Source organism: Tachysurus vachellii, chromosome 5, assembly GCF_030014155.1.
Source record: "Tachysurus vachellii isolate PV-2020 chromosome 5, HZAU_Pvac_v1, whole genome shotgun sequence".
NCBI classification, from domain to species: Eukaryota; Metazoa; Chordata; class Actinopteri; order Siluriformes; family Bagridae; genus Tachysurus; species Tachysurus vachellii.
This window is the reverse complement of record NC_083464.1, coordinates 214,612-358,790: the sequence shown is the minus strand read 5'-3', so window position 1 is coordinate 358,790 and position 144,179 is coordinate 214,612. Positions and strand designations below refer to the sequence as shown.

Here is a 144,179-nt window from a genome sequence, read left to right as displayed (position 1 = left end):
AGGATAACATTCATAGAATTTTTATTTATTATTACTTTTGTCAGATTAAAGTTTTTTCTGTGACCATTGTGAGTTTTTCTTTCATTGACCAAAGGGTACCAACAATTTTATCCACGTGTGTATGAATCAGTATTGAACTCAGAAGTGACGCTGACCCATAAGTTGCTCAAGATCTCAGTATAAACAGTTTTAGAAAGGACATTATTTATAATCTCTCCAGTGTCACCCAAATGAGGATGAGGTTCCCTTCTGAATCTGGTTCCTCTCAAAGATTCTTCTTCATTTCATTTCTCCTGGGCACCACTGCCTCAAGCTTACTCATTAGGGATGAAATTTAATGCTAACCATAGCCATTTACATTTACATCATTTGGCAGATGCCCTTATCCAAAGTGACTTACAAAAGTGCTTACGTATCAATCATTGAATGCATGAACTCTGGTTCACTGGGCTACAGACGTAGAATACCATGAGCCTAAATCACTGTTCAAAGTTTTTTTTTCTTTTCTAAATACACACATACAACAAACAAGGAAGAAAGTGCTAGATGAAGTGTTTCATGCATAAGTAGGTCTTCACCCATCTTTGAAAATAACCAGTGATTCAGCTGTCTGGACCTCTAGGGGAAGTTCATCCCACCACCTTGGTGCCAAAACAGAAAGAGTCTTGTAAGTATACTTACCTCTTACCCAGAGAGATGGTGGAACCAGTCAAGCAGTGGAGGTAGCTCTGAGAGTGCGAGGTGCAGTGTGAGGAGTGATGAGGGCTTTTAGGTAAGAGGGAGCTGATCCATTTTTGGCTTTATACGCAAGCATTAGTGTTTTGAATCTGATGCATGCAGCTATGGGAAGCCAGTGAAGTGATCTCAGCAGCGTGGTGGTATGTGAGAACTTAGGCATGTTTAAATCAAGTAATGCAGCTGCATTTTGGATCATTTGCAGAAGACGAATTGCGTTCATAGGTAGACCTGCCAGCAGTGCAGTAATCCAGTCTTGTGATGACAAGAGACTGAACAAGTACCTGAGCAGCCTCTGTGTACATAAATGCTAAATCCTTCTAATGTTGTAGGGAAGGAACCGACATGCACGAGTCACATTAGCAACATGAGAGGAAAAGGACAGTTGATTGTCCATGGTTACCCCAAGTTTGCAAGCTGTGACTTAAGGGGAGATCAGATCGTTATGCAGGGATATTGCAAGATCATGACCTGGGGATGAATCGCCTGGGATGATCAGCAGTTCAGTTTTGCTAGGATTGATCTTTAACTGATGAGCCGACATCCACAATGATATATCTGCCAGACATGAGATCCGAATAGAAGCAGTTGTATCTAAGGGAGGGAATAAGTGGTGTATCATCAGCATAGCAGTGGTAAGAGTGGTAAACCCATGTAAGGGAATAACTTCGGAGCATGATCTAGCAGCATGTAGTTTCTCTGAGATGTCCAAAAGGGCTGTTTCTGTCGAATGTGCTGCTTTAAAGCCAGACTGGTTGGGATCATAAAGGTTGTTCTGTGAGAGATAGACAGACAGTTGATTATAGACAATGCGTTCAAGAAATTTTGAAAGAAATGAGAAAAGTGATACCAGTCTGTAGTTACTGATGTCTGATGGATCTATAACAGGTTTCTTCAGGATGGGAATAATCCGTGCTTTCTTGAAGGTAGTTAGTACATGACCAGATGTTATGGATCTATTGATGATAGTGGTGATAAAGGGCAGCAAGAAGCAAAGTCTTTTGCAGTCAGGGAGGATGAAGCAGGTTGAATCGGGGGGTTGAGTATAAAAGAGATGATGTTGTGGAGCTTACGAGGGTCCTGTGCCAAAGGATGATGCAGGCCATTTTATTTACCATGGGAATTCACCATTGTCGGAGTTTCCATCCCCCCCAGCGCTAATGCTAAAAAGGCACTAAGTGAGCTATATGGGACTATTAGCAATCTAAAGAATGTTCACCCCCCAACAGACTGTTTAATCATGCAACTCTCAAGTCAGTGCTCCCTAAATTCCACCAGCATGTGGTCTTTGGTACGAGAGGTAAAAACACACAGGATCTTGTGCCACCTCTGCTCTTCAGGACTGCTTTGAGTGCACTGACTGGAATATCTTCAGGGAGGCTGCAACCAACGGCGACTCTGTCAACTTGGAGGAGTACATGTCAGCAGTGACCAGTTACATCTGCATGTGCATTGATGACGTGACCGTCTCCAAGACCATCACCACATGCTCCAACCAGAAGCCATGGATGACTGCTAACATGCGTGCGCTGCTGAGGATTAGAGACCTAGCCTAATAACAGCAAGGGCCAAACTGTCCCGAGATATCAAAGAGGCAAAGAGCGCACACGCCCAGACAATCCACAGCCACTTCCAAGACAGCGGGGACACCCGGCGCATGTGACAGGGCATACAGGTGATCACGAACTACAAGATAGCTTCACCTGCTTGTAATAGAGACGCCTCCCTCCCAGCTGCGCTGAACAACTTCTACGCTCGGTTTGAGGTGCAGAACAGCGTAGCGGCAAGGAAGACCATCCCTCCCCCTGACGACCAGATACTCTGTCTCTCCACAGCCTACGTGAGGAGAACTCTATGCAGAGTTAACCCACGGAAGGCTGCTGGACCAGACAACATTCCTGGCAGGGTGCTCAGGGAATGTGCAGAACAGCTAGCAGATGTCTTCACTGACATCGTCAACATTTCCCTGAGCAGCGCCGTTGTTCCTACGTGTCTCAAGACTACCACAATTGTTCCTGTCCCAAAAGAAGTCTACAGTCAGTCCGGATCGGGAACAGCATCTCCAGCACCACCACACTGAACCTCAGGGCTGCCTGCTCAGTCCACTGCTGGTCACCTTGCTGACTCACGACTGTGCAGCGATGCACAGATAGAATCATATTATCAAGTTCACTGATGACACGACCGTGGTGGGTCTCATCAACAAGAACGACGAGTCGGCATACAGGGAGGAGATGCAACAACTAACTGCCTGGTGTAGAGCCAACAACCTTTCTCTGAATGTGGATAAAACTAAAGAGATGGTTGTGGACTTCAGGAGAGCACAGAGCGACCACTCTCCACTGAACATCGACGGCTCATCCGTAGAGATCGTCAAGAGCACCAAATGTCTTGGTGTTCATCTAGCGGAGAACCTCACCTGGTCACTCAACACCAGCGCCATCACCAAGAAAGACCAGCAGTGCCTCTACTTCCTACGAAGGCTGAGAAAGGCACATCTCCCTCCCCCCATCTTGACCATGTTCTACAGAGGGACCATTGAGAGCATTCTGAGCAGCTGCATCACTATCTGGTTTGGGAACTGTACGATCTCGGATCGCGAAACCCTGCAGTGGATAGTGAGGACAGCGGAGAAGATCATTGGGGTCTCTCTTCCCTCTATTATGGACACTTACACCACACGCTGCATCTGCAAAGCCAACAGCATTGTGGATGACCCCACACACCCCTCACACACACTCTTCACCCTCCTGCCATCTGGAAAAAGGTACCAAAGCATTCGGGCCCTCAGGACCAGACTGTGTAATAGTTTCTTCCCACAAGCCATCAGCTTCTCAATAACTGAACTGAACTGTACTGAGCACAACATACACACACATCATCTGTATGGACTGCACAGACCCACACAAAACACACACACTGACACATCAAACTGTTTACATGCTGGTTACAATCCATCAAACTGTTTACATGCTGTTTTGCACACTTTTCTGCTGTTTTGCACAAACTGTATAACATTTCAGCCGTTTTTGCACATATTGTACAATATTTCATCATTTGCTGTTTTTTGCACAATTCTATATATTATCCCAAGGACCTGCTGCTAAGAAACTGTGTTCATTCTAATGTTACTGCACGAAATATTGTTTGAACATTCAGTATTCACATACAGTATTTACATTGGTCAGTCGGCATTGTTTCTGTTTACTGTTTATTGTCTTTTTTGTATTTTTTTGTATTTTTTGTATTGTCTTGTAACTTTTTGTCTACACTGTCTTCTGTCCTGCACTGTCTTGTCTGTCTTATGTGTCTTGTCCTGCACTGTTTGCACCAGGTTGCACAGTTGCGCTTTATGTGGCTAGGACTACTTACAAGTCCTTATCCCTGTCTTTGTTTTATGTAGCACCATGATCCTGGAGAAATTTTGTCTCATTTCACTATGTACTGCAACAGCTATATATGGTTGAAATGACAATAAAAGCTTCTTCTACTTGACTTGACTTGACTGGGAGACCTCAGTCAGTCTGGATCGGGAACATCATCTCCAGCACCACCAGACTGAGTACAGGAGACCAGCAAGATCGATGAGTCTACAGAGAGGAGGTGCAACAGCTAACCGCCTGGTGTAGAGCCAACAACCTTTCTCTGAATGTTGATAAAACCAAAGAGATGGTTGTTGACTTCCGGAGAACACAGAGTGACCACAGAACGACTCTCCACTGAACATCAAAGGATCACCTGTAGAGATCATCAGGAGTACCAAATTTCTTGGTGTTCATCTAGCGGAGTGCTTCACCTGGTCACTTAACACAAGCTCCATCACCAAGAAGCCGTCTCTACTATTTATGAAGGCTGAGAAAGGCACATCTCCCTCCCCCCATCCTGACTACTTTTTACAGAGGGACCATTGAGAGCATTCTGAGCAGCTGCATCACTGTCTGGTTTGGGAACTGCACCATCTCAGATTGCAAGACTCTGCAGCGGATAATGAGGAGATCTGAGAAAATCATTGGAGTCTCTCTTCCCTCTAGTATGGACACTTACACCGCACGCTGCATCGGCACAGCCAACAGCATTGTGGATGACCCCACATACCCCTCACACACACTCTTCACCCTACTGCCATCTGGAAAAAGGTATCAAAGCATTCAGGCCCTCATGACCATACTGAAATAACAGTTTCTTCCCGCAAGCCATCAGACTCCTTAATAACTGAACTGTACTGAGCACAACACACACATGCACATCAACTGTATGGACTACACAGACCCTACACTAAATACACACACATCCAATACATATATCCATCAATCTGTTTACATGCTGTTTTTTGCACACTTTTTGCTATTTGCACATTATGTCTGACATTTTAGTTGATTGCTGTTTTGCACAACCCTATAAAATATGTCAACTGCTGCTATAACACTGTGTTCATTCCAGTATTTCTGCACAAGCATGTAATATTGTCTGAACATACAGTATTTACAGTGGTTGGCACTGTTTCTGTTTATTGTCTTTTGTGTATTGTCTTTTGTAACCTAGCCATGGGGGTCACAGTCCAGTGACTTCTGTGCTGGTCCCAAGCCCGAATAAATAGAGAGGGTTGTGTCAGGAAGGGCATTCAGTGTAAAACATTGCCAAAACTAATCATGCAAATCATCAGTACGAATTTCATACCGGATCGGTCGAGGACCGGGTTAGCAACGACCGCCGGTAGAAATTGGGCTACTGTTGGTCGAAAAAGTAGCAGCGGGAGGAGAGTGCACAGAAAAAGAGAGAAGAGAAAAAGGTAAGAGTGTATGACTGAGAATAGGAACTCTGAATGTTGGTACTATGACAGGGAAAGGTAGAGAGCTGGCTGATCAAGCTGTTTTATTATGATGTGGATAGTAAGAGAAATGGGGTAGGTGTGGTCCTGAAGGAGGGGTTTGTGAGGAATGTTCTGGAGGTGAAGAGAGTGTCAGACAGGGTGATGAGTCTGAAGTTAGAGATTTGATGGGTGATGTTGAATGTTGTTAGTGGTTATGCCCCACAGGTAGGTTGTGAGTTAGAGGAGAAAGAGATTCTGGCATGAATTAGATGAGGTTATGGAGAGTATTTCCACAGGTGAGAGAGTGGTGATAGGAGCGGATTTTAATGGACATGTTGGTCAGGGGAACACAGGTGATGAGGAGGTGATGGGAAAGTTTGGAGTTAAGGAAAGGAACCTTGAAGGACAGATGGTAGTGGACTTTGCTAAGAGGATGGACATGGCTGTGGTTAACACTTATTTTCAGAAGAGGGAGGAACATAGAGTGACTTACAAGAGTGGAGGTAGGAGAACACAGGTAGACTACATCCTTTGTAGAAGAGGCAATCTGAAAGAGCTTAGTGACTGCAAAGTGGTAGTGGAAAAGTGTGTAGCCAGACAACATAGGATGGTGGTGTGTAGGATGACTCTGATGGTCTGTAAGACGAAGAGGTCAATGATAGAGAAGAAAACCAAGTGGTGGAAGCTGAAAAAGGAGAAATGTTGTGAGGAATTTAGACAGAAGTTGAGGCAGGCTTCCAGTCGTCAGGTAGTGCTGCCAGATGACTGGGAAACTACAGCAGAAGTGATCAGGGAGACAGGGAGAAAGGTGCTGGGTGTGTCATCTGGAACGAGGAAAGAAGATAAGGAGACTTGGTGGTGGAATGAGGAAGTTCAGGATAGTATCCAAAGGAAGAGGTTAGCCAAGAAGAAGTGGGACATGGACAGGACTGAACAGAATAGACAGGAATACAAAGAGTTACAGTGCAGAGTGAAGAGGGAGATGTCTAAGGCCAAGCAGAAGGCATATGACGAGTTGTACACTAGGTTAGACACTAGTGAAGGAGAGAAGGACTTGTACAGGTTAGCTAGGCAGACGGATCGAGATGGGAAGGATGTGCAGCAAGTTAGAATTAATAAAGAAGGGTGCTCACAAGTGAGGAGAGTGTACAGAGGATATGGAAGGAATAATTTGAGGAGCTGATGAATGAGGAAAATGATAGGAAAAAAGAGTAGAAGGGGTGAACTCTGTGGAACAGAAAGTAGATAAAATTAATAAGGCTGAAGTCAGGAAGGCTTTGAAGAGGATGAAAAGTGGAAAGGCAGATGGTCTTGACGACATCCCGGTAGAGGTCTGGAAGTGTCTAGGAGAGGCAGCAGTGGAATTTTTAACTAGTTTGTTCAACAGTGTTTTAGGGAGTGAGAGGATGCCTGAGGAATGGAGAAGGAGTGTGTTAATGCCCATCTTTAAGAATAAGTGTGACTTGCAGAGTTGCAGCAACTACAGGGAGATAAAGTTGATGAGCCATACAATGAAGCTGTGGGAAAGAGTAGTGGAAGCTAGGTTAAGGAAGGTAGTGGAAATTTGTGAGCAGCAGTATGCTGATGCAATTTTTGTTCTGAGAATTTTGATGGAGAAGTATAGAGATGGTACAGGTCCATATACACAAATCCATAAAACAAATCCATATAATATACATATATGAGATATATATATATATATATACATATACATGTGAGAACAGGGTCTCAATGGAAAATCAACTTCTTGTATTTGAAACACATTTTTACCTTCTTAAGTTTTTTGATCCAGGGCTTCTGAGCACGTCCAAACTCTCGCTTCAGATTCCGTGACTCACGAAAACCACAAAACATCTTCCTCTTAAATGCGTCCTTCTGCCAGGAACGAATATGCTGCCCATCTTCTGAAATAAGGGAGTGAGAGATAGATGCGTGCAAAACAGACAGATGCTCGGTGGAGGAGAAAAAGCACTGCCATGCTTTCAAGAGGGAACCATACATTGGCACTGAAAGGAAAACAGAGACAGAGCAAGTGAGACAAAAATCGATAGTATATATACACACTACCGCTCAAAAGTTTGGGATCACATGCAATGGACAAAAGAGCACAGACATTGAATTTCAATTCCATTCAATTAAATTTATTTGTATTTAATAATTTAGATTGTTTCAAAGCAGCTTTATAGAAGCATTAGAAAAGAAGAGAAAAAATATTCAATAAATATAATAATAATACGAAAAAATAAGAACAAAAAAATATGTACATCAAAGATTAAAATTTATTTCAAAATATTAATTTAAAATGCTATATATCTATCCTTAATGAGCAAGCTGGAGGCGAGGGCGGCAAGGAAACCTGAGATGATATGAGGAAGAAACCTTGAGAGGAACCAGGCTCAGTAGGGAATGTCATCCTCATTTGGGTGACACTGCACAGAACAATAATGTAAATGTAAATAATGTCCTTTCTACAACAGTTTAATGCAACCAAGAGCTCCTGAGGAACTAATGGGTCAGCACAAACTCAGTATGGGGCAGTATATTATTGCTGATAAAGACCAGACCATTAAGACTGACACAACATTGGTTCAAAGCAGGCATGACAGTTTCCAGGCAGCCCCTTCAACAACACTTCTATGTTTAATCCCTGGCTAGACCAAAAGACTAAAAGCAGGGATAGAACTTCAGGATTGACGAAGTAGCACCGTAAGAAGAGACGATCAAACTAGGAACTCGAAACACTGGGAGCTCAGGAGTGGCATATATAGCTCGACAGAGAGAGAGAGAGAGAGAGAGAGAGAGAGAGAGAGAGAAGAAAATTGTTAGATATAATTGCAATCAGGTGATGGACAATGTAAATTATGTTCAAAGTGCAGACAGGGACTTCGGCTATAAAGAGCATAACTAAAACTATGACAGCTAGCTATGACAGCATAACTAAAAGGCTGGAACCAGAAGGTGTGACAGACATGAGGGCTTCCTGGGATGTAAAGCTTCCCACCACTTCACAGTCTGCAAACCTGAGCAACTTGTGAGGGTGATAAGCCGACAGCATCCAGACATCCCAGTTCACCAAACACTCTATGCCCTTGAATCCTCCAGATGTACTCCTTTACCTAAGAAATGCTACTCATAAAAATCTCGAATGAACAAATGTGTTTTCAGCCTGGACTTAAACACTGAGACTGTGTCTGGGGGGATGTTCCAGCACTTAATGTCTTGATGGGAATGCAGTGGGAGATCTGCCTAGTATACTTAGACAACATCACTGTGCTGGACAAGGACGTAAAGGAAACGCTCCAGCACCTGGCACAGGTGTTTGAAAGGCTGCGCCAGGCCAACCTGAAATTAAAACCCGTCATGTGTTTGTCTCTTCCACCGCCAGGTGGTCTACCTGGGCCACATCATCTCAGAACATGGCATAGCTACTGACCCTGAGAAAGTGCAGAAATTTCGAGAGTGGCCACAGCTCATGACAGTTAATGAAGTCCAACAGATTGTGGGTCTTGCATCCTACTACAGACGGTTTGTCAAAGACTTCGCCACAGTTGCAAAGCCCCTTTACAACTTACTAAGGAAACATGCCCGATTTCACTGGACCTCTTAGAGCCAACAGGCCTTTGACAACTTAAAGGAGCTGCTCACTACCTCCCTCATCTTTGGCTATAGACAGTGTTGATCTAATTCTGGATACATACACAAGCAACTTTGAAATTAGGTATGTGTTGTCTCAACTGCAGAAGGACAGGAACGCGTTCTAGCATGGAAGTCGGAGTCTTCTTGCCAACTGAACAGAATTACTGCACCATGCGGAGGGAAATTTTAGAGGTATTGGAGTTCACAACACATTTCCCTCAATACCTGTTGGGTAGATCAATCACTGTACAGACCGACCATAGTAGCCTACAGTGGCTAATAGGATGAGAGAACCAGAGGGACAGCTGGCCAGATGGCTCGAGAAACTTGGGGAGTATGACTTCAATGTTGTTCACCAACCTGGGTGCTTCATGAAAATGCTGTTTTCCTTTCCTGCAGGCCATGCCATGCCATGCAACTTGACTCTGCAACCTTAAGAATCCCACCTTTAGTAACCCTCAGCTCTGTCACCAGGTAGTCCAGTGTGACTTCAATGGTGAACCAGTAAATGTGGGGGTAATACAACCTGTCAACACCACCAGTACTTCTTCATTCTTTGGGTGGATTACTGAAGAACTGCATGCTGCCGAAGCAGCCTAACCTGACATTGTTTCCATCAAGAGGTGGATGAAGGATAGCGAGGGACATGTGTCACCCTACGGGCCAGCAACAAAAGCCTACTGGAGTCAGTGGCAAAGACTATACCTAAAGGATATTTGGTACAAGAGAGCAGCCAGGACACGCTACAAGGTCGGCGATGCAGTGTGATACCTTGTCAAGGGAACGAAACAAGCAAAAAACAAAATCAGGAAGTTTCTCCCCAACTACGATGGTTCTTACTTTATCCTGGGACATCTGGACTATTTAGTGTACCACATCTAGAAAACCCGAGCACCAAAGTAAAAGTTGTTCACCATGACAAGCTCAAACCTTACCATTCCAAACCCTACTCAAAAGTTTAGCAATCTCAAGAAGTTCTTGCCCCAAACCTGGAAGCTGAGGGAGCTGAATTTAACTTGAATTTGTCTCATTTCTTCATGGAGGAAAATGGAAATTCCAGTGGCCCAGACAGCATGCTTCTCATTGATGACACTGATGTGCTGATGACAGACCAGGACACAGCTGATGCTCAGTGAAGTTGTGGGATGTGGTAGCTCAGCGGTAGCTCAGTGGTTAAGGTGTTGGACTTCTGATCAAAGGGTCATAGGTTTGAATCCCAGGTCCACCAAGCTGCCACTGCTGGGCACTTGAGCAAGAGCCTTAACCCTCAATGCTTAGTTGTATAAATTGAAAAAAAAAAAAATTCACTCTGGATAAGAGTTTCTGCTAAATGCCGTAACTGTTGATGTAATGGAGTGAAGGTAGCATGGTGCAACAGGATTTAACAGGGACTGTTATTGGCCAAATGAGGGGTAGGACACAACAAGTCAGGAGACCATCAAGGAGGTTTGGGGACTGGACTAATTGATTATTAAAGACTAAGAAATAAAAATCTAAAAAGAACAGTTTGTTGGCAACTTGTTCATTCATTCATTTATTTTCTACCGCTTATCCAAACTTCTCGGGTCACGGGGAGCCTGTGCCTATCTCAGGCATCATCGGGCATCAAGACAGGATACACCCTGGACGGAGTGCCAACCCATCACAGGGCAACTTGTTGTTTTTTAAAAAACAAAAAAACAATAACATGCATTTCATCTGTGGAAATATTATTTTATGTGTTCCCTTTTTGTAACAGGTGGATTTTGTTGTTTACTACTTTGCTGTGAAGGAAACAAGTCAAGTGTATGTTTAATTAAGCCTGATTTGTTTTATTTGTATACAATGGCTGTTGTTAACCTTTACCCTCCTGCAGTCCAGTAGTAGGTAAGTCAGCTGGTCACTTAGCTAGACTTAACTATCTCACTATTTGTGTTGGGACTGAACTATTAATGCTTCAACAAAAGGTCCCCCTTCACAAGCTACTCTTTAACCCTCCCAGCACCGTGCTATCCTTCAACATTATGGACTGTTTACCCAGTCACGAGGAGTTGGAATATATTGGCCAGTGCCCCCATTAAGTGGAGTTGCTTGAATAGTCTGTATGCTTTGACAATGGGGCTGCCTATACGGACTGTTGACAAAAAAACTGTCAATCTATGGTAATATTTTTGTTAAGATGTGTGTTGAAGTATTTTGTATCCGTCATGTCTTGGTACTGGAGTGGTGTTAAGTTTAATCACCATCCAGAGTGGGGTAGTGTTGCAGGAGAGGGGAAATAGGAGTTGCCGCTTTAAGATCACTATATATGGGTGTTGCAGTCCACATTGGAGTGCATTGTAGGTTGTGTAATTGGCGACATGTGCTGAAGTGACGTGCGCTCTCACTGTGTGCTGTGTAGGTAAAATCAGGGTTAAAGTTTGTACTCTGCTTTGATTTTAAGTTCACTCCACCCGAGTGATTTCAGTCCACCCGAGAGCTGTTTTGCACTTTAAACCCTGAAATCACGAGTAAAGGAACAGCATGCATTGGTACTTTTGTCCATTTCGTCCTTTGCACAAACATGAATTGACGAGTTCTTACGCTGCCTCCGGGAATCGCGGAAGTGGAGACAGTAACACAGTGCAAGGAGTAACAAGTGTTTTGAGTTTAAAGGGAGTTGGTCCATTTTTGGCTTTGTAGACAAGATATTGTACATAACAATCATGTGGAAAATGTTGCACATGCCTTCTATTAGGAGGTGTTTTTAATTGTGCTAGTCATTCATCTTCCAGAGAAATCCTGACTCATGGTCTAGTTCTAGGAATTCAGACAATGGTGTATATCTGTAGAAAACACAGAAACAATGGAATCCAAATGTCCAGAACTGTAAACTTCCTTTGTGACATCACTCAGTGTAGCATCATGTATTCTGCAATACCATTAAGTAGTAGTTAGTCAAAACATCTGGGTAGGTGGATTCATGGTCTACTCAATCTACAAACAATTTTGATGAAATGAATGATGCCACATCAGAATCAGAATCAGAATCAGCTTTATTGCCAGGCATGTTTTCACATGCGAGGAATTTGTAATTTCTATGTACAAATTTGCATGTGTGAGGAAAATGTGCAATTGAAGTATACAATATATACAATTTGTATGTACAAATGTGCAATTGTGAAATGTGCAATACAATACAATATGTATGTATGTATGTACAGATGTGCAAGTATGAAATGTGCAATTGAGGTATACATAGTGCAAATGTGCAAGTGTGAAATGTGCAATTAGGTGTTGTGTGTTCCATGGTGTTAGTTGTTCATCAGATGGATTGCTTGACGGAAGAAACTGTTCCTATGTCTGGTCGTTCTGGTGCTCAGGGCTCTGTAGCATCGACCAGATGGCAACAGTTCAAAGAGGGAGTGTGCTGTATGTGAGGGGTCCAGAGTGATTGACTTTGCCCTTTTGCTCACTCTGGAGAAGTACAGGTCTTGAAGAGTGGGGAGAGTTGTGCCAATGATTCGCTCAGCAGTCCGGACTTCCCTCTGTAGTCTTCTGAGGTTGAATTTGGTGGCTGAGCTGAACCAAACAGTCACTGAAGTGCAGAGGATGGATTCAATGATTGCAATGTAGAACTGTTTTAGCAGATCCTGTGGCAGGTTGAACTTCTTCAGCTGACGAAGGAAGTACAACCTGTGCTGAGCCTTTTTCACAATGGAGTCTATGTGAATGTCCCACTTCAGGTCCTGGGAGATTGTGGTTCCCAGGAATCTGAATGATTCCACTGCTGTGACAAAGCTGTCCGTGATGGTAAGTGGGGAAGAGCAGGGTGGTTTCTCCTGAAGTCCACTATCATCTCCACTGTCTTGAGCATGTTCAGCTCCAGGTTGTTAACATTTGTAATGGTTGTAGATCCCAGGATGCACAAACACGCAGATGACACTCTACTTCTCCACAACATTAGAAGGATTCAGCCATTTTTGTCCACACAGGCTGCTCAGGTACTCTTGTCATTTCAAGACTGGATTACTGCAACGCACTGCTGGCAGGTCTACCTATGAACGCAATTCGTCCTTTGCAACTGTACATTTACAGCATTTAGCAGACGCCCTTATCCAGAGCGACTTACATTTTTATACAACTGAGCAATTGAGGGTTAAGGGCCTTGCTCAGGGGCCCAGCAGTGGCAGCTTGGTGGACGTAGGAATCAAACTCACAACCTTCCGATTGGTAGCCCAACACCTTGACCACTAGGCTACCACATGCAAATGATCCAAAATGCACCTGCACGGCTTGTTTTCAACCTACCTAAGTTCTTGCATACCACCCCGCTGCTGTGATCCCTCCACTGGCTTCCGGGAGCTGCACACATCAAAACACTGATGCAAAACACTGATGCTGGCCTACAAAGCCAAAAATGGACCAGCTCCCTCTTACCTCAAAGCCCTCATCACTCCTCACACTGCACCCCACACCCTCCGATCAACAAGCACTGCTCGACTGGTCCCACCATCTCTCAGGGTAAGAGGTAAGTATACTACAAGACTCTTCTCTGTTCAGGCACCAGGGTGGTGGAATGAACTTCCCCTAGAGGTCCAGACAGCTGAGTCACTGGTTATTTTCAAATGGGGGTTGAAGACCTACTTACTCATTAAACAATTCAACTAGCACTTCTTTCCCTATCTTTTGCATTTATAAAAAAAAAAAAAAAAAAAAACACAACCTTTGACACTTTTTCATTGTAACTTTAAACAATGTTTTAAACTCAAGGTATCTTAAGTATGTAACCTAGTGAGCCAGCATTAATGTATTCAATGTTAGAGATTTAAGCACTTATGTACATCGCTCTGGATAAGGGTGTCTGCCAAATGCTGGAAATGTAAATGTAAAAAAGTGTCCAACTTATTTTATAAGCTCATAAGCTTCTGGTTACACAATCACACTTCTTTGAGTCATTATACAGTTAAAGATGTCAGATTAAAGTATTAAATTACCTGTTACAGGCCTCTGATCAGGGTCTCCTTGTTGGTGTTTCTTGATCTTAGTACTGTACTTTTGAACACCACAGGTCATGTTATTCTACTTGAGGTTCCTTCCATTCAAGGGAGTTTTCCTTGCCACTGCTGCCTGAGTCACCTCAGACTTGCTCATTGGGGATAAATACAAACACATTTAAATATATCTAATATTAATCTTGAATTTTGTATTCTATTAATCTTTATATTATTTTTTATAATACCCTTTTGTTCTATGTTTATGTTCTGTAAAGCTGCCAGCTTGAGGGGATGTAGCGCAGTGACTTTGAATATAAGGTCATGACTTTGAATATAAGGTACACCAAGCTGCCACTGCTGGGCCGGAGAGCAAGGCCCTTAACTATCAATTAGTTAATTAGCTTAGTTGTATAAATTAAAAAAAAAAATGTAGGTCAGTCTGGATAAGGGTGTCTGCTAAATGCCTGAAATCTAATGTACGCATTTCAACCATATACATCTGACACAGTACACAGTGAAATAAAACAGCGTTTCCCCAGGACCATGGTGCTACACAGAACAACATAGAGCTAATGAAGTCATCCTGGCCACATAAAATGCAACATGTGCAACCTAGTACAAACAATCTGAGTAAAACTTCAGTGCAAACAGAAATACAAATGCACTACAGAACAGAGACATAAAATAGAACTGACCAGTGTGCATTCTGTATATTGTACAGTACATTGTGCAAAAAAGAGGTTGTAAACAAAGAATGTACTTGAAACCATATATACACTTAAGTTATTGCAGCAGTTGGATGCTTCCACTGTTATGCTAATGACACACAGCTATATGTTTCAGCTAAGTATGATGAGCTAGTCTTTCTGGAGTCCCTGTTTACACTTCAAACATAATGGACATTGTCTTTTTATCACATGATCACAAGCATAGCAAAAATTCCACATGGAGACCATATGCCAGCTTTGATCTGCTGTTGTGGCAGTTAATTTTGCACTCTGGTCTCTATTACTGAACATTTTATGGCTTTAGCAGGAAGGACTTACTGTTAACCTTTAGTGAACTTAGAAATTATGCTTATTTATAAGTTGCTGTCAAGCTCCTGGTTATACAACCCCACCAGACTAAACACAGTTATAGACAGGATGTATTTATAATCACACTCTCTAGTACATTACAGTACATATACATTTAAATTATTTAGCAGACACCCTTATCCAGAGTGACTTACATTTTCACCCAGTGAAATTACACTCTAGTGTCACCCAGATGAGATTGATCTGCATGGTCAGTCAGTGTCTCATGGGATTGTTGTGGATGAAGTTGCAGGAGACGTCATGCCTTTTTTTGAACCAGTGTTGTGTCAGTCAGCTGTATGTTCTGGTCTTTATCAGCAATCAGGTCTGTGCTGAGCTCGGAGTTTACGATGACCCATTAGTTCCTCAGGAGCTCTCAGCTGCACTATTATAAACTGTTGTAGAAAGGACATTATTTACATTTGTCACCCAAATGAGGATGAGGTTCCCTTCTGAGTCTGGTTCTTCTCAAGGTTTCTTCCTCATATCATCACAGGGAGTTTTTCCTTGCCGCCGTCACCACCGGCTTGCTCATTAGGGATAGGGATAGATATATAGTATCTTAAATTTTACATTAATCTATTGTATTCATAATCAATTGTATATATTCATTTATTTATTTTTATTCTTATTTTCTTCTCATTATTATTATATATGTATTTCCTTTTCTCTCTCTTCTGTTTCCATACTTCTGTAAAGCTGCTTTGAGACAATGGGAAATTGTTAAAAGCACTATATAAATATGTAATTCATTTTTTCCTGCTAATGTGCTAATACAGCTGCTTGTACTGCTTGTGTGATAATGCTTTCTGGCCAGTATCTTTGTTTCACTTCGGTTCATGATCTAAAGACAATTGCCCACTTCACATAGAAAAACAGGTGTTTATATTGGTTTTGTCCATTGTTTTCTTAAGTTCTTCTAGTGCAGCGGTGTCCAATCTTATCCGGAAATGGCCGCTATGGTGCAGGTTTTCATTCCAACCAAGCAGAAGCCACACCAGAGTCTACTAAAAGCCAAGAACAACTGATTAAACAGGTGGAATCAGGTATGGCTTTTGCTTGGTTGGAATGAAAGCCTGCACCCACCTGATGTAGTGGACTTATGAAGTGAGCTTAAATTTTTTATCTTATTAAATTAATATATATTCCCTCAGAGTATTCCTTCTTATATTTAGATGCCCTTCAAGTGTTGCCAACTAATTTTTTTGTATTGTATACAATGACAATGAAGTACCTTACGTTACCTTACCTTACTTTATTTTGCTTTACTTGTGGAATGTTGACAATACAAATTCTTCCTGTTCTTACTTATATTACAGCAGCTATCAACAGTCCTTGGAGTGTATAGGTAAACGACTGTAAAGGACTTGTACAGTAGAAATGATAACTCAACTAGAACAAGTGCATTGATATTAAACTGTAATTTGCAACTGCACTATTATAGCTGCCATTCCAGAAAATTAAAAAATAAAAAATCTTTTGAGAGTCTGTACTTACTGGAGTCAGTTATTTTTTTCCATTTCTTGCTCCACTCAGTAAGTTGTTGAGCGTAATGTTTCTCTATTTGAGCCCGGTCTTTAAAACAGTCCACAATGACATCACAAACCTGGAATGAATCTTTAGTCCTGTGCACTGTATGGATGTAGTTACCTGGCTAAAAAACCCACCCCCACAGACACACACACATTTTTTCATAAACAACAAATTCAGTGACTTTATGTTTATTTGTAATTCATAACATATCTACCATATATTCATTATATGCAATATGTACAGTATTATCAGTGTTGCCTACAAAGAAAATGAAAGAGAGAAAAACTTAACCACTATTTTCTCACCATCCAGAAGCTGAGTTTGTTGGTTTCATCCTGTATATCTGCCATGGTTACAGCTTCAAACACCTGACATGTATGAGAATTAAAGGACGATGGACAGAGTATGTGAGAGTAAAAGTTTGTGTGTGAGTGTCTGTGAGAGTGTATGTGTGTTAGATGGAATATAGCAGCAGGAATAGAATCCCTCCCTAACATTCCACTAACCAGCAGAAGCATCCCGAAATAAACTGCATGCAAAAGGTCAACACACACACACACACACACACACACACACACACACACACACAAAAAAAAAATCTGCCATACAGTACTATCATAGACATAACCATATACATCTCTCTTTCTCACACAATGCCAGCTCAATTTAGCTCTTTTAAAACTTGATCACACCCATACCATCGGCCTGTCATATATGGGATATGGACACACGTGCACACACACACACACACACCAACCAGAAAGCAAAAAGATTAACATGAATAATATAACGCATTATCATGTTAAACTTTGTAGGTGTGTGTGGGTGTGTGATCTGGAAATAGGGCAGGGAAAAGGCAGTGTATGCTCACATAGACATAAAAGACAACACAAAAAAGTAATTCTCTGTGTAACTCAGTGGATGTGGTCCCATTGAAAAGTATTCATACATCATTAAGTCAGCTGGGCTTGTTATCAAAAGATGCAACTTAAGCAACTTAAAATATGACCCTTTTGATGGCAGATGAGGAAAAGGATTGGTTTCCATGTGGAAATGGAAAAAGTTTCCTTGGCAGAAAGACAAACTCGTGACACATGTAGCACAGAGTAAAAATATATTCCTTTTTTTTGTTTGCTTTTATTTCATTTCACGGGGGCACGGTGGCTTAGTGGTTAGCACGTTCACCTCACACCTCCAGGGTTGGGGGTTCGATTCCCGCCTCCTCCTTGTGTGTGTGGAGTTTGCATGTTCTACTCGTGTCTCGGGGGTTTCCTCCGGGTACTCCGGTTTCCTCCCCCGATCCAAAGACATGCATGGTAGGTTGATTGGCATCTCTGGAAAATTGTCCGTAGTGTGTGAATGAGTGTGTGTGTGTGCCCTGCGATGGGTTGGCACTCCGTCCAGGGTGTATCCTGCCTTGATGCCCAATGACGCCTGAGATAGGCACAGGCTCCCCGTGACCCGAGGTAGTAGAAAATGAGTGAGTGAGTGAGTGAGTATTTCATTTCACTTAAAAAAAAATATGTAAAATAATTTAATTTCAAAAGATAATTAAATTTGAAAGGTCAGGATTGATGGAATATTCTGACAAGGAGGTGGGGGAGGGCATATATGGTCTGGACTTTATCAGCACTCATTTGTAGACTTTGGCAGGAAGGCACTAGTGTTAGGTCTGTGCTGAGCTCGAGTGCATTATTATATATCCTGTTGTCGAAATTACATTATTTACATTTACATTATTTACATTTACATTATTTACATTTACATGATTTCCTGTCCAGTGTCACCTAAATGAGGATGAGGTTCACTTCTGAGTCATATCATATTTGAGTCACTCATATCATCTCAGGGAGTTTTTCCTCACCACGGATCACCTCAGGTTTTATCATTAGAAATAAATGTTAGAAAGAAATAGTAACTTAATTTTAAACTTTAAATTTATTTATTTATTTAATTCTTATTTTTTTTCTGTTTCTAAAACTTCTGTAAAGCTGCTTTGAGATAATGTGAATTGTTAAAAGTGCTAAACAAAAAAATGTAATTGAATTGAATTGTGGGGACAAGTAAGAGGGGCGTATAGAGGAATGGTGGCAGAGAGTTGACGGTCTGTGATTTAGGTGAATGAAAGTTAAAACAATTCTAGTAAAGTGTTGATAGAACTGATCAAGAATTGTCTTCAAGTGCTTAAAGTAGAACATATATTATTTTAGCTTCACAGTTGATGGTTTATTCATTTAAAAATAAGAGTAAGTGACAGCGAAAGAGCTGGTATGCCCTGTACTGGCTGAACAAAACTAGCAGAATGGCATAACAGCAAGCAGATACCGGGCTACAGGAATTCATAAGAACTTCCTAAGATCATTGTCCTTTAAACTGGGTATCTGCCTGCTAGGGACACAAGATGAAGCACTGACACTTTCGTCTTGGAAGGAGCTTTCTTGATCAGTTAACAGAGCAGCTTTGGCTTATGCCCACCAGCCCTATTCAATTCAATTCAATTCAAGTTTATTTGTATAGCGCTTTTTACAATGGACATTGTCTCAAAGCAGCTTTACAGAACATAAACATAGAACAGAAGATAAACATAAGGAGTAGTTTAAAGAATTAATATAATAGAAATTCAAAATATATAGTTCACAGTATGTATGTATGTATGTATGTATGTATGTATGTATGTATATGTATTTATCCCCAATGAGCAAGTCTGAGGTGACTCAGGCAGCAGTGGCAAGGAAAAACTTCCTTAAATGGTAAAGGAAGAAACCTTGAGAGGAACCAGACTCAAAGGGGAACCCATCCTCATATGGGTGACACTAGAGGGTGTGATTACAAATATACAGTCAAGCAAATGCTGTATTAGTGTAAGGATCACATGGAGTTCACATCTCCTCTTAGTATCACAGAGTCCAACTGGAGCTGGTAGATCTGTAGATGTCTCAGGATTCTCACAGAGTCGGCCTCATCTCAGTGGAGGTCCAAAAACTCCATTGCATGGAAGACGATCGGAGCTGGTACAATGTCTGGGTGTCTCGGCATGGGTAGAAAAGGAGAAGAGCAGTGCAGAGGGATTAACATATCTGCTGTTCATAAAAATGTGCAAGTTTAGTGTAATAGTGCACAATATAATGGGATGTATTATGTGTACGTCTGACTAAAGAGATGAGTTTTTAATCTACATTTGAACTGGGAAAGTGTGTCTGAGCCCCGAACACTATCAGGAAGACTATTCCAGAGTTTGGGGGCTAAATAAGAAAACACTCTACCGCCTTTAGTAGACTTAGATATTCTGGGAACTACCAGAAGTTCTGAGTTTTGTGATCTCAGAGAGCGTGAAGGATTGTAATGTGTTAGAAGACTAGTTAGATACATGGGAGCTAAACCGTTAAGAGCCTTGTATGTTAGTAGCAGCAGTTTGTAATCAATTCTAAACTTTACAGGTAGCCAGTGTAGAGATGATAAAATTGATACAGACTATTGATACAGATATTGAATAAGATACAGACAGGATGTTTCTCAGCTTGGCAATATTTCTGAAGAAGGCTGTTTTTGTGGTTTGGGCGACATGATTTTCAAAGGACAAGTTGCTGTCTAATAAACACCAGGTCTTTCACTGTCGAGCTACTAGTAACAGTACATTCCTCTAATAGGAAGTTAAATTGTGAGAGTTTCTGTGTACTGGTTTTTGGACCTATAAGTAGTATTTCTGTCTTATCAGAGTTTAACAACAGAAAATTACAGATCATCTGGTCTTTTATCTCTCTAAGGCATTGAGTTAATTTGGACAATTTAGTTATTTCATCTGGTTTTGATGAGATGTATAACTGTGTTGTCAGCATAGCAGTGGAAACTAATCCCATGTCTTCTAATGATGTTCCCTAATGGAAGCATGTATATCGAGAAGAGCAGAGGTCCTAGAACTGATCCTTGAGGGACCCCATGATTAACTGGTAGTGAACTGGAGGATTCACCATCTAATTCTACAAAATGGTATCCATCAGACAGGTAGGATCTAAACCAACTTAATGCTTGTCCATGAATACCTGTGTAATTTTGTAGACGATCTAGGAGAATGTTGTGATCTATAGTGTCGAATGCTGCACTAAGGTCAAGTAGAACTATTAGTGACATACAGTCTTGGTCCGAAGCTAAGAAGAGGTAATTTGTGACTTTCACAAGTGCAGTTTCTGTGCTATGATGAGGCCTGAAACCTGACTGAAACTCTTCGAGGATATTGTTCTCCTGTAAGAAGGAGCTCAGTTGAACAGACACAACCTTTTCAAGTATTTTAGACATAAACGGAAGGTGTGAAGTAGGTCTGTAATTTGATAGGTCATTTGGATCTACAGTAAATTAGGTTTTTTGATGAGTGGCCTAATAACTGCCAACTTGAAAGACTTGGGGACGTAACCTAAAGATAACGAGGAGTTAATAATATAAAGAAGAGGCTCACCAGCTTTATTTAACACTTCTTTCAGTAATTTAGTTGAAATGGGGTCTAGTGAACAAGTTGTTGATTTAGCTGTAGTAATAAGCTTATCTAGCTCTTCCTGTCCTGTACTTGCAAAGCAATATAGTTGTGTGTCTAGAGCTTTAGGTGAGACTGGGTCACTAGTTGTTCTCATATGTTGAGTGTCACCTATTTTATTCCTGATACTTTCTCATAAAGTCCTCACTACTGAACTGTGATGGAATAGTGTGTTCACATTTCTGGTGTTTTGTTAATCTAGCCACTGTGTTAAATAAAAACCTGTGATTGTTCTGGTTATTTTCTATGAGTTTGCTCAGGTGCTCAGCCCTGGCAGCTTTTAGAGCCTGTCTAAAGTTGGACATACTTTCTTTATACGCAATTCTAAAAACCTCTAATTTAGTTTTTCTCCACTTTCGCTCGAGGTTACAGGTTGTTTCTCTCTTGAGGGTGTGAGTATGACTATTACACCACGGTGCAGGTGTTTTATCTCTAACCTTCTGTAATCTGATTGGGGCAACAGTGTCTAATGTGCGAGTGAATATAGTGTAATTTCATCTAGATCGTTTGTGTTTATATTTGTGAATCTGTCTTTAGTGGTCGGAATAATGGTTCTACCTAGCCAGGACATTTTTCTTTCTTTTTGAAAGAGAATTTGCGAGAGAAATAAGCCGGCATCAGGAACAGGCTGAGGGCACGTGTACACCGCGCTCCCTTACCTAGTATACTGTTAGACAACGTCCAGTCTCTGGAAAACAAGCTCGACAACCTCAGGTAAAGGGTCAAGTTCCAGAGGGACATTCGGGACTGCAACCATCTCTGCTTCACCAAGACATGGCTGAACCCAGTGGTACCGGACCACGCCATCCAGCCGGCTGAGTTTTTCTTAGTTTACCACATGGACAGAACACTGGAGTCAAGGTTAGTCAAGGTGAGGTGGAGTGTGTCTGATGGTGAACAACCACTGGTGTGACAGTGGGAGCATTGCTCTTCTTTCATGCTCCTGCACACCAAATCTGGAACTAGTGACCATCAAATGTCAGCCCTTCTATCTACCTCGGGAATTCAGCTTGGTCAAAATCAGTGCCGTTTATATTGCACCTCAAGCGGACACAGACACTGCAGTATGGGACACTAATGCTACACCATACACAGCATCAGGACGCTGCGCTCATTGTGTTGGGAGACTTTACAGTACCAACCTCAAGCATGCACTCTCGAACTTTCAGCAGCACCCCACCTGCCCCAACAGGGGCGAAAGGACAGTGGACCACTGCTACACACCATTCAAGAACCGGTGTTCCCTGAGATATTCAACCTGTCACTGGAACAGTCTGTTGCCCCCTCATGCTTCAAACAGTCCACCACTGTTCCTGTCCCGAAGAAACCCCAGCCCACCTGCCTCAAGGATTACCGCCCTGTAGCCCTGACCTCAGTAGTGATGAAGTGCTTCAAAAGACTGGCCAGAGACTTCATCACTGGATTCACTACAGTTAGCGTACCACCAGAACCGCTCTACTGAGGACGCCATTGCTCATCTTCTCCACTCTACTATGAGCTACCTGGACTGCAGAAATTGGAATTTTGCAAAAATGCTGTTTGTGGACTACAGTTCAGCGTTCAACACCATAATTCCCTCCACACTCACCTTTAAGGTGAGGGTGGATGAGGTGTGTTTGCCCACCCGTACGGCCCACAGTTTGGAGTCCCAGGACCTCCAAAATTATCAACCTGCATACTTGACCCCTTACCCACATGTTTCTTTAAACAGATACTACCAGTAGATATCTAACCCATTCTAAAGATAATAAATTCTTCCATTAGCACATAGCCAGTATGCAGGTTGATAATTTTGAAGAAGAAATCAAGTCAATTAAAGGAGACTAAATGTATCAGTCAGGATTTAGGCCTCATCATAGCACAGAGACAGCACTGGTTAAAGTTGTAAATGATCTCTTACTGGCCTCTGATCAGGGTTGTTTCTCTTTGCTGGTGTTGCTTGATCTTAGCGCAGCTTTTGATACCATTTATCATGTTATTCTACTTGATAAGCTAGAACATGTTGTTGGTGTTAAAGGGACAGCCCTCTCCTGGATCAGGTCTTATTTGACAGATCACTATCAGTTCGTAGATCTAAATGGTGACTACTCTTAACAAACTGAGGTAATGTTATCATGTGCTTGGTAAGAACTGACCTTGCCGAAGTGACTGGGAGGCCACCTAAACACAAATGCATACACACATACCAACACACACGCATACCAGGCCACATAAGCACACACTAAGTGTATAAATGGGAGAGCCATCATTATAATTTGCCTTTTCACTGTGTAGATTTGGCACTCTACACTGTACGGAAGATGCCTTTTGCTGCAGCAAAATAAAATTCTATTCTTACTTCTTTGCTTTTACTACCACCTCTGAGTCTGAGTGTGTTTTTTACATGTAGATCAAAACTGCCACCACAAGACCTTGGTATGATTATTGATACCGGTCTCTCATTTGAAGCTCACATAAATAATACCACAAGGGTAGCCTTCTTTCATCTCAGAAATATTGCTAAGAAAAGAAATATGATGTCATTACATGATGCAGAAACACTAGTTCATGCATTTGTTACCTCTAGGTTGGATTATACTAATGCTTTACTGTCTGGATGTTCCAGTAGGAGCATAAACAAGTTCCAGTTAGTCCAGAACACAGCAGCTAGAGTCCTAACTAGAACCAGAAGATATGAACATATCACCTCTATCTTATTCTCCTTGCATTGGCTCCCAGTCAAGTTTCATATTGATTATAAAGTACTATTACTGACCTATGAAGCACTAAGTGTCTCAGTACCTGAGTGATCTTTTGTTTTTTTATGATCCGTCATACCTACTTTGATCAAAATGTGCAGGCTATTTGGTAGTACTTTTGTACAAAAGGCTCCAGCAGGGGGCAGAGCTTTTTCTTACAGAGCCCATCAGTCTTCCTGTGTTTGGGACTCAGACACAGTCTCAGTGTTTAAGTCCAGGATAAAAACACATTTGTTTAGTCTAGATTTTTATGAATAGCTTGTCTTTTGCAGACTGTGTAGTGGTGGGAATCTCCCAGGAAGCCCTCATGTTTTTCACCTTCTAGCTCTAGCCTTTAGGTTATGCTGTCATAGTTAGTCTTGATGGAGTCCCTGTCTGCACTTTGCACATAATGTACATTGTCCTTCACCTGATCACAATCATACCTAATAATTCTCTCTCTCTCTCTCTCTCTCTCTCTCTCTCTCTCTCTCTCTCTCTCTCTCACTCACACACACACACATATACACACACACACACGCACACTCTCTCTGTTGAGCTATATATTCCACTCCCGAGCTCCCAGTGTTCAGAGTTCCTAGTCTGATCGTCTTTTATTGATCTGCATGGTCAGCCAGTGACTCATGGGATTGTTGTGGATAAAGCCACCCGGAGACTGTCATACCTTCTTTGAACCAATGTTGTGTCAGTCAGCTGTATGATCTGGTCTTTATCAGTGATCATTTGAAGATTTTGGCAGGAAGGAATTAGTGTTGGGTCTGTGGTGAACTCAGAGTTTGCCCATTAGTTCCTCAGGAGCTCTCGGTTGCACAATAATAAACTGTTGTAGAAATGACATTATTTACATTTACATTATTTATTGTCCAGTGTCACCCAAATGTGGATGAGGTTTTCTGAGTCTGGTTCCTCTCAAGGTTTCTTCCTCATATCATCTCAGGGAGTTTTTCCTTGTCGCCTTCGCCTCCAGCTCTATTTAGCTAACATAGGGCTATATGTTATGAATATATAGTATTTTAAATTTTAAATTAATGTTTATAAATTAATTTTAATCTTTTTCTCTTCTGTTTCTGTGAACTGTCAACCACACAGGGTACTATGTGCATTTTATTTGTGAATTTTAACAAGCTTTACAAATAAACGTGTATTTCATAGAGTGATGGACTATAAATTCATGTGTAAAAGACGTCACCTACTGTAGTTGACCTCCTCTCACAACTGATTTGCAATAGGGTATATACAACGTAGCTATAAGTCTAAGTAACAATTATATATGCAACCTCCCAACATTTTTAGGAAATGTCCTGTTACATAATTTACCAATTTATTTTACACATTTATTTGAACAGCTTTATCGCATCCTACCGTATATTTTTGTGAAAAAATAATTGTGTGCCTTTCATGTCCAAATAATTGAATCACAGTTACATCATGTCAAAAAGTTCCAAACAGGAAACATGTAAAGTCATGTTCATATAATTCACATTGTTATCCATGTGATTAAGAGAAGGTGCTTTGATTTTTTTTTCTTTATGTCCCAATCCTCTTTAACAGCAGTGACCAGGTCCCATTCTGTGGCCATTCTTAACTGATTGTTTGGAATTTGGGATGTTGATGCTGATACTGGACCAAAAGAACACAGATAAATGGAGTATAATTCTCATTTATTCAAATATCTTAATCATTATTCTCTGATAGTCACAATCATAAATTCATCCTTACACAGCAACAGAAATACCTGATAAGTCTATAAAGCTCTGCATAAATATTTGTCATATGTCATAAGTGCTTAATAATTCCATAGATTTTTACTGTTTCCTAAAAGATGTTTTATAATAACATTAAATGATCTTATAATCTTTGCAGTAACCTGTCACACACTTAAATGTGTGCATGTTGTACAGATATCTGATGAGAAGAACTGATACCCAAAGGAAACATTTATGGCATTCTGTGATCTGGAAGACCAGTTATCTTTACAGTGTGAAAAATCTTTATGTACTTAACCATTAAATGCTTATTCTTATTACCATTTATTATAATCATTATCATGTAGGTAAAAATAACTTTTGTAAAACTATCATCATCATATCATCAGAACACAAGTAATGATGAATATGACATGAATTTTACCTGTATACAGGTTTACAACAATAACAATCATTTCAATGTATTTCTACAAACTTTACATCACCATAGCAAGAAATACTGCCATCACTGTGACTAAATTATATTAAATCATTTTAAGAACCAGAAAGCAGACTTGCATTTTTATCCTCTATCAAGGCTGAGGGTGCTTTCAGATGTTGATTCTTTCAGGTGGATCAATTAAACACTGAAGCAGCTTAGCACAGATTTTAAGACATTTTTATATTAAATTGATTTTTGCTGTTTTTGTGTGTAAATATTTATGCTTATCTGCAGAAATAAGTGACACATTTGAGAGCCCTGTTTTCTCTACAATATAAAGCCTTCAGCTCTGAGTTCCTTCTTCTCGCAGTCGTTCATTCGGGCCCTCTGAGGAAACAGTGGAGACAGAAAATGGAGATGACAATCTGAAAGAAAGAGTGCAAAGAATTTGCATCACTGATATTATTATCAGTGATTTTATTACTCTAAATGCCATAGAAATGTTTTATCAGGTTATTTATATTCTATCAAGAAGCTGTATTTTGTGCTCTTGATATTTTCACAGAATACAGTCTGTTTTGCTTTAATATTTCTAGCTTGCAGTCTTTTTACATTAATTAGTTCAACACAGTACAGTAGGCTAATTTTTACATTTACAGCATTTTGGTAGACACCCTTATCCAAAGTGTTTTACATTTTTATCTCATTTTATACAACTGTGCAATTGGAGGTTAGCAATTGACTTGTAGATTTCAGTCTTTAGGCTATCCAGTGACGAGTGTCTACATGTTCCAGAAGCAGCATAATAATAACTTTATCTGAACTTATAGCAAAATATAATTTTATATTATTTATTATTTTTACTTACCTGTCAGTCATTCTCTTCAGCGCTCGCTCAATGTTCATACGATGTCCGACACGGCTAACTCCAAGATCCAGGAAGTCCTCCTTTGTAAGTGATGGCAGGTGTGAACCATCAATCTCATTGTCTAGGAAGCGCTCTCGATGCTCTGCCAGGTTTAGGTAGGTCAGCCAATCAGCAACATCATATTTGGTCCAGTATGGGAGGGGTTTGGATGCAAAAGGCCGATTGGGTGGAGGAAGGGTAAGAGGCAACAAGTAACTCACACTGGAAGGGGAAGAGCCACCTGATAGGAAGTGTGTAGGGGAGAGAGAGTGTGATGCTATCAAAGTGCTTGAAGTAGGTGCTGGAGAGGAAGGGGGCATTAGTGGGGGAGTTGGAGGGAAGAAATGTTCAGCCAGAGGATGGGCAGATGATGGCGGTGTGAGGGGGGCCTGCAGATCAAAGGGAGATCCATAAAGGGAAGCAGAAGGAAAGAGAGGAAGAGATGAAGGACGTGGAGGCCCAGGTTGTGGTCGTTCTGAACAGGAAATAAGAGGACTTGGTGCACGGCGTCGCTGGATATGAAACTCAGAATGCCTTGAATCTGAAGCAGAAAACAAATCCAGACCTTTAGTACGATATTTAGCACGATGCTTTGGCGAACTTGGGTATGGGGAGTAGGACACAGAGGAAGGAGAAAGAGGGGCATGTGAAAGGGATATAGGAGAAATGGGAGGGTGGCTGTATGATGGAGGGGACAATGGAGGGTGTGCAAGTGACAAAGGAGAAAGAGGGGCATGAGGCAGACAGGGAGGAGAAAGAGGACAGTGTGAGAAAGACAGAGGAGAGTGGGATGGGGTCCAGTTAGAATAAGGAGGTATCTGAGGGGTCAAGGTAGGGGTTAATGCAGGGGTCAAAGGTGAAGAAGGTACAGGATTTGTGGTGAGACTAGGCACTATGGAGTTAGGTACAATATTTGTGGTTAAGCTGCTAGAGGAAAGTCCTGAGGTCAATGGAGTTGGGGTTAAAGGATTAGGAGGCAATGTATGGGCTAAGAGATTAGGAGAAATAGTCTGAGTTAAGGGATTAGCAGTAATCGATGGTGCTAAGGGGTTAGGGATAATAGTTGAGCCTAAAGGCTTGGAGTTAATAGGAGTTAAGGGGACAGGAGCCAAAGAAGGGGACAGAGATCTCTGAAGTGGTTGAGAGGAGGAAAGTAGTTGTGCATGGCTTGCAGGAATTAATGAAGACAGGTCTTCTGAAAACCTATAGAAAAGAAAAATCAGATAAGCTCAGATAACCTTTAGATGGATACAAATCCAAGATGATCATTTATGATTTAGCTGACTACTTCAAAACTGTCTATAGTGGAAGGCCTCTGACCTTTGCATTTGATGTGACCCTTGACCTTGCCATCCCCCGAGCTGCTGCAGTTTGTTGCTAAGTTCACTGATAATACTGGCCTTTACATTCGAAAGAGGAGAGTTCAGACGTCTGTCCATAAAAGATGTTCCCTTCACTTCTCCTTTTGCCTCCATCTTTTCATCCTGCTGGTAGAATCCTGGGGCAGCACTTGTCTGTCGTCGTAGTGATGGTACTGTTCGTCCTACATCCATATTAGTATGTAATTTAGCAGTGTTATGTAAGTGTGGTTTCGTATGTGTTGGCGGTGGAGGTTTGCTTTTGTGTTTGTAAGTTTTTGCATGTGTGTCATTGTGCATTTCAAACTGTTGGTTTATGTTAGACAGACAAGAATCCAGGGACACTCTTCTGCCTTCCTTTATTCCACCACTTTCTGTGCTCACACGTCTTTCTTCTTGCCTCTTTTCTCCACTAACACTTTCTGTGTGATGGTCACTGCTGCTGTGACTGTCTGGTTCCTCAATTCCAGAATCCACGACTGCTTCAGGCCATTCAAACCCCTTTGATTTTGACTGGATTTGTTCACCTTCAAAAACCAGTTGACTTGATGAAGGAGTTGTCATGGTGACATTTACTACAGCAGCAGTCACTGTTGCAGCAGCAGTTGTCATGGTGGGATAGGTAAGAGTAGAACAACCATGATCTTGTGCTGGGTAAAAAAGTGGGAAGGGCCTGTGCAATGATGCAGGGTCTGAGGAAGTGAGTGGGGCAGAAGAAGTGGAAGTTAGAGGGAAGATCTGGGGAGATGGAAGTGAAGGAGAAAGAGCAGATTGGGTTAAATTAGCCACTTCACTATCATATGATGTCAAACTGGATGCAGCAGAGTCGACAGCTTGAGGGGAAGTGAGTGGGGGCTGGGGGTGAATTTGTGGCATTTGCATGGGTTTGGGTGGATTGGAAGGAGGTATTTTAGGACAGAGCTGGGGTGGTGGAATGAGAGGAGAAGGGGGAAAAAGAAATGGATGAACAATGGCAGAAGGATGAAAGGTTGATGGATGAATATCAGGTAGATTCTGAGAGGTTTCTGTTGACTCTGGTGGATCTAGAGGGGTGTTCAGGAGCTGCTGATCATGCTGCAGGAATCTTTGCACACCATGTTGTTCTTGATGAGGATGTTCCTGTTGATGATGGTTGTATACTGTTGCTCCTTGTACTGCCCTGTCCACCCCATTAGCAAATTGTAAGGGTGGTGGTAGTGGTTCTGCAAAGAGAAACTCATCAGCTATGTCCACCGAGGGGGCTGGAGGAGGCAAAACCATTACCCCACCTCCTATTTCATTGTTTGGACCTTCCTCCTTATTTTCATCCCTTTCTCTCTGTGTGTCTGCCTTCTTGTTGGTTTCTAATGCAGGATTACTATAGTGAGTAGCATTAGCACTCAATTCAGTATCCATGCGTAATAATGGGGGTCTATGCTGAGGGAGCTGTTGAGACATTTCTCCATACCCATCCTTCTCATGGTGAAAGATCTGATATTGATTTATTTTTTCGGTAGTGAGCTGCACCTTCTGAACATCTCTTCCCTCCCTTTCCACACTCAATATGCCACTACTAGACAATCGCAATATTCTGGGACTCTGTGGTCGACTCAGTGGAGAGTGACTTGTTGATGTAGGGCTGCTTCCACTAGGGTAGATGTTAGACTGTGCTTGGTTCATGTAGGAAGAGGACTGGTGTTGTGAATTGTGGGTAGAGGAATGAGGGATTGGGAAAGCAGCAGCAGTAGAAAACTGGCGTCCAAAATGCCTCTCCTCCTTACGGGATCGACGATCATCCTTAAGCGCTCGCTCCCGAGCGGCTAATGCCAGGCTAAGTGGACTTGATGGATCAAGAACTTTCCCAGTTAATGGGTGAATAAAGGTAGTGTTGTGCTGAGAGGCATATTGTGGAAGTCCAAAGGCAGGTGGCATACTAGCAGCATCACTTGTGAACAAGCCCTCATCAATTGATTTGGAGGGGCGGAGCCTGGGAGCAGGCTCATTCTGAGCCAACTGGGCAGAGCCAGGCTCAACTAGGACATCATCTTCAGATGAGTAGAAAAAGGAAGTGCTTTTGCGGCGGGAATCACGGAAACGTTCTCTTTCACGTTGAGCTGTTCCACCTACATCTGGAGGAAAGGGTGTAGGTGGAACTGGAGGCAGGGCTGTAGGTGGCTCTGGGATTGATACTTTGTTGTGATGTTCCTCCTCTTTAGCCTCAAGCTGTGGAGATGGCTCTGCTTCTACACTGCTGTTCTGGCTGCTATGTCCTGAGCTGCTTGTGGATGGTGCCTTGATAATTATAGTTGGAATTGGAATTGAGTTTTTCTCTGATCTCCCAACTCCTTCCTCCACCTTACGTTGCTTTAGCAATGGCCCCTTACCACCACGGCGACCAGTTGTCTTGGCAATTGCCACAGGCATGTCACATGTAGGTGCAGCACTGCTTGAACCACGCCTTAAACCACCCATTTTAGCTCCTCCCCTCCTAATATGGTCAGCATCCACCTTTAAAAAACATATATAATATATATGATAATATATAAGAAAGAATACAATATGACAATAAAGAATGCATTATTATTAAAATGGCCTGGTTACATTGTGTTAATTTATGTTGCTCACCCTACGACTGGATGGAGCTCTTATTTGCATCTGGATGTGATGAGTGGGGTTGTTGTGTATGAACTCTGGCCTCCTGTGAATTGGAACTGGAGGTTCTGGTGCAGAGGTTTCAGGAGGAGGTGGGATATCATCTGGCCCTGGCACTGATAAACTACGAGATAATTTCATAGTGGGGGGGTGAAGATGTCCCCTTTCCTCCTCAGTTACTCCTAAAATATGAAGAGAAATATGAAGGATATATAAAAGAAAATTAACCTAACAGAAATTGTAAGTTGGACAACCAAATTTTGCCTCACCAATGGATTTCTGCCGAAGCATCACCCCATGCTGGGAGGTGTGGGTTGATGAAAACTGGGCATAATTAGAACCATACCCAGACCCTGATGACATCACACCAATGCCTCCCAATTGGTTAAAACTTTGCTGTTTAAAATATACAGTTTAAAATATACAGAATACAGAATAGGTCAGATACATTATAAATATATATAATCAGACACTTTCTTTTTTTATGAAAAATTCCTTCAGTGCAAATATTTAAAATTGCATGCTCAAGCACTGGTTTGTGAATGGAGGGTGGAGCTTGGGAAAATGAGAGGTAATGATCTGAACCTGTACAGCATCACTATAACATATGTTTTGTGTTTCAGTCAGGTGGAGAAAGAATAAAGTAGGGAGAGATGAGTGTGTATAAGAGAGAGCAAGCTTAACGGCACAAAGCCACATGTATTTGAGTGCACAAATATTAAAAAAATTGTTGAAAAGCAAAATGAATAGAAAACATTAAAAGAAAGATTTCCTTGAGTTGTCCCAAGGCTGCTTTCCATCTTCTCATTCCTAACAAAACCGAGGCAAGTGCTAAACTAATGTCAAAATTGTGGATTTTAGGAAGATATGCCATGATGGAATTCTCACCACTATATATGATCCACTATTCCCGTGTCTGGAGCAGGAAAGGTGCTTCCTGGACCTTCTCCAAGCTCAGTGGCAAATAGCTGCAGATTGCAAACTGGCTGGAGTACCCTCACCTGAAGGGTGCAATATTGAAAGGGGTTGGCACCCCCGAACAACACTGTCAGTGATTCTACTCATTGAATTCAGGAAGCTCAGCTGCCCATTGACATTGACAGCTCTGAGACAAGTTTCAAAGGTGGTTGGTAGAAGATGACCATCGCCTCAAAGATGTAGTTGACTTTTTGATGCTGTTGCAATTTGTTTCATAGATCCCTAACTCACCACAAGTCACCCCAATCAAGCTTGGACATATTTTGCACCGGTAAACGTTCAAGAGTGTATATGCCACACATACATGAATTATGGCTAGCTGAATCCAACAACTCTTGATTCAATACCTTAATAAACATCCAAGAACCCCCCTTCTGGGTTCTCTGGGGCCCAGTTCCCCTGCTCTTTAGTGAAATTTCATTTTGTGGGTTTCCTTAAGAGCAGACACCTGAGAGATTTGTCTCATTAAACTTTATCAAATACATGTCTAATATAATTATTAAAAAGAGGTTATAGATAGGGGTGTGGTGGCCTAGTGGTTGGACTACCAATGGGAATTGGTATGCAAGGTGTTGGACTACCAATGGGAAGGTTGTGAGTTCAAATTCCTCATCCACCAAGCTGCCAAATCTGGGCCTCTTAACAATCAAGCCCAACTGTGTAAACAGTTTGACAAAAGAGGAAACAACTCAGTTCTTGGTTCTAGAGAGCCCCCTGGAAAAGTTATTCCAGGTGACTCACTGTAAAACAATCTATTTTCATCATCCAGACATCTGCATTAATGTTTGCAGGTGGTTTGTCGCAAGTCAGGAATGTCAGTCAGTAAACCATTCACACCAAAAGTGAATTTCTGTCTATTACCAATAATTTGAAAGAATTGGTATGGACCTAATCAAACCATTAGATGGTTTTGCATGATAGCATTTGGCTTTGGGTTTGTTTTAGCAGACTAGGTGCCTCTCCACATCTCAGTATGCAGTGGTATGGAGCCACTCTTACAGGATATTTCCTGAAATGGGATCACACAAGAGAACCTGACTGACAAACCCATGTCTATGTAATTCACCCTTTGTGAAACTGCACAAATTTATGGATATTGAACAAATTTGCACCAGTGTTGAACAGTTTCATAAGTTTGTTTACAACAATGCTCAGAAAAGGGATGTGTGGCTGCCACTCTCTGCTGAAAAATCCAGCATAAACCAGCATGAATTCCATGTTGGTCTAGGCTGGTTTTTACTGGTTCGTGCTGGTATAGTGCTGGTATAGCTGGGTGGCAGGCATAGTCATGGTGTTATCAAGCAAAACAGGGCTGGTGTAGCTGGTTAACCAGTATGATCTTGCTGGAATGAGCTTCATGGGAACAAGCTTTATTTTTGCTTGTGTATGTTTCTATGCAACACATTAATACAAGATTAAAACACAATATATTGGAATATATTTAATTATAAGTGTGTTATTTCTTTTGCTCCCTCTTTTGAATAAAGAACTGAAATAAAGCTCAAAAAGCTTTAAATAACAAAGAATAAAAACATTTAAAAATCATTTGTTAGGGATTAAAGTGTCTCCACAAATTAAATATAGTAACACCAACAAATGTTGACTTCCAGGGCTCCATGAGGGAAGCAGCATATAAATCATACAGAATGATGGTTTTTATATAGATATATATAGATATATATATATATATATATATATATATATATATATATATATATACACATATATACATATAATCCATTTGTCTCAATTAAGAGGTAGTTAAGTTATTGTTTTTTTTTTTAGTAAAGCGGTAATGTGAAGAGATATTACCCAGCATCAGCGTTGCTATGCAACCTTTAAAGCAACTATGTTCACGAAGGTAAATGTAGTTCCTGCACTTTCCTAAAATAAATCTCGCAATGTTTTCGACTACATTATATACCTTACAGTGTTTATCGAAATTAGTATAAGTGCACGTGTTCCAGATCATCATGTTTTTGCCACCGTAATTAGGATTTTGTTTTGGGGTAAATAAAAAGCTTTCACTTCTACACAACGAATCTGCTGATCACTGGGAATCAGAATGTTTGCATACGTGAGGTACCTGGATGACGGCTGCACGGCAGTTGTTTCAACTAGCGAAATTAAGGACTTTAACTACATGTTTGACCAAACTCAGGTTTATTCAGTACGATGGAAGCAAGACTTCTTCAGGGCACAAATACTAACGCTTAAAGGTATGTAACTTAAGCAGTAGCTGTTTTATCGTAACTCGTTCACTGCACAATATAAACAAATGAGTGATATATAGTTTTGTTTCTTATTTTGTTTCTATAAAGAAGAATAAAGAAGACATAGAGCAGGAGTTGTCTAAAGGCAAATGACTCCGGGTAGCACCTCTTAAAAAAACATGGTCATCGCCACCACATACTACTTGTTCCTCGCTAAAAGAGAGAGCGGAAGCTAAGACCAAAAATGTGTGTTGTAAAGGTTATATTGTGTAACGTTATTTGTGCACGTGTGTATATTACAGTGTGATGGCAAATGTCATTGTCCAATAAATATTTTAAACAAACTTTATGTTTATCCAGAATATCCAGAAAGTAAATTACAATTCTCTAGAAAATTGTCTTGGTCTTTATTTAACTATGAATATGCACTAAGAAATGTGCTATGTAACAGATGGGTTTTACTGTGGTCTTGCTGGGATTATACTAGCATCCAAAAGACAACATATGTTGACAAGCAAACCAGCATCCCAGGCTGGTCGGCCAGCACACCAGCATACCAGGCTGGTCGGCCAGCACACCAGCATCCCAGGCTGGTCGGCCAGCACACCAGCATCCCAGGCTGGTCGGCCAGCACACCAGCATATCAGCAACCAGCACCTAATGCTGGACCAGCACACCAGCTGGGCTGGAGTAAGGATGAAATACAACTTCAAAGCCACAAGTGTGTGTATGTATCTGTGTGTTGAGGGAAAAGATTGGTTGTGCACACATAAATAAAACAATAAAAGTGAATAGAAATTCCCTTCAGTTTTGCCAAGCCTGCTACAGGCTCCTCATTCCTGACCTAACCCCAGGAAGAGCTCCAGAGTTATTTCATATAGGTCTTATTTGCTCAGTTACACCACACAAATAAAACATTTTAGATCCATGATTTCATATTAATAGAATTAAGGAAATATATTATATGCAACAGCTGTGGACATGCATCCTACCAACTGCCAGTGGAAGCCCTGGTTGGATAGCTTGTCTATTGCCAACTCAGGTACTGGTTGTTAACTACATGTCTCATGATTTGTATCTTAAGCTGCTGTCTCTAAATAAATGTCCGCATATGACTGCCTCATTTACTCAGTTACAGAAAACATTGTCTTCACAAATTCCAGCAGTCATTCCTGAACTCCAATAATGCTCTTCTTCCCCAGGCTGATGATCCAAGATGGCGGCACGGCAGTAGCACGCAGAGGCCACTCCGGGTCCAAAATGGTGCTCTTCATGTACTTAGCTCAACTTTTCAAAGTACATGGACACCAGAGACAGTGGTGTTCATGTGTACATTTACATTTACAGCATTTGGCTTTATCCAAATCCCTTAGCCAGGGCAACTTACATTATATCATTTTTGTACAACTGAGCAATTGAGGGTTAAGGGCCTTGCTCAGGGGCCCAACAGTAGCAGCTTGGTGGACCTGGGATCGAACTCACAACCTTCCAAGTGGTAGCCCAACACCTTAACCACTAGGCTACCACATGCCCACATGTGTACAACTGCCAGACATTATTTCAGTACAATGATCATCCAAGAACCAATCTGCATGATGATATTCTGGAGAAACTATGCAACCAGCATCACCTGATGCCTGTGACCAGAAGAGGGGGTGCCAAAAGAGGTGAACAAGGAAATGGAAGCGTGGCAAGCGGGCGGGGGTCCGTGCTTGGCTAAAAACAAACCCTAGCCGGCTGGCTTTCTTGTATTTCCTACTTATAAACCTTTGCTCCCTGGACAATAAATTGGACTACATCCGACTTGAGCGGACTGCATGGAAAGAGTATAGCTGCATCTTTGTTTTTACAAATATGTGGCCCAGCGACAGTTCCAGATGGCGCCATTCAGCTAGACAGGCTCACCTTGTTTCGGGCCGACAGAAATGCAGCTCTGTGTTATATAGATGCAGGCCATTTTATGTACCACATGAATTCACCACAGTTTTCACTGTCATAGTGTACATTCCCCCAAGCGCTTATACTAAAGAGGCTCTATTGCCCCTTTTCCACCGAGGCAGTTTGGGTGCTGGTCAGAGTCAGAGCCTAATTTAGAACCAGTTCTTTCTTTTTCGACAGCCAAAGCACCGGCTCTGAACCAGGAAAAGTGGTTCTTAAGTAGCACCAAAACGTTGCTGGTGTAGACTTAAGAACCGCTTGTGTCAGGGGCTGTGGGCGGGGCTACTGTTAGTGCCTTTGATAATGTACCATAAGTATACTAATGTATAATACAGTTTTACTTTACCGCGATATGATATATTATCAGCACACATGATAGTAAGTAGCTACATGCTAAGGCTAACTTTTTTCTATGTTAATGATAAAATAATGTTATGTACTTTCTCGATTACAACCTCCGTTTATACAGATTACATGGAGCTGCACGTACACGTTGGATTCGCCGCGTTTGGATGCCAATGTTGGTTCACGAAGCCATAAGCATTAACAGTAAAGCAACATCCGCCATTGTTGATGTTGTGTTTGTGTTTGCCGCTGCTGCGCTAAAGATGCTGGGACACGTGACGCGTATACAGTGACGTCAGACCCGGCTCTGTGATGGCTCTCTAACCAATGGAAAGGCAAACTGGTTCTTAGAAGGTTCGCCAGTGGAACCAACTTTGAACCAGCACCAGTGCTAGCTCTGAACCAGCACCCAGTTCTTTTTGGTGGAAAAGGGGCATTAGTGAGTTCTATAGAGCTATTGGCGATCTGCAGAATGCTCACCTCAAATGACTGATTTGCCCGAGAGTTCAATCATGCAAATCTCAAATCGGTGCTCTTTGCCCCCCCCCACCCCCCACCCCCTCCCCCCTCAGCTACTCAGACCACATCTCTGTTATGCTAATTCCAGAATATAGACCACCCATCAGACCAAACATCACAAAGTTTTCTACAATGTACAAAATGCACACTGGTTGGCACTATCTTGTGTGTTTTTGTAATGTAGTGTTTTGTTTTGTCTGTCTGCAATGTCTTTCATTTTGCACTGTTTGCACTAGGTTGCACACTTTGCACTTTATGCGGCTAGGACAACTTGCTTTCAGTCCTTAGCCCTGTGTTGTTCTATGTAGATCTGTTTTGTTTTATGTAGCTGTATGTTGTTTTATGTAGCACCATGATCCTGGAGGAACATTGACAGCTGCCCAATGCCACACCTTCAAAGAAAAAAGTGTACTCCCTTTCTCATGAAATTCTAGCCATAGACACCTATATTGAGGGTGTCTTAGCAGGCCGTTTCATCTGGCCCTCCACCTCAGCTGCAGCCACAGGATTCTTGTTTGTTGAGAACAAAGGTGGCAGTCTCTGGCCTTTCATAGATCATCAAGATATAAATGCCATAACCGTTAAGCATCCATATCCACTGACACTAATCCCTTCAGCTTCAGAAATATCTGTCACGCACACATTTTCACCAAGCTGGATTTAATAAGTGCCTACAACCTCATTCTCATTAGAAAAATTAATGAGTGAAAAACTGTTTTAGTACCACTGAGGCAGTATGAGCATCATATGGACTGGCTAACATGCCAGCAATGGTCCAATCTATCATTAACAAAATCTTCTTATGATCTTCTGAAACATTGCTTACATAGATAATATCTTCATTTATTCCCAGAACATGAGACATCACAATCAGCATGCAAGGACAGGCCTCGCCAACCTACAGAACCACCAACCTCTACAACAAGAAAAGACAGAGAGGTGTGAATTCCATACTGCTGTCACCCTGTCATGTATGTGCCCAGGCAAAAATCACCAGAGAACTCCAAGCTGGACTATTCCAGCCCTTACCAGTTCCACAATGAACATGCTCCCATCTCTCTAACAACTCCATGAACGACCTACCCAACTCCAGGGGATACAACCCCCCAGTTGTCATCAATCAGTTTTCCAAAGCCTATTGACTTTTACAATTAAAAAGGTCTGCCTACTGCCATGGAAACAGATAGTACTCTGTTTTATTATGTTTTCAGTATCTAGGCACTCCAGAAGACATAGTGGCTGACAGAGGACAAAAGTTCACCTCCAGGGTTTAGCAGGCTTTCTGCAGGCAACTCCATGTTAAAGTGAGTTTAACCTCAGGCTCAGACTAACAGACAGGTGGAGAAGCTAATTCAGAAATAGGCGGATAATTGATGTCATGCTACAATTGAGCATACTCCATAATCCAATTCTATAACAGCTGCAGTGCACATTCACACTACTATCCTCCAGAGGAAGTAGTGATTTCTTTGACTTCTTGACTTTTGGATTACGATGTGTTGTTTGCTATGATAGACTGTTTTTCTGTTGCCAACTCTGCTACAGATTATTTACAATTTATTGTGTCTAACAATTTAGATTGTAAGCTTCAGTCTCTGTAAACTTCTGCATATGGATTGTCATCCTCATCTACTCTGTTAAATATATATTATAAAGAGAATTTAAAATATAATATAATATATTTTTAAAAAATTGCAAAAAGGCTTTGTAATAAACATTTCCTTTAATCTTCCCCATACTTTAACTGCTGTGGGAAATAAATGCTATGATTTTAATTGCTTGATTAATACTGATATTTTTACAGAATATTATCAGAGCATGAACATTTTAAACTTTAACATCACTTTTAAATTACACAGATATAGAAAGCCAGATAAAGATGGCAAAGGGAAAGAGATGGAAAGAGAAGGATAGTAATGTAGAGAGAAACAGATTTGGTAGTAACTATAGCAACAAGATTCATGTGTCAGCATCAAATGCCTCCTTATGGACATTACACTCAAGGGTATAAACACTCCATAATCAGCTAGTCTTTAACATGGGGAAATGTGGAATTTTGAAGCATTGATGTGAATAGCACTCTTTGAAATTGAATGACAATCCATCAAATTTGTGCCATTAATGTAACCACGAAACAGGAATTTGACTATCCCAGAAGTGGCATTACCTCATTAGCATAGAAGCCCTTGTTCCGTTCTTTCCTTCCACCGTGACCTCCATGTCCTTTGTGTCCCTGAGAGTCAGATGTGCTGATTGTCTGCTGAGCAGCAGCTAATATCTCATCCAGCTTATCTAACACATAGCAGTAACACATTTTAAATAGTATTATTCCCTAATATTAAAATAAATAACTTGTAAAAAAAAATGTAAAACAGACTTACTAAGGGCCATTTGGTAAACACTCCTCTTCTTATCGGGAGCCTGAGAACTCTCTGACTGATCTACAAACAGAATAAAAACACACTTTTACACACACGTGTAAGTTCAATACAGTGCTGAATACTGGGCCTTTTCGAGGAATTCTGCAGTACCAAACTTCTACACCACAATGTTTACTGACAGGTACAAGACAGTGTTCAACAACAATTGATTGCTTTGAATAAAGAACACTTTACAGAACTTACATATGCTCGCAACTAAAGGGATTACCAACCCAATCAATTCTGGATGGCCACAGAAAAGCAGGCAGTATGGGAGATATAACAATCTGATTTTGTATACCAACTCAACTGGACTCAATTGGGATCACTCATCACTTCTGTACCTTCTGTATGAGCAGTGAATGCTAACAGCACCAGGTTTTCTCTGGCATTCATAATGCCTCAGTGAACTTCCACAACCTCATAGATCATTTTGTGACTGCACTGACCCTACACTGCTACTATGGTCTGCTACTAAGTCTGAAGATTCTCTAGAATGCTGCCTGGGATCAGCCTGACGGGACCCTGCAGAAAGATACATGTAATGCTAATAAATGCTTAGCATGTTATGCTAATACATGTGAAGCAAATCTGGAGTAAGAGGTGAAGTCTGTTTTTATTAGATAGATACATCTCACTAGTTTTGAGTAGTCTGTTGGAATTTCATTGTAAAATTACACTAACCGAGTTTCTTCTTCCATGGTGAAGCTGGAAAAAGAAGGAAAAAAAAAATCATGATTATACCAGACCACCCACAGGGTTAGGGTTATAATATAATTGGGTGCATTGCTGTTAGGCAGAGGGCAAATCCACAAAATTTCTGTTTTATTCATTATCTTATCGCATGTTTTTGCTATTTGTATACATATATTCCACTGCATCATCATTATCTTCTGTAACTGGCTTCAATATATAAGTGGTTTTAACTGACCTTTCTTTTACCAGATAGTTATTTGTAAGAGCTATATGTAAACTCATTTTTGCAGGTCTGTGTGTTTGCACATAATATGTTCTGATTATATATGCTTATTTGGCTTATAATATTATTGTGTACTTTGTTTCTAATTCCAATTCTGATTTATTTAAGGCTGTTATTAATTCTTCCATTCAATTTGTGTTTAGTGCTTAACAATGTACATTTTCTTAAAGCAGATTTGCAGAAGTATAGAACCATAAAAATGTAGTCTATTTTATATAAAGTTTAAAATTAAGTTACTATTTATCTCTAACAGTTATACCTATATAATAATAATAATAATAATAATAATAATAATAATAATATTATTATTAACTTCCAGAACGGTGGTCCAGTGGTATGGCCTAGTTTTATGTGCTCCTTGTACACACTAATGCTGTAAATGTAGAGTAGGTGTGAAACACAATGATCATATCTATATGCGTTTTTGAAGCCTGGCATGGATTTTTTTTTTTCTTTTTCCATCTTTTTTCCTTTCTTGGAAATTAAATATGCCAACAGTATCAGCATAGTGTGTGAATTGAGGTTATTTACTCTATTTTCCAAATTGTACACACTAGTTTCCCAAATTAAAGCACCACATCACTGTAAAAGATTTAAAATGAAGAACACTGTAAATGCATCACTCAGTGCCTCACAATCATGTTAAAGTCCTGTGAGACTTCAGTCCTCATACACAACTATTCTCTTAACCAGATGCCCTGTAAACCCTTCTATCAAGCTTCCTATAAGTAAATAGTGCGCCTTGTAATCATATCTGTCTGTCTAATGATTATTTGACAAGCAAAACAGTATTCACAAGTAAAGTGAGTAAAACCATCCTTATAATTGGAATCACACACACACACACACACACACACACACACACACACCTACCTTTTTCCACTAAGGATCCACCCAGGGTGTCAGGAAGAAGACAAACAGTGACATAATCACACCATGATGTATAGTTATGTACAACAATAAAAATATAAAATGTGAAGCTGTGTGTGTGTGTGTGTGTGTGTGTGTGTGTATATATATATATATATATATACCCATATCCTCTAACTCAGAGGTCATAGATTTGGATCGTAGTGTGATGGCTGGTGGGGTTAATCTCTTTGTCTGCTGCTGTGGAACTGAAACAGGTTGTACATTTTTATAAACACAGTAAGTATTACATTACATAAATGGAACATTTAAAGTTTCGAAAGTGACCCCTGACCTTTTTTCTTCGGCACCTCCTCAATCTCGGGATTCCGTGTTACCATCACGACCTTCATCATTAAGCTGTTGCCACCCTGACGAATCATATTAACAACCTGTCTATGGCCAACCTTAACAACATTCAATCCATTTACCTGCAGTGTGAGACAGAGAACAAGCGGAAACAAGAAACCTTTTTGTTTTTATGAAATTGAGGTTCGTTTGATATTGTGAATGGTGGGGTTATAATGTGGGTTAAAGATATTGTGATAGAGTTTTCATCACTGCTACTTTGTTAATATTTATGTATGCAGAGTGAATATGGTTTTCATGTGTGTGTGTGTGTGTGTGTGTGTGTGTGTGTGTGTGTATGTAATTAACTGAACGCATCACTTGACTAAAAATAACTGTGAATTTGTATGAAAGTCCACACACACACACACACACACACAACCTCGATGAGGAAATCACCCATCCTTAGCCCTGCCCTCCAGGCCACACCCCCCTCGTCCACTGACTCCAGATACTGAAGAGCAGGAAATGCTGGAGTGGGAGTGAACTCCTCAATGGGAGTCTGAGCTAGAGGGAGAGGGAGAGAGAGAGAGAGAGATTCATAATATAAGACATATGAAATATACTTTATATTAAAAATGAGAGATGGAATATTGTGTGTGTGTGTGTGTGTGTCACCTTTAGCTCCTCGGAGCACAAAGCCAAAGCCCTCATTCTCTTTCTTCTGCAGAAGAACTGACTTCTCCTTTATAATGTAATCACTGAGATGGGTTAGGATTAGGCAGAGATAGTGAGAGAGACAGAAAGTGAGTGAATTCATTAGAGCTAGTGTCTGAACTGGGGAAAAAACAGAACAGAATTCAATCAGCATAAACATAAAGTCAGGCTGAGGTGAATCCTGAAGTCTGCATAGTTCCATATCTACTTATGAACTAGGAATTAGATATCAGGGACCTATAAGTCACCACCTGGATCTGATTCGTGGTTTAATCGTTCTGTACAAATCACCAGTGTTTGATAAGACAACAAGCTGAGAAAAGTCAAGTTTAAAGACTAATATGAACATATATGAATGAGATGATGGCAAATGTTGAAATAAATAATTCAGTATAACACCAGTAAATCATCAAATATCAATTGCTGTTTTGCACAATACATTACAATACCTCATATAACTGCTGCTAATATATTAAGTGTTCATTACAGTATTTTTGCACATTTTGTACTGTTTGTTCGCACTGTCTTTTGTCCTGACCATCTTCTTGTCTTGTGTCTCACACTGTGTACACCGGGTTGCACAGATGAACTTTATTTGTCTAGGACTAACTTACTTACTAAGTCCTTATCTCTGTGTTGTTCTATGTAGCTCCATGGTCCTGAAGGAACGTTGTCTCATTTCACTGTGTACTGTGTCAGAGATATATGGGTGGAATGACAATATAAGCTTCTTGACTTGATATTACTGCATCAATGGTGCTAGTTGTAATTTTTAAAATAATCATGCAGAACAGCACTCGATCCAGCAATGAAGCTTAATGAAGACACTATCAATATCATAAAATTATCATTTTTGTGCAGAATGTAGGCAATTTTATTACACTTTTAATTGAATGTTTTACTAAATTGATTGTGCACTCTCTTTCAGTACAAAAAATGACTGAGTGGGATTATAATGCACAACTGTACAAACATAGCACATAAAGCAGAGTGTGAATGAAAATGAACACAAAGACTTTCTAAAAGACTTCTCTAAGCTCTTGGCACTGCAATTGGCTACGGCATGTATTAAGTGTACAATCATCTTTTGAGTTCATGCTACTGGAGCTCATGTCATGTTTCAGATCTACACACTGTTTATGAGCAGATTCCACATGTGCCGCACAGTGGCGCACTTCCAAGAAGCACACACACATATTAATATGCATAATATGACTTGTTATATTATTAAATTGTGTGAACATTTCCTGCTAAACTAGTGGAAAATATTTTTATTTTTGCTGTTTGGAAAGCTGCATTTACTGTATGTCACCTTATTCTTCCATGAAATATAAAAATAAAAAAAATCTGAAGGTCAGTATTTCAGAAGATCTTTTCCCTGTTGCTAATGGCAGTTCATAATCTGTGCAGTTTAATAGAACAATTAATTAGATTGATGAATAAAAATGACAGAAAGAAATGTCTCATCTTAAAAAGAGGCTAGCTGAGAGTCAGTAGCGCACTGCAATCTCCCACACTATATCCCACACAGTGGTAGCAGTTTTACATATACAAAACATAAAAATGCCTTGAAGGACAGTCATATTAAATTATGACTTCCAGTCATAATGTGTTGATTAATTCTCTACAACAGCAGCTCTGACAGCACAGCGGCTGCACAACAGAGATTTATATTAATGTCCTCAATCTAAAACATTATTGTTTCTATAGCAACAGCTCATTGACAGGGACAGAAGATATGCCACATCAACAGTTTTAAAAAACATGCCATCATAAAAATTTAAACTAGCGGTTATCAAACAACGAATTTAAAAACCTGACCTTGACCCTGTCAGCTGTCCAACTATAGACCAATATCAAACCTCCCCTTTATCTCCAAGATAACAGGTTTGTTCTTCTCAGTGAAGCACCTGCTCTGGTTATAGGAGACTCCATCTTAAAGCATGTGAAATTAGCTAGGCCTTTAGGGGCTCCAGCAGCACTGATTAGGTGTATTCCAGGAGCCAGGATGCCGGACATAGCAGGTCATCTTATGGTCTTAGGCAAGCATAGGTACTCGAAGCTAGTTTTTCATGTAGTATCTAACGATATACGCCTTTGTCAGTCAGAGGTTACAAAGAGTAATATTGTAGAGGAGTGTAAATTAGCAAAGGTGATGTCCGATGCTGTAGTATGATCTGGCCCCATCCCAATGTGGCGTGGTGATGTAGCTTACAGAACTGATGGATGTCCAGGTGGTGCTCCAAAAACAATGTTGAGGGCAAGGCTGGCCTGTTAGGACGGGACGGTGTCCATCTCACACGGGAAGGTGCTGCTCTCATTTCTTGCAGCATAGCACATAGTTTAAGAACAGGCCTAGTTAATCAGTGACAATCCAAAGCCAGAGCCAGGGAGCAGACAAGCAGGATAATCTGACCATCAATAAACACTCAGAAAATTAGTTTTAGTGACCTTATTAGCATAAAATTAGATCATAGTGAATGCAGAGCCAGCTCCTTTGATCTGAAGCTAGGACTGTTAAATATAAGATCTCTAACATCTAAATCTCTTATTAATAATAAAATAATTACTGATCAGAAGTTTAGAGTTCTGTGTTTAACAGAAACATGGATCAAACCAAACGAGTATGTCACATTAAACAAAGCTTCTCCGCCCGGTTAAAGTTATATACATCAGCTGCACCTAACAGGCAGGGGAGGAGGCAGGGGAGGAGGTGTCGCAGTTATTCATGATGATAAGCTCGGCAAGAATCTAGACATATGTTTAACTCATTCGAAGTTCTTCATACTAACATATATGTAGCCACAAAAAATAAGTCCTCTAATTGTTATTTACAGACCTCCTGGACCATATTCTGAATAAATCTGTGAATTTGCAGATTTCATTTCAAAACTAGTTGTGTCTTTAGACAAAGTAGTAATTGTTGGAGACTTATTTTGATAAGTTAGAAGATCCTCTGAGAACAGCAGTTATTTCCATATTAGATTCAGTAGGGTTTAACCAGAATGTAATAGGACCCACTCATAATGGAGGTCTCACTCTTGATCTCGTTCTAAACCTCGGATTAAATATAGAAAATATAGTCACAGTGTTTCAATCATAAGTTATCTCTGACCACTATGTCATTTCATTTAAAATGCGCTTTGGACACGATATTTGCAATTTGCCACATCACCGTGTTAAATGTACATTTACATCTGCTAGTGCAGACCAAAAAATAATTATATGATAATTCTGAAAGACTGTTGGTACAAAAAATCTGCTAGATCAGTGTATTTCTCCAGCCTTATTGAAGATAACAAAAATAATCCTACATTTTGATTTAATACTGTAGCAAAATTAATTAGGAATAAAAACACTGTTGAAAAGCGCACACCATCTATTTGTAGCAGTAACGACTTCATGAATTATTTCAATGGAAAAATTGATAACATCAGGCAGAAAATTCAGACCATTAATTAAATACCAAACAAACTGTTTGATAATTCCATAGATAATATTTCTGTTTTTGTTCAGTATTTAGACCGCTTTAATCCCCTTCAAGAGACTGACTTATTTTCATTAATTTCTTCTTCAAAAATATCAACCTGCATACTTGATCCATTACCCACATGTTTCTTTAAACAGATATTACCAGTAAACCTCCAACCCATTCTAAATATAAATTCTTCCCTTAGCACTGGCTATGTGCTGAAAAAGATTTCACGGCACAAATCTTTTATCAAACCTTTGATTAAATAACCTGAACTCGACCCAAGCCAGCTGTCCATCTATAGACCAATATCAAACCTCCCCTTTATTTCCAAGATCCTAGAAAAGGTTGTAGCTCAGCAGTTATATTCAGACCTACATAGGAATAATAGGGTTAGAATAATTAGCTTCCATTGTTATGCTGATGACACGCAGCTATATGCTTTAGCTAAGTCAGATGTGAATCACCAGATTAATACGGTCTTTCTATTACATCATGTGCAGCAGTAAAATATCTTGGTGTAATTATTGATACTGGTCTCTCATTTGAAGCTCAAATAAAAAATATTATAGCACAGTATAACACAAGGGTAGCATATTTTCATCTCAAAAACATTGCTAACAAGATAAGAAATATGATGTCATTACATGATGCAGAAACACTAGTTCATGCATTTGTTACCTCTAGGTTGGATTATTGTAATGTTTTACTGTCTGGATGTTCCAGTAGGAGCATAAACAAGCTCCAGTTAGTCCAGAACACAGCAGCTAGAGTCCTAACTAGAACCAGAAGATATGAACACATCACCCCTATCTTATCCTCTTTGCACTGGCTCCCAGTCAAGTTTCACATTGATTATAAAATACTATTATTAACCTATAAAGCACTTAATGGTCACGCGCCAAGGTACCTGAGTGATCTCTTGGTTTTTTTATGATCCTTCATGCCTACTTCAATCAAGTAAAAAAAGTCTCCAGCAGGGGGCAGAACTTTTTCTTACAGAGCCCCACAGTTATGGAACAGACTTCCAATTAGTGTTCAGGACTCAGACACAGTCTCAGTGTTTAAGTCCAGGCTAAAAAGCTTCTAATAAATAGCTTTTCTTAGGTAAGTGGGGGTAGATCTGGAGGGTTCATGGTCATAGAGTGTTTGGTGAACTGGGTTGTCTGAATGTTGCCTTTCCACCCTTGCAAGTCACTCAGGTTTGCAGACTGGAGTGGTGGGACACTTTACACACCCAGGAAGCCCTCATGTCTGTGTCACCTTCTGGCTCTCACTTTTAATTATGCTGCTATAGCTAGTCTTGATGGAGTCCCTGTCTGCACTTCGCACATAATTTACATTGTCCATCACCATTCCAATTCCACTAGAAATTATTAGGTATAATTCCTCTCTCTCTCTCTCTCTCTCTCTCTCTCTCTCTCTCTCTCTCTCTCTCACTCCCGTGCTCCCAGTGTTCGAATTCCTAGTCTGATCACCTCTTCTTATGGAACTTCGTCGATCCTGATGTTCGTCCCCTGTTTGGAGTCTTGTCACCCTGTGGTCACCCTGCCATGGAGTTATCTGCATGTTCAGCCAGTGACTCATGGGATTGTTGTGGATGGACCCACCTGGAGACTGTCATGCCTTCTTTAACCAATGTTGTGTCAGTCAGCTGTATGGTCTGGACTTTATCAGCAGGAAGAAATTAGTGTTGAGTCTGAGGTGAACTCAGAGTTTACAATGAGCCATTAGTTCCTCAGGAGCTCTCGGCTGCACTATTATAAACTATTGTAGTAAGGACATTATTAACATTTACATTATTTACTGTCCAGTGTCACCCAAATGAGGATGAGGTTCACTTCTGAGTCTGGTTCCTCTCAAGGTTTCTTCCTCATATCATCTCAGGGAGTTTTTCCTCACCGCCGTCACCTCAGTCTTGCTCATTAGGGATAAATAAATAGTATTTTAAATTCATATTTTTAAAATATAAAATAAAAATTTAAAATATTTTTCTTTTTATTATATATACAGTCTGGCAAATAAGTATTTGATACACTGCCGATTTTTCAAGTTTTCCCACTTACGAAGAATGGAGAGATCTTTAATTTTCATCGTAGGTACACCTCAACTGTGAGAGACAGAATCTAAAAAAAATCCAGAAAATCACATTGTATGACGTTTTAATAATTAAAAAATAAAATTAAGTGATCATAAGTATTTGATCACCTACCAACCAGCAAGAATTCTGGCTCACACAGACCTGTTAGTTTGTCTTTAAGAAGCCCTACTCTCCTCCGCTCATTACCTGTATTAATTGCACCTGTTTGAACTCACCTGTATAAAAGACACCTGTCCACACACTAAATCAATCAGACACCTGTCCACACACTAAATCAACCTCTCCAATATGGGTTAGACCAAAGAGCTGTCTAAGGACACTAGGGACAAAATTGTAGACCTGCACAAGGCTGGGATGGGCTACAGGACAATAGGCAAACAGCTTGGTGGGAAGGCAACAACTGTTGGCAAAATTATTAGAAAATGGAAGAAATTCAAGAGGACTGTCAATCTCCCTCAGACTGGGGGTCCATGCAAGATCTCACCTCGTGGAGAATCAATGATCCTCAGAAAGGTGAGGGATCAGCCTGGAACTACAAGGGAGGACCTAGTCAATGTGAATTGTTAAGCATGGGGGTGGGATGGATGGGGCCATGTATCATGAGATGTTGGCAACAACCTCCTTCCTTCAGTAAGAGCATTGAAGAAGGTCTTTCCGCATGACAGTGAACCCGAACCCAAACACACAGCCAGGGCAACTAAGGAGTCGCTCCATAAGAAGCTATTCAAGGTCCTGGAGAGACCTGCTCAAGACCTGAACCCAACAGAAAATCAATGGAGGGAGCTGAAACTCTGTGTTGCCCAGCAGGAGCCCCAAAACCTGAAAGATCTGGAGAAGACCTGTATGGAGGAGCAGGCCAAAGTCCCTGCTGCAGTGTGTGCAAGCCTGGTCAAGAACTACAGGAAAAAATTGACCTCTGTAATTGTAAACAAAGGTCTCTATAAAAAATTAAGTTCTATTTTTCTATTGTATCAAATACTTATTTCATGGAATAAAATAGAAATTAATTATTTAAAAATCATACAATGTGATTTTCTGATTTTTTTTAGATTCTGTCTCTCACAGATGAGGTGTACCTACGATGAAAATTACAGATATTCTTTGTAAGTGGGGAAAACTTAAAAAAATCGGCTGTGTATCAAGTACTTATTTGCCCCACTGTATGTATTTTTTCTCTTCCGTTTATACTTCTGTAAAGCTGCTTTGATATAATGTGAATTGTTGAAAATGCTATACAAATAAATTGAATTTGAATTTATTTGGTATGGTAACAGTAACACCTTACGTATGATTTACTAATTGAACATTTACATTACAGCCTGGGACAGGTTTTTAAACCATAATTCAGTGTTGCTTTTGTTAATTACAATTTGCCCAGCAACTTCTAATTTGTTATCATCATTAATGAGAGAATACAAATTCAATTTATTTGTAAAGCATGTTTAACAATTCCCATTGTTACAAAGCAGCTTTACAGATTTATAAACACAGAAGAGAGAAAAAAAAAGAAATAAATATATAATAAGAAGTAAAAATTATATAAGAATACATACAATTAAAGTTTAAAAAAGAGAAAAAAGAGAGTGTTCTATTACAAATATGTTGGACTCCAGTGGTGTGTTCTGCAGTACTGAGCAATATTCCGACCAAGAAAACATTTAAACATACTGATATATCCTACTTTTTTTCATATGTTCAAGATAGAATGACCATAATCTTCCATACACATCCATGATCCTGCCAACTGCATTGAGACAATGTGAATTGTTAAAAGATCTACACAAATAAATTCGAACTCAACTGTGATCATTCAGACTCTAATTAGACTAATGATTGGACATGCTTTAATGCTTAAATCTCTGTTGTGCAGCAGACAATTTCACTTGGATACTCTAGCCTTAAAGCTAAAACTCTATTTAAAATCAACAATGATCCTGATGCTTAAACTGTAGATCCTTCAGAGCACTCTGTAATGTTGGAATTTATACTGTACATCCATTTATGAGTAATGACCTATAATCACAATCATCGGATCAATCATCACAATCACAAGCCTCAGCAAGTTTTACCTCATCCACAGTCACCTCTGATTTGTTTGGAATAAAACTAAACTTACATAATACCCCAGAACTGCAACTATATTCCAGAACTATGTCTTTCGGAGACATAAGCACTATTCGGACGGGATTAGTTTTACGTGGTGACGTGGGGGTAAAGTAATTATTACCAGAGCTTCTCTGTGATTTTAGTCCCGTCCGAATGTGCCATCTCGGTAATCATTACGGACAATGTCAGTAAAGATTTCGGCGACTTTTACCTTCTGTAAAAAGGTCCGGAAAAATTACCTCAGGTAATACTAATCCCGTCTGAATAGACCCGCTGTAAATATGTACGGTAAAATTCCGTCATTTCCTGTTTAAAAGTAGTTTTTGCCGCGTTTTGCAAGCATGGAGGCGCCATGTTGTCTGTTTGCGCACGTGATAACAGGAAGCAACGTCATACGCACATGACGACAAGGAGGTTACTGTGGTGCGTAAAGCGAGTTACCCCTCCCACTTCTGCTAGTTTTACTGAGATGTCTTGTCCCGTGCGAATTGGCCAATTAATATTACAGACGTCCTGAGGTAAAATTGCATTACTCCACGTCCCCACATAAAACTAATCCCGTCCGAATAGGGTTATAGATGCGTTCATAAGCAGAGCTGCAATTTAGCATAATACTACAGGCTAACAATACATTAATATTGTAGAAGAATGAGCTAAAAATAAGGCCACCCAGTAACATGCAAACCATCGATATGCAGCATTGAGGTAAAAAATTCAGACTATTAATTTTAAACCTGATTATTTCAATTTCAATTCAATTTTTATTTGTATAGCACAATTCACATTGTCTCATAGGCAGCTTTGCAAAAGTACGTATATCATTTTTAAGATAACTCTATAGATAACAATATTACTTTATCAGAGCATTTGCACACAAGGTACTGTACAGTGTCCTTAACCATTAAAGCTTGGTGGGCCTGGGATCTCTCTTTCTCTCTCTCTCTCTCTCCACCTCTGTTGAGCTGCACCTGAGCTCCCAGTGTTCTTGACTGCTTTCTCTCTCCAGACCTGACCAACCTGATCCCCTATTTCTGATTGGAGTCACACAATTTAGTGTTGCTCACTGCTGATGAGGATTGCCCCACATAAACTACCTGTAGCTCTATGGGACTGCTGTAGATAGAAACTCTCCAGGGACAATGGAGATAGCTTTGGTCTGAAGATAACAGTCAGTTTCTCACTCAAGTCTCCATCAGAGAACAGACTTAAAGTTATAACTAGAATTCAATTAAATTTAGTTTATTTATATAGCACTTTTAACAATTCATATTGTCTCAAAGCAACTTTAAAGAAGTATAGAAACAGAATAAAGATGTAAAGTTTAAAATTTTGTTAATATTTATCTCTAATATATATCCCTAATGATCAAGTCTGAGGTGATGGTGGTAATGAAAAACTCCCTGAGCTGATATGAGGAACCAAACTCAGAAAGGGAACCTCATCCTCATTTGTGTGACACTTGACAGTAAATAATGTAAATGTAAATAATGTAATTTCTACAACAGTTTATAGACTAGTGGAATTGTGTAACCTTCTTAGGAACTAACAGGCCAGGGTCATTTCTGAGTTCACCACAGACCCAAATGAATGAATTTCTTGGTTAAAGCAGTTACACATTTTGAGTGTATTCTTGACACCATTATGAGTAATAAATTTAAATGTAACATGCAATTATTTATATTCTGAATTTGTATATTCTTGTACAGCTGAAAAATATTTCAGTCCTACAGGTTAGCAATACTCCAAAGCTATTTGTTCTAAAATTCTATAAATATTTGTTTATGAATTCTAGAGAATTACAAGACAATATAATAAACATTACAAGAAATACAAGAATACAGAAAATACAAGGTAACAAAATTTCTACAGGATAATGATACTGCAAAGCTAAATGATAATAAAATAAAATATATTTCAAGACCCTATTAAATGCAAATACATACAACACCAAACCTTCAAGTTAACAACACCAGAACTACTTCTTATATTATTTTTTCTCTATTTTCTACCTAATCTAATCATGTACAATTACCTCCCACCAGTCAGTGTTCGTTTATCAAACAGTGGCTACTAACCAGAAGGCTGATATGTTTTCTCCACTAAAAGACAACCAACTGCATATTTTTGAACTACTGCACCATAACACGATTAGAGTCAAGCGCTATTCACCCACGTCCACATGCATGAACTCACAGATGCCCATGACTGAGTAGTGTCACTGTGATCGATGAAGTATTTTGCTATCTTGACTCTTGGCCAAGAGTGCACAATAACAACATTTCATAAATACAAATTAACAATATTCCAGAACCACAGGTTAATGAAATTCAAGAACTGCAGTCTAATAATATTTTTGATCTACAGGTTAATGAAATTTCTGAACTATGATATTTCTGAACTACGGAAAAAGAACAGTGCAGAGATTTAGATTAATTTATGTATTTCCAGAGCTACAGGTTTATAAAATACAGAGCTACAGTTTAATGATCTTCCTAAGTAACAGTTTAATTAAATTTCATAGCTACATATTAGCAATATTTTAGAACTACATAATAATGATAATGTAGAGCTATAGGTTAACAATATTCTAGAGATACGAGATTAAATATTCCAGGGCTCTCATTCTCATATTTTCTCACTGCCTATTCCATTCAAGGCAGCAAAAAGACCATTCCAGTACAATGTCTTAATAATATTTTAGAACACTTTGTTAATAATATTACAGAGCTACAGGTTAGCGATATTCCAGAAATATAAATACGAAATTTCACACGTGGCGTAATTACTAACAAGCTACAAGTAAAAAAAAAAACAACCTCATATGATACAGAGCTGCAGGTTTGTAACATTAAACAGCAACAATAGTGTCTTTAACACACACACACACACACACACAACTGTACATGCCAAACAATGGCTCCATAGCCTCAAAACGAGTGTAAGAATGTTTTTAACCAAGTCTCTATCTCTCTCACACACACGCACACAAACATACACACACAAATGGCACCAAAAATACAGAGGAATCAAGCGATATCACAAACACACAAACACACACAGATATAACATAAAAATGACAAAGAAAATACAGTGGAAACACCAACACACACACATACACACACATACATACATACATACATACATACATACACACATACACACATACACACGAGCCATTAGCTTTTGTCATTCAAACAATCCATAATGTCTTACAAGCATGCATTCATCTCTCCCTCCCGGCTTCTCTGCCTCTCTCTCTTTCTCTCTCTCTCGTTTTCTCCCTCCCTCTCTCCCACTCCTTCGTTCTCTCTCTCTCTCTCTCTCTCTCTCTCTCTCTGCTGCAGAGATGGAGGAAGAAACGAGTGTGTACCTGTAAATGAACCAAACGCTGCGGTTTCTTGGGCCGACTGAAGGCCAGGAGGAGGAGAGGGAGAGAGGAAGAGATAGATCTCTCTTTCCATATCCCCCCATCGCCATTCCACCCCCTCCCCTCTCTCCTCCTCCTCCCTTTCTCCTCCCCCTGCCCGTTCACAGAGAGAGGAAAGAGGGAGAGAGAGAGAGAGAGAGAGAGAGAGAGAGAGAGAGAGAGAGAGAGAGAGAGAATTCAGACACTGCGACAGGGAGCAAATGAGAAAAAAGGAATGAGGGGGAAATTAAGTGAAAATACTGTAGAGAGTGAAAGACTGAATGATGGGAAGTGAGGAAAAGAAAGAGAAACTGAGATTGTGTGCGTGGGGGAAGGAGAGAACAAATAAGAGCTGGTGTTTATACAGTAGTCGTTTAATGTACACTAATACACACACACACACACACACAATCTCACACCCACAAAGAAAGGTTAATCAAGACTGACTCATTTTTCTTGGATGCACAATTTGTCTCCCTTTCTCACACACACACACACACCTTACATATTCAGTCCTATCTGGCACTGCATTTGTGTTATGATTCTGCAAAGAAGAGCCCTGATATGTGCACCAGCAGACTCACATATATTCTGCACTGTGCAATTGTTTTAGTCAAGTGTGAAGAATATTTATATATTCATTTATTCATTTACAAAATGCAATGTGAGTTATATTTGATGTGATGACCCTTTGGCTTCAAACCAGCATCTTTTCTTACACTTTCACAATGCTAGTGATTTTGTAGGATCAGATTTATTGTGTGATTAACCAGTGATACCAGCAGGTGCTGATGATCAGCAGTTTCATATGCAGGTCGAAGCCCAGTCAATAAGGTAAACAGACACAGCTGTGTAGAAGCCTCACACTGGGTGAGGAACCAAGCTCTGTTACTGAGGTGAGGTTGTGGAGATTTGTGGGTTGTGGGTTTCATGTCAAGACTGAGCACAGGAACAAGACACCAGGTGGTTCTACTACATCAGCAAGGTCTCTCCCAGGACAGAGCTCAGAGAAAACTATTGTTTTAGCATGTGATGTGCAAGCTCTTCTGAAGAAGCACAAAGAAACACAATGTTGAGGAGAGTAGATGCAGTGGACCAAAGAAACATAATGTTGAGGAGAGTAGATGCAGTGGACCAAGGAAAAATAATGCAGCAGATAAAAAACACAGCACACTTACTCCCCTTTAATATCAGAAGGTGTCCAGCAGTGACATCAGCACAGAACTGGAGGAAACCAGCATTACCCAGGTACACCCTTCTACTGTTTGGAGAAGTCTGGCCAGAAGTGGTTTTCATGGAAGAAGTGTGACTAAAAAGCCATACCTTGTTGAAAACAAGGCTAAGAGATTCAACTATACACAAAACAATAGGAACTGGGGACAGAAAAATGATGAGAGGACATGTGAAACGAGGCAGGTTGTTCACTGAAGGGATGGAGAGATTTCTGCAGAGAATTCTGCAGATGAAGTTGGAGATCTGGTCAGAATTAATGGTGTCCTCAATGCTGAGAAATACAGACACCTGCTTATCATGCAGTACCATCAGGGAGGCATCTGATTGACACCAAATTTATTCTGAAGCAGGATGACGACCCCAAGCATGTAGCCTAGTTCATTAAAAAAATCAAGTTAAGAAGTTAAATCAAGTTAAGAAGCTTTTATTGTCATTTCAACCATATATAGCTGTTGCAGTACACAGTGAAATGAGATGTTTCTCCAGGACCGTGGTGCTACATAAAACAAAGACAGAGCTAAGGACTTAGTAAGTTAGTCCTAGCCACATAAAGTGCAGCTGTGCAACCTGGTGTACACAGTGTAAGACAAAAGACATTGCAAACAAAAAATACAAGAGTATTTCACAAATAAGTTCACAAAAGACAATACACAAAAGACAACACACAAAAACAGCGCCAACCACTGTATATACTGTATGTTCAAACAATATTACATGTGCGGAAATACTGTAATGAACATTAGTATTAATAGCAGCAGTTACATGAGGTATTGTAAAGTATTGTGCAAAACAGCAATCGACAGAAATGTGAGACAGAATGTGCAAAGAGCAAAAACAACATATACTGTAAACATTTTTATATGGTGGTGCTGTAGACATGGATGTATATCCATCTTGATGTCACTTCCTGTGCTTGAATTGTTTGCCGCAGGTTTTCGTGTCGGTCGCATGTGTTTGTTTGGCTGAGTATTCTGATTCATTTTTCGATTATCTTTGAGTTTATCATTGTAAAAAAAAAAAGAAATTCCGTTCAATCCTTCGCATAAGAGGGACCAGAAATGCAGTTCAGATTTGCAGCCTGCATCCATCTCAGCCGTTTTGAAATGTCGAGGAGCCTAGAAATGAAAGCGCGACCTTGCGGAATGATCCGCATAGCAAACTTTAGATGTCCTAAAAGAGAAAGCAGTTCTTTTTTTTGAGATGGAGTCACATTCCAAGGTGTCTTTCATGATTTCTTTAATGCGATCGAGTTCCAAGGTGTCTTTCATGATTTCCCTAATGCGATCGAGTTTATCGAGGGGCAGCGAGGCTTGCATGAGATTGCTGTCTAAATTATTTCCAAGGAATTCGAATGTATTTGATGGACCCACTGTTTTTTTGTCTGAGAGGGGGATGCCCAATATTCTGATGGTTTCTTTCAAAATGTTGATACTTCGCTCTGGTTGTGAATTTGGGTAGTTGACGACGAGAAAATCGTCTAATAGGTGAAGGACGAATGGCAGCTTGCGATTATTTAGGAGAATCCATCAGAGCACTTCCCGATAATGTATCAAAGATGCGCGGGCTGCTAAACGTGAGTCTGACGGAAAAGTACAGTTTGTCACGCCATTGTACTCTGAACAGGTGCCATTGGGATGGATGAAGCGGCATAATTTTGAAGGCGTCTACGATGTCGGCTTTGCCCAGCCAAGCCCTGTTTCCGGCTGTTGATGAACTGGATAGCGTTGTCGACCGAGGCGTAGAACAGGGAAAAATTGGGGAGAGGAATCAGGCTGTTGATGCTTGGGACCTGTACGTTGTTATGGGGAGCTGATGAGTCTATGATTAGATGTTTTTTGCCCGAATACTTCCTTGTTGCTATGCCTAGAGGGTTAATCCTAAAGACTGAAAAGGGGGTATTATCAATGGTGCCGATCATGTATCCTTTATCTACCTCTCTCGCCAGAAGATTATCAACTACTTCAGGTTCCTTGAGAGTGTACAAATTTAGGAGTTGAGGGGAAGCATTGTCAAACCAGCCAAAAAACCTTGAATGAGTCTGGTGATCAAATAATGAACGAAACAGCGGTTAGGATGCTGCTTTGGAGAGAGCGAGCGTTCTCCGGGGACATACAGACTTTGGATGCCCATCTCCACAATAACTGTTCTTCGTCTTTGGTTTTAAGTGTGGATAGCGGATTTAGCGGATTTCGGGCACAGAGAAGGGGTGTGCGTGAAAGCGCCGCATAGAGAGCAAGACAGCGCAACCAATCCAGTCTTTGGTTAAGCATTTGGATATACATAGCTGACTTGGCCAAGAAAGATTTATGGTACTCATAGAAGAGAGTCACGCCGTAGGTCATAGCAAGGTCTGAAATGATTGCTAAGTAAGTGTCGAGTTCTGCCCTGCGCTCCGGATACGTGTTGCAAATAAAGTCTCTAAAAACACTGAAAGCGACGTTGAACTCGGGCATAGTTAGACGATTAGATAGCCTTAGGTCGTTATCTTTTAGGAGTACGGAAATGTCCCCACAGTCGACCATGCTTTTTTCCTGGACTTCAGAGCACAGCAGGATCTTAACGAAATTAACGCTGTTACCTGCGAGGATCTGGGTGCGCAGAGGGGGAGAGATGGCGGCAGCAGGTGGAAAGAAGGGAGCGCCGGTGGTAGGTGCTGGAAGGGCCGTTGCTAATGTGATGTAATGTGGGAGGAGATTTAGATCCATGTTGGCTGGTGAAGAGAAGGTGGGAGCATCAAGAACCGGTGGAGCAGGTGTTGTAGACGCGATGGCCGTGTTGGGGACGGACGAAGGTAGATTTTCCAGGGCTTGGATCCTGGTGTCGAGATTAGAGCATGATAGATGGATGTTCTGAAGGGATCGGTGGATCTTCTTGGATCGGTGAGGTGATATTGGGTCGAACGGTCCTTTTTTTTGAAGCTGACGGGTTGTTTGCACGTAGACAGTGTTTTCTTTTTTTCTTCTTGGGGCCGGAGGTATTTCGGGGATGTTTTCCAGGAAAATTTGGAATAGTTTTATTTGGAATAAAAAAATTGATTTTTTTGACAGGTCATTCTATAATCGGTGGAGGTGTTTTATAGGCCAGCCGAGGGCTTCTGCGAACCGATTCTGCCCTGGGAATTTTCCATAAAGCCAGGATCTTCTTCGGAGCTCGGATCGGACATGGTGAGTAGTATGAACTTGCTAGTAGTAGCAGTATATGCATACGATAGGGAGCAGCGTTGCTAGGTTGGATCGCAGCAGTGGCGATGTGCAGGAGCGGCTCGAAAGCAAGGATTTAAAGGTGGAGAAATTACGAAAGTCATACCGGATTGGTGCGTTTCATGGACAGCTGATTAGCAGCTGATGTGGCTGACTGCGTGGCCTGCCTGAACTAACGCGATGCTTGATTACCACAGCTAAATCAACTTTTTCGCTTCATCCCATTCCAAATAAATTACTGAAATAAGTGTTACATAAAGCTGGTGAGCCTCTTCTTAATATTATTAACTCCTCGCTATCTTTAAGTTATGTCCCTAAATCCTTCAAGTTGGCAATTATTAGGCCCCTCATTAAGAAACCTAATTTATATCCCAATGAACTATCAAATTATAGACCTATTTCACACCTAACGTTTATGTCTAAAATGCTAGAAAATGTTGTGTCTGGTCAACTGAGGTCCTTTCTACAGGAGAACAACATCTTTGAAGAGTTTCAATCAGGTTCTAGACCCCATCATAGCACAGAAACTACACCAGGTTACGTATGTAACCCGGTTCCCTGAGAAGGGAACGAGACGCTGCGTCTGGGCTGACACTATGGGAACGCTTCTGTGAGGAAGTTGTGTCTGAAGCACTGTGTGCAAAGGACACGTGACAAAGTGAATATGCACCATTAAGTCCATATAAGGGCATCTACATCACATTACTCCAGCTTCTACTTGTCTAAAGGAAGCGCGAGAGGACACCCGGGGCATGGCCAGCGACACAGCATCTCGTTCCCTTCTCAGGGAACCGTTTACATACGAAACCTCGTGTAGTTCCCTTTCGAGGGAACTCCACGCTGTGTCAGGGCTAACGCTATGGGAACGGCAATACCCACGCCGCCACGCACCGGTCGATGACTGTGCCAGAGGCCGTGAGAGAGCACGAGCAGTGTGGGAACAGACCATCAATGGCCCTGCAGGACCTGGGACCCTGGAGTGGGGTCCAAGTACAGGTTATAGAACCTGATAATGGTGTGCGGAGAGGACCAACCTGCCGCAGCACAAATATCAAGGGGGACACCTCTGGCCAAGGCACTGGATGAGGCAATACTCCTAGTGGAGTGAGCACTGATGCAGAGAGGCGAGGCAAGACCACACACCTCATAGGCCTGAGCTAATGGCCTCCACCACCCAGTGCGCCAGGTGCTGCCTGGAAATCAGATTACCCTTATTCCGGCCCCCAAAACAGACGAAAAGGGCTAAAAAAAAAAGAGCTAGAGCGGTGGACATAAGACCTCAAGGCCCTTACTGGGCAAAGCAAATGCAGCCTCTCCTGTTCCGTCGACTCATGGGGCGGGGGACAGTAGGCCCGCAGAATGACTGGACAGCCAGCCATCCTGGGTACCTTGCACCCTGGGGTGCAGAATAACCTTGGACATGCCAGGGGAAAAATTCTAGGCAGGCGGGGGCGATCGACAAGGCCTGCAAACCCCTCACTTTTTTGAGAGAGGCCAAGGCTAGGAGCAAAGCCAACTTCAGGGTCAGAAACTTTAAAGGCTGACTCCATGGGCTCAAAAAAGGTCCCAGGAAGGAAGGCGCAGTCTGCAGGAAGGCTTCAGCTGCCTGACACCATGCAGAAAGTGAGAGACCAGAGGGTGCCTACCCAAGGAGGTCCCAAGGACAGGCTCGTGGTTTGCAGCAATGGCGGCCACGTACACCTAGATGAACTAGTGTTCATTGCACCAGAGGCAAAAAAGCCTCCACTTCAGAGCATATAGCTTCCTAGTGGAGGGAGCCCTAGCATTGAATAGAGTCTCGGTCACCTCAGATGAGAGGCCTGCCTCTAGGAACTGGTCCCCCTCAGGGGCCAGACGCGAAGCTTCCACATCTTGGGGCAGGGGTATAGGATTGCCCCCTGCGCCTGAGAGAGGAGATCCTACCTGATGGGAACCTCCCATGGAGGGCCATTCAGGAGGGAGGCTAGGACCATGAATCAACTCGAGAGGGCCAACGAGGGGCAACTAGGAGAAGCTTGACCCAGTCATGGCGCACAATGGCTAGGATGTGCGGGAGCAGAGCTACCAGGGGAAGGTGTACAGACGGAGTCTCGGCCACGTCCATACCACGGCCTCCCGGCCTAAAGCGGCCAGATGAGAGAGGGAAAGCCACGGCGGACAGTGGGTCGACTCCTTGAAGTCAAACAATTGACAAACAATTGACACACATACACAGAGCGCTTCCTGAAGACAAAGAAGCTGGAGTAATGTGACGTAGATGCCCTTTTATGGACTTACTCCATAAAAATCACGTCGTCACGTGTCCTTCCCGAGACATTAAATTGGTGTGTTTGCACACAGAGCTTCAGACACAACTTCATCACAGAAGCGTTCCCATAGCGTCAGCCCTGATGCAGCGTCGAGTTCCCTCAAAAGGGAACTGCCCTCGTGAAAGTTACGAATGACTTGACCTTAGTGCTGCATTCCACACTATAGATCACAACATTCTCCTAGATCACTTACAAAATGACACAGGTATTCATGGACAGGCTTTAAGTTGGTTTAGATCCTACCTGTCTGATCGATACCATTTTGTAGAATTAAATGGTGAATCCTCCAGTTTATTACCAGTTAATTATGGAGTCCCTCAAGGATCAGTTCTAGGACCTCTGCTTTTCTCGATATACATGTTTCCCTTAGGGAACATCATTAGAAGGAAAGGGATTAGTTTCCACTGTTATGCTGATGATACACATATCTCATCAAAACCAGATGAAATAGCTAAATTGTCCAAATTAGCTGTGTGTTGTAACACCTCCTTTGTTTTAGATGTTACTCTGAGGGGTTCAGAAATTTGACCTGTGCTGATACACACCTTGATGAAGTTTTGAGCTCTTCTCTTGAGGTTGTAGTATTTTCTTTGTTTAGTTTGTGCCTTCTTTACGTTCTCTCTTACTGACTCATATAGAAATTTTTGGTGTTAGAGTACTATAGGCTGGTTGGTCAGGATCTGGTGGATTCTGTAAGGCTCTCTGCAGAGGACCTTTCAGTTGTCGTCCTAGTGCAATTTCAGCAGGTGAGTACCCGGTACTTTCGTGCCATGCAGTATTTAGTGCAAATCTGAACTCACATATCCACTGATCCTAGGTACGGTAGTTTTGTGCGACGTACATGGCAATCATAGTCTTCAAATTTCGATTGACCCGCTCAGTGAGGTTTGATTGAGGGTGGTATGCGGTGGTGAGCTTTTGTGTTACTTGCCACTGCTTACATACTTGGTCCAAGAGGTTTTTGGTAAATTGAGTACCTCTGTCAGACAGGATGAAGGCTGTTGTTCCCCATCTTGTGAAAATCTCCTCTATGAGAATCCGTACAATGGTTGTAGCCTTAGCAGCTCTCATGGGGAAAACCTCTACCCATTTTGTGACATAGTCGACTACTGTATAACCAGAAGATACTCATTCTGCCAGGTACTCTGTGGAAATGGTCCCATGATGTCCATGACCAGCATATATCCAGGCTCGACCATGGGTACACTTTGTAGACCACCTGCAGGTTTTAAGTTAGTGCGCTTATGCTGTTGACATTTCTCACAGTTTTTACAGTGCTGCCATACATCTGTACGTATCGATGGCCAATAAGCAAATTCTAAAAGTCGCATTAGAGTTTTGAATTTACCCAAGTGACCACTCAGGGGGCTGTCATGTGCATAAGTTAACATTACTTCCTTCAGTTTTGCAGGGACTACAATTTGAAGCCTTTGGCCTTCTTTAGAGTCTGGAAGGCTCCTAAACAACGACTCATTTTTAAAAACGTAGTGTGTTCTCTTAAGATCTGTGGTTTTTTGGGTCTTGGCTTTAACTATGATCTCTTGGCACTCTGGGTCATTTTTCTATTCATCAGCGATTTCTGACAAGTCCGATGGCAGATCACAAGTGACACAATTAAAACCACGCTTAGCTGGAGTGTGCAACAACACAGCCGGTGATTCAGCCTCATCTCTCCTGGATAACATATCCGGCACAACATTACATTGTCCTTTTCGATACAGTACAATAAAGTGATATCCTTGTAGTCTTATTGTCCATCTTTCCAATCTGGATGAGGATTTTGGATGTTGGAAAAGCCAGACTAAGGATGCATGATCAGTGATCACCTCGAAAGCTCTGCCTTCTAAGTAATGGTGCCACTTCTCTATAGCCCATACTACTGCTAGACATTCCTTCTCTGATGTCGAATAGGATCTCTCAGCACCTCTGAGCAAACGGGATGCATAGGCAATAACTCTCTCTTGTCTATCCACTTCCTGAGTGAAAACAGCTCCCAAACCCACATCACTTGCATCGGTCTGTACTTTAACCCTCTGGAGTCGATGAACGTGTATACGCGTTTTGTGGCATAATCTCCTGTTAAGGCCGAAATGAACTTAAATTACACTTTCAGTTTCAATCGTACAGATAAGAGCAATACATCAATTGAATCTGTAAAGGGTCTACTTTTATTTGTATACACACATAATAACAACAAAACACTGTGCTTTTGTAGAATAAAGAAAATATACACAGTGCGTTCTCTGCCATCTCGGTCACCACTCTTCACAGACACATAAATAAAACATCCCGAATCTCAGCGAATACTTGCCTCAAATACAAGATAAATATATGCATAGAAAGCTTGAAATGTCTTTTAACTTTTAAATAAACAAATTCAAGTCAAAAACAAATAATCTACTTTTATGTAATCCATAAGAAAGTAAGGAGTGGTCCAGTTTCTCCTGTTTCGCCTCATTATAGCCAATGTGTTCCCGCCTCCCTCTGAGCGCGCTGTTCATATGGAAATGAACTGAGGTGATTCAGGTAATCACGTACACGCCCCCAAGACACAGGAATGACTCAGTATATGACAGTACCTGTGTGCTTGGAAATGCCAGGCATGTGATGTTCACTTGTGTGTTCAGCTGAAAAGGAACTGTTTCCTAGAGTGGCACAAAGATGTATAACTGTTCAATTCTGGGTACTATGTGACAGAGTAGGTTAGTGGGCTTCTACAAACCTTACACCCTTTTTTATCTTGCACTCTTCCTGTTGACACTTTTTTTTGTTGCACAGTTTTGCCCTGATTGTGTCTTCTGTATTATTACTAACTTCTAAAGTTATTTTGTGTGATAGTTAAATATTCTAAATAAACTACAAACAAAAAATATACACATTTATTTTGTCCTCACATTCTTTCTTGTAACTCCTCTCTCAGTCACACACTTACCTGAAAGGCTCATTATGCAGATCATTATGCGGGGCTTTGTCTTCTCAGGTGTGAATCACATTAATATTCATGATAGTTGACGCCTACTCGCATATGCCCTTTACAAACATAAAGTGTCTTAGAAAATTTAAATCAATATATTGTTTTCTGTGAGCGAGTAAACATCATGATTTTCACATAATTTTGAAGCAAAAACTCTAGGCTACAAGATCCAGTTCTCAAAAGTCCTGTGAACCAATGTTCTGTATGTGTTTTATGGCCTTATTCAAGTGATGTAAAATGTTTCATTTTTCACTAACCACGCATAAACATTGTTTTCTCAAAAACACAATCATGTACATACATGCTGCTCACATATTATTGTAGTCCCGTTTGTGCTGATTACAGTGATATTAGACTTTAGCCATTTATATCTTTATAAGCAACTGAAAAAAGCCCAAATGTCAGGGTATGACAAAACTTCTCAAGGCCCTAAAAATACCCTTAGACTTCAGAGGGTTAAAAGAAGCATCAAAGTTAGGTGTAACTAAAACAGGTGCTCTAGTGAGTTCATCTTTGATGAGGTCAAATGAACCTTGACACTCGCCTGTCCACTTTAACTTCACTCCTTTCCTCTTCAGTGCGTGTAAAGGTGCTGCTTTAGTGGAGAAGTCAGGAATAAACCGATGGTACCAAGCTGCCAGACCAAGAAATCTCTGTACTTCTTTTAAGGACTTGGGAGTTGGGTATGTTCTGATTGCATCCACTTTGTCTGAATTCACCTTGACTCCATCTGTTGTGATGGTATGGCCTAAGTAGTCAAGTCCCTACCTAATATGTTACACTATATTTCATCTGTCTTGAAATACTGTACCTTGTAAAGCATTCTTGAGCTTGGGAAAGGCGCTATATAAATTAAACATATTATTATTATTATTATTATTATTATTATTATTATTATTATTATTATTAAGTGAATAACAGATGAACTTACACTTCTTGAGGTTCAGAGTGAGTCCGGCCTTGTGCAGACTACAAAACACTTGTTTAAGATGGTGCAGGTGTGTTTGGATGTCAGAAGAGTAGACAATAATGTTATCGATATAGATGCTCATGCTTCACTCCATATACGTACTTCACATTCACAGAGTACTTTGCCCTGGGTTTTCTGACTCTGGCCATTAGCGAGCATGAACGTTTGAGCACTTCTGATCAATTGTTCATCCTTCTTCTTCAATCTCTACCATACTTTTTGCTGCAACAATGAAAAGGTGCTTCCTGTATCAACTACAGCATTGAAGTACGAATGATTTAAAATTATGGGAGCTTGCAGTACATTGTTACAATAAGAGCTAAGAGTGGGATCCATAAGCATCTTTTCCTTGACTCCATCTTCTCTTGCTCTCTGCCCAGCCCTTCTCTATTTGCGTGCCGAGACGAACCAAATAATCAATTGTTTTTGCTGTTCCCCTTAACAGTGAAGCCAATCGAGGATTGCAGTTTCTCAACGTTGCTTGCACTAGCTCATTTTCATGATAGGGTTAATGTTTAGTGATATCACTCTGTAGTTAAAAGCAAAGTCTCTTATACTTTCGCTACCTGTTTGTCTGTAACTTCTGAGCAGCAACTTATTTGTGTTCTTCATTCAAAAACGAAAAAATGAACTTTTTGAATGAGAGCAAATCTGTAATATTTTGCTTCTCTGCTCTCCACCAGCTCTTAGCAGTACCCTTAAGACTCACAGATAATGCTGCTAACAACTCTTCATGATGCAGAGGTCTAAATTCATTGTACTCTTCAAAACGATCAATGAAATCAATGGGGTCTTCTGAATCCAAATTACTAAAAGTAGGCAATTCAAGTTTAACAGTAGAGAAGGGAGATACTGAAGAAAGATATGATACTTGCTTTGTGGTGTCTTGAGGAACTGAAGCAATCCTGGATGGTGTTTGAGACGTCTTATGAGAAGCAGTAGTGCTGGAATGCACAGGAGTGGGCATGATGGGTTTAATAGCTTTGAATTGTTGCTCCAGTTGTCTATCTCGCCACTTTAGACAATCCATAATGTTCTGACTCAGTTCATCAATTTTGGAATAACATTGCTGTTTGACACGATCCAGCTCTCTCTGTACACAGTAGCTAATTCTATCTTTGCAGGCTTTTAAATTTGTGCTCATTGTTTCTGTGGTGACAAGTTCACTGACTCTGTGCTCAAGAACAACAAGATGCTCTTTGATACTACACATGCGTTAGGAATTTTCATCATTGCCGAATTGCAGCTCATCTTCATGAAATTCAATAGGTGGAGGGGTAATGGTAAGTTGTCAGGTTTAACTGTATGCTCACCACCCTCTCTTTCTTCCTCCTCTGAATCTGAATACAACTCACTAAACGTATCTGTGAGATTTGTTACGGGATCTCTACGCTCCACGAAAGCTTCATCTGAATAATCAGTATTGGGTGCTGCTCTATCTTCCATTGCAGATGATGGTTGATTGTTTATAATATTTGTGAAGATACATCAATACAGTCAAAATTTATATTTTCTAACACAAGGGACTTTGTAAAGTTCAATTAGGAGCGTCCCTGTTCGGTCGCCATTCTGTAACACCTCCTTTGTTTTAGATGTTACTCTGAGGGGTTCAGAAATTTGACCTGTACTGATACACACCTTCACAAACAAATGAGCTTTTACAACAATTTTATTTATTTTTTTATCTGCAAGTGCTTATGTACACATGTGCCCCAAGTCAATGAATAAACTTGAAAGTGAGTGTTGGCTTTTTGTTTTTAAATGAGTCAATGAGTAGTGAACTTAGCGTTAGAATGCCTAGTTTTTCTGATAAGTGATGATGAAGATGGGATGAGATAAGCATGAAATCCACAAGGTTATTTGAGTGCGATGCAATGTTTTAAATCCCATGATCCACAGTGAGAGAGACAATTGTGGTCTTCCAGCTTGCTTTTAAATTGGGCTTCCAGGCCTCCAAGTAGTATTTATGTGTTTCATATTGAACGTCATTAAGAGACACCAGAGAAAAGAAAAGTAATGAAAAGTCCTTTCTAGAAAGAAAGCAGATAACTAACATTAGTGACTTTTTTAACAAAAAAAAACAGGAGGAATAATGGCAATCCATACATACAATTGAGCAGAAACTCAGAGTTCTCAATAAGGACTTTAAACAACGAAGGTAGCTTGAATGGAAACCATGAGGCTTCCCTCTACCAAACAAATTTACTTCTATGGTAGCTCAGCTTATATGCTGGTTACCTACAGGCACTAGCGCCCCCAGGCTGCTCCCAGAGGTACTACAACCCTGCTTACAGCTACTCCTAAGAAATCAACAAGCATAAAAGGAACAAAATAACACAATAAAAGAAACAGGTAACACCTTGACTGTTACAGCGTTATAGAGATAAAAGATTGGATGACCTGTAATTTTCTGTTGTTAAACACTGATAAGACAGAAATACAACTTATTGGTCCAAAACCAGTACACAGAAGCTCTCACAATTCAACCTCCATTCAGAGGGATGTACTGTTACTAGTAGCTCGACAGTGAAAGACCTGGGTAGTTTATTAGACAGCTATCTTGTCTATTGAAAATCATATCACCCATATTACAAAAACAGCTTTCTTCCACCTTAGAAATATTGCCAAGCTGAGAAACATCCTGTCTGTATCTGATGCTGAGAAGCTAGTTCATGCTTTCATGACCTCTAGACTGGACTATTGTAATGCATTACTAGGTGGTTGTCCTGCATCTTTAATAAATAGGCTACAGTTAGTCCAAAATGCTGCTACTTACGTACAAGGCTCTTAATGGTTTAGCTCCCATGTATCTAACTAATCTTCTAACACGTTACAATCCTTCATGCTCTCCGAGATCACAAAACTCAGGACTTCTGGTAGTTCCCAGAATAACTAAGTCTACTAATGTAAGGAGGAGTCGTACAGCTGGTGATCCATGTGCAGCATGAATTTATTAACAGATTGTACACAGACAGGCAGGGTCAAAGCACGGCAAAACGATATCGAAGGGCAGGCAGAAGGTCAGGGCAGGCAGCAGACAATCGGAGAGTCAGAGTATCAGAACAAGAGAAGAGTCAACACCGGAAAACAGAATAACAACAAGGAAACGCTCAGAATGACAGCAAACGCTAGTCGAGACTTCGCACTGGGGGAAAGTTCAAGTTCAGTCTTTATAGTGTGGGAAAAAAACAGCTGGTGGCGTAATTAGTTCGGCACGGGGCTTTGTGGGAATAGTAGTTCGGAAGTGCCTAATATTCCAGCGATGCTTCTCGGTGTTGCTGGCTGGGAGGCGGGGCAGGTGCGTCGACCGTGACAGAGCCCCCCCCTGTGAGCGGCTCCCGACGCGAGGGCGCGGGCGGCACCGGGGGCGACCGCGAGGCCGCGGTGCCGGCTTGTCCGGATGTTGCCGGTGAAAATCAGCGGTCAGCGAGGGGTCCAGGATGTCCCCTGCTTTCACCCAGGAGCGTTCTTCCGGTCCGTACCCTTCCCAGTCGGCCAGGTACTCCAGGTGACCACCTCTGCATCTGTAATCGAGTAGCTCGCGGACCTGGTACGCCGCTTGCAGGTCCCTCGGCGGGTTTCAGCAGAGAGGCGTGGAAGGTCGGGGAGATGCGGTACGTTGGAGGGAGTGCCAGGCGGTAGGAGACCGGGTTGATCTGTTTGGCGATCCGGAACGGCCCCACATACCGGGGGTTGAGTTTACGGCAGGGCAGATGGAGGCGGAGGTCATGGGTAGATAGCCAGACCCATTGACCAGGCTGGTAGTCGGGATGCTCTCGGCGACGCCTGTCAGCTTGCGTCTTCTGTCTGTGCACGGCTCGCTGCAGCTGACGGTGTGCCGCGCTCCACGTCTCCTCACTGCGGCGAAACCAGTCGTTGACAGACGGCAGCTCGGAGGGTGTGTCGGACCAAGGGAACAGCGGAGGTTGGAAGCCCAGGACGCACTGGAACGGAGTCAGACCGGTGGCGGGTTTAATGAGGGAATTTTGCGCATATTCGGCCCATAACAAGAACTTGCTCCAGTTGGCCTGATTGTTGTGACAGTAAGAGCGGAGGAAGCGGATAAGTTCTTGATTCAGCCGCTCCTTCTGCCCGTTGGCCTGCAGATGGTACCCCGAGGTGAGGCTGATGTTGACGCCGAGCTGCTTGAAGAATGCTGACCAGACGCGCGAGGTGAACTGGGGGCCGCGATCGGAAACGATGTCTTCAGGCAGCCCGTAGTACCGGAAGACGTGATTACACAGAGCCTCGGCGGTTTCGAAAGCCGTGGGGAGCTTAGGCAGGGGAATTAGATGGCAGGCCTTGGAAAAACGGTCTATTACTGTGAGGATGACCGTGCAGTAATTAAGATCGGTGATGAAGTCCAACCCGATGTGCGACCAGGGCCGTTGTGGTGTGGGTAACGGCATCAGGAGGCCCGCGGGGAGCTGGCGAGAGGGCTTGGAGGTGCTGCAGACGGCGCAGGCGCAGACGAATGCTCGTGCGTCCGCAGACAGCGACGGCCACCAGAACTGATTCTGTGCTAGGTGCGTTGTTCCTGCAATGCCGGGGTGACCAGAGCTAGGCGTGGAGTGTAAGAGCTGTAGGAGGCTGCCGCGTAGGTTTTCTGCCACGTAGATCTTTGAGGGCGGACACTCGGCAGGCGGTGGCGTCTGTGCGTTGGTCTGGGTGATCTCGGTCATGATGTCCCACTGGATGGGTGCGTGGGTCTCAGGAATGATGGGCTTGGAGGGCGTGTCCGAGCCAGGTTCCCGGAACATTCGGGACAGGGCATCGGCTTTGGCATTCTTGGTTCCGGGTCGGTACATCACAGAGAATCGGAATCGGGTGAAGAACATGGCCAGGTGGGCCTGGCGCGTATTCATGCGTTTGGCGGAGCGGAGATATTCCAGGTTACGGTGGTCGGTGAGAACCGTGAACGGGTGCAGAGCGCCCTCTAGCCAGTGCCGCCATTCCTCAAACGCAGCTTTCATGGCGAGCAGCTCGCGATCACCCACGTCGTAGTTACGCTCTGCTGGGGACAACTTGCGCGAGTAGTACGTGCACGGGAACATCTTGTTGGCCGCCCCTTGGCGTTGAGACAATACCGCTCCAATCCCGATGCTGGAGGCGTCCACCTCCACTATAAACGGGCGGTTCGGATCCGGATGATGGAGGATGGGGGCCGACGTGAAACTTTCTTTCAGGCGGCGGAACGCCGTCGTGGCTTCAGGGGACCAGGTGAGCCGAGTCGATGCCCTCTTAGTCATGGACGTGAGTGGCGCGGCGATCGCGCTGAACCCACGGATGAAACAGCGGTAAAAGTTGGCAAAACCCAGGAAGCGCTGCAGCTCTTTAACGCTCTGCGGTCGGGGCCACTGCAGTACTGCGCACACTTTGGAGTCATCCATCGCGACACCTTCGGCCGAGATGACGTAGCCTAGGAAGGTCGTTGAAGTTCGGTGGAATTCACACTTCTCCGCCTTGGCGTACAGCCGGTGCTGGATGAGGCGTCTGAGTACGGCTCGCACGTGTTGGATGTGCTCGTCCAGGGTTTCGGAGTAAATTAGGATGTCGTCTATGTATACGATTACCCATCGGTCTAACATATCGCGGAACACGTCGTTAATGAACGACTGGAACATGGAGGGACTGTTCGAAAGGCCGAACGGCATGACCAAATATTCGTAGTGGCCCGACTGGGTTGAGAAGGCGGTTTTCCATTCATCTCCCTCCCTGATCCAGATGAGTTTGTACGCGCAGCGCAGATCCAGCTTTGTGAAATATCGAGCCCGGCGGAGCTGTTCCAAGGCGGATGGCACGAGGGGCAGAGGATACCGGAACTTGACGGTTATGTCATTCAGGGCTCTGTAATCAATGCAAGGATGAAGGCCTCCGTCCTTTTTCTTTACAAAGAAGAACCCGGATGATGCTGGAGAAACGGAGGGTCGGATGAACCCCTTCTTGAGCTCCTCCTCGATGTACTCTTTCATGGCCGCGGTTTCAGGTTGTGACAGGGGAAAGATTCTCCCTTGAGGAGGTGTGGTGCCAGGAGGGAGCTCTATGGCGCAGTCGCCGGGTCGGTGTGGTGGCAGTTTGGTGGCTCGTGTCTTACTGAAGGCCTCAGCGAGATCCTGGTACTCTACGGGGAGTTCGGGTATGTTGGAGGCGGCGCACACCATGATCATGGTGTTGAGATGTGACGGCCCTGGGGTGAGTTGCTGATGTTCGCTGCATGTCTCGTCCCAGCTTGAGATGCGCAGGTCCCTCCAGGAAATGACGGGGTTATGGAGCTGCAGCCAGGGGAGGCCCAGGATGAGGGTGTGACGCGGAGAGTGGATGATGTGGAACCGGATGAGTTCTTGGTGGTGAGGGCCCACCTGCAGCTGGAGGTCCTCTGTGATGGGGGTGATGCGGCCTTCACCGAGTGGCCGGCCGTCTATCGCCTCCACTACCAGAGGAAAAACACATTACTGGTAACTGGTACTTCGTGAGCGTGAGCAAATTCTTCTGACATAAAATTCCCCGCACCACGGGAATCAATGAGAGCAGGTAGACTAATCCACTTCCCCCGTATACTGATTTGCACTTGAACTTGGGCGCAGCTAGGGGGCCGAGTATTGAAGGAGTCAGAACTCACCGCGGTGTTTCGCCTGCTGGGAGGTTTGGTGGGGCAGGCCGCCAGTCTGTGTCCGGCTTCCCCGCAGTACAGGCAGAGGTGGAGACGGAAACGGCGCGCTCGTTCCTCAGGCGTGAGGCGTGTGTAGTCCAGCTGCATCGGTTCAGGCTCTGCTGCACGGGGTGCGCATGCGGCTTCTGCTTGGGGGGCATACACAGCTGTCCGGCGAGTCCGCATCAAGTTGTCGATCTGGATGGAGAGGTCCATAAACTCTGACAAGGTCCTCCCCTCGTCTTGGCAGGCGAGCTCGGCTTGAAGCTCCGGATTCAAGCCCTTGCGGTACAGCACTCGCAAGGGGCGCTCCTCCCAGCCAGCTTCTGCTGCGAGCGTGCGGAAGGCGAGCGCGTACCCGGCGCACGGGCGGTCGCCTTGGGAGACAGCTAACAGGCGCTCTTCCGCGCTCTCCCCTGTGGCGGAGTGGTCGAAGACGGTCCGAAATTGGGCGAGGAAGTGGTCGAACGTGGGTGCCCAGCGAGCTGTTGGGCCTGGGCGGAGAGCTGGGTGGCGAGCTGAAACACGGCTGCTGGATCGTTTGGTGGCAAAGTCTCCTGTAAGGAGGAGTTGTACGGCTGGTGATCCATGTGCAGCGTGAATTTATTAACAGATCGTACACAGACAGGCAGGGTCAAAGCACGGCAAAACGATATCGAAGGGCAGGCAGAAGGTCAGGGCAGGCAGCAGAGAATCGAAGAGTCAGAGTATCAGAACAGAGTCAACACCAGAAAACAGAATAACAACAAGGAAACGCTCAGAATGACAGCAAACGCTAGTCGAGACTTCGCACTGGGGGAAAGTTCAAGTTCAGTCTTTATAGCGTGGGAAATGGGAAACAGCTGGTGGCGTAATTAGGTCGGCACGGGGCTTTGTGGGAATAGTAGTCCGGAAGTGCCTAATATTCCGGCGATGCTTCTCACTGTTGCCGGCTGGGAGGCGGGGCAGGTGCGTCGACCGTGACAACTAAAGGCGGTAGAGCGTTTTCTTATTTAGCTCCCAAACTTTGGAATAGTCTTCCTGATAGTGTTCGGGGCTCAGACACACTTTCCCAGTTTAAATGTAGATTAAAAACTCATCTCTTTAGTCAGGCATACACATAATACCATATCCCATAATATTGTGTTCTAATACATGAGACCAAATGCACATTATCATCTAATACTTGCAAATTATGAACAGCAACTATGTTAATCCTTCTCCACTGCTTATCTCTTTCCACCCATCCCGAGGCATCCAGAAATTGTAGCAGCTCCGACTGTCTTCCGTATAATGTAGATTTTGGACCTCCACTGAGATGAGAGCGACTCTGTGAGAATCTGAGGTATCTAGAGATCTACCAGCTCCAGTTAGAATCCGTGATACTAAAGAGGAGATGTGTGTGTGTGGGGACATCCCCAATGCTGTTGGCTTTGTGGATGCAGCGTGTGGTGTAAGTGTCCATGATAAAGGGAAGAAAGACTTCAATGATCTTCTCAGCTGTCCTCACTATCCGCTGCAGGATCTTGCAATCCTAGATGGTGCAGTTCCCAAACCAGACAGTGATGCAGCTTGCTCAGAATGCTCTCAATGCTCTCTGTAAAAAGTAGTCAGGATGGGGGGAGGGAGATGTCCCTTTCTCAGCCTTCATAATTGGCAGAGGTCATGTCTTCGGCGAACTTGATGATATGGTTCAATCTGTGCATTGCTGCACAGTCATGAGTCAGTAAGGTGAACAGCAGTGGACTGAGCACGCAGCGCTGAGGGGCTCCAGTACTTAGTGTGGTGGGGCTGGAAATGCTGTTCCCGATCCAGACTGACTGAGGTCTCCCAAACAGGAAGTGCAGGATCCATTTGCAGAGGGAGGTGTTCAGTCCAAGCAGGCTCAGCTTTTCAATCAGGTGCTGAGGGATGATTGAGTTTAATGCTGAACTAAAGTCTATTCAATTAAATTCAATTCAATTTATTTGTAAAGCGCTTTTAACAATTTGCCATTGTCTCATTTTTGAACAGCATTCATACGTAAGTGTCTTTGTTGTCCAGGTGGGTGAGGGCTAAATGATGGGCCATGGCAATGGCATCATCCGTGGAGCGGTTTGGATGATATGTGAACTATAGGGGGTCTAGTGAGGGTGGTAACTGGGTCTTGATGTGCCTCATAACAAGCTTCTCGAATCACTTCATTACAATTGGTGTGAGTGTGATGGGATGATAATCATTGAGGCAGGACACTGTAGACTTCTTTAGGATGGGAACAATGGTAGTTGTCTTGAGGCATGTAGAAACAACAGCTCTGCTCAGGGAAATGTTGAAGATGTCAGTGAAGACACCCCCTAGCTGTTCTGTGCATTTCCTGAGCACTCTGCCAGGAATGTTGTCTGGTCCAGCAGCCTTACATGGGTTAACTCTGCATAGAGTTCTCCTCACGTCGACCATGGATAGACAGAGTACCTGATTTGCTATGTTGTTCTGCACCTCAAACCAAGCATAGAAGTCATTCAGAGCATCTGGGAGGGAGGTATCACTATCACAGGCCGGTGAAGCTGTCTTGTAGTTCCTGATCGCCTGAATGCCCTGCCACTTCCGCCGAGTGCCTTGTGTGCCCCGAGTGGTTGTGGGTTGTCTGGGCATGTGCACGCTTGGGACAGTTTCAAACTTGCTGTTCGTAGAGCCACCCTGTCCCCTGTTCTGAAGGCTAGGTCTCTAGTCTTCAGCAGCGCATGCACTTTAGTAGTCATCCATGGCTTCTGGTTGTAGCGTGTAGTGATGGTCTTGGAGATGGTCAGGTCATCAATGCACTTGCCAATGTAGCTGGTCACTGATGCCGTGTATGCCTCCAACAGAGCTTCTGACGAGTGGTCTGTATGCTGGAATTAGCATAACAGAGATGTGGTCTGAGTAGCCGAGGTGGGGGCAGGGCTCCAAATGATACGCGCTGGGAATGTTTGTGTATACAAGATGCAGCATTTTTCCCCTCTTGTTGCAAAGTCCACATACTGATGGAATTTAGGGAGCACTGATTTGAGATTTGAATGATTGAAATCTCCGGTGATGATAAACAGTCCGTCGGGGTGAACATTCTGAAGATCGCTCATAGCCCCATAGAGTTCACAAAGAGCCTCTTTAGCATTAGCTCTGGGGGAATGTACACTCTGATAATGAAAACCATGGTGAATTCCCTTGGTAAATAAAATGGCCGGCATCTAACAGTCGCAAATTCCACTGATGATGAGCAGTAACTAAAAACAATCACAGAGTTCTTGCACCATTCCGTGTTGATGTAAACACACACAACCACCACCGCAAGCCTGACCACACAGACCTGCATTTCTATCAGAACTCTGTGAGCCACGTCTTCGTGAAAACAAAGATGCAGCAGTTTCTAAACTCTTGCCGTGTAGTGCGTTCGAGTCAGATGTGGTCCAGTTTATTTTCCAGGGAGCAAACATTAGAAAGTAGAATGGAAGGGAGAGCTGGCCGACTAGGGTTTGTTTGTAGCTCAGCATGGACACCCGCCCGCTTACCGCGCTTCTGCTTCCTCAAGCACTGTTTTTGGTGTCCCCTCTCCTGGGCCCCAGTATCAGGTGACTGGAGGCCTGATCTCCGCAGCAAGCCGAGTTGGCAAGGCTTTTCCAACACATCATCGTGCAGATTGGTTGTTGCACGATTTATGTATTGTATACGACACAAGATGGCGGAGGAAGGAGCTGGTGCTGCTGTACCTCTCCCAATACAAACTGGGAGACCGCCAAATGACTTGTTCGAAAACGGAATTTCTACATCTTGGAACTCTCAAATCAAACACACTAAAACAGAGAACTCATTATTTCATCTTCGGGTAATTCTGTATGTGTTGTTTCTCTTACTGACACAAGTGTGGGGAACTCGTGAATACGACCGCCATACCTTGTTGCAGGCTACAGCTTTCGCAGACAAAATCGTGCCAACGCCACTTGCTTCATGGTGCCAATACACCATATACTCTCACGTTTTAAATGACGGGCGAGTGTGTACTCGTAGCGCACTGAGTGAGCGGCGCTGCTTGAATAGGAAGGTACCAGCAAATCAGACTCAAGGATATTGTGCCTTTCTCTGCACGGTCCTGCTTCTATGTGGGGATATTCATCTAAACCCCAGGCCTTTGGATAATCAAGATCATGTGGATCATCTACAATCAGCTGTTCCCTCTTGTAGAGTGGAAGTGCAGCTGACTCATATCAAAGACTCCGGCGTGGGAAAACAAGGTAACCCCCTGATAAACTCTGCCCCTAAGTTCATTCCTGAGAAAATATTAACATCAGTGATCTACGCTAAGCCTGCAGAAATTGCAAATACTGCCACCGTACTTAAACAGCAGCAAATGAGACTGTTTCAGACTGTGAATCATGCGAGCGTACTTTGAAACCCAAAAACAAAGCCGAAGGGCATTTTCGGAGGACATTTAAACATCCGCAGCATTGTCTCAAAGACTGAACAGATCAAACATTTGTTAACGGACTCAAATCTTGATTATCTCTGTTTAACGGAAACTTGGTTAACTCCCACTATTCCTTCTTCTATACTGAAAGTCTCGGGATATACCTTGTACAGACGCGATAGAAACAAGGGTAAAGGCGGCGGTGTGCTGATTTACGTAAAAAATCACATCCAAAGTAAACAACTGGACATCAGTGATTGTAACTTAGAGTGTGTGGGGACTACTATTACTTTATCACCTCAAATGTCTTTCTGTGTATTAGCAATTTATCGACCTCCTAAAGCTACTAGTGATTTTTTTATTTCTCTTGGTAATCTACTTAAACAATGTGATGGAAAAGAAGTCATTCTTTTAGGTGACTTTAATTTAAATTGGCTTGAGAAATCATGTAGAAACAAACTTAAAGAAATAACCAAATCGTTTCAAATGACACAACTACTAAGGATACCAACTCGTATAACAAGAACTTCTCAAACATTAATAGATTTAATATTGACAAATAAACCCGAGAGAATAATTAAAACTTATAATCTAGTTACAGGTATGTCCAATCATAATTTAACCCTAGTAGCTAGAAAACATGAGGTTTAAAAACAAAAACTCAATGAACAGTAAAATGTGTATCACATTCATTCCAAAGAAAGATTTACAAACGGTTGAAAAAGATTTAAAACAAATAAAGTGGGCAGACATCCTGTAGAAAGAATCTTGTAAATAGGGCTGTCATGATCTTATGCTAGCTGTAAATGACATCTTAATGAAATATACAAAAAATAAGCAGAGAAAGCGACACACAAAACGAAATTTGCCATGGTTCAATGAAGTTATTTGGGATATGATGAAAAAACGAGATGTGGTGCTGAAAACATTTCTAAAGTCAGGACTAACAACGGATCGATTTTCTTTTACAAATCTAAGAAATAAAGTTACAGCCGAGCTTAGAAAGGCCAAAGCCAGTTTTTTCCTTGAAATTATTAGAAATGCACAAGGTAATAGTAGGATATGGAAAACTATTGATAAATTGATTGGAAATGAAAAGTCAAAATGTGAGAATATTTGTCTCAACATTAATGGAAAAATTATTGATGACTCTTTTGCAATAGCAACAAATTTTAATGAATATTTTTTAAACATTGTCCAAAATTCAGTTCAGAATTTTCAAATTGTTCATCCCCCTCTCATAATCAATGACAAATCTGATTTTAATCTTAGTTCAATAACTAAAACTAAAGTTGAAAAAATAATCACGGTGCTAAATAGCAGCAAAGCAAAAGATAGTTATGGACTTGATACTTCTTTTCTGAAACAATATAAGGACATCCTCTCTGATCCGTTGACAACAATGGTCAATCAATCGATTAGTGAGGGTATTTTTCCAGCAGCTCTAAAATCTGCGATTGTTACCCCTATATTTAAGTCTGGAAAGAAACAAGACATGAACAATTACCGTCCAATAAGTATTCTCCCAGTTGTGTCAAAAGTACTCGAACAGCGGAGCAACTTACCATCCACTTTGAATCACAAGCTCTCTTAAATCCAATGCAATTTGGTTTCAGGCGTAAATACTCTACAGACTTTGCATGTTGCTGCCTCTTGGAAACTATCAGGGCATATGTGGATCAGGGAAGAGTGGTGGGAGCGGTCTTCCTTGATCTGCGTAAAGCTTTTGATACTGTTAATCACCAGATACTCTATAGTAAATTAAATCAATATAGTCTCTCTGAGCACACCCAAAACTGGATAAGATTTTATTTGAGTGACCGACATCAGTGTGTACAAGTAAATAACATCAAATCTGCGTTTAGAACCACCTCGATGGGAGTGCCGCTGGGGTCTTCTTGGGACCCTTGCTTTTTAGCATCTATATAAATGATCTCCCTAGAGTGTGTTTGGACGTTGACATAATCATGTATGCTGATGATACGGTGATCTTCACTTATGGGGAAAACGAGCTGGAGGTTGCTGACAAATTATCAAAAGTTGTAGAATGGATGCAGACATCTTGTCTAACCTTAAATGTTGAAAAAACGGTCTCAATGTTTTTCTCAAATAAACGTATTGTTCCGCATCTACTGTATTGCATGTCTAGTTGGTCTCAGGCGTGTAAAACATCGTTAAAATTACTAGAATCATTATATAAAACGGCAATAAAAATTCATGATAAAAAGCCTCGTCAGTACCATCACTGTAAATATGATATTTTGAGTTTTGAGAACCTCATTAAACATAACCAAATTTCTGCTTTATTTAAAATTATCCATAATATCGCTGCTCCCCCTTTGAGAAAATTTGTCACACTAAATTCAGATAGACTTAATAGAGCCACACAGTCGACAGTCAGAGGAGAGTGCAGCGTTCCAAGATGCAGAACCACTTATGGTCGACGTTCGTTCTTTTATAAAGCAGCAAGCCTTTGGAACACTCTTCCAAATGATATTATTTTATGTACAAACTATAGCACATTTACACACCTGACCAAACAGTGGCTATTAACAAAGCAAACTTGTGAGCACTAAATGACTGTGATATGAACAATGTAGACTGTGAGTGAGTGAGTGCTAGAGTCATGAAGTGGAGAGTGTTTTTATGATGTGAGTGAAGTACGTTTGTTTTTTGTTTTTTTTGTATAACGTCTGTTAAATTATGAAGTGGAGAGTGTTTTTAGTGATTATATTGCTGTGAGTGAAATAATGTCTCCATGTATGATACTGTATGTATTTCATGACCTTTTGTATATGTAACATCTCTCTAGGGACTGCAGGTGGAAAATAGCATTTTTTTTTTTGCTATAACCTGGCACATGACATCTCTTCTTTCTTAGACTAATGTTCTCTGTGCATTGCCCCTGATTAGGTACAAATAAACTCATTCATTCATTCATTCATTCATTCATTCATTCATTATTAATTTCTGGCAGTCATATACATGAACACTACTGTCTCTGGTGTGCCTGTACTAGCAATAGTCGTGTTAAAAAAACGTAAATAGCACCATATTGTATCTGGAGTGGCTGCTCCATGCCGACATCTTGGACAGTGTAGAGAAAAACATAGAGTCTTTAAAGTGGTGGTTTGAGTGCCACAGATCTCTGATCTCAATGCCTGATCTTCTGTCTGGAAAAAAAGAAAGATCTAAGGCAGCTTTCATCTAAGCAAGATCTGTTGTTTATGTTTAGAACAACCTACCTGCTGAGTTCCTTCAACATATGTGTGTTAATGAACCTAGAAGAACTGATTCTGTTTTGCAGTCTAAGGCTCAGACCAAATATTGATTTGATTTAAATTTACTTTCCATTTTGTTAATTGATAAAAATAAACGAAAACCTATTTTTGAAAACACTCTTTACAGCATCTCTTTACACCAGCCTAAAACCTTTGCAAAGTACTGTACATTTGCATGTGGCTATATTCTTGATATGCAGGTTAAACAAAGTGAAATCAGGTTTCATCAATTCTGAACTGAACTGAACTGTACTGAGCACAACACACACACACAAAAACACACACTCATCTGTGTGGACTTTATTGATCTACATCTAATACACACTCTTCCAATATACATCCAGGTCTACAGAACCACCATATCAAACTGTTTACATGATGTTTTACACACTGTTTCTGCTCTTTACACATGCTGTCTTTCACATTTCAGTCTGTTTTACACTCCTTACAATACCTCATATAACTGCTGCTATAATACTAATGTGTTCATTCCAGTATTTCTGCATATGTACTGAAGAATATACAGTATGTACTCTAGTCGGCACTGCTTTTTTGTATTGTCTTTTTGGTATTTTGTGTTTTTGTCTTGTAATGTTTTGTATTGTTTGTTCGCACTGTCTTTTGTCCTGCACTGTCTTCTTGTCTTGTGTCTCACACTGTGTACACCAGGTTGGACAGATGCACTTAATGTGTCTAGGGCTAACTTACTTTAAGTCCTTAGCTCTGTGTTGTTCTATGTAGCTCCATGGTCCTGGAGGAACGTTGTCTCATGTCACTGTGTACTGTGTCACATATATATGGATGAAATGATTATAAAAGCTTCTTGACTTGACTTCTTTGTAAATGGACAGACTTACTGTCATAAAATTAGTGAGTTTCATGAATAAACTGGGCACAAAGTGCAACTTGCACAGAAACTCCATTATTACACACACAGTATAATTACATGTACAAACACACACACACACACACACACACACACACATTGCTCTTAATGTGGTTAGTCTACATCTAGAACACTAGAGGGAGCTGCTCAATACTCACATGATGCAGAAAATTGAACAAACCACAACCACAATGTCAATAATATTTTAAAAGGTAATCTGATAGTTTGTCCAGTCATACGTTTACAAGCAAGTGTCATCTTCATTAGGCTCCATAGCAATGAATATGCTTTCCAGCTATGAAATGACTACTATTTTACAGGTTGTCAAGGAAACCTTCCTGTCAAAGATGTTCTTTGACCTGTCTGTCTTGATGTTATTCAAAAACACTGCATGGACACACAACCGTACACAGACCACAGTAAGATGTAAATAATATGTGCAATCATCAATCAATTGTCTTTAGTTTGAATCAGCCAATTGAATCATCTATGAGCTTGTCACATAGAGAAAAACATATATCTATACTGACAACAAAGTATTTACATTTAGATCTTACCTGGGTACCTCTAGTCCATCGTATGTCCCTACAGTGTAATGACGGAATAATTTCCTCTTGGATTTTTCACTGCGACTCTCTGAAATACACAAACACACACACACATACTGTATATACACTTTTCTTTGTTTGTTTATCATGATATAAATGGCATGCTTCATGTGAAGTAGCTATGCAGTGTGTATAAATCAGGCACATTAGTTAACTAAATAACCTGATAGTTGACTCTAGACATGCTGGTTCTTGTTTAGACTTTAGCACTTGTGCTTTAGAAGCCAGCAGAAAAAGGGAGTCAATCCTATGTCACCAGATGGTCCAGTCACCTCTGTGCGAAAACTATTCTTTTGGTTATTTCAGTTGGCCTCCTTGGAAGGCAGTTCTTTGTTGGTACTGTACCAATACAGGATAAAAACCTATTTTAAAGTAGTGCTGTTTGGCTGCACACAATCACTGAAGCATGAAGAGACTGGAACGTGCTGTTTGAAGAAAGACATCTAGGTCATGCCACCTTAACTAGAGACTGCTAATGTACTCAATGTATTTAATCTATATATTTATTTAAATGGGAAGTGTAATAATTATAGATGACACATCAGAATGTAGGCATATTGTAAGTTACACTGTGTGGCATAATCAATGCATCTACCATGATTTCACTCCAGTACAGATTGGTGATTTAAATGCAGTTCAGTTCAGAGATGATTTGAACGTTTAAAGAAAAAGACACTGTCACAAAGCAGCTTTACTTTAAAGTTTATCAATTTACTGTAATTAATCTTTTTAATGTTGAAGACTTGAATAAACATTGAAAAAAATAAAAAACATTTATAAAATAAAAATAAAAACATTTGAATATATTCTACTATTGCCTATTTTATGCATGTTTAGGCACCACATGACTAGCATAAAATGACCATGACCTGAACACCAGTGTTGCTGGTTTACTAATGCCAGAATACAGCAATCCCACACTACTTTGAGTGTTTACTTCCGTTGTAGGTGAGTGCATACTTTTCCTGAAAGCTGACACCAAGACAGAGAGAATATCTTTATATAATTTCATTAATTCACCATCTATCTGTGTGAGGTTCTGCAATTTCATGTAGCAGTTCTAAAAATCATTCTTTTACTTTGTCCATTTATTGCATTTTCATGCAAGGTTCTACATGACCTTTAAACCAGGTGAGTTTACCTATTGTTCTGGATTGCTAATAAACATTTCAAACTCAAATTTAATTTATTTGTTTATCACTTTTATAAATTCCTATTGTCTCAAAGCAGCTTTACAGAAGTATGGGAACAGAATACATTTAAAAAATCATTGCGTGCAAATGTGCAGAATCTTTTCCTGTCTGTAATGTTCATTATTGCAAGTATAGCATGTCACCATTTCTGTCTGAGGAATTATTAATCTTTATTTTATTCCAGTTTAAACCTACTAATAGATCTCAGACCTTATACACTAAAAGTCATGTATATATGTTATACTGGTCCCGCAGACCAATTCTTTGATATTGGCAGCACACTATTACAAGCTTTCCACAGAAAAGTCCTGTATCTCAGCATCTCTATTACCCCAGTACTACAAGAAGGACAATTATTTTATGGATTAAGAAAAATGGCTTTAATGCCTAATCAAATAAAGATTTCACAAACAAATTTCAGCAGAATAATAAGCGAGTATAATGAAATCATTGTCTCTATTTTATGGTAACACCACCATCATAGCCTTTACTGATTGTCAATTTAAAACCTGCAAACTCATTCCACTTTCACAAAAAAAATAAATAAATAAAAAATTGGGTGTGTTGTGTGTTTTTATTTGAGGATACCTGGTCTCTTTTCTTCATTTTGAGGCAGAACTTCTTCCACACATTCAGCAGGAAACCAACCAGTCCGACCTTTAACGGTTCCCTCCCAGAAACCTCCCTCTCCAACGCTCAGTACTGAAATGCACATATGTAAGAAACACAAGAAAACCAGGAGGAAGAGTAAAGCATTAATAGTAGATACAAAGAAACTTTATTTTTAAAGAAAATTTACATACATTAATATTTATATACACAGATCTTACCTTTGACCTTGTCCCCTTTGCTGAGAGTGAGCTCTCGTTCTCCCTGAGCAGAGTGAGAGCGAGTTGCTATAAACACACGACCAGGAACTGCACTGTACAGCCTCCGCCGCTGAACAACACTAAAGACCAAGCGAGAATGGCTGGTATTATACAAATATACAATTTTATAGCAATAATACAGAGAATATAGCAATTCTCACCCCTGTCTGCCTCTCTGTTTTTTCTGCTTTTCATCAGGTTCTACTCTTCCTCTGGACGGGGAACGAGTGCGAGCACCACGAGGACTACTAGAACTTCTGAGAGCAAAGGATGACCGACGCTGAGTCAAAGAGAGGAAAACAACTAAGTATCAGACATACTCCCAGAACTATTGTAATGTATATGTTGCACTCTGGAAATGGGAGGGATAAGAAACAAGGTTCAGGTGTCTCCAAACCCTTCCCTAAAGGTGAATATAATCTAATCTTAGCCCTGCTACACAGATGGACAATAAAGTGGGTACAGGCCCTACCTGTGCAGTTGCAGGTGTAGTGGTGGGTGGAGCTACAGCATCTGGGGGTGTGGCCATGGTATTTTCACTCTTTGCCCGTAAGAGGGGGTGGGGGTGGGGGAGTGACATGTTCGCTGACATGGCGTGCCCACTTTCAACATGCTGTGAAACATACTTAGGAGATTCCAAAAATGGAACTGGGAGAGAGAGAGAGAGAGAGAGAGAGAGAGAGAGAGAGAGAGAGAGAGAGAGAGAGCAGAAGCAACAGCATGAGAAACACAGAGGGATTGTTTGATTGCAGCAATGATTTCACTGAACATTTAGTAATAAAATAAGTGGATACGTAGTATACAAGTGTTTGGCATAAACATTTGTTTTCTGTAGATTTGGTCATTTAGTGTTCACACACATTCTGGCTCTGGTCTCACTGTGTCATAAAACTTTATAAAACACTGCATCTCCACTCTCATGTCTGGACACATTCACACTGCCTCCTTGGCCCAAATTTCTGCTGACCTGCCCCCATTTGCCAGTAGTTATGCTGAAGCTACTGGGATTTAAGTGGAGTTTCTTTTTCAGTACTAAACTTTCAGTATATACAGTAGTAAGAACGCCCTCTGGTGAACCATATTCCATGTGTGGGGAGCATACAGAGATAGATAGAAGTTTTAGTATTTCCTCAGCTTATAGACTCTATTTTCTTTGCTTTGTTCCTGACATCCTGTGATGTTATAGAAAGCTTTTATATATTATTAAATTCACAATAGACATTAAAGAGAATGCAATAGGAATAATAAGTAATTGTGCATTTAATAATATATAAACTTCCCATAAAATTACAGCATTAAAGGTGCTCAATGGATCAAGTTTTTCACAAAAATATTCAGCAAATGGATCTGTAGCAAACAGAGTAACCAAAATAATATAAAACTTGCTGGCTCACTTTTTGATATTATTTGTCATAAACCAGCACTTTTCATCCTGTGCATGGTGGCAGCATCATTAAGGTGATACTGTCCTCATGGTTGTTACTCTTTCCCCTCTTTACATACCTTCTGTGTTATGGAGGGAAGTCTCTGTTATGAGGGGGAGTCCAGTGACGCTAGTAGGAGGGGGCACTGGGTCTGCCCCCTTATTAAATAGTGAATGGGGAAAGCGGACAGGTGTCCGGAGCAGATAGAGAAAGCATGTGGCTGGACAGGGAATGATGACAGGGTAGATATAATTTGGTGAAAAATATAAATAATGGGTAAGTGCAAGGGGAAACCTTGTGAATGTAAATATATAAGTATGTAATAGGAAGATAAAATGCTTGTGTTAACAGGGAACGCCCAAAGGGGGTTTCAATCCGAGATCCGAGGAGCTCCCCGATCAATTGCCAGAAGCTCTACCATTAGGCGAGGCAGCCCAGAAGAAGCATTTGAGAAAATACACAAAAACGACTGGAATAATTGCTCTGGCTGGCTGGAGGACAAATTACCTCTTAGAGTGGTTGGCACTCTGATACAAGTTATCTTGTACCGTGAACTCACGTGAAACGGTTTTTTTAGATCCTTCTTTTATATATATTACCTCTCACAGCGCTATGCACTCTGATACAAATCACCGCCCTGAATCTCAATTGAAACCCTTTTCTCTTTAAATCCTTCTCTCATATATTACCGCATTACATATTACCACACTGTACTTGGCACAGACTATGTCCGCATGCCGAGCGCCGAAACTCTGTGTCTTAAATAGTGGCATGTGCAGGTGCCGCAAGTTGTGCTAATTAAAGGCACGTGAGTAGGAGCCTATAAAGAGGCGTTCTAGTGGCCTCTCTCCGAAAGGCCCTAAACCGCTCCGGGTACAGGGTGTGTCACGCATGGACCCAAGAGCATTCCTCCAGACCATAGCCCTCCCAGCCAAGATCTGTATGCCCCGCCCGTGATATCGGGAGTCTAGAATCCACCGACAGTAAAGGCCTGGACTTCGTCAACATGATGGGGTGTTGGTGCGGCCCGCTCAACAGGGGGTGCTAGGGGGCTACAGAGGACCAGCTTCAGTCTGCAGACATGGAATGTGCGGTTGATCTTTATGGACGGGGGAACTGCAAACGGTATTCCATGGGATTAATCCACCGCAGGATCTTAAAGGACCCGAGGTAGCCTGGTGCCAACTTCTTGGACTCCACACGCAAGGGCAGGTCTTTGGTCACCAGCCAGACCTTCTGATCTTGGTGGAACATGGGTACTGCATGTCTTTTACGGTTGCTCCTCCAAGCAGCCATCTGAAGGGTGGTCTTCACCCTTTTCCAGATCCTGTGGCACTGGGCCACCATTTGTTCTGCAGCTGAGATCCCTAACTCCCTCTACTTCTTAGCAAATATGTGGGGATAGCCGAACTGGCATTCGAAAGGGGACATGCCCAGGCAGAGTGCCAATGAGTGTTGTGGTCATACAGAAACCACATCAGGTTTCCAGGTTGGAGGTGGCCAGACAACAGCCCAGTCTATGTGCAGGTTATGTTGCCACAACCAGGGAAGCCCAAGGTAGATATAATTTGGTAAACAATATAAATAAGGGGTAAGTGCAAGGGGGAAGCTTTTGAATGTAAAAACCAACCTAAAATAATAGGAAAGGTGAACTGCTTGTGTAACAGGGAACAAGCAGGGTTCGTGTACAAGATCGTGTGCCCAAAGCACTACCGTTAGGCCAGGTTGGCCCAGAAGACACAGTCAGGAGAATACACAAAAGCGGATTACCTCTCAGAGCGGTTGGTGCTCTGATACAAATTACTGCCTGTATCTCAATTGAAACCCTTTTCTCTTTAAATCTTTCTCTCATATATTACCTCTCAGAGAGCTGTGCGTAAAAGTCTTTCCATTTTTAAAAAATAATTGATTACATTTTGCTTAATGGGATGTTCAATTTTGTTGATATTTTTATAATTAAGTCATTGTTGATACATTTCCAACTTTGCCCCCGAATTGTTTTGATAGCTCTGTGGTCTTTATGATGCTGGTTGTTTAGGTGTGTTCTCTAACAATATGTGTATTTAATATCATATGATACTTTTTATATTATATATTTATAATTATATATTTTTTATAAAAAAAAATTTATTTTTTTAGTAATGGGGTGAATACTTTTTTTTTAAGTTAATTATTAAATAGTTTCACAAATTATATGGCTTTTCCTGCACTTCAGTATTTTGTGTAGTTTATATAGCATTAAAATTCCAATTATGTCAGTTTCAGTTACACACTTTAACACTACAAAATGTGGAGATGTTCAGGACAGTGTGGAGGTGAACACATACACTAGCTGATTATTGTTCATTATTAATCCCAATGAATGAACTCAGTGAACATTCAGTATACATATATATACATATGTATATATTTGACTTATAAACACCCTGATTTGCTTAAGATGTTTTAAAAAGAACCTACATACCTATATCTGTGTCTTTGTGATTTTTAATGATCTCTCCAAGTTCAAAGTGCCCAGACATCACAGCAACCTTCAATAAGCAAGCATAAAAAATGAAGAAAATGTTAGATAACTTTATGATTGTTGTATGACAGAAAAACTACAGTAACTCATGTAATCACTCTGAATAACCATGGTGAGAAGAAAAGCATCTTAGCAGCACAACAAAATGAGCAGGGATGAGCTACAACAGCAGAATTCCAGGTTCCTCTCCAGTCAGCCTTACCCACACTTGACAGATGTAGACTGAAAATTCATTTTAATTTAGTATTTTATTTTCTAATCATTGTTTTTCATAAATAACATCATTTAGCATACCTTAATTTGAATTTCCTGTGAACAAGGAATAATATGGAGTGCTACCATACATGACCTTGTCCCCACAATCACCTGACCTGAAGCTTATAAAGCTTGTTTAGGATGAGTTGGACTGAAAGTGAGAGGAAGTCTGAGCATCAAATCATCAAACCAAATGTATTACTTGTTTGACACAACACCTTTTTTCAACTGTAAGATGAATACATTAGCTCAATTGCTTTTTAGTTTTCTGTTGTGTAGCTAAGTTTTACCTGAAAGGGAGTTTGTCCGTGATTGTTCTTTATCTCCTTACTGGCTCCTCTGTAGAGCAGAACACGCACACAGCTCTCCTGATTTGACAAAAAAATATGCCAGTCATTCAGTGACTGTGTGTGTGTGTGTGTGTGTGTGTGTGTGTGTGTGTGTGTGTGTGTGTGTGTGTGTGTGTGTACCTTATTGTACAGAGCACTGATGTGCAGTGCTGTGTTTCCTGATGCATTCTGGGAAGTGATGTCTGCCCCATAAAACAGCAGGTGCTCTAAATGCTGGGCAAAACCATGTTGACATGCCTGCAGGGAGCTCAGGAGGTGAATATACTATATACAACTAGCAACATAATGTAATATATAGACAAAATAGTTCAAAGAGCTTTAATGTACAAGGTTATAAATTAAGCCATTTTGTTCACTTCATCCATGTTCCATTTTCTGTTTCGCAAAGCATCTTCTTTTAATGTTCTACAACATTTTATTAGAGCAAGGACTAAATATTCAAATAAGTACTCAAATTGGATTCAACAACATGTTGTAGACTCCCCAATTCTATTAAATTTATTTGTATGGTTCTTTTAACAGTAAACAGTGTCTCAAAGACTGAAGAGTGTGAGAGGATGAAGAGTGTGAGAGGCTGAAGGGTGTGAGAGGCTGAAGGGTTTGCAAATCAACTGTAGTGTGGAAGAGCTCGGCAGTTTATAGCTGATTGGTATTGAGAATGAAGAAAATCTGGTCAAAATTTCAGTGTGCTTATATAAACATTTACACACAACTTCACCAAAAGATAAATGAGGCCCATTATCTATACAAACGTAACTGGAGAATGATTACTGCTGATGTTTATAGTTAATGATAAATAATGCTATTTTTACACACACACAATCACCTGATGTGTTTCATCCCAGCCATTCTCGTCACGAGTTCCAAGACGTGCTTTGTAGTACAGCAGAGTTTCACAGCAGGATGTGTCGCCCCCTGTCAGCACAGAGTGGTACAGCGGCGTTAAACCACAACGATCCTTATAGTCTGGAGACACACCCAGAGACAGGAAGGTCTAGGGAGAAAGAACAAGAGATACACAAACAGACAAAGAGACATTAATTAAGTAATGGAAAATGTGTGTGTGTGTGTGTGTGTGTGTGTGTGTGTGTGTGTGTGTGTGTTTACCTGCAGTGTAGCTTGATTGTGCACTCTAACAGCTTTATGCAGTGGCGTGAGTCCATCTCTTGCTCTGAAATCATGATGAGCTCCGTTTAACATCAGCACACGGATTCCATCAACACTCAGACCACTGATTACAGCCAACGTCAGAGGGGTCTCTGATACAGAGAGAGAAAGAGACAGGATGACAAAAGAGAAGGTGCTTGTGTGGTAGTGAAGAGTCTTGTAGTCTTGTACATAGCTAGCACATGTAGCTTGCTTTACCTGTCTTTTCTGATGACAAAGTCAGTATAAAGCCAGGTCATGTATAAAACATATTTTAATACACAAAGAAAAATTATATCTCACCTCCACTTTCTGGATCATGATAATTAGGGTCCAGTCCTTTATCCAAAGCTTTACTGATCTTATCTACCGCTCCACTTTGAACATAGTCCAGGAACTTCTTTAGGTTGGCCTACACACACACACACACACACACACACACAACCTTTTGGCAACCAAAGTTTGGGAACCTCCATCGACATCTGTCTAAATGCTGATGATGGCTATAAAGATGATTGTTGGAGATTAACAACATGAAAGCTGTGTGTAGGTTTCGACCCTTTGACCCTTGCCACCTCTCATTGCTCTACTCATTATGTAATGACTGAAGAGGTAGCGTCCTGAGATGTTTCCAGTATAATGGACACTTCAACTTAGTGGCATCCCTCAATTCTATCTGCAAATGTGAGTGTGAGCAGTGCTCAGGACACAATTATACGGCAAAACATTATTGAATACAAAATTACAAGCATGACAGTAAATACAAGGAGAAATCAAAAGGAGATTCTGTTTAGTGTAGCAGAAAATATTTGAAGTGGTTTGCCTAAAAGTTTGGTGTGTGTGTTTTTGGTGTATTTGTGTGTGTGAGTACCTTAGTGTGTAACTTGGCCAGTTGTTTCTCATCCAGATTAGTCTGTTTATAAACCCGACTCTTGTATCTGAACTGTGAGAGACACAGATTATTCAGACACACAGTGTAATGGAGGGGGGGCATACTAGTATTTTATTACACATACAGTTTCTATTTCCCTTCATCACTTATGATTTGATGTCAGAGATGACTTGTGTTGGTGATGGAGTGAAAGAGAAAGACAGCAATTCAGACACAGTTCACAGTAGAGATGAGACAGAATTCCAGCTCGGAAAATATGAGCCCCTGAGGAAGTCTGAGGATGTTCTACTCTTATATAGTTATATAGCACTTCCTTCCTCCCGCCCAAGTGAACTATACTATACTGTAAAACTACTATACTCCTGAGTCTCACTGGCCATGTCATCATGGGTTCATCATCATCGTCATCATCATCGATTGATTTTCTGAGTAGTGTCATTACTGTTTAATTGCTGAGTTTTACTACATATATTTTCATAGATTTTAGGAAGTTTAACTCAAGTACGCTACCTCCAGATAAGGCACACCCTTCTCGAGGGATTGTGGAAATTGTTTTAGTGGTTGTTCCTCCTCCAGGAAGCGGGCGTGATGTCCCTCTGATGCAGGCTGGAACAATCCGTAATTATACACGTCCCACAATGACTCGCTGAGAGAACACACAACCTGCTGCTTCACACTCCAGACGGTCGCATCAGGATCGAACCGCAAACACTTCTGTACATTACACATACACACACAAAAACACAGTGAGTTATACACAAAAGAGACTCAAATAGAGAACCCAAAGCTTCTCCTTCACACTCCACATGCACCAGAGGCGCCAGCATAGACTACAAAATCTTCAACACAAAGATTTTGGAGACTGTTGTAAGAGTAAGGATTTATATTTGCCTTGATAAGATTTTATCATGTAGACCACTAAATGGTGTCATACTAGGTTCTTTTGTTCTTCACAATGTTTTGTTCTAAAAACATAAATCATTTACAGGCATGTGCTGTTTTTCATTTAGCAGCTCCCATTACAGGTTACCACAGTGGATCAGCTGATCAGCATATTTAATTTGGCACTGCTTTTACATTAAGGTTTTTTCAAATTCCCTGCCCAGGAATGGAATTCAAGTCACAGCAATAAGAGCTCTGGACCTTTGCTAAGTCAGTCACTAGAGAACCTATTAATTTATGTACAGATATAATGATCTCGGGCACTAATCCAGTTATACTTGCTCTCTAGAACCTTGTAAAACTACAGATAAGAAAAATGAAACGGAAACTGGAGACCAGTTACCTTCATATATACTTTTATACTTATGTTTACTCATTCATTCATTCATTCATCTTCTACCGCTTATCCAAACTACCTCGGGTCACGGGGAGCCTGTGCCTATCTCAGGCGTCATCGGGCATCAAGGCAGGATACACCCTGGACGGAGTGCCAACCCATCGCAGGGCACACACACACACTCATTCACTCACGCAATCACACACTAGGGACAATTTTCCAGAGATGCCAATCAACCTACCATGCATGTCTTTGGACCGGGGGAGGAAACCGGAGTACCCGGAGGAAACCCCCGAGGCACGGGGAGAACATGCAAACTCCACACACACAAGGTGGAGGCGGGAATCGAACCCCGACCCTGGAGGTGTGAGGCGAACGTGCTAACCACTAAGCCACCGTGCCCCCTATGTTTACTCACTGAGTGATAAATGTGAGCTCCACAACTACAAATTGGAGAGTGTTCAAGTCAAGAAGTGCATAGTATGCAATCTAGTGCAAATAGTGCAGGACAAGTGTCAGTGCAGACAGACAACACAATACACTACAGGAGCAATACAAAAAAACAGCACAGACCAGTGTGCAGTCTGTATTGACCATTGTGCAAATAAGAGGATTTGTAAAGAATAATATAAAGAAACAGTAACAATATTTGTTGGGGTCCTTCCTCACTTTTAATTAGTCTTAGATGTAAGTTGCTTTGAATAAAACTGTAAGCACAGTACCTTAACATTTATTCTTTCCCTGACGCAGTAGATAAAATAGAATAAAGTCATGTAACAGACTTGATTAGTATCTCATTGCCATAAATACTGGTACAATAATATGTTCTGTTAATCCCTCCTCTCCATTTCATTCCCCTGTAGCTTCACAGTGCTCATTCTACATTTTGTTACCATTCAATACTAGCATAATCGCCACCTATCATAAAAATTCAATTAAGGTTAAGGTTAGGGTCGGAGATTTCATTAGCTTTCAGTATACACAAACAAATTAATTAATCCAATGTGGTGTACAGGCTTGGTTCAGTTGGGAGTGATCTAGCTCCTTTAGCCAGTTTGGCTTCATTCCTCCTTCAGTTCACACAGAAACCATTCTCTGCATGCTGAGTGGTAAATAAATTTAGCCCCCACTGCCCTCACTCTGACCAGGCATAGTGTCACATCTGAACTGATTTTATTGTCAACTTTTCTGCATCTTCTGCATTGTTCTATATTGATTGTTTTTTTCAGCCACCTTCCCATGTCCTCATTGCATGCCAAGTTTTCTCCTTTCAAAATATTTCCTTTTTATCCTGAACCCCTTCCTTTTTATTCTAACCTAATCTCAACTACTTCACATTTTTCTTTTTTTCTTCAGATTTGGCCTTATTGTCCTTTTCCCAAGCTCTCCAGAGTTTTCATCTAGCATCCTTCTGAATGTGTCAAGCTCAACCAAAATATACTAGCATCCTTATTGAAATCACTGGGATGTGGTAGCTTAGTGATTAAGGTGTTGAACTGCCAGTTGGAAGGCTGTGAGTTTCAATTTCAGGTCCACCAAGCTGCCACTGTTGGGCCCCTGAGCAAGCCCCTTAACCCTCAATTGCTCAGTTGTTTAAAATGTAAATCATTCTGAAAAAGGGAATTTGCCAAATGCTGTAAATGTATGAAGGCTTATTGGAAATCTTCAACCATACAGAAGCGGTTAAAACTTCTGTATGGTTATGATCTTCACTTCACGTTTATGCTCAAGTCGTTATCAGTTCTGTTACGTTGTCTGTGACACAATATGAGCATCAAGCTTGCGGCGCGTGCACACGCAGTGGCTTCAATCGCTCCCGACAGAACAGTGTTTTCGTGGTTTTCGTCTTGTGCGTCTCGTGAGTCGCAGTGTTTTTGGACGTTTTCATTGCATCCACCTGTCCTTAAACGCACATACAGCCGTGAGTTTCTGCTGGATGTTGGCAGAACCACATTTTTGGAGTTAAACCCCGTGCATGCGGAAGAGCTGCGGGACCTCTGTCTGTTCTGGAGGCCTACACCATCACCGACCCCCACTACTGCATCTCACCCGAAGCGGAAGAGCCACAAGCGACGTGAGAGAAAGCAGAAGAGGGGTAAGCGCAGAGGTATCCGAGCCAGGCTAACGGCTAACCCACACAAGCCAGCTATCCCCACCATCGTACTGGCTAACGTACGCTCTTTGGACAATAAAATGGATTACATCCGATTACTGCGCTCAGCTCGGAGGATTGTAAGAGACTGTTGTGTTTTTGTGTTCACGGAAACATTGCTTAGCAACAGCATTCCGGACGATGCTATTCAGCTTGATCAGCTGACATGCTATCGAGCAGACAGAGCTCTCGTTGCAGGAGGAAAAACTCGCAGCAGGGGCTTTAAAGAGTGTTTCCAAAAATACACCAAACCTTTAACTTTGCAACATGAGGTAATAACATTTTGGTCTTTGTTTACACCACAGAGAGAGGAGCCTACAAAGCCATCGCCCTCCCGCATCTTGGTGCATGAGACCACATCACTGTTATGCTGATGCCTGCATACAGACCACTCATTAAAGTCACCAAACCAGTTCAGAAACAAATTCAAGTGTGGCCTGAGGGGTCGTCGGAGGCTCTTCAAGACTGTTTTGACACCACCAACTGGAATATGTTTAAGCAGGCTGCCACATACAATATGTCACTGCCTACATCACCAAGTGCATTGATGATGTAACAGTCACAAAGACCACCACTGTCCTGGCCAACCAGAAGCCGTGGATGACAGGGGAGGTCTACAGACTCCTGAAGATGCGGAACACTGCCTTCAGAGCTGGAGACGAGGTGGGCCTGAGGACAGCCAGGGCCAACCTATCCCGTGGCATCAGAGAGGCCAAGAGGCAGAACACCAGGAGGATAGCCCATCAATTCAGCAACAGCAGAGACACTCTGAGCCTGTGGCAGGGGATACAGATGATTATGGACTACAAGCCCCCACCACGGACCTGTGACAGCAACATCTCTCTGCTGAACAAGCTGAATGCCTTCTTTGCTTGCTTTGAGAAGCAAATCAGCACCACTGCTCAGAAGACTCCACCTCCTCCCAGTGACCAGGTGATGATGCTGACCCCGGGACAGTGTGAGGAGATCCTTCAGCAGGATCATTATATGCAAAGCTCCAGGTCCTGACAACATTCCTGGAAGTGTACTGAGAGACTGTGCAGTGGAACTTCACTGATGAAGTGCTTTGAATGGCTAGTCATGCACCACATCAAGTCTGCCCTTCCCCCCCTCCCTGGACCCCTTCCAGTTTGCATATCGGCCCAACCGCTCGACTGATGATGCCATCTCAACTGCCCTCCACTCAGCACTCACTCGTAAACAAAAAGGACTCATACGTCAGAATGCTGTTCAAAGACTTTAGTTCAGCATTCATCCCTTAACAGCTCATTCACAAACTGATCCAGCTGGGCTCAACACTTCTCTGTGCAACTGGCTGTTGGACTTTCTGACTGGAAGACCTCAGGCAGTACAGGTCGGCAGCAACACATCCTGCACCATCACACTGAACACTGGGGCCCCCCAAGGATGCGTGCTGAGCCCCCTTCTCTTCACTCTCTTCATTAGGTTTGCGGATGACACGTCTATGGTGAGACTCATTAGCAACGAAGATGAGACAAACTACAGGAGCGAGGTGAAATGCCTGGCCAGGTGTTGCAGTGACAACAATCTCTCTCTGAACGTGGAGAAGACGAAGGAGATTGTTGTCGACTTCAGGAGAGCGCACACTCAGCATGCTCCTCTGACCATCAACGGTGCGACTGTGGAGAGAGTTAGCAAGTTCTTGGGTGTGCACATCACAGAGGACCTCTCCTGGACTGAAAATGCAGCAGCACTGGCCAAGAAATCGCAGCAGCATCTCTACTTCCTCCGCAAACTGAGAAGAGCCAGAGCCACACCCCCATCATGCACACCTTCTACAGAGGCACTATCGAGAGTATTCTATCGAGCTGCATCACTGAGTGGTATGGTGCCTGCAATGCATCCTGCCGGAAGACCCGTGAGACCCGTCTCACCTGCAAAGCCCTCTGCATTGCAGGTGATCCCACCTACCCATCACACAGCTTCTTCAGTCTGCTGCCACCGGGGAGGAGACTGTGGAGTCTCCGGGCCAGGACAAACAGAGTGAATGACAGCTTCATTCATGAGGCTGTCAGGAAGCTGAACTTGCTCCCAAACTTGCCCCCCTTCCCTTTTCTGCCCCAGGCACCATAGATCTATGAACCCACCCCACACCTCCAGACCTTACACACACAGGTCCTTCCATGCACCAGTCACTTTGTATAATATTGGTCTGCTCATTTGCACTTGCAGTTTATCTGCCATATGCCTTGCGTTTTATTTAATTTATATTGTTAATTTATCTGTATGCAGCTTGGGACTGAGAGTAATGCAATTTCAATTCTCTGTATGTACTGTACATGTGGAAGATTGATAATATAGCAAACTTGAACTTGAACTTGAACAGTGGCTTTGATCATGTGGTTTACAGGTTGAGTTAGTGGAAGCGGAGCAAGAGATAGGTGCTTCCCTTTCTCTTGCCATCTCCCGTGACTCTGTTCACTCGGTTTCGGTTTTGGGAACTCGCGCACCAGTTTCTCTCGACCCATAAGAGAGCATGCTGCTTTTTGCTTCGGTCTCTGAGGAGCTCAATGTGGGCAAAAGAGGGGCTGTCCTCTTCTGATCTGCCACCTCAATCAGAATAGGACCATGGCCATGCCAATGTTTTAGCCATTATAGGGCTTGAAAATCATGGGTATGGGGCGGTGCCCAGGATTACAGTGAAACTCACAAGCTATCTCTCTCCTACATCACCTGCATGGAGGAAGCCTGCAGCTGACCTGCTGTAAGAGCTCAAAGGTGGTAGGGAATTAGACCCTTAGGTGTTAGCTAAGTTCTGATGAGCCATGGATCTCACACTCTGTGCCACAAAGTAGACGGCCTGCTACATAGGCCTTTCAATGGCTGTGTTGCATGCCATGGAAAGGCACCTGTGGCTTGATTTAACAGAAATAAAACATTAAGATAGGTTCTTACTCCTTGCCAGTTGATGGCATTCAGGAAGTTTATCCCTTGCCACAATAAGCAACCTGGGCCAACTTCCAGCCACAACCAGCACCCTCCTGGCTCACTCAGAGCTGTGAAAAGGGCGAATGTGGCAGTCCGAGCCCCCGTCTAAGAATATGTGCTTTGCCCAGCAAGGGTTGTGAGGACTTATGTCCACGTCTCAAGCTCGTAACTCCTCCTCCATGTTTGTCTGTTTAGGGAGCCGGAAGCTTCTTAGCATCGGTCCTCACTCCACTAGTGGTATCGCCTTTCCAGTGCCTTAGCCAGGGTGTTCCCATTAAAGATATTTGGGCTGTGGTGGGTTGGTCCTCTCCACACACCTTTATCAGGTTGTATAACCTGGACTTGAACCCCCTCCAGGGTCCCAGGTCCTGCAGGGCTATTGATGTTCTGTTCCCAGTCTGTTTATGCTCTCTCACAACCTCTGGCACAATCATCAACTGGTGTAATGTGGCATGGGTATTGACGTTCCCATTGAGTTCCTTTGAAAGAGAACTACACCAGGTTACATATGTAACCCTGGTCCATGAGAAGGGAACAAAACATCCACTTACACTTCCTTCAGACAAACAGAAGCTGGAGTAATGTGACATAGATGCCCTTATATGGACTTGCTGGTGTGTAATCACTTCAGCTTCAGACACAATTTCCTCAAAGAAGAGTTACAATAGCATCAGCCCTGACACATCTTCTTGTTCCCTTCTCAGGGAACCGGGTTACATACGTAACCTGGTGTAGTGTTTATTCACCACCATCACCTCTGGCTTGATCATTAGATATAAAACGAACTGAAAATCTAACCTAATCCTGAAGTCCTCCTTTCTGGAATTCTTTAGCATCCATTGTCTCTCTTCCTTGAAACAAATTTGACTACACTGATATTAATAAATGTTTAAATAGAACAACAATAACCATGTCAACCTTTGTGTCTGATAACTTTCCCTAGTGTTGTAGAGTCACAATGTGTTCATGCAACAAAAAAACCCAGAAAAAAATATGCTACCAATGAAGCTCTTCTTGCACATTTAAAATAACTAAAAAGTGTAAATATGTAAGGAACATATTGACTGTATGCAATGAACTAATTCTATGAAATAGATGTAGGATACTGATCAACCTCAATAATAGTTTAGAGTTCATTGTAACTGAAATGCAGTAACTCAGTGTAGAACAAACAAGGAGTCAAATCTTTAATAGAACCTTTATTTGTTGTGCATTTATTATTAGGGCTTACTTTAGAAGTAAAGGTCTTATATATTTGTTAGAACAATGGATGCTGTGTGTGATTTTTCCTTTTTACAGCAAGTCTAAAATGTTGAGCAGCTTCACTGTGGTCACACATTCTTCACTGTCATGTAATTAATCACACCTGGAATGTTTTTATAAAATTCATCAGAACAATTCAAAACAACCTGAAATGATTTTATAAAATCCATTAAAGCACAAGCAGGATGAACAAAAAGCTGACAACTCAAAATCATCTTCCCTAGAACTTTGTGTGTGTGTGTGTGTGTGTGTGTCTCTTAACTTGTAACAGTAGTAACACACATTCCTCTCTGCATGGTTTATTAAAAGTCCCTGTGTGTGTGTGTGTGTGTGTGTGTGTGTGTGTGTGTGTGTGTGTGTGTGTGTGTGTGTTTGTGTGTGTATATACCGTCTGTTTGATGTCAGGAATCCCAATCCTGAACACCATCGTATTAAGCTGTGCATCTTCCAGTGGCCCGATTGTGGTCATGCTCCGCTCCATGTGACGCCTCCGAGACTGCTGATTTGTTAAAACTTTATAAAGCTGCTGCTGATTGGCTGGAGTTTGGTGATACATTTCATGACTGGCTGGCTGATGATGTAACACTGCCTGGTTGGCTGAAATACCCCGGTGTCCTGGATTGGTAATTCGCTGCTGCCTATCTCCTCGTTGCCTTCCAATTACGATAGCCGCTGGCTTTAGCCCCTCCCCTTTAACCTCTCGGGTTTGGGTGCTTCCTCGGGTCTGCTTCTCTTCCTGCCCATCCATCATTCCATTGGGCCTATTTTCCTCTTCCGCTTCATCTTCTACTTCTTTATTTTCTGGGGCAGTGAAAAACCGTTTTCCTAGCATCCTTTGTTGTGCCATGTCACCAAGGATCATGGTCGTCATAGCGATGATAAATGGTTGATGATGGCATCATCATCATAGATAGACTATACAATAAGACAAGAAGAGGAGTCAAGTTAATGGCAACAAAGTGATTAATTAACAAACTGTTCAATTTATCATTTTTAGGATAGATAGATAGATAGATAGATAGATAGATAGATAGATAGATAGATAGATAGACAGACAGACACTATGTTATAAAAAATATATTACTAATTTATAGTCCTGTGTGTGTATGTGTGAGTGTCTCTCTCTTTCTCTCTCTCTCTCTCTCTCTCTATTTCTCTATGTAGGACATAACATGGATATAGATATTTTCAGTGAATCCGTCCCCAGAAAATTTAATTGGAGAACTTCCAGGGAACAGATTGTCCCAATTTTATGCCCCGTTAAACAAAAGTGGAACAGCCGAGTTCTGTCCTCTACCCTCATCATTCCATCTCTTGCTCTTTTTCTTTCAACAGTTTATATAAAGTAATAAAGCAATAACAAATAATTAAATAAGCTACACTTTAAATAAGCAGAAGTATTAGTATTGCCTTAACTTGTTGTAACATATCCACCCCACCACCCAAAGGTATGACATAGTCCACACTACAGCTCTGACAATTAACAGCTGAAACTATTTCTTATTAACTCATAACATATGAGAATAATTATTGTGTAAAGAGATGCAAAACATTGTACATATCCCCACTATTCATCTTGAGGTTGAAAGCAGAAGGTGGCTCCACATTACTGTTTTGGGTTTCTAGGCTTGCTCCTCTGGACCCCACACCCAGATCTAACAACAACCTACTCCTGGCCTGCTTTTTTTTTCTACCTTTCACAAACTCCTTAAGATTGTTTTTGGTCTGACTTCTTCCCTGTTTACCAAAACAGCCGAACTGAATTTAAATACCCTGTGACATCAGAGGTGACATCAGGCTCAACAGAATACACAAACCAATTCAATACACAAATAGAATTTTCTTGCATTTACATAGAAACGTTTTCGTACACTCATTTCCATGTTGTGATACAGTATGTCTTATTATGTGAGAATTGCATCGACTAATATCGTGATAATAGTTACTGTTGTCTTCATGTCAAGCTCAGTCCCAGGTGTGATTCTAAGTGGATTTAAATGACTTTTGGTCAACAGTTACCAATTATATCTGATTTAATAAAAATCTATTTACTTAAATTACTTACTGAATTACTTACTGAAGTTCTGAAGTTATTTAATTTAGCTAAAGTTCCAGGTGACAATTTCATTTGCAACATAATAGAATGATTGGGTATTACTTTTTAAAAAGATCACTAATCCGTGGCATTAGAAGGGGTAGGGTCACAAGGTTTTCAGGTGTCTACCAGTGTGATTATATTCACATTTACAGAATTTGGCAGACGCCCTTATCCAGAGCAACGTACAAAAGTATTTATTATACAAATACTTCAATAAAATTCATAAAGGTTGTATTAGAAATTGTTTCAATCATTACGGAATACAAGCCCCCACCACGGACCTGTTACAGCAACATCTCTCTGCTGAATGAGCTGAACACCTTCTTTGCTCGCTTTGAGAAGCAAAACAGCACCACTGCTCAGAAAACCCCACCTCCTCCCGGTGACCAGGTGATGATGCTGACCCCGGGTAGCATGAGGAGATCCTTCAGCAGGATCAATGTACGCAAAGCTCTGGGTCCTGACAACATTCCTGGGCATGTACTGAGAGACATCAGTGCAGTGGAACTCACTGATGTCTTCACAGACATTTTTACATCTCACTCAGTCCATCTGTTGTCCCCACATGCTTCAAAGCTGCCACCATCATTCCAGTCCCGAAAAAGCCGTCTCCATCATGCTTCAATGATTACCATCCTGTTGCACTTACTCCTATCATCATGAAGTGCTTTGAACGGCTAGTCATACACCATATCAAGTCTGACCCCTTCCAGTTTGCATATCGGCCCAACTGCTCGACTGATGATGCCATCTCAACTGCCCTCCAATCAGCACTCACTCATGTGGACAAAAAGGACTTGTACATTAGAATGCTGTTCATAGACTTTAGTTCAGTATTCAACACTATCATCCCTCAACAGCTCAGCAACAAACTGCTTCAGCTAGGGCTCAGCACTTCACTGTGCAACTGGCTATTGGACTTTCTGACTGGAAGACCTCAGGCAGTACGGGTCGGCAGCAACACATCCAGCACCATCACACTGAACACTGGGGCCCCCCAAGGAGCCCCCTTCTCTTCACCCTGTTGACCCATGACTGCACACCATCACACAACTCCAACCTCTTTATCAAGTTTGTGGATGACACGACTGTAGTGGGTCTCATTAGCAACAAAGATGAGACAAACTACAGGAACGAGGTGAGACGCCTGGCCAGGTGGTGCAGTGACAACGATCTTTCTCTGAACGTGGAGAAGATGAAGGAGATTGTTGTCAACTTCAGGAGAGCGCATACTCAGCAATACCCCTCTGACCATCAACAGTGCCACTGTGGAGAGAGTGAGTAGCACCAAGTTCTTGGGTGTGCACATCACAGAGGACCTCTCCTGGACTGAAAACGCAGCAGCACTGGCCAAGAAATCACAGCAGCGTCTCTACTTCCTCCGCAAACTGAGAAGAGTCAGAGCCACATGACCCATCATGCACACCTTCTACAGAGGCACCAACAGATTGAAGGACAGCTTCATTCATCAGGCTGTCAGGAAGCTGAACTCACTATCTAGATCTCACCACAGATCTATGAACCCAACACACCCCTCCAGATCCTACATCCCCAGGTCCTTCCACTCCCCCCTCCCACTAACATACAACAACATGCACCAGTCACTTTGTGCAGCATTGGTCTGCTCATTTTTCACTTTATCTGCATATGCCTTGCACTGTTTTATTTAAATTCCATTGTTAATATTATGCACCTTGGGACTGAGAGAAATACAATGTCAATTCTCTATGTGTATGTACTGTACATGTGGAAGAGTTGATAATAAAGAAAACTTGAACTTGAACTTGATTATTGTAGTCTATATATACAGTCCTTTGAAAAAATAAGAACACCCCATGAAAGCCTGTGTTTTTTTAATAGATAAACATATGGGCATTTGAGCTTTATTTTAACAATATTAGAAGATTCAAGTAATATAACTAAACAAATAAAAGCGAATTTTTTTTGTATTAAATTATCGTTAAAATTTAATTAACAACAAAATGAATTTTTTGTGAGGAAACAGTAACAACACCCCCACATTTATTTGTACTTAAAATGGATAAAATTACCTACAGGTGTATCCCATCAGGTGCATATTATTAGAACATTGTTTTGAAGAGGGCGTGTCTTATTTAAACCTCAGATATTTAGTTTGGTTTGTTCTTAATTGTTGAAGGGAGAGGTTTCACCATAGTGCGATCCAAAGAGCTCTCTGATGCCTTCACAAAGAAGATTGTTGATGTTTATGTGTCTGGTCAGGGATATAAAAATATCTCAAAATAATTTAGAATCAGCTATTCAACACTGTCCGGAAATCATTTACAAGTGGAGAACATTTAAAACAACTGCCACATGGGCAGGTCAGGACATCCAAGCAAATTCACCCCAAGAGCAGACTGTAAGATGCTTAAAAAAATCTCCAAAAACCCTAACCCTGTGTCACAGTTGAATTCAAAGTGCATGAATCTACAATCAAAAAGAGACCTAGGGTTAGGGTTAGGGTTAGATTGAACAACTTTAAAGGTTTCCTCCTTCACACCTCCCATGATCATTACTGTCTAAGAAAAACATGAGGACAAGACTGAAGTTTGGGAAAGAACACAGACAAAGGACAAGACTACCGAAGTAAGTGCACCCCTCACATTTATGTAAATATTTTTTTATATTTTTTCATGTGACAACACTGAAGAAATGACAGTGCTCCAATATAAAGTAGAGAGTGTTCAGCTTGTCAAGCGTGTGTGGCGGCAACCAGGTGAGGAGTACAAAGACAAGTGTGTCTTGCCTACAGTTAAGCATGGTGGTGGGAGTGTCATTGTCTTGGGCTGCATGAGTGCTGCTGGCACTGGGGGAGCTACAGTTCATTCAGGGAACCATGAATGCCAACATGTACTGTGACATACATGTAAGCAGAGCACGATCCCCTCCATTTGGAGACTGGGCCACAGGGCAGTATTCCAACATGATAACGACCCCAAACACACCTCAAAGATGACCACTGCCTTGCTATAAATGCTGAGGGTGAAGGTGATGGACTGGCCAAGAATGTCGCCAGACCTAAACCCTATTGAACATCTGTGGTTAATCCTCAAGGTGGAGGAGCGCAAGGTCTCTAACACCCACCAGCTCTGTGATGACGTCTCTGTGAAAATCCCAGTAGATCAGCAGTTTCTGAAATAATCAGACCAGCCCGTCTGGCACCAACAACCATGCCACGTTCAAAGTCACTTAAATCACCTTTCTTCCCCATTCTGACACTCGGTTTGAACTGCAGCAGATCGTCTTGACCATGTCTACATGCCTAAATGCATTGAGTTGCTGCCATGTGATTGGCTGATTAGAAATTTGCGTTAACGAGCAGTTGGACAGTTGTACCTAATAAAGTGGCCGGTGAGTGTGATATATATATATATATATATATATATATATATGTTTTTAGTGGTATTTTGTGTGTGCATGTTGTACATTGATACTGACTATGCTGCTGTAACACTATCAAAACCTATCAAAAGAAATCTATCAAAATTCTAAATTATGACATGAAGAAATCTTAAAAACAACCAAAATAATAAAAGTAGGATATTTTGTGTTTTTTTACAAATTGCACTTCAGTAAAATTCTCTCGTGGTAGCACTAAATAAGCATTCCCTAAATACCAAAACTAAGGTAAAGAGAAAAAGAGATCATTTATTGTTTGAAGTAGTTTGTTGATAAGTTTGTCCATGATGGTAGACCCTCAAGGCTTTAAGAATTTGTAAAACAGTAAAAAAATAAATAAATAAATAATATATACTATGTAAATAGTGATCTCAATGTCACCAATACTCATTTCTGCTCTCTGACACTCCTGAAGTGCTTGTTCATTTATATTCAACTACTAAAATTTGCTGTAAGGTTTATTATGAGTCCTGACTCATTTTAGATTAGACTTGTGGCCAGAAAATCATTCATTTATTCAAGTGAATAAAAATGTCCCTCAAGTCCATTAACATTGCAGAATGAACAGCAGTGTCCTGGTAAAAGGACACATACATACACCAACTTTTTCTAGAAATTCTACAACAATAACAACATTAATTCTTCTTTTTCTGCTTTCGTCTTTTCCCGTTAGGGGCGCCACAGCGAATCATTTGTTTCGACTTAGCTTTATACTCTGCATCCTCTACTCTTGCACCAATTACCTTCATGTCTTCATTTAACACATCCATATATCTCCTCTTTGTCCTTCCTCTTGACCTCTTACCTGCAGCTCCATCTCCAACATCCTTCTACCAATATAACCATCTCCCTCCTCTGTACATGTCCAAACCATCTCAATCTAGTCTCTCTGTTCTTGTCCCCAAAACAGCCAACCTGAGCTGTCCCTCTGATGTGCTCGTTCCTAATCCTGTCCATCCTCATCACTCCTAAAGAGAACCTCAACATCCTCATCTCTGCTACCTCCATCTCTGCCTCATGTCTTTTCCTCACTGCTACAGTCTCTAATCCATACAGCATAGCTGGTCTCACTTCTGTCTTGTACACCTTTCCCTATGATTCTTCCTGACACTCTTTTGTCACACACACAACACTCCTGACACTTTTCACCACCCACTTCAACCCACCTGCACTCGCCTCTTCGCCTCTTTTAGACTGCACCTCTAAACACTCCTTTGTCAAGCTACTGATATTTGTAGATGACACTACAGTCATCGGTTTCACTCAGGAAGGAGATGAGTCTGCATACAGACAGGAGGTTGAGCAGCTGGCTGTCCGGTGCAATGACAATAACCTGGAGCTGAACATGTTCAAAACTGGGGAGATGATAGTAGACGTCAGGAGAAACTCCCCTGCCCTCCCCCCATTAACCATCATGAACAGCACTGTGGCTGCAGTAGAGTCATTCAAGTTCCTGGGAACCACCAACTCCCAGGACCTGAAGTGGTACATTCAAATTGACTCAATTGTGAAAAAGGCCCAGCAGAGGTTGTACTTCCCTCATCAACAGAAAAAGTTAAACCTGCCACAGGCACAGATGACACAGTTTTACTCAGCTGTTATTGAGTCAGTTCCGTTCTCTTCAATAACTGTTTGGTTTGGGTCAGCCAGCAAATCAGATTTAAGAAGACAGTGTTAGGACAGCAGAAAGGATCATTGGTGTACACCTGCCCAACCTTCAGGACTTATACAACTCTAGCGTGAAGAAAGAGGCAGGTAACATCATTACTCTCACCCTGGCCACAACCTGTTTGCATTTCTCTCTTCAGGAAGATGATACAGATCTCTGTGCACTAGATGTTGCCATATCTGGTTTAACATGGAATACAGGGATTATTACCTGTGTTCTGTAGTTCATTCTGTAATTCATCCTCCATCTCTAATTACTGCCTCTTTCTCAAGTTCTACTTCCCTCCCTCTCGTTCATATACATTCATTCTGTCTTACTACAACAGGGGTTGCAAGTCAGTGATTTGTGTGTCAGTCCCAAGCCCAGATAAATAGAGAGGGTTGCGTCAGGAAAACGTGCCAAATTCATCATGCAAGTCATCAGTGTGAATAACACAATTAATAATAATACAAATATTAATAATAATCATAATAGTAATTATTATTATACTTCCTGGTTCTACAACTAGCACCCAAATCTCTAAACCAAATCTAACCTGATCAAGCCTGAGGCAATGATGGTGAGGAAAAGAGATCATAAGAGGAAGAAACCTTGGCTCATTTGGGTGAGGTTCCCCTCTGAGCCTGGTTTCTCTCAAGGTTTTTTTCTCTTATCATCTCAGGGAGTTTTTTCTCACCACCATCACCTCAAGCTTGATCATTAGGGATAAACGTTAGAGATAAATAGTAAATTTAAATTAATATATTCTGTTATTGTTTCTTCTCTTCTGTTTCTATACTTCTGAAAAAGCTGCTTTGAGACAATGAATTGTTCAAAGCACTATACAAATAAAGTAAAATTAATTGAATTTAATAGTGTACAATGTATGATACACAGTGTAGGGTGTATGATATAGTATGTTGGGTGTGTTCTAGAGAGTGTAGGGTGTATGAGATAGTGTCAGGGGTGTAGTGTGTATGTTATAGGATATAGAGTGTATGATATAGTGTGTAGGGTGTATGTTATAGAGTGCAGGGTGTATGTTATAGTGTGTAGGGTGTATGATATAGTGTGTAGGGTGTATGATATAGTGTGTAGGGTGAATGATATAGAGGATAGGGTGTATGATATAGTGTGTAGGGTGTGTTCTAGAGATTGTAGGTTGTATGAGATAGTGTCCGGGGTGTAGTGTGTATGTTATAGAATATAGGGTGTATGATATAGTGTGTAGGGTGTATGGTATAGTGTGTAGGGTGTATGTTATAGTGTGTACGGTGTATGATATAGTGTGTAGGGTGTATGATATAGTGTGTAGGGTGAATGATATAGAGTATAGGGTGTATAATATATAGTATAGGGTGTATAATATAGTGTGTAGGGTGTATGATATAGTGTGTAGGGTGTATGTTATAGAATATAGGGTGTATGATATAGAGTATAGGGTGTTTGATATAGTGTGTAGGGTGTATGTTATAGAATATAGGGTGTATGATATAGAGTATAGGGTGTATGATATAGTGTGTAGGGTGTATGATATAGTGTGTAGGGTGTATGTTATAGAATATAGGGTGTATGATATAGAGTGTAGGGTGTATGATATAGTGTGTAGGATGTATGATATAGAGTATAGGGTGTATAATATAGTGTGTAGGGTGTATGATATAGAGTATAGGGTGTATAATATAGTGTGTAGGGTGTATGATATAGTGTGTAGGGTGTATGATATAGAGTGTAGGGTGTATGATATAGTGTGTAGGGTGTATGATATAGTGTGTAGGGTGTATGATATAGTGTGTAGGGTGAATGATATAGAGTATAGGGTGTATAATATATAGTATAGGGTGTATAATATAGTGTGTAGGGTGTATGATATAGTGTGTAGGGTGTATGTTATAGAATATAGGGTGTATGATATAGTGTGTAGGGTGTATGTTATAGAATATAGGGTGTATGATATAGAGTATAGGGTGTTTGATATAGTGTGTAGGGTGTATGTTATAGAATATAGGGTGTATGATATAGAGTATAGGGTGTATGATATAGTGTGTAGGGTGTATGATATAGTGTGTAGGGTGTATAATATAGTGTGTAGGGTGTATGATATAGAGTGTAGGGTGTATGATATAGTGTTTAGGGTGTATGACAGTGTGTAGGGTGTATAATATAGTGTGTAGGGTGTATGATATAGTGTGTAGGGTGTATGATATAGAGTATAGGGTGTATAATATAGTGTGTAGGGTGTATGATATAGTGTGTAGGGTGTATGATATAGTGTGTAGTGTGTATAATATAGTTTGTAGGGTGTATGATATAGAGTATAGGGTGTATAATATAGTGTGTAGGGTGTATGTTATAGAATATAGGGTGTATGATATAGTGTGTAGGGTGTATGATATAGTGTGTAGGGTGAATGATATAGTGTGTAGGGTGTATGATATAGTGTGTAGGGTATATGATATAGTGTGTAGGGTGTATGATATAGAGTATAGGGTGTATAATATAGTGTGTAGGGTGTATGATATAGTGTTTAGGGTGTATGATATAGTGTGTAGGGTGTATGATATAGTGTGTAGGGTGTATAATATAGTGTGTAGGGTGTATAATATAGTGTGTAGGGTGTATGATATAGTGTGTAAGGTGTATGATATAGTGTGTAGGGTGTATAATATAGTGTGTAGGGTGTATGATATAGAGTATAGGGTGTATAATATAGTGTGTAGGGTGTATGATATAGTGTGTAGAGTGCAAGATGAGAAGATAAAGGTTTAGGGTGCAGAGCATTAACAGTCAGTCATGACTGTAATAAGGAGTGTAAGCTACAGTAGGAGGTGTTATATGTAGAGCTGTGGTGATGTAGGAGGATGTTGATGATGAAAGGGAGACTGGTAGAGTGATATGATACAGTGGTCTTAATGCCACAAAGCAACATGTTATAGCACATAATATTGCAGTTTATTTAACAAGCTCCACCCACTACCACATCTACAACCAATCACCAATTCCTAATGTGTTTGCCTAATAAAGTTTCTCCATTAAGTTGCGTAATTGTGTGTCATCATAAATTATAATAAACAACTTTAAATGATTATTAGCATGTTGGCACATTTTAATAAATTCTTAAATAACTCGATACCTGCTGAGTGGCTGCTCCTCTTCCTCATTTATTGTTCTTTATCATTCCTCTCTTTGCAGTCTCTTTGCGTAATAAAAATAAAAAAGCAGAAATTAAGGAACGGAAAATAAAGACGGACAATGCCCATTAGAGGAAAAAAGATTTTCGTTTAAATGGAAATAATTTAAGTATTTTGAAATTCAGGAAATAATTCTATCAATAATAATAATTAAAATCCACCAATCCAGTTTAGAGTACATCCACAGTGCAGCTCTCACCCTTCTGTCTCTCTGTCACATGCACACACACTCTGTCTCTCTCTCTCTCTCTCTCTCTCTCACACACACACACACACACACACACACACTCTCTCTCTCTCTCTTTCTCTCTCACACACACACACACACACACTCTCTCACTCTCTCACACACACAAACACACACACTTTCTCTCTCTCTCTCTCTCTCTCTCTCTCTCTCTCTCTCTCTCACACACACACACACACACACACACACACATAATGTTATTCTTTATAATATCTTGATAAAAAAGATTTATATTTGATTTATAATATCAAAAAGATTATGATTCCATGTGCAAAGAAATATTTATTATAAATCATTTTCAAATAATTGTATAAATCTCCATCCTGCTCCAGTTGTAAGCCGTGTGCATCTCAGAACTAATTTTTACACACTCTCTCACACACACACACACACACACGTACAGTAAGTGGGTCATGGACAGACAGAGGAGACAGAAGGAGAGCATGACTGCAGAAAGAGAGAGAGAGTCTTTGTGCAGTGACTCCTACAGCAATCTTTATTTTAAATTTGTAAAATTATGTTATAATTAACTTTTCAGTCCTGTGTGTGTGTGTGTGTGACATCTAATGTCTCCCAATTCACATACCACTTCCTTTAAAGAATGTTTAAAACTCTTTCCCAAGTACACTTCCTCTAGTACAATACTTCAGTTGGGTTGAGATTAAATTAATTACAACACCAGTTAAACTCTAATGCAGTTTCCTTTACTACACACTTGCCCTTGGTGGCCATGTTATAATGTCTTTTTGGGTTCAGGCAAGTGTTTGTGTAGAAAAAACTTCTACTCATTGAAAATTCTAAACAGCTCTGAGGTTTGAACAAAAAACAGGTGATTTTTTATAATATGAATGTGGAGGTCACAAAATAAGCAGCTGCATAGTCTGACTCTGAACACCAGGAACCTTCCCATGTAAATATTGACTTAAATATCAGAGTTCACTGTATAATGAAAATGCGTTTAAGACTTGACTTCGGCACAAGTGTAAAATATGTGGCTGAAAAATCCATTTTCAAAACTGCAGATGCTCTTCACACTGGACTGGAGGTGTGTGGATGAGCTTCATGTCAGTCTTTTTATAGACAATCCCTAATGCTCAGTCCACCCGCCTGCAGCATTCTGGGAGAGAACAGAAACAAGGCCAGAGCCTGGAAGATCCCAGTGCAACCAGATCATTCTTCTATTAGCAAAGATCACTTTAAAAAACCCTTTAAACAGAAGACAAAACATCAGGATAAATACTGGTACAGAATTATATTAACATGAAATATTTTATTACTGATGAAGCTGGACATGGAGTTAGCAGTGCTGTAAACTTCGAGCAGTTTCAGTGGCCTTCTGTACAAATTCAGTAAACATGTATTTAGCATGTAAGGAGGTGATCTGTTTGAAATTCATGTCATGTTAGCTATGTTGTAATAAACATGAAGGATCATCAGAGACGTACGCACCAGGACAGATTCTACTTGCAGCCTATCAGACTTTCAACTCTAACCAATTACACCAGCATTAATAAGACCAAGGTTCTCGTCCATTTATCACTTTATCATCTACACTGGACTCTGGCTGATGGATGGAACTCATTTCAGACTGTCCTCCTAACGTATGAGTAATGTCTCTGCTACTACAATGGTCCTTTGTCTGTGTTCAAACTTTATAGTTTTCAACATTTACTGCTGATTCAGTTTTGAGTGTAAAACTGTAGCCCAAGAATCTCACTGTATATAGATATGAAAATATTACTTTATCTGCATCAAACATTATCTCAGTGTCTTGTATCTAATTTTCTTTCAAATGAATTTATTGTTTTTTTAATTTTTTAATTTATTGTTCTTTTTTTAATACTTTATGTTGTTAAATTCTTTACTTTTCTATCACAGTTCATTTTATTCCTCTTCGCTTTTTTGTTTCCTGTCTTCAAACAGCTAGCAGAGGAAACCCAAATCTTTTTAATATTCCGATCTGATTCAAGTCAAAGATACGTAATATTTACGTATGGCAAACTTTCAGCTTGTCCAGTGTGAGAGCTGCAGCATGATTATTAATTCTTCCTCCATCATTAGCATTAATTTTACTTGTGATAAGTGTTTGTTAGTTAGCTCTCTGACTGAGAAGATTTCAGCTTTAGAGGTGCGCATCCAGACACTAGAGAGGGATAGTGATAGTGATGTAGTTTCTGTTGAGGAAAATCTGGATGCCTTAGGCGGAGTTAGTAACCCTTCAACTCCGGCATTAGAGCCCTCACAGCGGGGTCGCAAAGCTAAAGCTAACGCTAAGGCTTGCTCACGGGCGCACCACACCTCTCCACTTGACATGTCTAACAGGTTTGCTCTTCTCAGTGAAGCACCCACTGAGAATCCTGAAAGAGCTCTGGTTATAGGAGACTCCATCTTAAGGCATGTGAAATTAGCTAAGCCTTTAGGGGCTCCAGCAGCACTGGTTAGGTGTAGTAGGTAATCTTATGGTCTTAGGCAAGCATAGGTACTCGAAGGTAGTTTTCCACATAGGAGCTAACAATATACGCTTTCGTAAGTCAGAGGTTATTAAGACTAATATTGCAGAGGTGTGTAAACTAGCAAATTCGATGTCCGCTGCTGTAGTATGCTCTGGCCCCATCCCAATGTGGTATGGCGATGTAGCTGACAGCAGGTTATGGTCACTGAACTGCTGGATGTCCAGGTGGTGCTCTGTAAACAATGTGGGAGTCAGAGATAATTGCAGTACTTTTGAGGGCAAGGCTGGCCTGTTAGGACGGGAAGGTGTCCATCATTCCACTAGGGAAGGTGCTGCTCTCATTTCTTGCAGTATAGCACATAGTTTAAGAAAAGGCCTAGTTAATCTGTGACAATCCAGAGCCAGGGCCAGGGAGCAGACAAGCAGGCTAATCTGACAGTCTGCTAGCTGCATTGAGTCATCACATAGGGTTTACAATATAGAGACTGTGTCTGTTTCCTGAGCTAAACAAAAAATTATTTAAAAAAAATTGTTTTAGTAACCTTACATTACATTACTAGGACTGTTAAAAATAAGATCTCTTGCATCTAATGCTCTTATTGCTAATGAAATGATTACTGATCAGAAGTTTAGTGTTATGTGTTTAACAGAAACATGGATCAAACCAAAGTGATAAGCATTAAACGAAGCTTGTCTGCCTGCTTATAGTTATATACATCAGCCAGGGGAGGAGGTGTCGCAGTTATTAATGATGAGAAGCTATATGTAGCCACAAAGAATAAGTCTACTGAATCAGTTCCTCTAATTGTCCTCTAAATTTATAATTTATCCCTGTTCCTCTAACAGGGATAAATTATTTTTAATTCTCATTTTTCTTAATATTATTTGAATATTTATTTCTTTTTTATCTTCTGTTTCTATATTTCTAAAGCTGCTTTGAACCAATGTGAATTGTTAAAAGCTCTACACAAATAAATTATATTGAATTGAAACTGAAAAGTAGAGAATGTTTTACAGGGACACAAGGCTGGGCATTCAGCCATACTCAGAGCCTGCTGTAGGATTAAGTGGCCTTTACAGACAGCCGTAAGCCAAGACACACTGACGCAAAAGGATTATGGGTATAGAACAGCTACTGGGGTACAGATAATATATAATATACACTAAGTTGTAAAACAAGTAGTAAAATGTATTTGGTAATATTTAATACTTGGTTGTTTTTTTGTTTTTTTTACTTCATCTGATTGTACAGTATTTACAACTAGCTTTTATTTGTCTGGTGATTAAAATTTAACTTATTTATATCTGGTTTGTGAACTTATTTTTTATTTAAAGAATCATTTTTAAAATACATTTTTATTCTCTAATAAAAATTTTAATAAATTTTATTTAGTTGGCATTTTTATTTAGTGCAGGATTTGTGATAAACACTGAAATAATGGTGTTCTGATCTCCTGTACCTCTGACTAATATATATTCCATCCTCAGGTATGAGTTCTATCATCACACCCCACTGCTGCCTGTCAGTGGTACAGTCCAGCCTTGGGTTTATTCTGCCTTTCCTCATCACTTTAAAATTTTTTGAAAACCAATGTTGATATTTGAAAATCACCAAAACAAACACGCCCCTAACCCAAATGGGTCCCACCCCTGTATCGATAGCTCCGCCCACACATACATACGTAACCCGGGCAACTAATGGAAAGAAATGTGTCTTTATCATAGCTGAAGGGAAGAACAATACGATTGCAGATAAACAAACAAGCAAAAATGACACACAAGCATAATCATGTAAAGGACAAAGGCCTTGTTAGGCCAACCCATATTAGTTCTGTGTAACAAAGCAAAACCAACGTTACTCACCTATCGAGAAGGAAAAAAGCGCCTCGCGTCTTAAGTAAAGTTGGTCAGATATTCACAGATTGGAGTTTCCCGAGTCAATAACTCCTGAGCTAAACGCTGTTACTACACAAAACACGGTTGTAGCTGCGTCTCTACATTACTACGATAGAAAAGAGGTGTTATTTGTGTAGTAACAGCGTTTAGTTCAGGAGTTATTGACTCAGGAAACTCCAATCTGTGAATATGTGACCAACTTCCTGTTCCTTCAGTTCTCTCCAGCGCTGGAAAGCTGATCCTATATTAACACGTCCTACTTCTTACCTTATCGTAAGACTTTCTTCTCTTTCTTTCTTTGTTTTTATCTTCCATGTCAATGTTAAAACCGCTTTCTGCTAGTGTCACACATGCGCACTGAACACTCTCTCCGCCGCATATTGACAAGCCCCGCCCCTTTCTGCTCATTTGCTACACATTTGTTTTGAATTTTGTTTTTGATTTTTTTATTATTCGGCCCGACTCAGTTTTCTGAAGGATTTCTCAAAAATCGGAGACCCTGCCTTTAATTGTGGCAGACTGTTCCTCTAACAGGGATAAATTATTTTTAATTCTCATTTTTCTTAATATTATTTGAATATTTATTTCTTTTTTATCTTCTGTTTCTATATTTCTAAAGCTGCTTTGAACCAATGTGAATTGTTAAAAGCTCTACACAAATAAATTATATTGAATTGAAACTGAAAAGTAGAGAATGTTTTACAGGGACACAAGGCTGGGCATTCAGCCATACTCAGAGCCTGCTGTAGGATTAAGTGGCCTTTACAGACAGCCGTAAGCCAAGACACACTGACGCAAAAGGATTATGGGTATAGAACAGCTACTGGGGTACAGATAATATATAATATACACTAAGTTGTAAAACAAGTAGTAAAATGTATTTGGTAATATTTAATACTTGGTTGTTTTTTTGTTTTTTTTACTTCATCTGATTGTACAGTATTTACAACTAGCTTTTATTTGTCTGGTGATTAAAATTTAACTTATTTATATCTGGTTTGTGAACTTATTTTTTATTTAAAGAATCATTTTTAAAATACATTTTTATTCTCTAATAAAAATTTTAATAAATTTTATTTAGTTGGCATTTTTATTTAGTGCAGGATTTGTGATAAACACTGAAATAATGGTGTTCTGATCTCCTGTACCTCTGACTAATATATATTCCATCCTCAGGTATGAGTTCTATCATCACACCCCACTGCTGCCTGTCAGTGGTACAGTCCAGCCTTGGGTTTATTCTGCCTTTCCTCATCACTTTATCCATATATATATATATATATATATATATATATATACGTATATATATATATATATATATATATATATATATATATATATATATATATATATATACGTATATATATATATATATATATATATATATATATATATATATATATATATATATATATACGTATATATATATATATATATATATATATATATATATATATATATATATATATACGTATATATATATATATATATATATATATATATATATATATATATATATATATATATATATATATAAATATATACGTATATTTATATATAAGTATACGTACATATATATATATATATATATATATATATATATATATATATATATATATATATATATATACGTATATATATATATATATACGTATATATATATATATATATATATATATATATATATATATATATACGTATATATATATATATATATATATATATATATATATACGTATATATATATACATATATATATACGTATATATATATATATATACGTATATATATATATATATATATATATATATATATATATATATATATATTAAAAGGAACAGAAACAGGCAGTTTAGTTTTTATTAAAGGATCTGGCACAATCTAGTAGCGCAAACGATAAAGAAATATATTAAAAACCTGTTTATGTCACAGCAAGAGTAAGTCATAGAGTTTATGTTTTTATAGGCAAAACAAGAATAATAAGCAAAAGGAATCTGTATTAATGTTGTGATTCATGGCTCCACCAGCAGAGGGGGATATAATAACTTTTATACAGAGTTCCTTTCTGACGATGAAACACTGCTGTGATGGTTAGATAATAACCCTGAATTACAAGTTTCAGGCCCTTCATTAACAGATATATCCATCTTGTTTAACTAGCAGAGGAAAAAGTGTCAGTTGTTTAGAATAATATTCTAAATGTCACACAAAATATGAATATGAATTAAACAAATTTGATCTTTATATAAGGTTTTATATAATTGCCAGTTGTAAATGCTTTTTGTATGAAAGGTGTTATTAAGATTACATTATAATGATGATGATGATTATAGTTTTTATATGTCTTCTGTGTCATTTCCTTTAAATGTTAAATATGGGTTGTTGTTTCTTTAGATAAAGCATTAAAGGTGGGGTCTCCGATTTTTGAAAACCAATGTTGATATTTGAAAATCACCAAAACAAACACGCCCCTAACCCAAATGGGTCCCACCCCTGTATCGATAGCTCCGCCCACACATACATACGTAACCCGGGCAACTAATGGAAAGAAATGTGTCTTTATCATAGCTGAAGGGAAGAACAATACGATTGCAGATAAACAAACAAGCAAAAATGACACACAAGCATAATCATGTAAAGGACAAAGGCCTTGTTAGGCCAACCCATATTAGTTCTGTGTAACAAAGCAAAACCAACGTTACTCACCTATCGAGAAGGAAAAAAGCGCCTCGCGTCTTAAGTAAAGTTGGTCAGATATTCACAGATTGGAGTTTCCCGAGTCAATAACTCCTGAGCTAAACGCTGTTACTACACAAAACACGGTTGTAGCTGCGTCTCTACATTACTACGATAGAAAAGAGGTGTTATTTGTGTAGTAACAGCGTTTAGTTCAGGAGTTATTGACTCAGGAAACTCCAATCTGTGAATATGTGACCAACTTCCTGTTCCTTCAGTTCTCTCCAGCGCTGGAAAGCTGATCCTATATTAACACGTCCTACTTCTTACCTTATCGTAAGACTTTCTTCTCTTTCTTTCTTTGTTTTTATCTTCCATGTCAATGTTAAAACCGCTTTCTGCTAGTGTCACACATGCGCACTGAACACTCTCTCCGCCGCATATTGACAAGCCCCGCCCCTTTCTGCTCATTTGCTACACATTTGTTTTGAATTTTGTTTTTGATTTTTTTATTATTCGGCCCGACTCAGTTTTCTGAAGGATTTCTCAAAAATCGGAGACCCTGCCTTTAATTGTGGCAGACTTGCACCCTGGTACAATGACCACACACAAACATTAAAACAATCAAGAAATTGTATCAAACTAAATTGGTAATAAATTGATAAGTAACAGGGACTCTCTTAGTGATGCTACATCAGTGCATCTCAACATTAATTGAAGCTAAATAATAATTATAAAAATGGTGATCCTGAACACTTCTCACCAAACAAATTCAGAATATTATTTTAAAACTAGTTAGTTTGGTTACCATGTAGTAAAATTAGAATATTTACTCCCAACCAAAAGGATGAACTAGTTTATATATTTTACTCTTCAAAATCAATTTGTGTTCTCATTCCCTTATCTGCATGTTTCCTGTAGATCAGTTTAGTCAGATGTGAGTCATCAGTTTAATTAGATTGAAGATTGTGTGAAGGACATCAGACAGCGGACGCTTACTAACTTCCTCCTGCTTAACTCTGACACAGAAGTTCTTGTACCAGGACCACAGACAGACAGAAGTAAGCTTTCTGATTACAAAGTAACTCTGGATGGTCTTTCTATTACATCATGTGCAGCATTAAAAGACCTCGGTGTGATTATTGATCCCGGTCTCTCATTTGAAGCTCACATAAATAATACCACAATGTTAGCCTTCTTTAATCTCAGAAATATTGCTAAGATAAGAAATATAATGTCATTACATGATGCAGAAACACTAGTTCATGCATTTGTTACCTCTAGGTTGGATTATTCTAATGCTTTACTGGCTGGATGTTCCAGTAGGAGCATAAACAAGCTCCAGTTAGTCCAGAACACAGCAGCTAGAGTCCTAACTAGAACCAGAGGATATGAACATATCACCCCATTTTATCCTCATTGTATTGGCTTCCAGTCAAGTTTGAAAAACAATATAAAGACAAAATCAACACTGTCCATCATTTTTCCAACGGTGATAAGTTCTGTGTGGTTCTCTCATTTGTTTTTCCCCCCAACATGTTGTTCTTGAATCTTATGCTTGTTTTTTTGTGCTCTAGCTTTATTTTACTTCATGACTTTGACCCACTCCTTTAGTAGAAGTCCTTATTTGTCACATAAAAAGAATAATAGTGAAATTTCTGTGCATCTTATTTTTTAGAAAGATTGGCACTGTAAAGTATTGTGTATGTGACAAATAAAGGCTTCTTCTAAATCTGAGAAAAAAGAAGTGGGTCAAATCCAAGGTGTGAAATAAAACTAGCTCACATACTACACGCCAAACACACATTTCAGTCACTCAAGTTAAAACCTAACAAGCCAACTAGCTAAAATGCATTAGCATTAAACTAGACTTTTTTACTTACTTTACTCTTTGTTTTTACATTGTTCACAAGAACCCATGTGCTTGTATCCATAATTTTATTCTTAAATCTTGAAAATGTGTAAATATAATTTTAGAATAAAGATCATATATGAGTGTACAACCATACATATGATGTGTATATACACACACACACACAGTACATACTCGTAAGAAAAAAATAGAAAAGTTATATTTTGTAGATAAAAGGAATCATTTGTTGACTCAATTATCATACACATAATTTATTACAATATGATCACTAGCTAAAATCATAACGCATACACACATTGTTGCATTAGAATTTTAATTTTCCTTCAGTTGTGTTGCATAAACCGTTTTTTCCTCCTTCAAAAATGAAATCATGTTGTAGATTTATTTCTCCCTTTCTGTCTCTGACTCTCTCTCTCTCTCTGTCTCTCTCTCTCTCTGTCTCTCTCTCTCTCTGTCTCTCTCTCTCTCTCTCTCTCTGTCTCTCTCTCTCTCTCTCTGTCTCTCTGTCTCTCTCTCTGTCTCATATATACACACACACATACATACATACACATACATTGCTCTTACTCTATGTGAGCTCTCTCTCCTCCTCCCCTCCATACAGATAGCTGTTTGCTCCATCTGGCTGAACATATTCCTCTGTTTTGTTCCACTCAAAGACCCTGCTGGCTCCACCCCCAGCATGATCCATCCTCTTGTGGTCCTGTGAGTGGTCAGTGGCTCCATAAGCCCCACCCACTGTTCTGTACAGTTCCTCTGTTTCATTTGCTAGCTCATCTTCTCCCAGAATTCCACACTTCTCCTCACTTGTTTTCTCCGGCTCGGCCCAATCCTGCTTCTCTCCAGACGCAAAAATCCCTGTGGCACAAGTGACACATTGATGTGACATCATCACTGATATTATCAATGACATCATTACTGACATCATGATCGAGGAACATGAGAGAAATGAAAGGATGGTATGGAGGACTGAACTACAGACCATAGAAGATAACACCACCATAATGAACCAAGGAAGCAATGAGAAACACATACTGCCACTCCTCTCGTGTCTAAAGAGAGACGGAGAGAGCGAGAGACAGAAAGAGAAAGACATTTGGAGAGACAGACAGATAGATAGACAGAGGAAGAATGTATGTGTTTGTGGTATAATGAATAAAAGATGAAAATAAATGTATTTACACCACACCTGTGAGTGACAGAATGATGGATGGAGAATCAGGAGGAGAAATGATACACATAGTGCTTTATGATTAAAGTTGAAAATCAGAGCATGATGTGTTAGATTCAGCCTGCAGGAATGCACCGGAAATGTTCCTTTCCATACTGAATGGCTTTTTTTAGTGTGATATTAACTCAAGCATTTAGTTTTGCTGGAATTTACATCATTAATCAATAGCAAAGCAGTGAACTGAGAAGGTTCTTCAGTGAGTAGATCAGCTACCTTATGAGCATGAGAGAGAGTTGGCACCCTACACTGACTCCGGTAATGTGTAAATGAGAACCTACACTGGAGTTTATAAGCAAACGTGATAATCAGAGACCATATAAGGATGCTTTTGTTGTTTTTTATTTATTTATAATTATGTGTGTGTACCTTGTGTTTAGTCATCGCTCCCACTATAAGAGGACACACCATGCCTGATAAAGTTCCCACTCCATTAGAGATGCCCATCAGGATGCTGGCATAACGAGGGGCAATGTCCAAATGATTCACATTGAACCCTGAAAAGAGACAAACATTTACCCATAAACCCTATAACTTCAACACCCTTTACGCTAGACCCTAAACATTTATTCAGAGTCTGGTTATTAGGCTAATTATATGCATTTTGAGCTTCATATCCACATTCAGTTTATTAAAATCACCAGCTGTAACACTTCTGAGGATTCTCAATTTTTATGGAGATTTTACCTGAAATGGCGAAGCCACTGAAGCCCACAGCAAGGACAAGGAAAGAGATGGCTACACCTTTAGAGTGAGAAAAACCAACAACCAACAAGAACGTAGCCTCCAGTCCAAATCCTACACACACACACACACAGCATAATTACAATCATTTAAAAAACATAAGGGTCATATTTATCAAAGCGTATGTTAAAACAAGTCTTCAATTTGTGCATAAGAGCCAGAGTGCATTAAGAGAACTGAAATTCATCACACAGCTCTGTACTACAATTCAATTCTATTCAATTTATTTTTATAGCGCATTTAACAATTTACATTGTCTCAAAGCAGCTTTACAGAACTATAGAAACAAAAAAAAATCAATAAAAATAATTAAATACATAGATTTAAAGTTAATTAAATTAAAATTAATTTAAAAATGTTAATTAAAAATTTCAAATATTTATCTCTAACATCTATCCCTAATGATCAAGTCTAAGGTGACGGCAGCAAGGAAAAACTCCCTGAGATGATAAGAGGAAGAAACCTTGAGAGGAACCAGACTCAGAAGTGAACCTCATCCTCATTTGGGTGACACTCTACAGTAAATAGTGTAAATGTAAATAATGTCCTTTCTACAACAGTTTATAATAGTGCAGCCAAGAGCTCCTGAGGAACTAATGGGTCATCGTAAACTCTGAGTTCAGCACAGACCTGATTGCTGATAAACACCAGAACATACAGCTGACTGACAACACTAAATCAAGTCTTAAAATGATTGCTGATGAAGACAGCCATTAATACTACAACCATTAATAAATCCCACAGTGTCTACACTGAATTGATTATGCATGACCACACTCGTGTATAAAGAAACCCCCAAATTGCTATATATGGTAAATAACTTCCCTAATAATAACAAGCACATGGCTCATAAAACTGTGTGACCTTAAGCATGTCAAAAGCTCTAAAAGATATGATGTAGAGCTACTGTGGCACAATGAAGGGTGAAAAAAATAATACATTACATTTTTAAAATACATGTGCATTCTATTGCTGCAATTAAAATTTTGAAACTCATTCATGAAAATTAACCAATGGCATATTAAATATTTATGCTCAGAGAATATAAATCAAGTGAAATAACCCATCCTCATTCACAAGCAAAACGCATACATACATACATATATACACATATACATATATATATACATACATACATACATACATACATATATATATATATATATATACACACATACATACATACACACGTGTGTGTGTGTGTATATATATATATATATATATATATATATATATATATATATATATATATATATATATATATATATATATATATATATATATATATATACACACATACATACATACACACGTGTGTGTGTGTGTATATATATATATATATATATATATATATATATATATATATATACACATACACACGTGTGTGTGTGTATATATATATATATATATATATATATATATATATATATATATATATATATATATATATATATATATATATATATATATATATACACACACACACATACACACAGTCGTATGCAAAAGTTTAGGCACCCCTGACAATTTCCATGATTTTCATGTATAAATATTTGGGTGTTTTATCAGCAATTTCACTTTGAACTATCAAATAACTGAAGGACACTAAAGTAATATTTCAGTAGTGACATGAGGTTTATTGGATTAACGGAAAATGTGCAATATTCATCAAAATGAAATTAGACAGGCGCATAAATTTAGTTGCCATTTTGTTGATTTGAATAGCTGTAACTACTTAGCACTGATTACTTTGAACACACAATTTGTTTGGTGGCTCATTAAGCCTTGAACTTCATAGACAGGTTCATCTAATCATGAGAAAAGGTATTTAAGGCCAGTTGCAAGTTGTTGTTCTCTTTTTCTCTCCTCTGAAGAGGCCTCAAAACAACTCTCAAATGACCTGAAAACAAAGATTGTTCAACGTTATGGTTTAGGGGAAGGCTACAAAATGTTATGGCAGAGATATAAGCTGTCAGTGTCCACTGTGAGGAACATAGTGAGGAAATGGAAGACCACAGGCACAGTTCTTGTTAAGGCCAGAAGTGGCAGGCCACGTAAAATATTGGAGAGGCGAAGGATGGTGATAATGGTCAGAAACAGTCCACAGACCTCCTCCAAAGACCTACAACATCAACCTGCTGCAGATAGTGTCACTGTGCATCGCTCAACAATTCAGCGCACTTTGCACAAGGTGAAGCTGTACGGGAGAGTGATGCGAAAGAAGCCTTTTCTGCACACACGCCACAAACGGAGTCGCTCGAGGTCTGCAAACGCAGATTTGGACAAGCCAGCTTCATTTTGGAATAAGGTGCTGTGGAGTGATGACACAAAGATTGAGTTATTTGGTCATAACAAGGGGCGTTATGCATGGGAGCAAAAGAACACAGCATTCCAAAAAAAACACTTGCTACCCACACATTAGGTGGAGGTTCCATCATGCTGTGGGGCTGTGTGGCCAGTGCCGGTACTGGGAATCTGGGTAAAGTTGAGGGTTGCATGGATTCCACTCAATATCAGCAGATTTTTGAGAATAATGTTGAGGAATCAGTCACAAAGCTACAGTTACACCGGGGCTGGATATTGCAACAAGACAATGACCCAAAACACTGCTCAAAATCTACTGGGGCATTTATGCAGAGGAACAAGTACAATGTTCTGGAACGCCATCTTAGTCCCCAGACCTGAATATCACTGAACATCTGTGGGGTGATGTGAAGCGGGCTGTCCAGCTCGGCAACCATCAAACCTAACTGAACTGGAGATGTTCTGTAAGGAGGAACGGTCCAAAATACATTCGTCCAGAATCCAGACACTCATTACAGGCTATAGGAAGCGTCTAGAGTTACCAAAATTTATGCACCTTCTAATTTCGTTTTGATGCATATTGCACATTTTCTGTTAATCCAATAAACCCCATTTCACTACTGAAATATTACTTTAGTGTCCTCAAGTTATTTGATAGATCAAAATGAAATTGCTGATCCAAACACCCAAATATTTATACATGAAAATCATGGAAATTGTCAGGGGTTCCTAAACTTTTGCATACGATTGTATATAGATATATACATACACATGATTGATAAATGGTATCAAGTGTGTACTTATTACACATACACACACACCTCCACAGTTCATGAGCTTGCGTACGTTGGTGGTGCTCATGATGTGGTTAGAGCGCAAATAATCAGCCATCTGACCACCAATAGGAACTACAATTGTCATGACCAAGTGAGGAAGAGCCGAGAGGATACCAACCTACAGAACGAGACAGACCGAGAGAGAGAGAGAAAAGAATGTCAATAGGTATTTCTTTAAAAATGTTTTTTAATTAGGACACTGATGTATCTTCACTTCAATCTTCTTTAGATTGTAATGGAATTCCATAATGGCAGCACATAAAAAATGCTAAGAAATTCAAATAAAGCACATAAAACTGCCCAGAAATAAATGAGACTACATTGAACCAGATGAGACTACACAGACCTACACAGGACTACATAAAGTACATGTGTGCAAACATGTGCAAAAAGCACAGTAGAATAATCACTAAAACGGGACAATAGGCACAGTAAAGTTCAGTGTAGTGCTGACAAGCAAATAGTCCTAGTGTGTGGACAAATTATAAAAGGATATCACAATATAATAATAGAATTCTGTAAATGTAAACATAACATACACTATGACAGCAATCAGCAGATACATTCATAAAATAAGACCATATTAGTTATTGAGGTAGTAGCCAGGAAAAAAGTATAGTATTGACAAGAAACTCATTCATATGCTTTTTTATCACTTAGGTTTGAGACATTGATTTTTTTCCCCCATTAAACAATACACTGTTAAATATGTTGCATATGTAACCCAGTTGGAGTTTGCATGTTTTCCCTGTGCCTCGGGGGTTTCCTCTGGGTACTCCGGTTTCCTCCCCCGGTCCAAAGACATGCATGGTAGGTTGATTGGCATCTCTGGAAAATTGTCCGTAGTGTGTGATTGCGTGAGTTAATGAGAGTGTGTGTGTGCCCTTTGATGGGTTGGCACTCCGTCCAGGGTATATCCTGCCTTGATGCCCGATGACGCCTGAGATAGGCACAGGCTCCCCGTGACCCGAGGTAATTCGGATAAGCGGTAGAAGATGAATGAATGAATGAATGTAACCCAGTTCCCCCTAGAAGAGAACAAGATGCTGCAATTTAATTGCTCGGATAGGATGCGTGTGGAATTGAATACGCCCCAGCAAGTCCATATAAGTGCATTTTTGTCACATTACTCCAGCTCCTATTTGTCTGAAGGAAGCCACAATCTTGAGCAGTGGACATAAGTACTCAAGTCCCTTACCAGGCAAAGCAAGTGCAGCCTGCCCTGTTCCACCAACTCATGGGGTGGAGTACAGCAGGCCTGTAGGATTACCGGCCATCCTGAGCACCTTGCTGGATAGCCTTGGACATGCCAGGGGTAAATTCTAGGCAGGCAGGGGTGACTGACTCTTTTGATGGAGGCCAAGGCTAAGAGCAGTGTTGTCTTCAGGCTTCCAGGAGCCCCTCCAGGAATACACAAATGTCACAGGAAGGAAGGCACAATCTGCAGGATGGTCTTAGCTTTACATTTACAGCATGTGGCAGACGCCCTTATCCAGAGCGACGTACATAAGTGCTTAAATTTTGTTTGTATTTTTTTTAAATGCAAAAAAAGGATAAGGAAAGAAGTGCTAGTTGAAGTGTTTCCTAAATAAGTAGGTCTTCAACCGCCGCTTGAAAATAGCCAGTGACTCAGCTGTCTGGACCTCTAGGGGAAGTTCATTCCACCACCTTGGTGCCAGTACAGAGAAGAGTCTTGTAGTATACTTGCCTCTTACCCTGAGAGATGGTGGAACCAGTCGAGCAGTGCTGGTAGATCGGAGGGTGTGGGGTGCAGTGCGAGGAGTGATGAGGGCTTTGAGGTAAGAGGGAGCTGGTCCATTTTTGGCTTTGTAGGCCAGCATCAGTGTTTTGAATCTGATGCGTGCAGCTACCGGAAGCCAGTGGAGGGATTGCAGCAGCGGGGTGGTATGCGAGAACTTTGGCAGGTTGAGAACAAGCCGGGCAGCTGCATTTTGGATCATTTTCAGAGGACGGATTGCGTTCATAGGTAGACCTGCCAGCAGTGCATTGCAGTAATCCAATCTAGAACTGACAAGAGACTGAACAAGTACCTGAGCAGCCTGTGTGGACAGAAATGGCCGAATCCTTCTAATGTTGTAGAGAAGAAACAGACATGAGCGAGTCACATTAGCAACATGAGAGAAAAAGGACAGTTGATTGTCCATGGTTACCCCAAGGTTGAGAGCTGTGGCTGAAGGGGAGATCAGATCGTTGTGCAGGGATATAGCAAGATCATGACCTGGGGATGAATCACATGGGATGAACAGCAGTTCAGTTTTGCTAGGACTGAGCTTTAACTGATGAGCAGTCATCCATGATAAAATTTCTGCCAGACATGCTGAGATCCGGTCAGAAGCTGTGGCATCTGAGGGTGGGTGCCTGTCACCGTTTAAAAAAAGAGAGACCAGAGAGTGCCTACCCAAGGGGGCCCAAATACTGGTCCGTGGTTCACAGCAATGTTGGCTACATACACCCTTATAGTACTGGGGGTCAGGCCCTGAGAAAGGCGAGACTGCAGTGAACTGGGTCTTGACTCAGGCACAAGAGGGGTAAAGTCTCCACTTCAAAGCATACAGCTTCCTAGTAGATCAAGCACTAGCATTCAATAGAGTCTGCACCACCTCAGATGAGAGGCTTGACTCTAGAAACTGGTCCCCCTCAGGGGCTAGACCCAGCACTTCTACATCTCGGGAAGGGGTGTGAGATAGCCCCCCTGCGCCTGATAGAGGAGATCCTTCCTGACGGGGACCTCCCATGGAATGCTTTCTAGGAGGGAGACTAGGTCCATGAACAAACTTGAGCAGGCCAATGAGAAGAGACCAGAAAAAGATGGATTTGAACGTGACACACTCCAGTGGGGCCGGATGACAGAGGGAATACTATAGCGGACAGTTTTTTAGACTCCTTGGAGCTAAACAGATCCGTTTCTGTCCAACCAAAAATCTGCCAAATGCGTTCCACCATTTGTGGGTGGCGACACCACTCCTCGGGCCTCAGCACCTGCCATGACAGGAAGTCTGCATCCAGATTTACATGCCCTGGGATGAAAATTGCTCTCAGCAAAAGACACCTGCTCTCTAACAAGAGCAGAAGCTGCTGCGCCAACCTGAATAGAGGGTGAGAACACAGACTGCCCTGATGATTGATACAGGAAATCACTGTGGTGCTGTCTGTGTGCACTAGCACATGGTAGACCCTGAGGTGTGAGAGAAACTGTTTCTTTGTGCCCTCATCTCCAAGCAATTTATTTAAAGTAAGATGAGAAGTAATAGACCCTATGTGGGGTGGCATACATTCAAAGATTCTTGTGATGATGACACGGCCCTATTGTGGGACCCAAGGTAAGGAACTGGGCTTTTGTGAGAGTTTCTTCAACCTGATCCATGGCCACATACCCATGATTTTCAGGCCCTACAATGAGATTTAACTGAATGACAGTGCATGTCACCACCACGAGGAGCTCCTCGAATGCCACTGATGATAATAGAAGGTCAAAAGAAGAAAGCCTCCATGCAGGTGATGGCGGCAAGGAAAACAACCTGAGATGATATGAGGAAGCAACTTTGAGAGAAACCAGACTCAGATGGGAATCCATTCTTATTTGGGTGACACTGGAGAGTAAATAAGGTAAATGTAAATAATGTCCTTTCTACAACAGTTTATAATAGTGTAACCAAGAGCTCCTGAGGAACTAATGGGTAAGCACAGACTCCGAGTTCACCATGGACCCAACACTAATTCCTTCCTGTCAAAGTCTTCAAATGATTGCTGATAAAAACCAGCCCTATATAGCTGACTGACAACATTGGTTCAAGGCATGACAGTCTCCAGACGGCTCCATCCACAACAATTCCACGAGTCACTTGCTGATCAATCCCTTGCAAGCAGTGGTGGAACTAGAGTTTTATACATGGGGTGGCCAGGGGGTGACCAAGGCAACTTTAGGGGGTCCACAGACTATGACACAAATTACCCTAACAAGAAGCATGGATGAAACGCATAATTGCTCATTAGAGGTAGAATATATCTCTCAATCTATTTTATAATTTATAATATATTATGTTATAATTTTATCTTATGTATGTCAAACACACTTTCATAAATAGCATATCTGGTGCTTGATGTGGATGTGTGGGGCTCTATTACATCTCCTAGCAGCTCTGGCTCACTGTCCTGCTCAGAGTCAGAATTCTCTCTGTCAATCTTTAATACACCTATTACAATAACACAAGAACCACTAGTGTATAATCATAATTTACAATGCCATAGCTATATCAAAACTTGAACCCACATAAATCAACACCTAATTACATTTTTATGTAAAGCCTAAACTGATAAAACCATCTATAACAAGCTAAACTTAAATTCTGAACTGGACATGTGACTGACTGACTGACCGCCTGGTGGGTTCTCAAACCTGTTGGTGGTTCTGTCTGACTACTAGCATCAGGCAGGAAGCTGCTCTGGGGTACTGTGGTGATGCAGGGGCTTGGGACTGGGGGCTGGGCTGGGGTCTGTTTGCACCTGATCTGTATGTATTTGCGTCTTTAAAAATAAGTCTGATATCTCTGCCTTTTTAATTTTTTTATTGACCCTATGTATAAATATGACACATGGATATAATACATTTAAGCATCAAATACAGATGTTTTTAATTCAAACTCAACTTTAACTACAAATCCCACTATAATAATTGCACTTTAAAATCAACTGTCAGCATAAATGACTACTTTAATCATGGGTAGCCGTACTGTGCAGTAAGTAACTTAGCTACCTGTATTTCTTTTACACCTTTATGATAGCTAACAGGCTGTCTGCAATTGCAGTAACCTTTCGAGTAACCTTTCATTGAACACTGACAGCTGTAAAACTAGTTACCTCATATTAGCTAAACAGTTAAAGACTTACACACAGACACAGGCAACATGCTCTCAAGCTCCCGAATCCAAAGTGGGGAGATCAGAGTCAGGGGAGAGGGCAAGAGAAATGGAAGTCTTTTCCATATAAGAATATTACGAAGCCCGTGGCATGTATAACTTATGAACCTGAGGGAATGCTTGCGGGGAAGAAAACCCGCATCCCTGCTCCAGAGCTGGAATGGCCTCATGTGAAGCAAACCCAAAGGGATAACGTTTTCTGCTGCCACCATGAGGCCGAGCATTACCTGCATCTCAGCAACAGAGAGGTTTTGCCCTAGCTGAACTGCTAACAAGATGGAAGCCACCCAAGCATGAGACAGCCATGCCTGCATCATGGTGGAATTCCAAACTACCCCCCAAAAGGTGGTTCCCTGAGAAGAAGAAAGCACACAATTCTCTGTGTTCAATCTTAGACACCTCATATGGGCAAGCACAGCATCATAAGGGCAAGCATGCCATAGCGGGCCAGAATGAGCCAGGCATGCAGTTAATTCAGTACACATATGCCCTGGAGATGCAGCGGTGCTAGGGCAGCATGCATGCACTTTGAAAGTCTTCAGAGTTCACTTTAGAGTCTACAGGTCCAAAATTGAATGGACCCCCCCTCTTTATTGGGAAAAATAAAATTCCCAATCTGAGAGGGGAACATATTCTATGACCCTAGCCTTCAGACATCATGATGCCATCTTATCCCACCTGGCAGAGATGACAGGCCTCAAGTCCTCTCTCGCCTGAAGGGTCTGGGCCCTAGCCTTTGACAGGGGGCTCAGGCCACAACACACTCCTTTTCTCTGCCCTGCAGGGTGTGGCTAGAAGATGGTCCAAGCTGCTCACTGCAGTGAGGGTAAATTCCCTGATCGCCACCGACTGGCACTTCACCTCCTGGTGCCTGTCGACAACAGCACAGCTGCATCACCAAACAGACCCTTGGGCAAAGTCAGGGCATCCAGGAGAAAAGGCCGATCCCTGTCCTTGATCCCTTTTAAATTAATACCAGCTTTCCAGAGAGAGAGAGCCGAACAGGCATGCTCCTCTCACAAACAATGCAAAAAGAGTGCATGTCATCCTCGGTAATATAGTGGGGGCACGGATGCACACACCACTTAAAAAGCTTGCCTGCCATAATGTCTTTTTTCTCAAGCGCTTTTTAAATATTCTTTTTTTTCCCTAGTCTTGACAGACAGGACAAGCAATTGACAAATCATACACAAAGTGCTTCCTGAAGATAAAGAAGCTGGAGTAATGTGACCTAGATGCCCTTATATGGACTTTCTGGCACATATTCCCTTTGTCACATGTCCTATTTAAGCCATTAAATTGGTTGGTTAGGGTTAGTTTGCTACTGCAAAGAAGTGTTTCTACAGCTTCAGCCTTGACACAGCATCAAGTTCTTTCAAAAGGGAACAATAACCACTCAAAACATGAATTTTTCAATGAATAATGACAAATTAAAAGCAGTCAACAATCACTACAGTACTCAAGCCTTAAAGCCACCAGAACAGTCTCCTCAGGTCTTCTAGTATCTCCTGAGATTTAATCCGAACATGTGTGAGTCTAGAGTCTTCAGGTGTGTGCGTGTGTGTTCATGTGCGTTACCTTGCTTATCTCAAAGCCAAACACCTCCTTGAAATAAGCGGGCTGGCTGATGAGAAGCAGGTAGAAAGTCCAGCTGCGACAGAAATTTGCAACAATGATGGCATAAACAGGCATGGATGTGAAAAACTTCCTCCAGGGAGTGTTGAACTTCTGCAGAAAAAAGAGGAAAAATATCATTATCATCCACATTGTCACAACCTTGGGGTAACCATGGACAAACAAGCTAATTTCCCATTTGCAACATCAGAAGGATTCATTCATTTCTGTCCACACAGGCAACTCAAGTGCTTGTTCAACACTAGTTTTAAACTAGCTGTTATCAAACCACTGGTTAAAAAACACAACCTTGTCCTGTGTCAGCTGTCCAACTAAACCAATTTCAAACCTCACCTTTAGTTATAGTGTGCTTTACCTCTCTTTACTTGAATACATTTTCTTCTGGTAAGGTAGGATTCTGAAATTTGTGTACTATCTGCTTAAACTCACTCTGTTCTAGAGTAGTGTGATTTGAATTTTGTTATATTCTATATCATTGTTTATCTTAGTGTTGGTCTTTGCTTAGTTGTTCTCTCAGCTGATTAATCAGGAGTAGTTTCAGTCTCCTCTCAGTCTCCTCGCACTGCATCTCTCACCCTCAGAGCTACCAGCACTGCTTGACTGGTCCCAGGGATCCTGACATCTGAGTCACTGGATATCTTCAAACTAGCACTTTCTCCCCTGTTTGTTGTATGTGTGTATTTAAAGAAAAAAAACTATGAACAGTGTTTTAGGCTCATGGTATACAGTATTAAGTCTGTAACCTAGTGAACCAGAGTTAATATTCAATGATGGGGACTTGAAAAGCACTTTTGTACATTGCTCTGGATAAGAAAGTCTGCCAAATGCTGCAAATGTAAATGCTGGAGAGAGACTAGGTTCTGGATGTGTCCAAAAGGTTGTAGAAACTTGATTAGAAATAACCTATTTGTAATGATAAAGACAAAGTGTTTGTTTACTGTCAGTGGGTTTTGGAATGTTGCAGACTCTCCTATTGCCTCCTCGATGTATTTCCTCTCTTCTGATGTAATGGTGGGATGAGCAGCTGGACTCTCATATGACACCAGAATCCAGAACAAGTACCACATTATCCCAAAACTACCTACACACACAAAGTCTCATTTTAATTATAAAGTACATTTAATGTGTTCAAGCAATTGCCTAGCATTTTCAAGTTGCTGAGTTTACATTTGGAATATAATGTGACTTGAAAAGTTTTTACAGTAAATATATCTACAGAAAACAGTTTATTCAGTAACAGTGTAATAGGATCATAGTAACAGTGGAATTACAACAGAGGAATAGTGCAACAGAAAAAGTAGACAAGAAACAGGGTTTATAATTCACGTAACAATACAAATAAAAAAACAGAATGAATTGTAACTGTTTTTCTCACCGTAAACATAAAAGACAGAGGCCCAGCCAGAGTACTGTACTAACACTCCTGCAAGTGGCATCGCAATCACAGCTCCAGCATAAGAACCTATAAATACACACATGGACGCACACATTAACACAGGAGTTTATGTTTGTTTATGTGCAGTGTTGTATAAAGTACTAGAAAGCAATACTTGAGTAAAAGTACAAGTATCGTACTAGAAAAAGACTTTGGTAGAAGTGATAGTTACCTTTTAGAATATTACTCAAGTAAAAGTCTTAAAGTATCTGATATTTACTGTACTTAAGTATCAAAAGTCATTTTCTGATATTTAATGTACTTAAGTATTTGAAGTAAAAGTAAAAAGTAAAATTTCAGTGATTTTCGGTAGGCATAAGAGCAGGGGCAGTTCTAGGGTCTCATCTTTATGGGGTTTTAGTCCTCAGTGAGAATTTAAAACAAGAAGAGTTTTATATTATATATTATATGACTACATAGTAAGCCAAAAGTTATGGGATTATTTAATGGCAAAAGTGGACACCAAAATTTTATACATGATGTAATGATGCCAGTCTTGAATCAGATCAGTTCATGTATGTGTGCATTCTCTACAAACAGTGTGTCCAATGAATGCAGTCATTAATAAACTAATATTCACAAGACAAAGACCAAATCACTCTCTCATTCACTCACTCTTATCCGAACTACCTCGGGTCACAGGAGCCTGTGCCTATCTCTGGTGTCATCAGGCATCAAGGCAGGATACACCCTGGACAGAGTGCCAACCCATCACAGGGCACACACACACACACACACATTCTCATTCACTCACACAATCACACACTACGGACAATTTTCCAGAGATGCCATGCATGTCTTTGGACCGGGGGAGGAAACCGGAGTACCCGGAGGAAACCCCCGATGCACGGGGAGAACATTCAAACTCCACACACACACAAGGTGGAGGCGGGAATCGAACCCCCAACCCTGGAGGTGTGAGGTGAACGTGCTAACCACTAAGCCACTGTGCCCCCAAGACCAAATCAATAAATGTTATTTTTATTTAGTATTGAATGGATTGTTTGCATTAATATTTTGTTTGTGCTACAACTCTGGTAATAAGAATAGTGACATTTCACTGCTATTGGTTGCCGTCTTTGCGGCTTTAAGCCGATTAATGTTATAGATAAACGCCTCCAGCTCTGACTGCGCGTGCACGCTGCGCCTCCAGCTCTGACTGCGCGTGCACGCTGAGCGTCCCTGTGCTTCTCCGTAGAGCGTGCGGAGCGTAATGCAATCTAGGAGCAGTGATTCACCAAACCTCCCTTATTGCAGTCGCACACATTTCTTCTGATTTTATTTTGTAGTAACGAGTAACGAAGACGCTTAGTGGAAATATAGTGGAGTAAAAGTGAAAGTTAACATAAATTTAAATAGCGAAGTAAATACGTGAAATTTCTACTTAGGTACAGTAACAAAGTATTTGTACTCTGTTACTGTTTATGTGTGTAGCGTATGCATGTGTTGTGTTAGTATGAGTGTGTTTATTTTGTTTGTTTGTGAACTTAGACCTTACCACAAAATGCTGTTGTAGCCAATCTGCTTCTCTCAAGTGGTGGAGCCCATTTAGCCCAAATACCATGGCATGCTGGGTAAGACACCCCCTAAAACATAAAATCAGGGTATAATGTCATAAAGCCAGTCATTTTAGCAACTATACAAGACATGGTAATAATGGTATAATCATAGCATAAGACACTCCTAAACACACACACTCATTCATGCACATAATGAGATGTGTGTGCTACCTCCACCAGTCCCTGCAACACTCTCACTACAATCACACAACTGTAGTGAATACGAGCTGCTGACGGAATCAGCATGTTCAATGCTGACGTGGCAACAATCGCAAAACCAAATACTCTGCAACACATATACAAACACACAGCACAGATAAACAAAATGGTACATGCAGTTATAAACACATTATTACACACTACACACAATGTAACACATAGTTCAATACAATCTAACCTACAAACACAATTTATAACATGAGTGAAGTGGTAGCTCAATGGTTAAGGTGTTGAATCGGCAGGTTTTGAGGGCCCCTGAGATGTTTCAATTAGATATATGTAAGTTTCTTTGGATTATGGCATCTCAAAATGGCATAAATGTAAATATAAACACAATTTTTGCACATAATCGCACAAAAATCCACAGCATTGCACAACATGTGTATAAGGAGTGTCTGCACATGTGGTGAAAGTCACATGAAACTTCGGTGTCAAATTCACATTAGTAAACATGGTTAGAAAATTTGCATCATCAACTTCAATGTAAAAACTTCAATGTATATGGAAAGTCCTTTAAATTGGTTACTCTATGAAGGACGTACATCTATTGACGTACCTTGAAGAAGTTTTTCTACTAGATGTTGGATTGTGGCTGTGGGGTTTTGTGTTCATTCAGCTAGAGATCTGACACTGATGTTACAAGAGTACCGTTTGGAGTCCAGTTCAGAACAGGTCCTGGACTCATAGTTCCAGTGAAGAGAAACTATAAACTCTGTAAACTGTGTGCTTCAGTGTTTGTGGCAACAGTTTGGGAAGAACCACATATGGGTGTGATGTCCATATATCCACAAAACCTTAGCCATATAATATATGTACATTTCTGAGGATAGACTACATGTGTTTCTTGCAACATAATGAAATCAAATCTACCATCATCATATCTCTCCCAAAGAAGAACACTGTAAAATAGGTTTTCTTCTTTGTGACCTCTCCCAGGAGGAGAAAGGAGCAGAACATCCCAATGTACATCGGTGAGACAGAGGTAGAGAGGGTGAAAACCTTCAAATTCTTTGGAACTTACATCAGCAAGGACTTCACATGGTCTCACAATACTCAGCAGCTAATGAGAAGATCCCAGCAGTGACTGTACTTCTTAAGAATGCTGAGGAAATTTGGCATGTCAAATGCCGAGATCCTCAGCAATGTCTACAGATGTACAGTTGAAAGTGTTATCACCAGCTCACTCACAGTGTGGCATGGAAGCTGCACTGTTCAGGACAGGAAAGCACTCCAGGGTGTCATGAAAACTGCACAGTTCATCTGTCTAGTGGCCTTCCCATTACTCCAAGACATTTACAACACCAGAGTCATCAGGACGGCCCATATCATCATCAGGAACAAAACACACCCACAACTCAACCTCTTCACACCTCTGTCATCTGGGAGATGGTACAGAAGTGTGAGATCAAGGACGAAAAGTCTCACAAACAGCTTCTATTCACAAGCCTTTAAACTCTAATAATATAATTCATTAATTAACACCACTACCTCACACCCCATAACCCCCACTGACTGCTGCCACACAACACACTGAGCACTTTACTTAAATCTTAATCTGTATATATTCTTTTTGTAAGGGAAACATGTAAAGTAAGAATTTCATTGTATGGTCTAAACCAGAGGTATTCAACTAAGAGAAAATTTCTTGAAGAAAAGGTACGGAAGATCATAATGTCTCACTAGTTAGTGTGATATATATTTAAGTAGCCTAGTAGTTGTATGAACATCTGCAATCAATACCTGACTGTCAAATCAAATACATTCAGTACAATTTAAAAACTTTTGACAATATTTATTGTCACGTAACATAGAACTGAACATATGTATGATTGTAGATATGTATAACGTTCTCTCATTAAATACATAAAAGTAGGGATACATTTCAATATAAGAGAAAATAAATAAAATGTGAAAATTGTGTATGTTTGAATAAAGTGCTTAACTTTCCCTTTTATATCTCAGTGAGAGAACTGAGCTCTAGCTTGGTAGGATGTTAAACCTGGGCTTGAATGGAGTCAGGGCCGCTCTCATACACATGTGGAGGTGCTCATTAGTGACCCTGGAACCATATTTAGTTTGGATTATGTTCATTGTAGAGAAAGCTGCCTCGCAGTTGTATGTAGAGCCAAACATGGTCAGGATGTATAGGGCTACTTCCCTCATACCTGGGAAAGCTGTCTCAGGGACGCTGTCTTCAGATTTGAGTGGATGTGTTTGTTCAAAACCTTTATGTTTTGTCTCATAATGGCGTTTCACATTGTCACTTTTAATATGAGACACACTGGTTTAGTGTGAAGTGTGAACAGAAATCAGTCTCCGTCTCACTCGTCTGTTTCTCTCCCTTTCTCCGTCTCACTCGTCTGTTTCTCTCCCTTTCTCCGTCTCACTCGTCTGTTTCTCTCCCTTTCTCCGTCTCACTCGTCTGTTTCTCTCCCTTTCTCCGTCTCACTCGTCTGTTTCTCTCCCTTTCTCCGTCTCACTCGTCTGTTTCTCTCCCTTTCTCCGTCTCACTCGTCTGTTTCTCTCCCTTTCTCCGTCTCACTCGTCTGTTTCTCTCCCTTTGTTTTCTACATGTATCGCTATCTTTCTTTCATGAGTAACTTTACTCTAATTCTCTCTCATCTGTCTTGCGCTGTTGAGTCGCAGTGTTTACTTCAGGAATGCACAGACTTGATTGGCTGAGTGGTATCACGTGGGATGGCTGAACTCACATGCAATTGGTCTGTGCGTTTCCACTACCACTACCGTAAAGATTGCAAAAGATGCGCCGTTTAAAATAGAAGCGCCTCGTCAAGTTTTAAATCATAACCTTTTATTTTGGCTGTAGGTCCAGGTCCGTATTGGACAGCTTCTGGGTCTGGACCAGGACCGCGGTCCGCCTGTTAGTGACCCATGGTCTAAACCATTGTGTTTTCACTGTGCACATGACAACAAACCTCTTGAATCTTGAATTGGTCAATATGAATTCAGGTTTCAAAGCAAACTGCAAATCTGAAAGCTCTGAATAGCACCAATGGTGAGCTGTATGAAGAAAACCTAATGTTGGTTTTTGTAATGGATTGAACACTGACCTGTTGGCTGCAAATTTCTGGCAGATGAATCCCCCAGGAATCTGAGTGACGATGTATCCCCAAAAAAATGAGCCATGAATCAAACCTACAATTTCAGGATCCCACTGGAACTGAGCTTTCTATGGGAAAGAAACAATAAGGAGCATAGAGATTATTATGCATCACGGAAACATACAAATAAAGACAAAAATCATTTCATCCCGGTCAGGGTGGAAATGGACCTGGAGTCTACCCTGGGTGTGAGGCAGGAATATTGCTTGGACCATATGTCCATTACAATTGTAGCTAGTTCACTTTCTGGCATGTTTTTGGTAGGTGACTAGACAACCCGAAAGAAATGGAATGAACATCTGATAGTAAATGGGATTGGAATCGATTAGAGAGCTGTGAGGAGACAACATTTGCATTGTACCACCATGATAACCAGAGGAAGATCGGTAAACTTTAAAATGTACAAACACTTACCATACTGATGGCCTTATTCCCCCTGTAGGTAGTGTGGTCGTTCACCATGCTTACCACAGCTACTCCCAGGTTGCACCGTATGCCGAAAGAGATACAGAAACCCATCCCGCACAGGATGGCCATGATGTAGCGGCGAGGCAAACCAAAACACGTACAGTCTATAATGGGCTCCAACTTCTCCTCCACCTGCACTCCTCCAACACACAACTCAATCCCTTCATTCTCCTCCTGACGTTTCTCTAAAACTCTGAGAGTGAGTGTGTGGAAAAGAAGAACAAGGAACGATGTAAACATGTATTTTATAAGATTTCTTACTTTATACAACCTTCAAACTATAGATCAGTGCTGTCATTTCCCATTGATTAATCACAATTAAACATATCACTTTAATATAAAATTTGTTTATTTTATCTTAAACCTAGTTGTTTCTTTAGACAAGATACTTTACATGCTATTGTGGAAGTTTGACTGTGTTTTCTATGTTTAATCCGAAGGTTAAGATAAGATCAAGCATGTGACCTCCATTATGAGTGGGTCCTATTACGTTCTGAATAACCCCTACTGAATCTAGGATGGACATAGCTGTTGTTCTTAGAGGGTGGTCCACATAGTAGATTCGACACAGGTGTTTTTAAACCGGATGCCCTTCCACACGCAACCCTCCCAGTGAAGAGTAAACTCTTCAATGACTGGGTAGCTTCCAGCATGGGAATTGAACCCGGGCCATGGCACATCAATTGACAGTGAATATTTACATTTACAGCATTTGGCAGAAGCCCTTATCCAGGGCAACATACAAAAGTGCTTAAGTCTCTATCATTGGATACATTAACTCTGGTTCACTAGGTTATATACTTAAGATACCATGAGTTTAAAGCATTGTTCATATTTCATTGTTCAGAGAAGAGTCTTGTAGTATAGTAGTATACTTGCCTCTTACCCTGAGCGATGGTGGAACCAGTCGAGCAGTGCTGGTAGACCGGAGGGTGCGGAGTGCAGTGCGAGGAGTGATGAGGGCTTTGAGGTAAGATGGTCCGTTTTTAGCTTTGTAGGCCAGCATCAGTGTTTGGAATCTGATGCGTGCAGCTACCGGAAGCCAGTAGAGGGATCGCAGTAGTGGGGTGGTGTGTGAGAACATGTTGAAAACAAGCCGGGCAGCTGCATTTTGGATCATTTGCGTTTTGCGAATTGCGTTCATACGTAGACCTGCCAGCAGTGCGTTGCGGTAATCCAGTCTTGAAATGACAAGAGACTGAACAAGTACCTGAGCAGCCTGTGTGGAGAAAAATGGCCGAATTCTCCTAATGTTTTAGAGAAGGAAATGACATGAGCGAGTCACATTAGTAACATGAGAGGAAAAGGACAGTTGTCCATGGTTACCCCAAGGTTGTGAGCTGTGGCTGAAGGGGAGATCAGATCGTTATGCAGGGATATGGCAAGGTCATGACCTGGGGATGAATCACCTAGGATGAACAGCAGTTCAGTTTTGCTAGGATTGAGCTTTAACTGATGAGCAGTCATCCATGATGATATTTCTGCCAGACGTGCTGAGATCCGATCAGAAGCTGTGGCATCTGAGGGTGGGAAAGAGAAGATAAGTTGTGTATCATCAGCATAGCAGTGGTAAGAGAACCCATGTGAGGAATTAACTTCACCAAGAGAGTGAGTATACAGGGAGAAAAGAAGAGGACCAAGTACTGAGCCCTGAGGGACGCCAGTGGAGAGTCTGCATGGAGCAGATGTCACTCCCCTCTATGTTACCTGATATGAGCGTCCTTCCAGGTAGGAAGTGAACCATTCCCAAGCTGATCCGCAAACCCCAAGACTCCTGAGGGTGGACAAGAGAGTCTTGTGGTTGACCGTATCAAACGCTGCTGAAAGGTAAAGGAGGATAAGGACGGATGACAGTTTGGCTGATCTAGCAGCAAGTAGTTTCTCAGAGACATCCAAAAGGGCTGTCTCTGTGGAATGAACTGCTTTAAAGCCCGACTGGTTGGGATCTTGGAGGCTGTTCTGTGAGAGATAGACAGACAGTTGATTATAGACAATGCGAGAGAAGTGATACTGGTCTGTAGTTACTGATGTCTGATGGATCCAGAACAGGTTTCTTTAGGGAATAACCCTTGCTCTCTTGAAAGTAGTTGGTTCCTGACCAGATGTTATGTATCTATTGATGATAGTGGTAATGAAGGGCAGAAGGTCTTGTAAGATGGTCTGGAGCATAGTGGAAGGGAGTGGATCCAATGGGCAGGTTGTATGATTGCAAGACTGGATGAGATGTAAAAGCTCTTCTGCTGCTACAGTTGAGAAATTCGACAACGAACGTGTAGGAATCCAGAAAAAGTCCATAGTTGAGGAAAGAGATGAGAGGAAAGTATCTGTGGCTGAGTCAAAGGGTAGTGAGGAAAAAGACTCAGGATCAGGAAAAGAAGAAAGAGGCAGAGGATAAAGCAGCTGGTGTAGCAGTGTTCTGTGGGGATATCCAGGTATCACTTAGCAGCAGACAAAAAAAGGAGTAATGGAAAGTTAAAGCAGAGATAAAATCAGCTTTCCCTACAGCAGACTGGCAATTCCAGAGCCCACCTACCAACACTGTTTGAGACTTACACAACAGAGGAGGGTAGATGAGGTTACTGAGATTGTGACCTCTGCTCTGTGAACAAGAGCATCTGTGACAGTAGGAACTGATTACAGACATGGGTTTGAGGCAAATATCTGCAGTCAACCAAGAGTGAGATTCAAGGTGTGGTAGAATATACCAAACAGTACTAGACACTTATATTACAATGTGTTAGAGAGATACTTACAAACTTACAAACCTTCAATTTAAATGAGTAAGCCCTGCTCACAATTCATACCTTAAGGGAGACTGAAACTAATCCTGATTAATCAGCTGAGAGAACAACAAAGCAAAGTATATTTAAGTAACTAAGCAAAGTATATTTAAGTAAAATAAAATCTAATCTTAAAATAAACTGTAAACCCAATCATAAATGTAAAGTACTGATGACATGTAAAGTCCTGATTTCTGATCATACGCTATACAACTTAAATTAATTTATTCTTCAAATTTGATTTGTACAGCATTTTTACTAATGGGCGCTATCACATGCAGCTTTGCAAAAAAAAAAAAAAAAAAAAAAAAAAAAAAAAAAAAAATGTATATATATATATATATATATATATATATATATATATATATATATATATATATATATATATATATATATATATATATATATATATTTCAATCTAGAATTGTATCCTTAATGACCTAGTCCAAAGTGATAGAAGTGAGAAAAAAAAACTCCCTGAGTCAATATGAGGATGGAACCTTGAGAAGAACCGGACTCAGAAGGGAACCGCATCCTCATTTAGGTGACACTGGACAGAAAATAATAAACATGTAAATAATGTCCTTTCTACAACTCTTAACAACTATAAAATTATGAATGTGAATTACTAAATACATCCTTGATCATCCCTGTGTCTCCTTGCTGGTGTTTTGTGTCTCCTTGCTTAGTGCAGCTTTTGGCACCATTGATCATGTTATTTTACCTGATACATTTACATTTATGGCATTTGGCATATGTCCTTATCCAGAATGACTTACAAAATCACTTTTAAGTCTTTATCGATGTATCGACTAATTAACTCTGGTTTACTAGGTTACAGATTCAGGAAACCATCAACCTAAAACTTTTTTTTTTTAAATATATACATAAATCAAACAGAAAAGGGCTAGTTCAAGTATTTCAGGAAGATGAAGGTATTCACTTGTCGTTTGAAGACAACAACAACTCAGCTGTTCAGATATCTAGGGAAAGTTCATTGCAGAACTGAAAAGAGTGTTGATGTGCACCTACCTCTTACCCTGAGAGATGGTGGGACCAGTGGATCTGAGGGCACGAGGTACAGTGTGAGGAGTGATAAGAGCTAAAGGAGTGATAAGAGTTAAAGGGACAGTCCTCTCATGGCTCAGGGATTATTTATCTGATTGTTATCAGTTTGTAAATCTAAATGTTGACTTCTCTAATCATACTAAGGTTTTGGTGTCCCACAAGGTTTTAGGCCTACTACTTTGTTCAGCAAATTGAAGTAAAATAAATTGCAGCCAATTGTTGGACCAAACTGCTGATCTTCAAACTGCTGATCATGCTGCATCACAGGGTGGTAAAACACAGTTGGAGGAGAGCATCAAATAAAGTTTATTGTAAACTGTGTATATCACAATCACATTTATGTTTCTTCTGTTTTTTCATCTTGCTGAGGGGTTAATTATAAATGGAGGAAAGACATTTGTTTGTTTTTGTTATTTCTGTAGTATTTTAGTGATCTAGTAGTTAAAGATCCCACACTCCGCATTCTCAAGCCTTGATAAAAATGGGACGTGGCATCCGGAAGGGCATCAGGAATAAAATCTTTTCCAAATCAAATATGCTGAACAGATCATTTGCTTTAAAGACCTCTAATCTTAGCAGATGGAAATGAAAACACAAACACAATCATACACTCGTGCCCTATTATACTGTCTTACACCCGGTAACGTCTGTGAGCGTATATATTAAGGCATGAGAGAGGGTTTGTGTGTGTGTTAAAATGATAGTGTATGAATGAGATTTGACAGATTTATTGTCTGACAGTTCTATTAATAGTTACTATTAGCAATAAAGATGCTCGATCGTCTCAATGCAGGTGTATTGGCTGCACGAGCCACGCTATAAATAGCATACAAATCAAGTTAATCTAGTTAAAACACACACACACACACACACACACACACACACACACACACACACACACAATGTTGCGTGTATATATTTAGTAAGATATGAAATGCGAGCGGACGGAATGTGATCCCATCTCGATTGATCCACGAGTGCAGTACAGAGAGGGATAAAGAGAGAGCAGGTCTGTGTGTGTGTGTGTGTGTCTGTGTGTATGTGTGTGTGTGAAGACGTGACACCGTTCCCGGTATACACTAATCCTGGTACACGTCCTAAACAATGCACGCACTCCGTTTCAATGTAATTAAAAAGTAAAATAAAAGACATTTGGTGCAGCGCGCGAGATAACCAGCGGAGTAAAGAAGACATGTAAGAGAGAAAGTGGACGTTCTTACCGGTGGATCCTCGCCAGCACTTTGGCCGCTTCGCCTTTAAACCGGTCAGTTCTGACCTCCATCCTCGTGCCCTTCTGGTCAGACCGGCGCGTGCTGCTACTCTCACTGCTCTCAGGTTAATTCACCCACTCCTAAACGAGCACGCGCGCATCTGTTCCCGGTTATCCCCTAATCCGCAGTGTGTCGCACCTGCGCACTAAGGGCTAGATTCCGATATCGAAAACACTGTGCGCGCGCGTGTTTGTGTGTGCGCGTGCGTTTTACTAATTCTACTTACTTGTCATTTTAAACTATTATAGAACCCTGACATATACAAATATTTACAACAAATGCAAATTAAATGGTCATCTAAAAAAACTCAATCGAATGCCGCTGCTATTAATGAGTCTAATGCTTTTAGAAATCTGCCCTTGCTGTGATATTGATCCTGTTCGGGTCACTGCTATCCATTCCAACAGCTAATGGTTACCATAAACCCTAAAACATTTAACCACTCGTTACATCACACTCATTTTGTTGATTCAAGTGCAGACTCACAAATCGACAGATAATCCCACCATCACCTAGTGACGGAGGAATAAAATAACATTACTAATTAGTTATAATGTTATTTATATTCAGTTATATACTTTAAACAGAGTGTTGACCTTCCGGGGAAACCAAGATCATCATCATGGGTTTATAAAGTAATAAAAGCACACAATACAGGACACACAGACACACTTAATAGCCTTTATTAAAGTTTAATCTGATTGGAAGAGCTCCATGATTGACAGACAACATGTATTGTACTTAAATATGATCAATCAAGCTCTATTAAGAGTCAGGCTTCACTACATGCTTATGACTGGCTGAACTCTGTGATTGACAGACACCATTTTACACTCTATCTGACAATAACCTTTAATACACTCTTATCTGAAAGGTCGAGCTGTTGAACATAGCCTTTAGCACACTTCAGTTTCACCGGTCAAGCTCTATGGAGTGAAGAGTGTGTCAGAGGAAGTTCTTCTGCAGCTCCTGGGCAGAGATTGTTCTGAGAGGGGCAGGGTGAGGTGGGCGAGGTGGGGGAAAGGGTGATGCAAGAGGAGGAGGAGAAAGAGCCGGAGGGAGAGTGATGATTGAGGGAGTGTCAGAAAGAGAACCGTAACTCACTCCTCCTCCTTTCCCCATCCCTCGCACCATCCATCCGTCCTTTTTACCACAACTATGGAAAACAGAAGGGGACAGTTCACTAATATCCAGGGATGAATCTGAGAGACCAAAAGAAAGACAGAGAGACAGAGAGAGAGAGAGAGTTTTGTAAGTCCAGTGTTAGGTTTGTCTCTTGTAGCTCTGTGTACATGAACACACTATATATGTAGCTATGTATGTATACATGTATACCTGTCTCCTGTAGCTGTGTGTGTGTGTATGGGTGTTTGGTGTAGAACTGATTGTAGATGCAATAGATCACTCCCATCAGTGTCATGGTTCCCAGTGCAGCAGCTATAAAGACAGCCAGCCTATTGTTCACATGGACAACTGCCACACACACACACACACACACACACACACAGTTTTCACCTGTGAAAAATGGAGTTTTAATGTCAGTATCTACCTTTTCCTGAGGCTGGTGCTGTATAAGCATCCAGCAGAAGTAGTAGCTCATGATCTCCCTGCAGTCTATATGATGCAGGCACTAAGACCCACGAGTTGTGGTGTTCAGGCTTTGTAACACTTTTACTGTTATGAAAATTATTCACTATTCTAAATTGTCCTCCCATTCCTTTATTACGCGAGCAATGCTAATGTGTTTTATAAGCTCTGTAAGAGAGGGATTCCTCACCGTAAAAGTTTGTTCGTGTCTTAATTGAGGTCCCTCTCCTTGTTTGCTCAAAACATCATGGTGCTTAAGAAGGAGCAGGAGATCTCTTAACATTGAACATAGGCACACAACAGCTTTACAGAAATCTACAAATTTAAGACGTCAGTTGTCATTCATTCCCGTCTGTGTGAATCTTACAGGATTGCTTGCGTGTGATGGGATCCTGCTGCTCAGGAGTGTGTTGCTCAGCATCAGAGGCAGAGTCAGCATTCTGAGTCACACAGAGTGCCACACACACACACATTCCCAGGACAGTGTGCACAAACATACCTGAGAGACAATACAAGTATGTTAACATTGTGAATGTGTGTGTCATTAGAATCGTTAGAAATGCAGCTCTTCACGGTAAGGATACAGTGGTGGCTTCTTCTGTGCTAGTTCCTATCACTGGTGTAAGTGTCTGACTTGTAGATGCAGATTATTTTATATTCCAAGGGAATTCACCACGGTCCTTATAGTCGGGATGTACATTCCACCCACAGAGGCACTCTGTAAACTGGATGGGGCAATTTGCTGCTAAATGCTCACCGTAACAGTTTGTCACCGTAGATTTTAACCATATTAATCTTGTCACCCCTACAGCAGGAAATGGTTTACACCAACAATCCTGGCAGGTACTAGGTACAGGTAACTCAAAACAGCATTCAACACAATTATTTCTCAGAACCTATCGGGAAAGCTGAGCCTGCTTCTCCTTCTGAAACTGGATCCTGGACATCCTGACTGGGAGACTGGAGTCAAACCAGACTGAAAGCAGCATCTCTAATGCCATAACGCTGAGCACTGAGGCTCAACTGAGCTGTGTGTTTGGTCCACAGTGGTTCACTCTGTTGACTCATGACTGAGCACCAAAAAACCCCACTGCATCCTCACCACAGTCTACACAGGGAATATGTTCAAAGCAAATTGTTATAAGCGCTATACAAATAAACTGAATCGAATTGAAATATCGAGCATCCAAAGCAGCTGCATCACTGCCTGGTTTAAAGATGTCATGGACCACAATACCCTGAAGCAGATTGTTAAGAGAGCTGAGATCCTCATCAGGATTACTCTTCCCTCCATAACAGACACTTACACTGCATCTGCAAAATCCCCAGCACTGTAGATGACTCCACACAAACTCTGGATATGTTTACAACTTTATTTTATTGAAATATCTACGTCCTGTCTTTCATTGTGCCCATTGTACTGTCATGTTCTGTTTGCACATGAGCTGTGTGACGAGGTCTCTGTAGTCACATTTAGCTCACTGAAGTCGTGTTGTTTATATGGAGCACCAGATGGTCCTGGAGGAACCAAATGTGTAGCGTGGAAATGACATTAAAGCTTTTTATTACTAAAACTCAAATTCAGAAAATATGTCAAATGCACAGAACAGTAAGTAAAACCACACAATCAACAGTTCATCTAAACACACAGATCAGTAGAGTACATATGCTTCATTAGTTGAGTCTAGTGTATCAGTAAAGTGTAAAACACACACACACACACACACATTTAAGTGCTTGCAGGGTACAGAAAAGAAAAACACTGAAATACAGCCAAATTGTCACATTAAAAAACCTCAATTCAAGATGTGTGTTTTTAATAAATATATAAATTGTGTGTATACCTGCTCAGGTGCTCCTCTTCTGTATCTCAGCTTTGTGTGTTTGCACATCACATATTTTCCAGGGAGGAGCACGCAACCTTGACAACCCAAATCCCCAGACAATCTCACAAAAAAAATCTTCCCCAGTCACACACAGTCACACACAAGCACCAAACCCTTCTCTGTATATATTAAAGTATTAACTCCATCCTTAACAGCCAACTTGCTCTAATCTGAACCTGCATTATTGTCTGTTACTTTTCCCCCATAAGCTTTGTGATTTCTGGCGAGGGTTTTTGTTTTTCAGCACAATATAATGACAGCTATCAGGTGACATGGTGTCCATCAGTGCAGTCTGACCATCTGTAGCTTTAGGAGTGACAAAAATAAACCGTGTTGAACTGTCTTATGTTTTTATCCGTCTTGTTTCCCATTTGAACATTAATAACCTGCAGTAACCTCACAGGATCTAAAGCTCTTCCTCAGATGGATCTGAGCTTCATGTGTCTGTGCTGCTGAACAGATAAAGCTGTGAACATGTTGACATGCTGCTGTTCACCTTCCAACACATGCACTAAAGTCACACGCTATGACATCATGTTATATATATGTTTAATAATGAGCTCAGATACAGATAATAACTGTAGTTTATATACATTCCTCACTTCAGTTTTCTGAACCTAATAATAAACTAATAATAAACTAAAATAAGCGACTGAATGCTAACACTAGCAGCTACAGCTGACTTAGCTGATCTTTTTCCCCACATCAGAGCCACAGGGATGAGTATTAGAGTTAAGGAGACACAATCGACTACAATAAAGTGTGTATGAGAGAGAAATATATAATCCAAAAAAGACATTAAAAACGTATTTAATATTAAACAAATTTAATATAAACAAAATATAACAATGACCTGCGCATTTTAAAGGCACTTCATCACATTACAGAATTAAAAACAAACACTGACACTTTTTTAGTAAAACAAAGTTAAGGAAACACTCCAGAGGAATCACACCCAGACACACACACACACACACACACAGACACACACCCACCCAGACACACACACACCCACCCAGACACACACACACCCACCCAGACACACAGACCCAGACACACAGACAAACACACACAGACACACAAACACACACAGACACACACAGACAAACACACAAATATAAAACTTTATGAAAATGTACAAAGCTATAAAACACAAAAAGCCTTTTTGATTTAAAATACAAAAGATATTGTCAAATGTTTATATTAAAATAGTGCAATGAAAACAGTGTGTGTGTGTGTGTGTGTGTGTTTTGTCTGTGACCTGGTTTCATTTTAATTGACTTTCTGTAACTGCTGTTACAGAAAGTCAATTAACTTCTGTAACTGTATTGCTGGTTCTGTTTAACTGTATAAATAAATACATGATATCTTTCTT

At 40.9% G+C, this 144,179-nt stretch overlaps 4 protein-coding genes across 7 annotated transcripts in view; all 4 read right to left on the bottom strand.

Annotated features, from left to right (window-relative positions):
• Positions 1 to 17,189, bottom strand: part of zgc:91999 (uncharacterized protein LOC445104 homolog) — a 24,149-nt gene extending 6,960 nt beyond the window's left edge. For both annotated transcript variants that reach the window (XM_060869423.1, XM_060869424.1), the window contains exons 1-3: positions 17,051 to 17,189; positions 16,710 to 16,866; positions 7,316 to 7,551 (exon numbers count right to left, since the gene is read on the bottom strand). In XM_060869423.1, coding sequence (XP_060725406.1) covers positions 7,316 to 7,551; positions 16,710 to 16,866; positions 17,051 to 17,095 — 438 coding nt within the window. In that variant the 5' untranslated portion in view covers positions 17,096 to 17,189. The remainder of the gene's footprint in view (positions 1 to 7,315; positions 7,552 to 16,709; positions 16,867 to 17,050) is intronic.
• An 8,463-nt stretch (positions 17,190 to 25,652) lies between these two features.
• LOC132845450 (SH3 and multiple ankyrin repeat domains protein 2) lies at positions 25,653 to 116,384 on the bottom strand. Its single transcript, XM_060869422.1, has 27 exons — positions 116,293 to 116,384; positions 96,613 to 97,139; positions 89,092 to 89,295; positions 88,561 to 88,632; positions 87,993 to 88,101; positions 87,651 to 87,802; positions 87,370 to 87,537; positions 86,664 to 86,780; positions 86,484 to 86,561; positions 85,879 to 85,945; positions 82,463 to 82,638; positions 82,152 to 82,270; positions 81,952 to 82,070; positions 81,710 to 81,823; positions 79,878 to 79,956; positions 42,299 to 42,381; positions 42,063 to 42,187; positions 41,628 to 41,763; positions 41,458 to 41,541; positions 40,129 to 40,152; positions 39,406 to 39,465; positions 39,192 to 39,316; positions 31,301 to 31,427; positions 31,005 to 31,213; positions 28,363 to 30,887; positions 27,004 to 28,245; positions 25,653 to 26,560 (listed from the first exon to the last, which is right to left on the bottom strand). Exons 2-27 carry the CDS (start codon positions 97,093 to 97,095, stop codon positions 26,479 to 26,481), a joined length of 6,879 nt encoding a protein of 2,292 aa, XP_060725405.1. The 5' UTR covers positions 97,096 to 97,139; positions 116,293 to 116,384; the 3' UTR covers positions 25,653 to 26,478.
• slc17a7b (solute carrier family 17 member 7b) lies at positions 116,240 to 139,434 on the bottom strand. 2 transcript variants are annotated; one of them, XM_060869420.1, is made up of 13 exons: positions 139,281 to 139,434; positions 134,159 to 134,405; positions 133,694 to 133,812; positions 130,575 to 130,689; positions 130,343 to 130,430; positions 128,785 to 128,871; positions 128,348 to 128,490; positions 127,353 to 127,502; positions 120,823 to 120,955; positions 117,641 to 117,751; positions 117,323 to 117,450; positions 116,708 to 116,777; positions 116,240 to 116,583 (listed from the first exon to the last, which is right to left on the bottom strand). In XM_060869420.1, exons 1-13 carry the CDS (start codon positions 139,340 to 139,342, stop codon positions 116,294 to 116,296), a joined length of 1,743 nt encoding a protein of 580 aa, XP_060725403.1. In that variant the 5' UTR covers positions 139,343 to 139,434; the 3' UTR covers positions 116,240 to 116,293. The 2 variants fall into 2 exon arrangements, with proteins under 2 accessions (XP_060725403.1, XP_060725404.1); XM_060869421.1 differs by lacking the exon at positions 116,708 to 116,777 and having other exon boundaries at positions 116,351 to 116,583.
• A 4,179-nt stretch (positions 139,435 to 143,613) lies between these two features.
• slc6a16b (solute carrier family 6 member 16b) overlaps positions 143,614 to 144,179 on the bottom strand; it is a 15,385-nt gene continuing 14,819 nt past the window's right edge. For both annotated transcript variants that reach the window (XM_060869418.1, XM_060869419.1), the window contains exon 12: positions 143,614 to 144,179. This exon is cut by the window's right edge and continues 1,515 nt beyond it. The gene's annotated coding sequence lies outside the window, so the exon portion shown is untranslated.

Excerpts from the sequence above, each read along its gene's own strand:
- LOC132845450 (XM_060869422.1), bottom strand. The coding sequence starts at position 97,095 with ATGACGACCATGATCCTTGGTGACATGGCACAACAAAGGATGCTAGGA. Across the intron at positions 86,781-87,369 it reads GCTGGGATGAAACACATCAG|GCATGTCAACATGGTTTTGC; the intron begins GTGATTGTGTGT and ends AGCTCCCTGCAG. Across the intron at positions 82,639-85,878 it reads TCACAAAGACACAGATATAG|TTCCATTTTTGGAATCTCCT; the intron begins GTATGTAGGTTC and ends TCTCTCTCCCAG.
- slc17a7b (XM_060869420.1), bottom strand. The coding sequence starts at position 139,342 with ATGGAGGTCAGAACTGACCGGTTTAAAGGCGAAGCGGCCAAAGTGCTG. Across the intron at positions 134,406-139,280 it reads GTGCTGGCGAGGATCCACCG|AGTTTTAGAGAAACGTCAGG; the intron begins GTAAGAACGTCC and ends ACTCACTCTCAG. Across the intron at positions 120,956-127,352 it reads TTGGCTTTGAGATAAGCAAG|GTTGGTATCCTCTCGGCTCT; the intron begins GTAACGCACATG and ends CTCGTTCTGTAG.